This window comes from Gracilinanus agilis, chromosome 1, assembly GCF_016433145.1.
Source record: "Gracilinanus agilis isolate LMUSP501 chromosome 1, AgileGrace, whole genome shotgun sequence".
Taxonomy (NCBI): domain Eukaryota; kingdom Metazoa; phylum Chordata; class Mammalia; order Didelphimorphia; family Didelphidae; genus Gracilinanus; species Gracilinanus agilis.
In genome coordinates, this window is record NC_058130.1 from 546,045,024 (window position 1) to 546,189,202 (window position 144,179).

Below are 144,179 nucleotides of genomic sequence, written 5' to 3' on the forward strand. Positions count from 1 at the left end.
TGATCAAGCCCTCTTCTCTTTCCCATTACTATTGGTTAAAGAGAAAACAAAACAAAACTTATGATCTATAAATAGTTAATAACAAAAACCTTACTATACAAATTAATGTCTTATTCTGTACCTTGAATCTATCACTTCTTTGTCACAAAATAGGTGACAGACCAATCATTAGTTCTCTGCAATCATCACTGATCATTGCAGCAATCAGAATTCTTAAGCACTTCAAAGTTTGTCTTTACAATATTGTTGTTATCGTATAAAGTATCCTCTTCATTCTACTCATTTCATTATGCTCCAGTTCATGTCTTTCTGGATTCCTCAAAAACTTTGATCAATTTTGATGGTACAACAATAACTTAATTTCATGAATTTAGCATAATTTGTTTAGCCATTCCCCAAATGATATTTGATTAGTCTCAAGTTGTTTGGTGTAACAATGATAAAAAGCCGCCATAAGTACATGTGGGTCAAATGAACCAATACAATTTAATAATATAGCCCACACATATGTACCTCATATTTTTATACATACACATGAAATTTTATTGGTTGTTGTTATGATTTTAGATAGGAAAGTTGATTAATATGAGTAATCATATACTGTGCTGTTACGATTAAAAATAATAAAAACTGATATAATAATATAAATTAGTATTTTAATTAAAGCCATGACCATGCTGGTAAAATCATTAGACCACACGCCTGTAAGTATTTAAACTCCTGCCTTAGCCATTTTTACCTTTCTTACCTTCACGCACTCAGGTAGCGAAAGAGAGCTTACTTTCGGATTTCCTCTCATTTAAACTGTCCTCTGCATGGAGACGCAGGCGTCCCCATGCCCGAAGAACTGGAAACGGAAACCCTTTGGACCATGGGAAATGTAGTTTGATAGTTCCCATATGTCCATAGAAAATATATATACTTTTAGATGGAGTTTCCCAAATTTCAATTAACAGCTCCTAAAATAATATTTTCTTTTTTTTTTGAATAATAGTGCATCCAAATGATACTCTCCTCCCAAATGATGAGAATTCAGTAATGAATGTCTTCTATAGTTAGTGGGTGAGAATGGATATGTGCCCTGGACCAGATGAAGCAGTCCTATATTTGACCTGTTGATTTGGAGACTTGACTGTGATCACTGTCAATTGAGCCTTTTACTCTATAAGTTATAAGAAACCTCTTTTTAGATTACCTTATCTTGATGGAGACCCAGGTCAAGGTCTTACTAGAATTTCCAAGGGGCAGAAATTTTTTTTAAATTATTTTCCTTAAATTCATCTCCATCATTAGCCTTGGCAACCAGGGCTACTTGACAATTAGACTGTTTTTACTGGATAAATCTCAGACTAGACCTTAAACCCCTGATTGCTGTATCTGCTTTTTTTTTTTTCTTTTTCTAATCAGAGGTGATTAAACAGTGATCTTGGAAGACAGAAATGTGTCCTGCACATCACCTATTGAGTTTCACCCTTAGGAGTTCTGAGTCATATACTGATTATACAACAGGATATTGAAGGAAGGGATTTTGACACTGAGTGTAGATGGAATGCTGATGAAGCAAGAATAACAGCCAGAGGCAGTCCGAAGGTTGGGGGAAGCAAAGACTTCTGGCAGGAGGAGTGACTGAGAGAGTTCAGTTTTGAACTCTGGACTGAGAGGAGCTCCAAATCTGACCTCAGGATTGAACTTCTATCATTTCCAGAGGATTGTCCAATCTTTACCACTGCCCATATTGACTGTGAAGTGACCTTGTGTATTGGTATTTGGAGACCTGAGTGGACTGGCTGGATCATTCAGCTGCCCAAGCGGATTTTATCCTGGAGGACAGGGTATGTCAGTCCTGAAGAGAGAAACATCTTCCTCTTTGCCTGTCATATCTAAAACCATGTGTATACTGTATTAATAAATTAGGTTAGTCAGTATTGGGAAGTCAAGAAGATGGAGGCAGCTTCCAGGCTGGACCTTTCTGCTGTTGGCCAAAGCTGAAAGGAGCCTGCATTTCTCTCTGTGACTTTAGCTTAGGGAACTACTGTTTGACCCCTTTCCTTATTTCATCCCTGGTTATCCTATCCTAAATAAATTGTTGTTGATCACAAGTTAGCAGTCAGATAATTGAAAAAGAGGGTAGTAGAGGCTTAAGAACAAAAAAAATTTTTTTTGGGGGGGAGAAACTTTTCTTCGGACTTAAGTTAAGTCAAACCCTAAGTTGTCCAATGCTGGTTTTCTTCTGGTAGGAATGTGATCAGAAAAGGGCATTGGGGAAAGTTAGGTTGAGCAAAAGTTCCTAACCAACCGACAATCTCCATTCCTTCAGTGTTCTTAATCTGATTCGTACCTCTGCATTTGCCTCTACCATCACCATATTGAGTTAGGCACAGAGGGCAGCCATTAGCTCCCTGGCCAGATAGGGAGGGGAGAGTATCCTTGGGGCTTGGTTCAATAGCACAAACTAACTAACCATTATAGCATTATCCCATGGCCTCCCCTTTCTCCCTTTTAACAATGTAATTGTTGCACTTTTGTTTTTGGAGGATTTTGCAGCCAAATGACTAAAGCCAAAGGCATGTCCAATTGATCATAATATCTGTGACTAATTACAAAGCCATTAAAGGACTTGTGGAAAGGACGCTGATGCTCCATTCTAACTGTCACAACAATTAGTTCATTCAATATGTATTTTCAGTTAAGTTGCAGACAAAGATTCTCATTCTGGTATGTATTCTATTAGATTACTTCTAAGGTCCCTTTCTTACATTCTAAGATTTTACACAGTCTATTTTTTCTCTTGCAGTAACATCAAGGAACACATTGTAAGGTAACAAGGTCATTCTATGCCTATTCACAGAGATTAAATGTTCAATTGAATTAAAGATGATTAAAAAGGAATAATTAATTCTGCCTATATCTAGAAAAGGAAGGTATGTATGATTGGATGGAATTTATAGGGAGACATATTTTTGTTCAATATAAGGAAGATCTAATCAATTTACATTCTTCTGAAAAAGTGTAGTTCACTTGTGATCATTTTCCTTGAATTTCAACTATTCTTTTTCAACTGTTATGCCCTTTTTGAAGGACAATAGATTGTGCTGCATACAAGAATCCCTATATACAAAGACAATGTTTGTCGTTTTATTTCTAAGACATAGTGCCCAGTTGACATTTTCAAATCAAGATATTTATTTTGAATTTCATTATGTTTTCCTCCTAAAAGCACAATATATCCTCCAATTAGTTTTAATACATAATTTCTATTATGCATTATGATTATTATGAGTGGAACAGTGACTGAAGATGAAATAAGTATTGGCTGAGAAAAAAATTGATATTTAGGTGATTAAGTGAATATTTTGTAGACTTTGGTTCCGTTTTTTTTTTTCAGATCTCAAAGTTTATATACAAAGAAAGGGGAAAGTGCTTTATTCTAACTTTCTAAAATTCTGTCAGCTATTTTTTTCCTTTTTGTCTTCTCTCTTTGTTTTTGCTATTTCCTTCTTCTGGCTAATAATTACCTTAAAATGACCACTTATGTTCTTTTGAAATTATTTGTTTATCTTATTAAAGACATTATTTAAATAGTATTTTGATTTCATTTTATACACAGATCTAAATATCCTCACTGCCTTTATATTAAAGAAATTTAACTCCAGAGTTTATGAGAAGACATCCATTGGTTTCATGCTTTTGCTATCGATATTAATGCTGTCACATAAAGCCCAAATTGTCAGCATTCAGTGTCAAAGTAAATATCAATAAGAAGCTGCCACTTGTTTTGCATTCAAATCATAAGAGGGCTAGTGACAAGTCTGAATATGCCAGAAATGCATTTGAATGCCACAAGGAGAAATAAGCCCCATAGGCGTCAGGACAACATCAAATTGTATTGAGTTGGGGAGGGTCATTATTTAATGTCACTGAATTTATATGTGGCAGCACCTAATAATCAGTGAATTCCATCAGTAGAACCTGAGATGGGAGAGTGCAAGAGAGAATGTGATGATTTCTAATTCAAGATTTCCATAGATTAGCTGTTGCTCTATGTCTACTACTTTCTCTCCCAAGTCTTCACCTTCCACTTTTATGTCACTGCTATTAAGAAAAGTATTAAACATTATGATCAACAGTGATTACCTCTATTCTAAAAAAATGCAGACTTATGTTCAACTTATAGGATTCAGAGCTAAAAGGTAATTCAGAGGTCAATCAGTAGAAAAAAATTCTAAAAAAGCACAGATTCTTAACCTATGCATGTGTCTGTGTGTGGTAGTAAGTATATATACATGTGTGTAATGTATGCATTTATCAATAATTCCTATGTGTGCATATACAAGCATATGTAAATGCATACAAGTGTGTATATACATATAAACATATATATCTATATACATACATACGTATACACACATATAATATATGTGTCACAACTTAAGTGCAATCCCTCACTTCAATAATGGTAATATGCTGCAGGAGGATCTGTCTGCTATAGTCCATTTCCCATTTATTCACTATAGAGATTTCCCTAAGTCAAATGGAAAAGTCTGATCATGCTACCACTACTCTCACCCCTGTCCACCCCACCACCCCCTTTCCCTGCCAACTCTATAAATTTCAGTGGCTTCTTATCACCCTCCTGAAGTAAATGCAAAATACTATGTCAAAGAACTTTCTAATCTAACCTACTTCTGACATTCCAGTCTTCTTTGATCTTACTTCCCAATATAGCCTCTTTAATATAGTAACATTTGCCTCCTTATTGTTTCCCATATACGATATTCTATCTCTCCACTCTGGGCAATTTATCTTGCTATTCCCCATACTTAGAATTTTCTCCCTCCTGTGTTCCAACTAAGGACTTTCCTGGTTTTGATGAAGTCCCAACTAAAATCCCATCTTCAATAGAAAGTCTTCACTAACCTTAATTCTGGTGCCTTCCTTCTGTTAATCATTTCCTTTATATACTGTATACAGCTTGCTTTGTACATATTTAGTTTTAAGTTATCTCTCCCAATAGATTGTAAGCTCCTTGAAAACAGGGACTATCTTTTATTTCTTTTTATGCCCCTCAAACTAAGCCCCACATCTGGCATATGGTAAGTGCTTAATAAATGATTATTCATTGATTAATATATATCTATATATGTAATATGTGTATGTGTACATTTATAAAATAGGTACATTCATACACCTTTATTTGTATGTAAAATATATGATATATTTATATTTCTATATATTTTTTCTTTGTAACACTTTGTATTATATTTTGTGCATTTAAAACCTTATTCTGAGAAGGGGCCAACTGGTTTTACCAGGCTGCCCAAGAGTTCCTGACAACAAAGTTCAGAACCCCTCCTATAAAGAGAAATACAGTCACTCAAATAGAAATTAAACCAAGTTCTCTGATTCCAAAGTCAGAATCTTCCATTTTCCCCATTGTCAAGCTTCCTTCTCAGTATGGAAAAATATACTTTGTCACTTGTATGAATTAAAGCAACCTGAAGAAAGCAGAACCATGCACAATGATCCTAATAATGTAAGAAGAAATCAGAAAGAACATTAATATATATTATGATGAACCTTCCAAAGGACTAATGCTAAGATATCTAGTAATAAAGAATTAGGGGAACAAAGAACCAGAAATCAAAGGAATGCTGTAATATGCAGAAATGGGTAGCCGTTTTCTCTCAGGGTGTAAGTTAGCAGTTGCCACTTTGGAACACAGAACCTGGCAGAGCACCCAGGGCATGTGCCAGGGTGACAGTTAAGGACAGGGTATAAAAGGGAGTCCACAAACCTCTGGGGACATCATTTTTCTCTCACATCTTGAGGGTTAGGGAGGAGGTGGTTTGGTCCCCCTTGGGTGGTTTGAGAGTTTTCGTTAGGCAGGCAGGGACAATCTCCATTGCTAGCCAAAATCAATACTTCACTAGCATAGTCAACAACCTTGTATTTAAGCTAGTGTTAACAGCTACAATCAAGAAGAGCAGCTTCTGACCCAGGGGCCTGACAGCCTCTGGGCTCAGCTACAAAGCATCAGAGTTGGGAAGTGCCCTCAAGGCTTTCTCTTAATCTGCACCTAGGAACATCAACCAGTGTTTCAAATTTTATTTAACATCAAGTACTAAGGCAAGATCTTTAGAGTTTCCTTTCACCCACCTTCCTACTCTTTATCTACACTCTGTTTGGTTATAAATAAACCCTGTTTAACCCTAAAGCCTAAACAATCTTGGAGCCATTGCTTACCTTACCAACAGCAAATAGTCATTAGCAGTCAGATCTGGTTAACATCATTAGCTGGTCTAGCCTTTCCAAGCCAGGTTTATTCATCATCAATTTAAGGTTTCAGGAAGTCATAGTCCACTTCCTGGTAACATTTCAAACTGCCTGGCTGGATTGGTTCTAAGGGCCAGAGAATCTTGAGCTTAAAGGAGACCTAACCCAGCTGGTGTGGGAGCTAATCTAAAATCACATTCAGTTAAGGTCTCTCACCCTATTCATATTCCATCATTAGCTTCTGCCTGGCCTCCTTGGCTTCCCATAACAGTTTGGTGAGCAGAGCATAGGTCAAGAACCTCCATTGTTGTTGTTTTTGCCAATTAGCATCTATAGCAATGGCCTTAGCAAGAATGAGATTTATTATAAGCAGAGTCTGCTTGCTTCTTTGGACAATTTTGCAGGGAGCCTATCAGTTCTGGTTTTTGATGATTCCACAATATCTGTTAAGGCTGATTATAATTTATGATTCGTATAGATGGCTTGAGGTAACACTAGCTGAGTTTATATCTTATCTCCCAATTATGGCTGCTATTTTGGTTTCCTTTTTTTCAAGGTCTCTGGGCTTAAGAAGGATGTGTGAGCATCTATGGGGAATGGTCAAGCCCACTACTAACAATGATTCCTTGATCCAGGTTTTAAAAGAATAAATCAAATTGCTGGTTGTGGCTAATAAACAAATCTGTGAGGGAAAGCAATTGGACAAACACACCATTCTCCAATTAGAGAGTATCGAGAACAACCAAATGGGCACAGGCACAAGTTCAAGACCTAGTAAAACTGAGGACAAGGCTACAGAGATGGAGACTACAATCTCTGTTCTCCTGATTGTGGATCAAAAGATTGTTCAGCCAGAGGGGGGGTATATTACATGCCAAATCATGTAAAGCCTTCACCCCCCAATGATCTTGAGGTCCTCAGATGCCATTTCCCCAAGTTCTACCTGAGCCCATATAAAAGTATTAAGGAAATGAAGAGAGCCTTCACCCTTTTCAACCCTAGTTTTGGGGATGTCGAATTTTTACTGGGGGAGTTCTTTTCTCCATCTGAAAAGGAAAAATTTCTCCAAGAGACTAGGACCAACCCTAACTTAACTGCATGTCCCACCATCCACCAGGACCTTGAATTAATATCTCATGCCAACATGCTATGTGCCTCCATGCCAAAAGACCAAATTCCTGGTAGAAATTCGAAAGGTTGAGGCAAGGGGGAAGATGAACACCCCAGCAATTTCCTTGACAAACTAATTGAGTCAGCTGAGACAGTCCTAGGCCTGAGAGACATCCAATCACCTGAAACTGTTGATCATATCAGGAGACAGTTCATGAATGGTGCACTTCTGCCAACCCAGTGATATTTCAGGCCCGAGCTGTCCTCCATGGGAAACTCTATCTCTCGAGTACTTAAGACAACATGCCTCGTATTTCCATGACTCAAAAGCCAAAGACCTTAAAGCTGTTAGGAAGTCAGAAACAGATAAGGATGCAGTAATTGTAGACCTTAAGAAGCAGTAAAAAAAGCTAAAAAGGACAAAGAAATTGAGGAGATCAAGAACTTTGTACTCTAGACCAGTGGGGAGTGCAATCAGTCTAGATAGCCTAGCACCTTTAGAAACAAGAACAATTCAAAAAGATGCTTCCTTTGTGGGTCTTTTGGTCATTTGGAATGGTCATGCTACTATAAACAACAAATAAACTTCAGGAAGGGAAATAACACCAGCTCAGATCAAAGAGACAGCAATGCTAGAAAGATCTTCTATAATTCTAGATTGTCTAGCAGATCTGGCAAGGTAGAAGACATTAAGCATGGTGACCAGTGCTATGATCATTCATGCAAGAAATATAGCCAGTCACCATCCCTTGACCAGATGCAGAAGTATTTGAAAGAAAGTGCGATTCCAAAGCACTTATGAAGTGAGGACTTATTAGTGACTGACAATGCCAAAAATGAAGTTTCTTATATGGATAGAGGCAGTATGGATGTTTCTAATAGACTGGGCAAAAAAGAGCATATGTCTTTTGCAAGCTGCACAGAAAATAATGACATTACTGTTGCAGAAGATCAAGAATGGGTAGACACAATGCAAATGTGACAAGAGATTTTTGGGACAACAAGTGATGACCTTAAAAGGAGTCAGCTTACACATTCCACTTCATTAGGATTGGATGTAAAGCAAATGGACTGCACTGGAATTTGTAATGGCTTCTTTACAGGAGCACTGCAATCCTGTTTGAAGTCATCAAAATCACAAATTCCTGTCTTTGTTCCAAGTTCAAATGAACTGGATAGCTTGGATAAAGATGAAAATATTAGGGATTTATAATGTATTTACAAAGGAATATCATCTGTAACCCTAGAGGAATTGTGTCCCAAAGTGCTATGCCATTCTCTTGCTTTAGACATAAAAAATGCTGATATAGCTAGAGAGACAGCTTCACAGAATCTTGAGAGAGGCTTGGTTTCTGTAGAGCAGGACACTGTGTTACTGAGTGACAGAAGTAAGATAGAGAAACCTTTAGTTACAGATCTCAATCCTCAGGCTAAGGAATTCATACCTGAAGCTTGGGTGAGATTGATTCATGATCTAACATCTCAAGTAGCTAATGAGTTCAATGATAACACCAATGAGAACTGCTCAGTGACTGAAGTTAACAAAGAACAAGCTTCAGTCATACAGACTGCAGGGCTGGACAGTGAACTCTAAACAGTCTTTGAGATAGGAGAAAATAATCTTGATGTAGTGGAGGGAGTAAATGATGTCTGTACTCTGAAACCTGACACTACTTAAGGGGAGACTTCTAGTCTTGAAGACTGTCAAGCTCAGAACATCAGAGTGGGAGAAACCTTTAGTGATAACTCTACCTTTCCAGCCCTCTGCTAGCTCCATTCTGAACATTCCATGAGCTCTGTTGAAGGCAGCACTGTTACCAAGGTTACCCTCAGCTCTGCTCCAGCTCAGAGGAGTTGTCTGCTCTCTAGCTCAGTATTCCATTTAGGCTCTGACAGAGGCAGAACCTCAAGAGACACTGCAGAGGTCTCTGTTCTGACTGGAAATGCTGACATAAGACATGATGGAGTGCTTGTTCAACACCATAAGCAAGACTGGAACTCTAGACACACAATCTGTTGAGGAATCTCAACTACCTCTAGCCCCTATTAAGTCCAATAGCCATAAGGAACCCCTAATATGCATAAATATTGGGGGAGGAGTCCTATGATGCTCTTGTGGACACTGGGGCTACTTGTTCTGTACTCAGGCAAGTTCCAGAAGGATGCAAATATCAGGGAAGTTTGAGAGTGAGAAATGACTAAACAAGTTGTGGTATATGATTGTTATGGAATACTACTGTGCCTTAAAAATGAAGCACAGATTAATTTGGGGAAAATATGAAAATGCATATATGAAATTATGAAGAATGAAATGAGCAGAAAGAAGAGAGTATTGTATACAGCAAAATAAATATTGTTTGAAGAATGATTTGTATATGTCCACCTCCAGAGAAAGAACTGGGAAATAGAAATAAAAAAGACATAGTTTTATATATATATATATATGTATATCTTTCTCAAATGAGGCCTTCTTTAATGGAGGAAGAGGGAAGGAAGAAGTTAACTGGGTATTTTAATATAACAAAGAAACAAATAATAAATAAATTAAAAGGGAAAAAGGAATTCAACTATGTATTCAAAGACTGCTATCAAACAGATTTTTCGATGTTTTTAAAACTATCTCATTTTGTCAAAAGAAAAGGGTTTTACTATGAGGCAAGGTAATTGGGAAATACCAATGATAAGCAAAGAACAAAAAAAATAATGAAAATATTCTTTATCAATAATCTTAGCTAAAAATAGTTAAATATTTGTTAAACAAATGAATTGAATACTTAATTCAAAAAATTATTTTCTACACACATACATACATTGATAAACTTTGGGGGAAAAAAGCTTAAACAGCAAAAAATAATGTTATGAGTTAAGAGACCTGGTATCTGGTATTATCTTGCCTATTAACTAGCCATGTAACTTTGGATACAATATGATGATTTTGGCTTCAAGATCAAATAAAAATCAAAACAAATAAAATTAGAAAATTGGAGTAGATTTTCTAAATTAATGGAGGTAACTGAAAGTGAAGATGAATCAAGCCACTCAGAAAATATTGCAATAATTATTCACTAAATAGGATAGATTTTATTAGTGGCCACTTTGTTTCAAATTAGAAATACCAGTCACAAATTGAAATTTAGATGAGTCATAGTATACTTTATTAGCATGCCCAATTTGGTCAAAACAAGTCAGCTTTTTTAGGAATCACCATGGAACAGAGTGGCAGGCAAATGGTATAAAAGCTAAGTGTTTGAAATGAAATAGATAACTTTTCTGTATTCTGGTTGTTTAATCTTCATTGACTGAATATATGAAATGTCAGCTGATTTATGGGGGAAGTAGCCTAGAAGTCTGAAAGGTGGTTGAAAGGAAGAAGGTAATGGGATTAGAGTTTCCATAAATAATTCACATGATAATAATTGTTAATTAAACATAGTTTCATATCTACTGAATAAGCAAGTCAGCAAGTCCAGTCATCAAGTATTTGTTAAGCACTTACTATGTGCCAGACACTCTGCTAAGTGCAGGGAATACAAATATAAGCAATGTATAGACAGTGTGTTATGAATTTAATTCTGTTATTCGATATAGTGCTTAAAAGGAAAACTCATACTAGTTAAATTCCTGACTTCAATATTTATGTCAGTAGTCCCTAATTTTCTTGTGTATTTTAACCAGTTAAAACCCTGATATCTTCCTGTACTTCTAATTCAACAACTGTGATCACTCTTTTTTTCCTTCTTTCTATCTTTAATTTCTCTAACTTTAAGACAATCTTGAAAACGATATATTCTAGAAAATATCTAAAGTGCTATGTCATTGCTGCTTAGGTTAAGGAACTATAATGGCTTTCCACTAACCACTGGATCAAGTCCTAAACTTACATTTTCCTCCACAAACTGGTACTATTTACCTATTTTTGACCAAGTATATGCCATCTTGTCCAATGAGGACGATTTCTTCATTCTCCCATCTATATCATGCTCAATCCTACCTTAGTGTTTTGGCTGCTAAAATTCTTCTTGCCTGGAAATCATTGCCTACTTTCTTCTGGATATTCATACAAATCTTTCAAGACATAAATCCCCCCTTCTCTATAAAATTTACTCTCTCAAATTATTCTGGGACACACTAATTTATCCCCTTCCCAATTATGATGTCATATATTGTCATACCTGTTTATATTCCATTTAATAGTAATAAATAATATTTCATTAAAAGAAATACTTTAGCATTTTGCTATATGCTTTCCTGTTGTAAATTGTTTTTATTTTATTTAATATTAGATCTGATAGATGCCACAGAAATTTTATGCTCCAATTTTCTTATTTTTTCATTGAGGAAACTGAGGCAAATGTCATATCTCTAAAGTTATAAGCCAAGTTATTAGGCAAAATGGTCTTAGAATCCTGGTTTCTCTTTCATGGCAAAATATGTTATTTTGGTTAGCTTTTTCTTCCCAAATATTTTAAATGTTACAAACATAGAAAGGAATTAGGAAATCCTTGAATTCAACATTCAGACGATGAATTCAACAAATATTGATTATTCATCTAGTGTATGTAGAAATGAATTCATTCTAAATAAATATTTTTCTTTGTCATAGGAAGTCTTTATGAGAGAATATATCAATGGCTCACTACACTCTAACTCCACATCTGGAACAAAAATGGCTTAAAAAATCTACTGTTTGTTTTTCTAAACAAATTTGATATTTTTAATATTTATTTAAAAATGTTGAGTTCAAAATTCTCTCCATCCCTTCCATGCCTCTCCAACCCATTGAGAATGTAAACAATGTGATGTCAGTTATAAATGTGAAATCATGCAAATTTTCCAGATTATTGAAGTTGCAAAAAAAGCAAGAAAAATAAAGTGAAAAAAAAAATCATCCTCCAATTTGTTCTCAGACTTCATGGTTCTCCCTCTGTAGATAGATAGCATTTTTTATCATCAGTCCTTTGGAATGGTCTTAGATCATTGTCTTGATCAGATTAGCTAGGCTTTTCACAATTGCTCATCATTACAATAGTAATGTTACTATGTACAAAGTTTTCCTGGTTCTAGTCACTTCACTTTTCATCAGTTCATATAAGTTTTCTCATGTTTTCTGAAATAATCCTGCTCATTATTTCTTATAGCACTACAGTATTCCATCACAATCATATATTGCAATTTATTCAGCCATTCCCCACCCAGTTGATGGGTATCCCTTCAGTTTACAATCCCTTGCCACCACAAAAAAAGAGCTGCTAAAATATTTTTGAATGTATAGGTCATTTTCTTTTTCCTGTGATTTCTTTGGGATATTGACTTAGCAGTGGTATTGATGAATCAGAAAGAGTGCATGATTTAAATACCCTTTGGGCATAGTTCCAAAGAGTTTTGCGGAATTGTTGGACTAATTCACAATTCCACCAAAATTTATTTACTGTTCAAATTTTTCCTTAATCCCTGCATAACTTGTCATTTTCCTTTTCTATCACATTAGCCAATCTGATAAGTTTAAAGTGATATCTCAGAATTGTTTTAATTTTCATTTAGAACATTTGAGCTAGATAATTTTTATGTGACTATAGAGCATTAATTTGAGCTAGAGCATTTTATGTGATTATAGACAACATTGATTTAGCCATCTGAAAACTGCCTATTTATACTATGACGATTTATTATTTGAGGAATGGCTCTTATTTTTATGAATTTATTTCAGTTCCCCATATCTTTGAGAATGACGTCTTTATCAGGAAAAAACAAACTTGCTTTAAAAGTTTATTCTCAGTTCCAAACTTTCCTTCTAGTTCCAGCAGCATTGAATTGTGTGTTGTGTGTGTGTGTGTGTGTGTGTGTGTGTGTGTGTGTGTGTGTGTGTAAAATCGTTATTTGATGTAATAAAAATGTCTATTGTTTCCCATGACCCTCTTTATCTCTTATTTGGATATAAATGTTTCCCTCATTCAGAAATCTGAAAGGCAAAATTTACCATGATTACCTAATTTGCTTTTCACATCAATTTTTATGTTCAAATCATGTGCCTATTTTGATCTTTTAATGTATATGGTATAAGATGTTGATCTCTATGAAGCTTCTGCCAAACTGCTTTCTAGTTTTTCCAGCAATTTTTGTCTAATAGTGCATCTTACCACCCTCCCCAATGTGTCTCAGTTTATTAAGCACTAGATTATTTTGGTAATTTACTACTGTGTATTGTTTACCTAATCTATTCCACTGATCTACTGCTCTATTTCATAATCAGTTTTCTTGTAGTCAATATTTCAATCAATTTCTTATTTTTTGTGGATATGCTATTAAAATATAGGTTGAAATCTGGTATTGGTAGTCCACCTTACTTCACCTTTATTAAATTGATTCTCTTGATATTCTTGAGCATTTTTTCTTTTGAATGAATTTTACTATTTCTTCTAATTCTATAAAATAACTTTTTTTGAGAAACCATTTAAATGGGAGAACAAACTAATATACCTAATTCTTTAAACCACATGGATTTAAAAATAAATCAACCATGTATTATGGTTTAAAATATTGAAAATAATGTTAAAATGTAAGAATAGCAAATACATCCTTTACAGACTACAATGCAATACAAAAGGAAATTGGTTCAGAGACTACAGATAAAAGATGTTAAGTCTCCCAAATGTAGGCTTAAAATTAAATCCTAAATAATGAATGTCAAAGAATTAATAAAATAGAAATAATATCAAAGAATTAATCATATAGAAATAATATAAAAGAAAGTGATGATGAAAAAAATATAGCAGACTTCTAGGATACAGTTAAAACAGTCCTCAGGTTGGAAGTATTAATGTATTTATATACAATAAGAAAATAGAAAAAGAAGATTAATGAATTGAATATACATTTAATAATTAGAAAATCAATAAATAAGCCTAAAATAATCAAAAATAGGAGATAAGAAATATAGAGGAGGAATAGATGAATTAGAAACAAAAATATCACATAAATGAGGAGTAAAAGCTTATTACTCATTCTCTGAAAAGACAAATAAAATTAATAATTCCTCACCTAATTTGATTAAAGAGAACAAAAAAATCAAATAAAATAGCAAATGATCAAGATGATGTCACCATAAAAAGTTTAATAATCAGGACATATTATAAATAATTATACTAATAAAACCAAGCATAAAAAAGAAGTATAGGAATATCTTCAAAAATACAAAATACCCAAACTATTAGAAGACCAGATAGACATATATTTCAAATAATACTATATTAGAATCATAAGAATATAAGTATGATAGAAATCATACTTATATCAATATCTTATACTCTACTACACAACACATTTTAAATGATCCAAATTACTAATAATAAGAGAAATGTAAATGCAAAAGAGCCTTGAAGTTTCACTCCACACCTTGCAAATTTGAAAAAGTGACTAAAATATAAACAATCAATGTCAAAGGGGTCTAAGGAAGAAAGACACAATAATACATTGTTAGTTTAGGTGTAGATTGTGTAAGGATGAGGGAATGGGACAAAAAGAGCCTGAAGAAGGCCATTGGTGATAGTTACTGACAGTTGGGACTAGAGAGGATTCTGGGTAATTCTCCAGAGGAAAAAGGAGAAGGAGGACTTCCGGTGGGTAGACTGAGAGAGGGAGGAGGAGAACATCTCAGCTTGAATCCAGTCCTGAGGGCTTCCTGAGGATCTTTCTTTGGATACTGATACCCTGATTCCCAGGTCAAAGGCATCTCATCACTTCTCCCTCAGCAAGACTTCAACCTTCAAGACAGCTAAATTTTGAGACTCCATTTTGAGAGTGATTCTCTTGGGCTCCTTCCCCCATTACCCAACCTTGCTGAGAGTCCCTTTCTGGTTTAACTTACAATTATAGAAAAGGATAGAAACAGAAACAGGAGAAGGGACAAGGGAGACGAAGCTTAGGAGTGGGTACCCCAAAGGTTCCCACCCAAGTGACGGACTCCATAAAAATAGAGAAGAGGGCACCCCAAAATCCCTCTTCCCTTCACCCCTTTCCCTAACCCCTGAATTGTGAAGAATAAAAGCCATTCGTTAGTCAGATAGTGTTCCAGTGTGCCTGAGAGACGAGGAGAATCACAACTTGTTCTGCCTGCCTCCATCTTGGAGACAGACCACCTGCTATGAAGTTGACAGACCTCAGGGGAAGCTTGCCTGAATCCCGCCCTCATTCAGAATTGGTTTGGAGTCTCCCATACCTCATCTTAAAGGGAAGCCTTGCCCCCAAATCCTGTGGGGCAGAACGACCATCCAGGTCACCCATTTTGGGGGTGACACCCCCTCAAAGCCTCAGTAGTGTATATTTGGCAGGAGACACATAGATTCTCTCTCTCCCTTCAGTCATAACATTTGGGTACTGGCTCTGTTTATTCTTATAATTTTTATAATGATTTTGGAAAGCAATTTGGAACATGAAAATAAAGGGAATAAAAAGTGTTGGTTCTTTTTAGCCAAAGATTCAATTACTGGATTTAAACAAGGAAGCCATCAATAAGAAAGAAGTCCCATATACTCCAAATATTTGTTGAAGTCTTTTTGAGATAGCTAAGACTTGGAAACAAAGTAGATGTCCATCTATTAGGAAATGACTAAATAAATGTTAGTACCTGAATGTAAGGGAATACTACTTGTTATAGTATTGTAAAAATGATGTTATAAATACAAAGTAACATCAAGATCTATATGAATTGATGAAAAGTAATGTAAGCAGAGCCAAGAAAATGACACAATAAATACAAGAATGTAACTGGAAAGAATGACACATCAAAAAATTAAAAGAAAAAAGAACAAAATTATAAAGATCAAGTGGGACTTAGATGAAAAGATTTGAGAAGTCATTCCTAAAATCTCTTTCATAGAAGAAGTTGACAGGTGTTACATATTGCATATATATATATATATATATGGTGTTCTTAAATTTGTAGGTAAATTGTGCTAACTGATTTTATGTCATTAAAATGTTATTTGCCATGTAGGATGGAGGAAGAATACATAATCAATGCTGATCCATGAAACAGAAAATATGAATATAATTCATTTTAAAAATAAGAATGATTTCAAAGAAGCCTAGGAAATCATATGGAATGAGAAATGTACAAAACAAAGAGAATAATATACAGAATTAATATGATAGAGTAAAAGAAAATAGGTGAAAGATTTACATATTCTGATTACTACAATGATCTATGATAACTCTGTAAGACTAACTCTCATCTTTTGCAAGATGATATGCTAGCAAAAAGGATACTTACAATGTTGAGATTTTTAACCATACATCATAGTTATTAAAAGAGAGGGCTTTTTTGTTGATTTTTAAGAGTGATAATATAGTTATGATGATATAAAAAAGAAATTGTAGAAAAGAATATCAATGAAACATTAAAACAAAGAAAAAAGAAAAAGGAAGTTTCATATAGGACACAGATAAGCAGAGAAGTTTTGGTAATATTGTGTTAAATTGAATGTACTTAAATTGTAAGTAATAAAAATATGTGGCTTCATATGTAATCCTCTTTTCCTAAACTTTACATATGGAAATTTTCACATTTGTGGATATCTGTTTGATTCATTTTTAAAATTTTACATATCTATACAAATCTTAATAATAATTTTTGACATTTAGGAATTTGTGTTCTTTCCCTCCCTCCCACTGTTTTCCCCCCCAGGAGAACAGGTAATATGATATAGATTGTACATGCAATACACATATACATATTTCCATGGTTATCCTGTTTTTAAAGAAGATACATAGTGCTTAATCTAGAGAAAAGTTCATAAAAGGAAAAAAGTGAAGAATAGCATGCTTCAAGCTGTACTCAGATTCCATCAGCTCCTTCTGTGATAATGGATAGGCTTTTTTTTCATTACTGTCATGGAGTTGTCTTGAATCTTTGCATTACTGATAATAGTTAAGACATTCCCAGTTGATCATCATATATTATTGCTCTTGCTAAATTCATTCTTTTTAAATTTCGGAAGAGCTGTCATGTAAGATTTTCTTCCTTGTTTCATGGGCACAGCAATTAACAGAAGTTTTAGAATGTATAACCTCAGTAACATCTAATGTTTAAATATGTTATATAATCATAGATTCTCATTGTTAGAAAGAACATCTGAAAATATTTCTCCCAATTTATAGTTATAGCAGGAATTCTTTCAGCAACATATAAGATAAAAGGTCACATACCCTCCATCTAAAGTTCTCCCAAGTTGGAAATTCACCCAGAAGCATCCTATTCTACTTGTAGACACCTCTTATTGCCAGAAAACTTCCTTATATATCAGATTGAAATCTTTTAATTGTGTATATTCATCCTTTGTGTATAAATTCATCCTAATTTTCCTCTTTTTGACCAAAGAAAATAAATCTAATTGACCTGGAATTGTTATAGAGAGAATTTATGATTCAGTTAGGAATTTGGCTACATGATCTTTAAATCTTCTTTCAACTAAAAGTTGTTTTGTTTTTTTTTTTAACGTTCTAGTAAAAAGTGAAGAATTAGAACCAAAATTAAAGAGTTTTTTAAAAAAATGTTATAATTATCTTCTTCAATTTCACTAACCTTCAACATTTAGAAATCATTATTAAGTTTAGAGGTAGGTTAGGTTGCTATATATCTAAAATTGAAATATATTTTGCATCATTTCTCACGCAGAGCTGATATCAAATTTCTTGCTTTCTCAGTGGGTGGGAGAGGGATTGTAGGGAAGGAGGCAATTCAGAACTCAAATTGTAAAATATAATCGAAAATTTTAAACAAAGGAATTAGGTTGCTACGTAGCATTATATATATATATATGTATGTATATATATATATATATATATATATACATATCAGACAAATTCAGTTAACACCTAAATTCAAATCTTGCCCCAGACCAACATTGTGGAAGTATTGGCACATGGAGGAGCTACTCTGTTCCCAGTCTTCCCAGTACTGGAGAAAATTTTCTGCATGCACCCCTCTGAGCAGCCCCTCAAAGCAAGAAATTCTTCCCTCAGCTCTCTCCAGTAAAGGGTGAGGGGTTTACTAACAGTTTGAATTTGCCCTCTGGGCACTTGAATTTGATAACCTTTGCCAATGTTGCCCCCTAGACCTTTACTATTTTGTAACTCTGAGCAAGTCATTTTATCTTTCTCATCCTCAGTCTCAATTTACTCTTTTTTTAATGCTGATGTTAAAAATCCCTACCTAATAAGGTTGTTTTGAAGATCAAATATAATAATCAACATAAGGAGAGTTATAAACCTTAAATCACTGTATACATTTTATATATTGTTATTTAACCCACTTTTTCTCAATCTCTATTTAAGAGAAGTCTCTAAAGTTTCTCACATGATATTTTGGATTTTTAAAGCTTCTGGATTTTTAGACAGTAGAGCTACATTTCCTTGACTGCTCACCATCTTTAATTGCCAGCTGTAGCACTTTTGTATAAGTACTGGAGGAAGTGTCTGCTGAGTTTAACCTTGAAAAAGGAAAATACTTCAGCAAACATGATTGAAAGATTATAGATATAGGATACAACATAAGAAAAAATAAGGACAAGGAAAAGGAAAAAATGAGAATGATGAACCAAAAGAACTCCAATTTTTCTGAAATATAGAAAGTTAAATTGAAATTATATTACGAGGGGCCTTGAACATCAGGATCACAAATTTAAATTTTTCTGGAAGTGGAGAGTTACTGAGGTTATTTGAGAAGAAAAGTGAAATGATAATGGCAATATATAAGGAAAGTTACCCAGTCATGTGAATTTTTGATAGTATAGAAACATATATTAATCTAGTTTAGAAGGAGAGTCTAATCCAGGATATTTTAAGGGAAGGCTAGAATTATGTTCAAAAAAGTGTATATATTATAAGAAAAGGATTTGTGTAACTTTAGAATTGGCTTATATGGAGGTGGGGGGGGGGTGAAGATAAGCCATCAGAATTTATGAGCAACAGGGATTATGAGATTGGTGGTACCATCAATAGAAAGGAAAAAGTTGGAGGGGGAAGTGGGTTTAATAGGGAAAATGATAGGTTCTATTTGGAGGTTGAGGTAAGATACAATAGATATATCTTTGGGAAATGCCCATTAAGCAGTTAAAAATACAGAACTAGATCCTGAGGTTATTTACTATGGAGGCTAGACACGGAGATTTGGTATTTGTAATTAAAGGTATGGAATTCAATTAAAATCAATTCAATAAATATTTATTAAACATGTGCTGGTTCACTTTGCTAAACATTGTTAAACTAAATAATAAAAAGGCAATAATTGTCCTTAAGGAGCTTATAATTGTAATCTAATGCTGGAAGACAATACATAAAGGAAAGGGGGGGTTGCGTATTGTTCCTTGGAGCTAAAATTTTGCAGAGGCGTGGACAGAGAATAGAGTGAGCTGGAATTTTAATTTCTGCTTTCTACAAAGAAAAGCTTTGAGAGAAGTTTAATAGATAATTCTCTATTCCATTAATTAGAGGGGAGAAGAGAAAGAGCTGGTATCCCAGGCTTGAGTTAGCAGCAGGGTGATGAGTTGGAAGTGAACAACTTATCCTGAGAGAGACTTTTTGTCTTGTAGGACTGAATCATGTACAGGTCTTTAATAATGGCAAAGTACATAAGTTAGAGATAGCATGATGCAGCAGAAGAAACACTAGACTTGGAGTTAGAAGTCCTGGGTTTGAATTCTCTTAATACTTAGGTCACCATGCACAAGCCACTTAACCATAATGGGATTCATTTTTTCCCATTGGTAAAATGAAGAGGATTCATGAAATGATGTGTTTTCCAATTCAGACTCTATGATCCTCTTTCATTTGAATCTCATAGAAGGTTTGTCTACTGCTGCCAGCTCTAATTGCTAATGCAAAAGAATCTCACTGCTAATATTTTCCTGTTTAGCTCAGGTATGAACTTTGGTTGCCCTCTCATGTAAAACAATCAACTCCTTATTTCCTTTTCTTTTCAGAATTAAAGGATCACAGCTATATAAATGCTGCATTTCCTTATGCACCTTGTCCTTTCCAATAAGGAGAAACATTTCTTTCACCTTGCCCATTTTTCTCCAGCTCTCTGGCCTTTGAGGCAGAGAATGTGAAAAGGTCACAATCTGCATTGAATATTTGATGTTCTCTAAGTGTTTCCCTTAGTGTCTGAAGTAGTGCTTCCAATCTGCTAGAGTTCTCTAGAACACAATTCAACCAAATAATATTTAGTTTTTGAAAGTCATTGTCAGTATTTTCTTAAATGGTAATAATGACTTATAGAAACTCTCAGACCATACCACAGATGCTAAAATGGGACTCACCATTGCCAGTGCTTTTAGTCTGAGTGAAAAGAAAAAAAATAGTATGGAACTTTGAATTGCCTCCTCCTTTATTGCCACTTCAAATAAGGACAGTCATTGAGCTCATTCCTAGAATTTCTAATCTTTCTGTTGATAAAGGTAAAGATCATACTTGCTAATATACAAGCAGCATTCTGGTTTTGTTTGCTGTGGCATGTAACTGTTACTCTACTGTATGGAGAGATGAAATGTAATTTTTTACATTTTTATGAAAAAAAGAATTTTAAGGGAAAGAATGGACTGTATGCATCTAATATGCTTTAGTATAGAAATGAAACAATTTTTCACATAATAACAAATTGGGAAAAAGGTTTATGGTTCAAAGGAAATTGTATGTGGGTGTTATTGTGATTATATAATTGTAATAGGGGATAATGGCTATATCAACTTGAATATTAGTTCAAAGATTTTTGTTACCTTGGTAACGACTAATCTCCTCTGTAAGTCAAATGACCTGTGTGGAATTAGACTTTCTGTGGCCTTTGGCATATGAGAGAAAGGGCACAAAGACAACCATGCATAATTTTCTAAACTAGGTTTGCATTCTTTGAAGTACTTTCGTTTCTCTTTTCTGGAATCCATTTATATCTCTGGGTGAAAAGTCGAACTGAGAATAGTCAAGACATTATATAAAACAGATAGGACCTTGGAAATTATTTCAACTATAGCTATGATGAATTTTCCATGAATTCTTGAGACAAAAGTAAGAAGTCTTATCATGATGATATGTGTAAGTAAACAGGGAAAGCCAATAGTTAATCAGCATAGATTTATCAAACACATACTTCATTCAACGCCCTATGTATGGTATGGTAGAGAATATCTTTGCTCAGTGATTTTCTCAAAATAATATAACAACAGTATTAATGGCTTATATGTACATAATATTTTAATATTTGTGAAGTGCTTTAGAAATTTATTAAATTATTTAATCTTTACAATAGCCCTGCCATATAAAGATGGTAGATATTCTCCCCTTTTTAGAGATGAGGAAACCAAAGCTCTGAGGGTTTAAGTAAATTTCCAATGATCACACAACTAGTAAAGAGAAAAAGGAACGATTTACATTCATGTTGGATTAGCTATTGAATGTAATGATATTTTCCCTTAATTCTGAATGAGACTCTGGGCTACTTTGAATTTTAAACAGAACAATGTTACATAATGATGAGACAAATATTTTATAGCTCCCCTGGTTCACTTGATGGAACTAAGGGCTATTCTTTAATTGCCTTTCTTTTGAGACAATTCATTTTTTAATGTAGCTGTTCAGTAGTGTCCTTATAGGATCTGCTGTTGTTAAATTTAGGCTATACTATTGATTAAGAACTGTTATTGATTACTCTGTTTTTGTAGTAAGAAATAGTCTCAGCTATTAATAGATTTAATGTCAGCATTAAAACTTAGAATTAATGGTAAGCTACAATATACTCATATAAGAAGATACATATAAATATATATAAATCATTTAGGTATAAAATTATAAATACACATATTCATATTAAAGAGTGGATGTGTCAAAATCTCCTTTTGTCAAATTACCTTCCTCTGCCATTTTGAAATTTGTTTGTTACAGGTCAAACACAATCTATCCGAGAGCCTGGATTTGCCTCAAGAGTTTATAGATCCTCATTCTAAAGAGGCTGTCAAAATTTACTTTCAAAATAAAATAACCACATGATAGACAAGTATCATCCAATCCAATGCTAGAATTAGGAGTAGTCCCATTTTATAAATACCTCTAACCACCCCTGTTACTCCAAAGGAAAAAGTTACAAATCTATACTGGCATTCCCTTCTCCCCATTCCCACACTCAGTTTGTTTTTATGCTTCTTTCCTTCACCCTTGATGCAATCACCAGCTTTGTTCCTTTTTTTTCTATTATAAAATTCATGTTGATACTAATGCTCAGGATCTCAGACCAAACTGGGTATGTCTGCAGACCACAGATTTTGTATGACCTACATGCTTCATGTTAAAGCTAATATGACTTGCTGGCCTCATGCTAAAACCAATATACTCAAAAGTTTTACTCTCCCATTTGCTTTATACACTGCTTTATTATTACATTCATGATTTAGCACAAATTTTATAACTTCAAAACCTCATCATTGTTAGTAATTTAAAGTCAATATAAAATAGGCTTTAGACAGTACATAATAAAATATTCTCTGTTCAGTAAAGTCCATGATGCAAATATTGGTAATCTTTTTGGATATTTTAGAAGTGGAATGAATTGTAATTCCTTTATATATGTCATAATGCATGTTTGCCTATTTTGATGTAAATCCAAAATACTGAGGTGCAGAAATGATCTTATTTTCCTGTTTATTGACTGTTATTTAATTTTGTTGCCTTAGAAACCTTCGGGAAATTGTGTTGTAGTTTCCTGTAAGTGGACATGTAAAGGTTAATTCTCTCAATCACTAAGATTTTAACTACTACATATCAGTAATTTAGAATGTTTGACATTTCCCAGAAATTCTTCTTATTAGGAAATCCTTCAAGAATCTTATAAAAGAAGATAAACCCACCAAAGTGGTATACTCCTTTTTTTTCCAAGATTGACTGGGGAAGCACAAATCTTTGAGAAAAGTAATATTTCAGTATTAGCAGACAAAACGTAATGTAGTGAGCACCAGAAATCTTTGAGTCTCAGGGGAAAAAAAAAGTCTCTAAATTTGTTTTAAAGGCCTTTGTACTGGTGTTTGTTGCATGTGGAAAAGAATGAGATATTTGAGTTGATATGCTTAAATTAATGTGATTAAAGAAGTGGAACTCATTAACTGTGCTACAAGAAGCATTTTGGCTACAAATTGGGCTGCTTAAAATTCAGTATATTCAATTTTGATCTCAAGGGAAACCTTGAATTGTCATTTTGAGTAACTTTATCATCTTGTATCCTTTAGGTTTTGTGATGAGGATGGCATCAAGGATATCTCAGAAGAGTAGGAATCATTAAGTAAGCAATTATGACTACCCAATGCCAAAAAAATCAGATGTATTAAATCCACTGAACATTTATTCAGTATCTATTATTTTCAGAGCTACTGCTGGGTGCTGGTAGAGATTCAAGGTCTTGATAATATTCACCCTTGTGAAGATTTTAATCTAGAAAGCATGGCGAAAATATATTTAAATAGTTTTGTTGTTGTCAAATTGTTTTTCAGTTGTGTCTAACTCTTTGTGACCCCTTTTGGGGTTTTCCAATCAAAGGTACCAGAGGGATTTACCATTTCCTTCTCCAGATCATGTATAGATGAGGAAATTGAAGCAAATAGGATTGAATGACTTGCCCAAGGTCATGCAACTAAAGTGGAGTACCTCAGATAAAGAGTTCAGACAGCCAGAAGTTCAAAATGGTAGAACCAATATTTATTTATTACTCTATTGATTAATAAACGTACCTACTGGCCAGGACAGCTTTCCTAATGAAAGCTGTCCTGAACTAAAATTATAATGCAGTTTTTATAAGTTTCAAGATCATAATGTTCATAAATGTTCATAAATGATACATAACCTTAGGGAAGCAGCAGCAACCCTTATCATCTGTTTGGAAGCTATTTTTGGTCAGTAGCGAGATCATTGGGAGTTTCCACCGTATCTCTTATCCTGCATCGTGAGGCAGTAAAGGGAGTCATTTTCTCATATGAATATTATATTGACTTTCACAGAAAGATCTTTTCTGATTTTTACTTTGCCCCAGGGAAAAACAGGTTTTCTGGACAATGACTTAGTTCACCTTACTTCACAACTCTTTATAAAAATAATGTGTTTTAGTAACTTCTTTCCCAAAGAATCACAGTCACATATCTTTTTATTCTTAGGGACCCAATAATATTTACTAAATAAAAAGCATATCTTTATTTATTTGAGGGAGATATTATATCCCAGGCCAAACTATCAAAAGAAGTTATTTGTTTGGAGGATTTTACCTCTGATACCCAAATCCCAAATTTCTATTCATAAGTTAGGCATGACTATAAAAAGTGAAGAAACTAGACCTTTCTTTAATCCATCTAAGGATGAGGAAAATAATTCAGTCATAAGTCTAAAGAAGTTTTAATATATAGCCCAAAGAGCAATATTAAAGGAGATAATCTATGGAAACCATATCAGTTCTGAAAATCAGTTCTCCTAGAAGAGAAAGAGCTTCAGCAATGAAAGGCAATGAGAATTCTTGGGACCTAGCTGCTTCCAATTACTATAAAGCTGGTGCTGAATAATAGAACAAGGTTTTTGTACCTTTCTATTACTTAATTATCTCCTTCATTCATTTCTCTGATTTCTGTACTAGCAAAATTTCATTTCTTTTTTGTATCATACTCCAATCCAATAATTCTGCTTTGCCAAAAGGTATAATTTCTCCAAGTGAAAACTAACTTCCTTCATCCTCTTTTGCTATCAGTACACAAGAAGAAATCTCAAAAAGTGGCTTGACATCAGTAGCAATCTGTCTTAGTCTGGAAAAATGGATAGGAATCCTTCCTAAAACTGAATGCAAAAAAATTAGAATACAACTCTTAATTGGGGTCTTGAAAAGATCTTCTCTGTTTGGGTAAAAACCACAAGTTTCAGAGCATCAACTTTGTAACCTCCATATTATGTCTAGTGCTTACTGTACATAGTTCTCAGTTCTTTGTTATTTTGTGGATATGTGAAGTTTATATCTAATGATACCTTGATACATGGAGTACTGTACTGCACACATAATACTAAGGGAAAACAAAGAAAGAGTATGTGCCTAAATGTTCAAAAAAGTTCCTGTTAAAATTTTGTTTCTTCTTTTTATATTAAGCTTGAGAAAAAATGTTGTTTATATTTTACTTCCAAAATACATTACCTGGTAGTTTTCAGGAACAATAAACTTATTTCCCAGTATTTCGCTAGCTAACATCATGTGGTCACAGAGAGAAAATATTAATGAAGCAATTGCTGTTACTGATATATTTTCATTAAGACAGCATGAGGTGTGAAATTAGTTTAAAGAGCAAAATCAGAGAAAAGATATATTGCCAAGAATTTAATTCTGATACACAAATCAAGTTTTTACTGACTACTCATATTTCCTCTCTCAGTTCCAAGACAAGTTAAAATGCCCAAATTCTGAGAGTGACATTATAAAAGAATATCCAATTTGTCCTGTAAATGTTATCTTTGGCAATGAGAAATTTTTCTAATATTCTGTATTTCCCTGAAGGTAATGAAGACTAGTTAATGTCATTAAGAAAATTCACATGTTCAGAGTGTGAGACTATATAAAATGAAACAGAGCCCAGCTAAAGTGATAAGGTTCCAAAGTGAAGGAAACTCATTGGGCCCTTCAATATGACTTCTTATCATGGCTCCTGTCTACTGACCCAACAGTTTTTGGTTTCTGCTAGTGATAGTCAAGGACTTTTTTCAGAATCTCATATCTTATTTGAGTATATAATCATTAAATTTTAAAGTTGATGAGACGTGAGATTATCTAAGTTCTTTTTTTAATTATTTCTGATGAAGAAACTGAGGCTCAAAGTTTAAATGACTTGCCCAAGATTATATTCTTGTCACTTGCTGAAGTAAAACTAGAACCCAGATGTCCAAACAATATCCATATTATTATAAGGGAAGTAAGGGAAAAGATGAAATTGTTTTTGTGGAAAGATCACTGCCAATGTTTTATTATTACTTTAATGCACTCAAAATCTTCATTAATTAGAATATAGCCACACATAGCCATTTGTCTTGTTTAATGTATGTTAAACACTTTGGGACATTATGTCCTGCCTTTTCTAAATTCAGTAATAAATGCACAGGTTTGTTTCTGATGAGTATGTGGCAGGAGACTGAATCATCATAATAACTTTCATTCACAAGAAAAAGTACATTGAAATATCCAAAAAGCCTCTTAGTTTATATCATCTGATTCTATAACTTTGAAGGGTTAGTCAGATCTACAACTCTCTTTTAGTTTCCAGTGGACTGGGCTTGTGATCTATCTTGAATATTAATCATGATTTTTATACTTTTACAACATCATAAGGGAGTAAACCTATGGTTCCCTAATGTGTCATTGGTTGATAGTTGAAGAAAGTGATTTAGGAGAGGGAGGAGAAGGAAAAGAAATTATATTTATGAAAGATTTTCCATTTTATGACTTTCCTCACAACAAACCCTTGAGTATAATGTAATATTATCATTTCCATTTTATGGATGACTTGTCTGAGGTCACACAAGTAGTAAATATTGGAGTATGGAATGTATCCTAGATCTTCCAACTCCACATCTAGCAATATTTCTAATATATAATGTTGTAAATATATCTTAGTTATTTTGTGTAATAAAATAAGTTGGTCATTTTTCCTAACGAATATCACAAATCAGAATGAAATGGGAAAAATAATTCAATCAATCAATATCATATTTTTAAAATATTATGATATCATAGATATAAAAATTGAAGAAACTTACAATAGTCCACTCTCTTAATTAGATTTTACACATGAATAAATTGAGGCCCAAAGAGGAACAGTGACTTTTTGAGTATAAGTTAACTATTATCAGAATTGGAGTTTGCATCCAATAGCTGTTATTCCAAATCCAGTTTTTCATCTTCTCTGATAAAGGTGACATAGAAATTATTGACCTGCCAGTTTCTTGAACCTAAAGAACTACAAAAACTGACTATTGATCTACCTAATATTTTGGTGCAAGGTAAGGTCATTTATACATACTAGATTGTAAACCTCTTAGAACAGCAAGCATTCACGAATTTCTCTCTTTTTACCCTCAACTTCATGTGCCATACAGCTTTGGATTTGGTGGCCTCTCCATCAACTTTTCAGGGAAGAAAAAGATGAATAATGGATAAAGATATTTACAATTAGTTTAACATTCTTTCAACAGATACAATACTTATTCATTGATTCAAATTCGCCAGTTTATATTTACTATAGCTCTGTTAATACTTTCAATTTTTGCTAACATTCATTTGATGGTTTAGGATAAATTTTCAATAACCATATATTACCATGTTCTCTTAAGAACTTCAATATGTAGTAGAATATCTCATATGTATTTCAAATTTGGAGGTGAGTTCAGTGAAACTGACTTGACTTTCCCTTATTAGGTTGTTAGCTCCCTAAGAGTAGGGGTTTTCTTATCTAAATTTGCATCTTCCCCTCCCCACTTATAGTATTACATTAGGAGAAACCTTGTAAAGAAAAGAAAATATTTATTACTATGAATTTTAAGGAAGTGAAAGAATTTCTGTGCTGAGGTTTTTTCTTTGTTATATATAAGAATTTTTGAAGTTTATAAACTTTAATTTTATATGCATAATGTCCAATTAAAGTTTAAAAGCATTAATTTTAAAAAGTAAGTGATAAGGCTGTGTGATGGCAATCTCCTGTGGTCATACCTATGTCCCCCTGACTGGTAGTTTTGCATCACGGGAGTGTACGTCATGTGAGTTCACCCCAGCGTAGGTCATGAGACTGTGACCTACTTACAGGATCCAGAGATGATTTGAGTTCTGACTGAGAAGGCAAGGGGAAGGTTAAAAGGTTTGAGACGAGGAAGTAGACTGTTTCTATTCTCTTGGACTGTGGGGATGGAGGACTGTGGCTGAGGGAGTTAGCCAAGTGGAGAGACACGTGATTAGATTACACCTTAGCTTTACTCTCTGTCTGCCTTCTTCATCTAAGTAATATTAATAAACTTATGGAAACTAAAAACCAGGAGTTTTTTATTTAACTTTACCAAAGGGAAAGATGTGAGTTTGAATATTCTTCTGGATTCTCTATATTACACATTACTTATACAACAGTAAAGGGGGAATCACTTTTTACAAGTTAGCAAACACTTATTTTTATAGTGTTATTAAATAAAATTTTATAATATTTACATTGGTTTAGGCTGAACCCTGCTCTTACATCACCATCCAACTAACTAAATAGCCATCTGGATATTTCCCCAAATAATTCAGAAATTTCCTGGACTACTGTCAATAGAAGGATCATTGTGTTTTGGTAGCTGATCTAGAGGTTTTGGCCAAGAATAAATTAACTTTAGGGATTAAGGGACTCTGGGACTGCCTGGCTCACTGCGCTCAGATATCTTTGGTATTTTCCCACAGGACTGTGTCTCTAGATTCTAATATATAGCAGGCACATTAAGTAGAGTCCCTGTCCTTTGGGAATTCTATAATAGATGACATCGATGCTGACCAATACACTAAATGAAATCAAAGGACATTAAAAGCATAGAGATATGGCTTAATAAACAATTTAAGTAAAAAAGAAAAATACATTATTGGTTCTTTTCTTCTTCCAGAAGAAGTCCTCAGTACTGGTTCAAAGTGTTACCATTTACTTCAGAAAAAATCTTGTCACAAAAAATAGTAATCCTAGGAGTTTTAGGGAAATTGAAGGAGAGTGTGTCTTTTGTAGCTATTTCTCCTGATATGCTTATGGCAGATTATTTGTAGATCATAAAGCTTAATCTAATAACATCAGCGAACAGTTATGAAAATCTTTGTGTATGGAAATAAGAAAAGTGACATGAAACTGAAATGTTCTTTTGTTTCTCCGGACCACTCTACTACATATAAAGTAATCAGGGAAAAATCAGCTTTATTTCAAATCTTAGTATCCACCTATTCTCACATTTATTACAGAAGTCAGAAGTGAGAGCATGCAATTATGGTATTCTTTCCATATTTTTAGAGAGTAAATCAGGATCAGTCTATATAAAGCTATCTCTTGTTTTCATCAACATCCCCTTCCAAATGAAATTCTATTGTGGAAACAGGAGTACAGTGACATGACTTATGACAGAATAGAACTATAAGTATCAACTGATAATGGGAATAGAGAACAATAAGAATTTTAAAAAAAGACTTAATGGCTTTTGACCTCCAGGATATCAACATTGGCCTAGGAATGATCTTTTAGAATGAAAGTAATCATTCATTGCAGAAACATTTTTAAGCATCTAACATAACCTAACATCTAACATTGTGCTAGAAACTACAGGAAATAAGATAAATAAGATGTAGTCCTTGCCTCGAAAGAGCTTGCAATCTTCTAGATAAGTTAAAATATATCCATATATAGGTAGTATCTGAACTGGAACATAAATGAATATGAAGTACATAAGCAACTTCTAGATCAGGTACCAATGTCTTGATGATTGTGACTAATATGCAAAGAACCAAAATATTTCCTGGGACTTATATCTGTCAACCAGAAATAACAGAGTCCTAAAAGAAGATCCTTCTAGATTCTATGATGTATATTGTTTCTGTGGATTTGCTATATGTCAAGGATTCAGGTGGACTGAATCTTTCTAATATTTCCTCATCTTCCACCTGCCAATCCCTATAAGTAAGATACACTCACATGCATATCCATACATTTCCAGCAAAATACTGGTACTCTTTTTTAATGATTTTAATTAATGATTACACACTTTTGTCTTTTATTTCCATAGGAGACACATTCGAGTCAGAAGATTTATATTTTCAAAGTTAAATCTTCCCCATACATTTAAGAGATAAGAAGACTAAAACCAAGAGTTACAGTTCATTTTTTAAAAACTAAGTTAGTATCTTTCTGTAGGCTATATTTCATGTGAAATGGGACCGAGGTGGAATTGAAATAAATGGCAAGTTTTAATCACATTGTTTGTGGTCTAATGAAAATTCTCATGCATGCAGAAGTGACCATACAAAGGTGGGATAAGATGGGTCAAAGGGCATGCAGTGTTTATTAATTTTTCAAGCATATTTCCAAATTGCTTTCCAGAATAGTTTGATGAATTAACAGTTCCATTTACAACATATAAATGTGTCTACTTTTCTCCAACTCCTCAGGATGATTTACATAAACACAGACTACATTTTGAATAGAAAAGTTGTCAGCAGAGTAATTTGAAGGAATTAAAGAGAAAGTTTATAATTTGGGAAAGCATTTTCTGAAAATTCAATTCAATTTCAAAAGCATTTACTAGAATTTTACTTTAGGCATATTAATTTGACAGGTGAGTGAAGGATGAGGAGACAATGAAGAAAAGAAAAACAATTAAGAGGCTGTTGTAGACTCCCCCCCCCAACAAAGAGATATTGGGCTCCTGAACTCTGGTGGTGGACAGTTGAAGCAGAAGTAAAATTAGTGATAGGTAATAAAGTAAAAAGTAAGAAGGCTTGGCAATTGATCATAAGTGTGAAGTGAGGGTAGAATAAGACTTTGAGGATTTGAGGAGGCCTCTAACAATATATCAAGTAAGCTCTTCACTCTATGTAAATTATAATTTGTGATCAGAAACCTGACATGAAGAAGCATAGTTGTGGGTAGTGATTTTTAGTATAAGGGATCTATTAGCATTCATAAAGTATGCACATTGAACATGTTGAATAAATGCTTTATAGACTAGTCTTTGACTTGTAGCATCTTGTGTTAGTATGTCTATGGGAAGACTTTACTATTTACTTAGAATACCCTTACCTATAAGATTAGTCATTGATGACTGAAGAAAGAAGAAAAATATCACAAGATAAACTTGCTAATTCAGCATTTTGTGACTATTAGGAATGTCCCTCTAATGACCCAGATGACCTGAATCTCATAGTGAATGACTCACCCTCTTCTTTCATACATTGACATGATGTCATTTCTTCTTCTGAATTATGTAAAGGATTTGCTTTCAGTAGAGTGAAAAAAGAGTACTGGGCTGATTATTGCGATATCTAGGTTTTACTCTCATGTTGGCTGCTTACTGTCTATGTGACTTTCCCTGGTTTATACAGTTATAAAATGAAGGAAATGAACAAAATAATCTCTGAGGTCCCTTCCATTATTAATTATTATGGTCCCTTACTGAAATAAGTAAAAATTTGGAAATTGCCCTGATGATTCATGGTAATTATAAAATCATGAGGCTGGGAGCAACTTTCCAGCTCTAAGACATAGTATGAGTCCTCCTTAAGGCATGGCAATGTCTGGCAATGTCTTTGGTAGAGTATTTTTACGTGAATTTTTATTGTGACTTAGAGCCTTTCATGAAAGACTCATGATAGGGCTTTTTCACATTTTAAAGTAAAAAAAAAAGGAATAAAATAAATATATATATCTATGTATGTATGTATCAAGTATGTATAGCTTAGGCCATGATAAGCACTGGGCTAAGTCCTAGAAATACAAATACAGATTAAAAGAAAGATATTCGAGAATTTATATTCTGAGAGACGGCAATTCAAATAAAAGAGTTGAAAGTATGTGTGTTTGGTGGAAGAATAGGTATCTAGACCAGATAAGCTACAAAAAGTCTGAAGAAGCAAGGGTTGCATCTGGAGAGAAGTAAAAATATATCTGGTTTGGAAATTTTCCTTGAAATGGTGGTATTGCAGAAACCAGCCCATCAAAGAAAGGTCCCATAGAAGTATAGAACTTCCAATACGAGAAGTCTAGAAGAGGAGGAACTTCCTAGGTGATGCAGCTTCTGCGGCATGGCAAAGAAAATCTAGAGATTGAAGAGGGTAGCCTAGGGAGGAATGAAGACATAGCTAGCTAAAGGTGACAATTTTCTTAATTCACGCTGAGAACTCATTTGGGAATATAGGCATTTTTCTGATGACTATTAAGTTGGTATAAGATAAATGAAAGGAGTTTGAAAAGTCTTCTTCTTTTGTTCAATGCCAAGTTCATATTCAATATAAATACTATATAAATACTATTATGCAGATCTCTAACCTTCAGAGTTTAGACAGTAAAGTATTCTGGAACCTGAAAATGCTAGATATAGTTTTTGTACATATACATATCTAACTATATTTATGTCTATTTCAATATTTATGTTTCTGTGCCTATCTCAATTTCTATCTATGTTATTTAACAACTCTCTGTCCTTTTTTCTCTTGATTTGGAAAATGTGTAATTCCAGGGAAAGAGTCAGCAAAGTTCAATGTAACTTTTTTTCTAATGCATTGGTTATTATGTTTTTTGAGTGGAAGAGATGAGATTTATAATTTTCGTATCATTAAACAGCCAAAACAGCAAGTAAGATCATGCCAATGAAACTGTCGTGCCTCTCTTCAGGGTACTGAAGAACATAATGAGAATAAAACTCGGGAAAAAACAAGTTTGGGTTTTAGTGATATCTAGTCCATTTCAGTTCCAAAGTTTAAGTACCTACTTTGTGTTAAGATCTATCTGTGCTATGACTGGGCATACAAAGATAAAAAATAACATAGTTCCTGGGCTTAAGCCACTTATAATCTAATGTATATGTTTGGCCAGTTAGAGCATTTGGTCATTGTAAGGTTTTTCTGTGGACAAATTGAACTTTTTAAGAAGCTATGTTAGGGAAGAATGATTTCAACTTAGACTCTTTCTTCAACTATATTCTCTATTACCTTGTAGACTTGTTGAGGCTCTACTGGTAACAATAACTACAAAAACAATAAATTGCTAATAGTAACAACAATAACAATATAATTATATCAACACAGGGAGTATTTATATAACATTTTGAAGTCTCTATGGCATTTCACAAATATTATCTCATTTAAACCTCACAACAACCCTGGGAGATAGGTGCTATTATTCTTCCCATTTTACAAGAGAGAAAACTGAGGAGATTTCAGAAGCACAGCTATATGAAACCAGCACCAATCCAAAAGCCTGGAGGTGTAATAGAGCACTCTCTCCAAGATAATGCCAACAATACCAATAGAATATTTTATTAAATGGTAGGGCTTCATTTCAAGATATTTGGGATCATTAAACAAATTTTGCGTCTTCCCAAACAAAATCCAACCTACTGACTTCTTGCTTTTTGCACCCATCTCATTGCTGTCTTTCTGATATTTGTGTATACAGATGTAAAAATAGACATATCTATGTTAAAATTAAATATAAGATACTTGTGTTATGTTGTATAATATATAAATATTCATACATGCACAAATGTAGGTACATATGAATATTATATGTTCAACGAGAATATATAGTACATATATGTATATCATCAAATATATACATATGTTTCTGGGTCACTATTGTGGCAGATCTAGTACAGTCTGAGATAAAAAGATATTCTTTATAAATAGTAAGGTCTTCTAGATTCTCCTGTGTGTCGATGACTTTGTTCAAGTGCCATCTTACTCTAGACCACTGCAGAGCCTCCTAGACCATATTTATAACCATTCAAAAGAATGTGACTTAATTACCCAGGCAAGAAACCAGCAAGACAATGAATAAAATCTGTTGTCCAAACTATGTTGTACAGGTGGATGGACAAACCACACAACAAGATCATTAATAAATATGTACAGATAAAGTAGAAAAAATAAATGCAGGTAGATATTTCATATGTTGATATATACATATTATATATAGTTAAGCATATCATTATATATACATATACATTACATATTGTAACTGCCCCAACTGCCCCCTCTCCTGGAGTCCTGGGGGATACTGTGGAATTCTGTGAGGCAGTTTACCCCACTTTAGAACATGCATGTTATAGTAAATTTGTATAAATGTGCATATATACAAATGTACATATCATTATTTGTAGCATGTACTAATGGATGAACTCTATTGATTTTCCATCAACTCTGCCATACTCTGGAAAACCAATATTCTTCATTTACTTGTGTTATGCTTATTTCTTCTTGTCCACATAGTTAGGCCATTATTTGGAATGGTTTTATATATAAATATATTCTATTATATATATTCCAGGTGGGACTACAGTTTTCTATGGATAGATGTCACCTAAAAAAATGTCCTTATGGAATAATAATTAGAGTACTTTCACCATCTCTAAAGAAGATGAAGGAAAGAATCATTTTCTTGAGATTCATTTGGTCTGGATTTAATGGTCTTTTTAATTACTTGCTTTCTTTTTGTCCCCAGGTCTAGTCCTCTCCTTCACCATGTAGCCTAGGCCTTTGAGGTTGACAATAAGTGAGAATGAATGAGTGAGTGATGGAGGGAGTGAACAAGTTAATGAAGTGGTAGGTGAATGTATCTTTGGATGGATAGAGAGATCAATGGAATGGATGATAGCATAGTTGAATTAACACATGGGGTCATGACCAGCCTAGTTCCTTCGCCTCTTGTCTTAGTCTGACAATAAGGAAGGAAAAAGAGTCAGATCATTCAGAATGTACCTAGCTGCTCTGGCCAGTGTGCTATGAAGGGAGAAGGAATCTGACAACTGTCCTTGGATTATGAGGTTGATCTTATGAAGGTCAAAATAGCCTTAACCTTAAATTATTCCTACTACTTCTCCATTCTATGCCTTTCCCCAATAAGGTTTGGATTCTTAAGTGTAGATTCACAAAGTAGGTGACTGTTGTAACAATTCAAATGGACCACATAATAATTAACAGAGCCAGTAACCAATGTTAGATCGAGGGGGAGATAAAGAGAGTCTATGAGGTGAGACTCTCTTCTAGTTCTCCCCTCATGCCAAATATACACTGGGAGACTTTAAGGGGGTGTCACCCCAAAACTGGGTGACCTGGATGGTCATGCCACCCCACAGTAGTTGGGGATGAAGCTTCCCTATAAGATGATGTATGTGGTTCCCCAATCTGATTCTGAATAAGGACAGGTTCACATAAATCTCCCCCTTCATCAATTAATTTCACAGCGGGTGGTCTGGCTTCAAGAAGGAGGCAACCAGACCAAGCTGTGGTTCCCCTCTCCCTCATTGTCTCTCAGGCACTCTGGAACACTGGAACACTATCTGACTGATGAATGGCTTTTATTATTCGCAATTCAGGTATTGAGGAAAGGGGTAAAGGGCAGAGGGATTTTGGGGTGCCCTCTTCTCTATTTCTATGGAGTCTGTCACTTGGGTGGGAACCTTTTGGTTCTCACTCCTAAGGTTCTTCCCTCCCCCTTTTCTTCTTCCGTTTCCATCCTTTTCTATAATTGTAAGTTTTGACTAAAAGGTGATCTCTCAGCAAGGTTGGGTAATGGAAGAAGGAGACTAAGCGATCGCTCCCAAAATGGAGTCCAAAAACTTAACTGACTTGATGGTTGAAGTCTTGATGGGTGAGATGAGATAGAATGGCTTTGATCAGGGAATCAGGGTTTCAATTTCCAAAGAAAGATCCTCAGGAAGCCCTCAGGACTGGATCTGAGCTGGGATGACCACCTTCTCCCTCTCTCCTCACAGTCCTTGGAAGTTCTTGGAAGGGACATCATAGTCTGAATAGACAGAAGATTAATTATACGCTTTTAGTATATGTCAGGTACTGTGCTAAGAACCAAGAAAAAAATAATACCATAAAAAATAATGCTCCTGAAAAGGCTTTCATTCTACTGGGTAAAGACAACACAAAAAAGGATCTAGAAATTCATCTCTCTATCCATTATTCCATGATGCTTCTTGGGATAGAAATTATTTATGCTTAAAGATCAAGTGTTGATATTATACCACATTGTTCCTGGATGCCTTGGTTCAAAGTTGAAAACTGGATTATCTTCTCATTACCTAAATGTGTGACTTTGGAGGAGTCACTTATCTGCTTAAGATCTAAATTTCGTGTTCTAGAAAAAATGAGATTAGATTAGATGACACCTAAGATCTATTCCACCTCCAAATCTATGATTCTATAACAACCATCCTGAAATATTTCTATTTTATCTGAGCTATTCATCCAGAAGCTAGTTGGCTTATCCAGGACAGCACATGGACTTGAATGACTCACGGAAATTAGAACTTCCACTTTTATATTCTCAGACATACTTTTTTAATTGAATGGTAGAATAGCTGGAACCTTACAGAAATATACAAAGTAGGTAAATCTCAATTACCTTTAAATAAACGAGTATGCTAGTTAAAAATATACCAAGGAGGTTATACTAATTCTTAGGTTCATTGATAATACTTGTAATTGTATCAACTACTTTGTTTCTGTCTATGTTCCCTATCCTTAATCCCCTCCCTTTTGGGCTAAGAAGTCTACTTTTAGCAAACTGCCTCACCAGAGGAACAGCAGTTTTTGAGAAATAAATATCCTTTCTAGTAAGGTCTGTTATCTAATATATTCATCAGGGCAATTCTAGAATTTTTATTTATTTATTTCAATAATGACTGAGTGGTACAATTAGAAAATTTGGAAAAATTGGCAAACATTTCAGGAAATAAGCCCATATTTTTTGTTCATTGCAAAATATCCCATAATTTTTCTAGCAACTTAAGATTTACTTGGACAGTATATTCCCTGTGTTCACATCAACAAGCATTTTAAGTCCATCTACATGTAAGACACTGTGCTATGTGCTAGAGAAAAAATGTTTAAAGCATCATAGTGATTGACTTTGAGGATCTGAATGTCTATTGGGAAGAAAGATTTAGACAGATGAATTAACTAGAGAGAGTGAGATAAGTAAAAAGGAGCGATCTAGCTATTGTGCCATAAGAAATACGAGGAGGAAGAAAATCTCTATTGTTGGAAAAAGAAGAACTAAGATATCAAAGAAGGTGACAGAAAAGAGGCATACTTGAGTCCCAGGGGCAGTGGAGAAAGGAGACAAAAGCTGTCCAGAAGAAAACAATTCATTCCAGAAGTGGGAATTATTCAATGGCTGAGGTAGAGGAAAGATGGTTGTAAGGATGGAATTTTGAGGAGAGGAGGTGGAACCAAAGGAGGAGAAGACAGTTGTTGGCAGTTGAAACCAGCAAGGGATTCTGGGATTTCTCCGAGGAGGAGGAAGAGTGGCCTTCAGCTTTGGGGACTGGGAGGAGGGAGGAGGCAGAAACCCCAGCTCTGATCTGTTCAGAGGCCTTCCTGAGGATCTTTCCCTTGGAAATTGATATCCTAATTTCCCTGTCCACAGTCATTGAGACACTGCTCATCTTTCAAGATTACACCATCCAGTCAACTGAGATTTGGACTCCACTGGGAGCAAAATTCTCAGACTCCCTCACTCATTACCTATCCTTACTGAGAGACCCTTTTAGACAAACTACAATTATTGAAGATTAGAAATAAGAAATTGAAGGGAAAGGGTGGGAGAAGCTTAGGAGTTGTAACTGTCTTTTACTTTCTGGTACTAGAGAAGGCTTACCATAGTAGATGAAATACCATCTTAACCTTGAGAGAAAAAAAGGATTCTGAGAGACAGATGAAAAGGAGATATATTCTCATCACTGAGCAATAGAAGTAGGTACAGGCCAGGTTGTAGAGGCCTTGAATGTCCACTTAAGGAGTTCTATCATAAAACATGTTTTATCGTATATACATAATTGTTCTTCAATCTCTTATAGCCATATCCTTAGCATTATTTTTTTACTCATCCCTTTCAACTCTGATCCAATAGGATCAAAGACATATGCTTCCATCTCTAACATTTGTGCAAATTAATTCCCTCATAGACTATTATAATTGACTTTTATAGGTCTTTCTACCCCAAATGTAGGGTTAGATGATAACACAATGGATAGAGTTCTAGACCTGGAGTTAGGAAAACCAAAGTTCAAATTCTCCTTCAGATTCATACTATCGGTGTGACCCTGAGCAAACATTTTAACCTCTGCCTCAATTTCTTCATCTGTAAAATGGGAATAATAATAGCACTTTGAGAGCTTTGCAAGAATTAGTAAGCTTTTCTCTCTCTCTCTTTCTCTCTCTCTCTCTCTCTCTCTCTCTCTCTCTCTCTCTCTCTCTCTTTTTATTTATTTATTTATAAGTACCTGCAATGTGCCAGGCACCATGGTAGGTTCTGGAGATACAAAAAAGGCAAAGATATTCCTTGTCTTCAAATAACTNCTCTCTCTCTCTCTCTCTCTTTATTTATTTATTTATAAGTACCTGCAATGTGCCAGGCACCATGGTAGGTTCTGGAGATACAAAAAAGGCAAAGACATTCCTTGTCTTCAAATAACTTACAGTCTCATGGGAGTAATGGCAATAAACAAACAAATATGTACCAATAACATAGATATAGGAGCAAACAAAATATTTATCAAAAATCCTTAGCACAATGCTCAGAAAACACAAGGTTTTCTATGAATGCTTATTCCCTCCCCTCCAAGCTGTTTCTGCTCACCTAACTATTCTTTATATTGCTTGTACATTAATCTTTCGAATACAAGTATCTAGTCATATCATAATTCTGGTTAAAAAGCCTAAATGTCTCTATTTCTTACCAAACTACTTTGCCTGACATTTAAGATTTTATCACACTGGTGCTATCCTCCCTTTCTAGCCTCATCTCACATGATTTCCCTTCTTGCCCTCTAAACTATCCCCTGACCCATTGTGTTCTTCACATTTAAGTCTTCAGTCCATTTTTCCTATGTCTGAAATGCCTTCTCTTATTTTCTTCATCTAGTGAATTTCTACCTATCCTTCAAAGCCCAAATCAAATGTTACCACTCAATGAAGTTTTACTTGATTTTCCCTAAAGATAACTTTACCTCTTATAACTAATATAATATTTTTCTTTCACAACTTTTTAATTCACTTATTATATAATAGTGTCCAATATAACATTGTCCATGATTGTGTCATATTACCCTTTTAGACAATAAACTCCTTGGAGATAAGGGACTCTCTTATCTAAATTGTCTATCTTGCATAGCATAGTACACTGAGGGTAGAGTGTGTACTATATTAATTTTTTAAAAATAATGACCCTGACTACTTAGTATAGATGTGGTCTGAGGGAGCATTGGATGAGTCAACAATGATTTCTAAGGAAATGCACTTCAGTCATTGGAAAGATGATGGCAACAAGTGAAACAAAGATCCAGAGAGAAGAGAAATATTTTTATTTGGGGTGGGGGGGGCAGGGACAGTGGGAAATGCATTCAGTTTTAGATATGTAAGATTTGAAATTCTGAGAAAAAATACAGTTGAGATATTCAACATGGAGTTGAAAATTTGGAATTAGAGTAAAAGAGAGAGAATGGTGTAGAGTTGTAGACAGGAGAATAATGTATCATGATATTTTGATGAGATTCTCAATGAAAAGAATATAATGAAAAAAAGAAGGGGACTCAGTAGTGGAGAAAATGAAGTCACTGGCAAGGGTAGCATACCTTTTCTCTCCATTGAGAGTAAATTTATACCGTAACTAATTAACCTTCAAGAGATTTAGTAGTCCATCAATTTAGTATGGCCGCTAAATAAAACAAAAACTACATTTTGAAAAGCAAGTTCTTAGGAAGGAAAATTAAATCAAGTACTGAAGGACATATATAATGATTTGCAATGTTTTATTGCACACAATCTTATTTATCCTGACAGAGCTATGCATAGTCTTAAACACAAACGTACATGAGGGAATTGTTGGGATGGCCAATATTTGGTAAAGCAGAGCCTTGGGCTTTTGTCTTTATTTCATTAGAATAGTGATGTGAGTTCTCAATAAGGATATGTTCTCTTCATTGTTAAATTTGCTAGAAAAATCAAGAAGGTACACAACATGCTCTGAGGCTAATGCTGGCTCATCACGAGTAGTATGGTGAAATATCTAGGTATGTGTCTTGGATTCTGATGCTTTGTGAGATGTTCAGATTGTGATTGGAGAATATGAATTTCATGACATTATTTATACCCCCTAAATTTTAGTAAATCCTTGTATACTCTTCAACATATTGTAAACATTTATTGATTTACTCATGCTTTTACTAATTCCTTAGGTCACTCAGGAATTGAAATTATCTTGCTTAAATATATTTTACTTATATCCAGGAGTTATAGTCTCATGAGGCAATGAGGTGTTATAGTAGGTAGACAGCTTTGTCTGGAGTCAGGAAGACAAGTTCAAATCCTGATTCATACCCTTAAAAGCTGGTTGACTTTGGGTAAGTCACTTAACCTCAGTTTTCTTAATGCTAAAATGAGGATAATAATAGCACATGTCTCCCAGAGTTGTTTTGAGGATCAAATGAGATGATATTTGCAAAGCTCCTTAGCACAGTTCTTGGGGCATAGCAGGTCAGTGGCTCCATGTTTCGGGAGCCAGGTCTGGAGATGGGAAGTCCTGGATTCAAATATGACCTCACACACTTCCTAACTGTGTGATGTTGGGCAAGTCAGTAAATGCAAACTAGTTAATCCTTATTTCTCTTCTGTCTTTAAAACAATACTAAGTATCAATCCTAATACAGTAGATAAATAAATAAATACTTGTTCTTTCCCTTTCACCTATTGCATGCTGAATGAATGAAAAGGAATTTATTAATTACTTTAAATGCACCAGATACAATACTAAGTGCTAAAGATACAAGTTAAAAAAAAAGCAAGACAGTATCTATCCTTAAAGACAGTACATAGAGAGAAATAATAAACTGGGGATGATGATGGTAAAGTGTCTGAATTTTGGTCTCAGAAATCACAAGGCTAGTGAATAGACTCATAAAACACTTAATTGGCATTTCCTTTCGAGGAATTTAGTGTTGATTTCTTTACTGTTCCCAGGGTAAGAGGTAGATGGAAAATAAAGGAGCAGGTGGTGGAGAAGGTAATGGCGAAATCACAACATGGCGAGAAAAGTGTATTGCAGTAGCTTATAGAAAACTAACTATGGTGAACTCTCAACAATTAGGAGGGCGGTGTCCCAGTGAGATTTGAGCATGGGGCAGAGGGAAGCAGTGTGACACCTCCTACTGATGTGACTTTAAGGAAATCATACAAATTCTCTGAGCCTCAGGTTCCTCATCTGGATAATCAGAGGTTCAAAATGGGCACATTTGGATAAGATTCTTCACTTTGGTGGAAAGATTGATCTTCACGCCTGTCTTTGGGGTAGAGTTGGTTTAAAAATTTGGGAGAGGAGAGAATACTGGCTTTTAGATTTGAGAGAAGACATAAGAAATAGAAAAAAAAAAAGGTTTTGGAATACAGACATATTGAGAAGCCAATATCTCAGAATATCACTGACTTTCAGCCCTGAATCTCTAGAGACTTTGGGGACTTTCCTCTTCAATGATACAGGGCTATATTTCTCTGTCTCTCTGTTTTTCTCATTGTCATGTCTCTTTGCCTTTGGCTCTATTTCACTCTGCCTCTTTCTGATTTTCTCTCTCCTTTTTCTTTTGGTCTTGTCTCTTCTTCTCTCGCATTGTCTTTCTCCAGCTGCCTATTTTAGTTCCTTTCTCTCTCTCTCTCTCTCTCTCTCTCTCTCTCTCTCTCTCTCTCTCTCTCTCTCTCTCTCTCTCTCTCTCTCTCCTTTGTCATGTCTGTCTTTCCTTGTCTCTGTCTGTGTCTCTGTCTCTGTCTGTCTGTCTCTCGCTCTCTCTGTCTCTCTCTCAATTTTCCTATCTGTTTTTACTTGTGACGGGCTCTTTTTCTGTGTGTGTGCATTTCTTTCTCAGTTATCTAAATCACAGTAGGAAAGCTGCGTATAGTCACTCCATATAATCAGTCCTATAACTTATTTTATTTCTTTTTGCTGACTGCTTGGATGAATGGATTTATTCATTCTTTGTGATAGTCTTTTATGTAACTAGCATTTGATGAGAAAGTGGTGAAGCCTCTGGATATAACTTTAACTATTCCTTTGCCCTTAAGGGAGAATGACCAGAAAAGGGGCATGAACCTAGAAACAAAATATTTTTCTCCTATGCTAAAAATATTTTGGGAGTAGCAGATAAAATTTTAATCCAGTTTCCCCTCTCTGAAAATAGATTGCCTACTCTCTGGCCTCGATCTCCTATTCTAGACCAGGCAGAAATCAGTCTCTCTTCTAGACAGGTAATAGAGATTCTAAAAATATCTGTTTATGTTCCCCTAGAGCCACAGTTAGACAAATCCATATAGAGATATATAAAGATATACATATATATAATATACATATATATACATATATGACATAAATTGGCAACACATACTTTACATCTATAAAATGAGGAAGTGGCATAGATAGAGGATAATTTTTTTCACTAAGCAATTACTGTGTGCTAGGAATTATACTAAACACTATGATCCTATGATCTGCCATTTTCAATGGACTGCAATCTGTACTAGGAGAGGAGGTCCCTTGAGTAATTTATATAATCAATTACTCTGCAATTTATAATCTAAAGAAAGTTGTTTGGGCAGATTGAATAGTAGTAACTTGCACAGGGCCACACATCCAGGATGATCAGAAGTAGGATTTGAACCCATTTCTTCTGATACTACACATGATTCATTTCTCTTTCTACTGTTTGCTATTGGGAATGTCGCTGTAGCCTTTTAGATAGAATTTGTCAATACTTTTTCAGCAATTTATTTCCAACATTGCTTGACTTCTTTTTAACTAAGCCTTGATCCTTGAATCTATTCGTTTAAATTTTCTAACTTATTTTTCTTCCAATTGATCTCATTCCTCTCACATCTCTAAAACCATTTACATTTCATTGCTGGCAAGCATACCCCCTCCTCACTTAACAAATGGTGTGAATTTCTTGAACATGACTGCTTTTTTTCCCCCTCTTTTTCTCCCTTCCAGATGGTTAAGGAAAATGTTTTCTTACACAATATGCATAGCTGATACCTTGTGAACCTCCCTCTCCTAATCTGCTACACAAAGCCCTTCCCCACCCATAGTTTATCTTTCTGGAAATTCAGGAAATGCTTAGTGTCTGCCATAGTCTATTTATCTAAAGCAGAACAATTTGATTTCATTTTACAAGTAGCATTTGTTAGGCGATTTTCATAATTGAATCCAATTATGAATCTCTTCCGCTTCAGATGTCTTTAATACAATGACCTCATTTTTTTTCTCTCTGAGCTTAATGTTCATCCTCCATATCCCTTTTTAAATATGATGCTTCAATTTTTCTTCCAGGCTTATCGTTCCACAAAAAGATACCTCTAAGCAGTCCCCATCAACTATAATACAAATGTCTTCCTTTCTCATGTGGGATACAAATTAGCTTTGAAGAGTCACTTCTTTTCTCAACCTTATGAATTCTGAGGACTGTAATACTGCTCTGGCATTCTCTATGTTTATTGCTTTAAAAAATTGCTTTCATGGAAGCTATTGCTTTCTCATTTTTATTTCTTTGGGTAAATTTTTCAACATTTATGACATTAGAATTGTTTCCAAATTTGAGAATCTCTCTCCTTCATTTTGTTACATTTAATGTATATTTACACAGACCAAAAATGTTATTCAAAATAAAACAGAAAAACTTGGTTGTAGGAATGGTAAGAGTGCAAAAGCAATAATCTTGTGCCCTTTAAGTTCCCTTCGTGCTTTGACTCTGCTTCCTGTTCAAGGAAAAATGTGCAGAAAACCCTTAAATGTCTCATTTTACTGACTTTAAAGGTTAATGAGAGAAATGATCTTTTTCAATTTATAATAAAGGCCATTGAAAGCATAAGGCATAGCAACTGGTAAGGTTGTCAAACTGTTGGGTGATAATTTGCATCATTTACAATGTGCTGTCACCCCTTGTCTCTCACCATCAGCAGCCCCTCATTGCTAGCTAATTTCTACAAGAACTAGGGCATATAATGTTTTTAATACTGAATAAATATCTAAAAGCCTTCTAAATATATTGTGGTTTTAAAGAAAAATGAACCATAACATGTTATTTAATGGACACTTATAAAAGACATTTGTTTAATGTTTAATATATGAAAGTCAAGGAATTTTAGGATAGCAGATAGAATGCTGGATTCAGAGTCAGAAGGATGTGGGTTCACATCCTGGTTCTATTATTTATTAACTGTGTAACAACCTTAGACTAGTTCCTCAAATATTCTTAAATATAGGTACCGAACCAATACAAAAAATTCAATTTAGTGATCTCTTTGATCCCTTCCAGATCTGAAACTATTATCCTAATCCTGTTTTGGCAAATCTAGGGCACATGTGCCAGAGAGGGATACTCTCCTCCCCCTCTCCATCATGCCTAATGTTGTGAGGATTACTTAGGTATTAGTTTATGTATAGTTTAGGTGGACCTAGCAGGAAGGGCTGAAGAATTCCACATGGAATGGGGAAGGAGGAAGTGGCTTGGACTCTCTGAGGACTCCATGGTGGTAGTAACTGATTCCCTAGGAGATCTCAGAGCTAGAGGAGTTGTATCCAGATTCCCTGGGATCCTGGAGAGTGGTGAAGGCTTATGGCAGAGGACATCAGACCTGCAGAGCAGCACCGAGTGGGGAGTGGTTTGTGAACTGCTGGACAGCATTGCAAACTTTCTCTCCCTACCTGGATACCTTGGATCATCTGTTCTGGTGTAGTTGACTCCTGGCATCCTGAAACCATCCCTGGATTAGCCGTGAGATCCCAAGTAAAGCCATCCTCAGGTCCTTAGCTAAGCTGATCAAACCTGGCTGGAACCAGGTTGGGAGGCACTTTCCCCTTGTGACTCCAGTACTGCTTTCTTTGGGTCCTGTCTTGCTTAGATCTTAGAAGACTGTAGTTAAGTACCTTTCCCTTAACCCTGTGGTTTGTCCTTAGTCTGTTAGTGTAGAAAATCCCTATTCCCATTCTTTACCTTAATTTGTCCCTGATTAAAATGTGTTATTAAACTCTTGCCTTTACTTATCAGCTTCCATAGGCTCTGTCTTGTTGGTGCTGGGTGGCAGTTGAAGGCCAACAGCCATTTCTGTTACAGACATCCAAACAGCTGTTATAACCCAGTCTCCCTACTTGTTGGGCCCCTTCCTGTCATTCCTGTCTCCCACACACCCACCTGGACCCATATTTACTGTTTAAGGCACCTTTCCCTGGTTTCTCCCTTAACACTAAGGACATTTTTCACATTACCTGCCCATCTGTCCAGTAGCCCAAAAGGTGTGCTTCTTCCCTCCATTGTCTGAGGTAAGGGGGTAGCTCACTTGTAGTGTGAGGGTTGCCAATTGGGCACTCTTTCTTTAAAAGGTTCACCATCACCTTCCTAATTTATTTATGTGGTCTATGTTCCTGCCTAATTGTATTTCACACCACTTTACATTTTCTTCCTACCCTTTTTTGCCATTGTTCTTTATGTAAAATTTATATAAAAATATATAACATTTATAAACAGATATAATGTAAAATATGCACATATATGCATAGACTATATTCACATGCTATGGTGTGCTAGTAAATTTTTAGCAATTGATTCTCTAGAGAAGAAAAATGCATATATATATATGTATATGTATATATATATATCATGCTCTTAAATTTAATTTGCATTATTAACATTTTTCTCCATCACTTTCTAAAGTCTGAACAATCAATGAAATAATAAACTTGACTCTGATTTCTATTTTACTGACTTTGGAGATTGCTAACACTGAAAATTTAAGTTGATTCAAAAACCACTTCAATAAGACCAAATACATTCATACACAGATAATGTGTGCTTGTGCACTGAATCTGTTGTAGCTCTAGAATTATTATCCTGACTGATATATGTTTTAGCAGGTTGAGCCATTAAGTATCCCCCTCAGATCTCTAGGAATAAATGATGTTTCAGTCATGACCTCAATCTTACGTGTTCTTCTAAGTATAAACTGCTAGTTATAATGTAGTATTTCCCTTAAATCATTAATGACTTAGTGATTCATGCCTGAAAATAATATGATAAAAAATAATTGCTTTTATAAAGAGATATTTCCAGAGACAATACAGCAAGAACAGAAATTCCTACACGTTTTCCTTACCATCATCACCACTACCATCCCCCAGAGAAAATCCACTCTTTTCTCTATCACTTCAATCCCTTGGATGAGTGGATTCTAGCATGCAGCATTTCTCATAGAGCATTTGCTTTACCATATCCACTTCTGTGTGTACTGTAAATGAAGGACAAGTTATTTTCTTGCTTGAATGACATGTCTTGATGCTGCTTCCATTAATCTCCATGCTGGATCTTTCAGATTGCTCCTAAAGGTTGCAATACACTAATCTCAGCTGCAGGCAAACAATGATGGACTCCTCTCACTGACCCATTACTCTGCCAATCTAGATCAAAAATACTCATTTCATTTCCAATGCTCATTTACCTAAGAGTAAAGAAAAAACGACATGGTAAAGACAGATGAATATACTACATTCTACCCACTCATGAATATTTTCACCTAGTAGTCTTCCAGCCACTTCTTAATGACCTTTAATAAGGGAGAACATACAATGTCTCAAGAAAGTCCATTGCACTTTGGGATAACTCTAATTGTTGGGATTTCTTTCCTGACATTAAATAAGAACTTGTTTTTGAACTTTTACTTGCTGCTCTTAGTTCCATTCTCTCAGATGAAACAGACATGTAGTTATTAGGTATAGATATAGATGATTTCTATGTTTCTATATGTGATAGGTATGATATATGGGGAAAATTCTCTCTCTCTCTCTCTCTCTCTCTCTCTCTCTCTCTCTCAATACTTGAAGTGTTTTTTAAATCTTCTCTTGTTTGGGTGAAACATCCCATTTCTGGATGTCCTGGTTGTCTGGAAATTTGTCCACCTATCGAAGCCCATCATAACAATAGAACAAAACACAGTATTTTAGATGTGGTTTAATTGAATTATAGTAAAGTAGAACTTTTACATCCTATTCCTGAAAGTTAGGTCTCTGATAAAAAAAAAATGTAAGATTGAACTAGCTTTCATAGATGCTAATTCACAGTAAAACTTCCAATTCTTTTTCAAACAAACTTTTGTCTAAGTTTTCCTAGCTTTACATTTCAAAGATAACTTTTAAAAGTAACACTTTACATTTATCACTATTGAATGTTATTTATCTGATCTGGAAAGCATTGAATTTGGAATCAGAAAGACCTGAGATAAAATCCACCTTCCTTCAGTTACTTGGCCCTGCAAATTTACTTAAATACAAAATGAGGATAATAATAGCACCTTCTTTGCTGGTTTGTTATGAAGATCAAATAAGATTATATTTGAAAAGCATTTAATATAGTACCTGACATAAAGTAATTGTTTAATAAATGGTTATTTCTTTCCTTTATTAATTTGTTCCTTCTTTCCTCTTTCCTTTCTTTTCTCCTTCCCTTTTTTATGCCATATTTACGTTTGGTAAGTATTATAATTATGACTTTGCCAAAGTCATTGATTTTTTGTATCCCCAGTCTCAAAGACAATTGGTATGAAACTTTCTCTTTATTGGTGGAGATGAAAGGCCTGTTCTGTATGAGAGGTGGGACAGAGTTGGTGGGAAGTGAAAGGGCTTTGTTAGTCCCTTTTAAGATTCTAAGAGGTAGAGTTCCCTTTAAGTCCCTTATAGGTAGTCTTCAGGACCAGGTCTTCTAGAGACTCTTCAGAATGAGTCCTCTTTAGGATTGGTCAAGCTTCACATCTTATTTAATGTCACAATACTTTGGTCACTCCTAGTTTCCATTTTTAAGAGAGAAGATGTAGGAGACTAACCCCACTTCAGGTTGCCAAAGGAAAAGACTTTGGAAACACATTAGAGGAGTCAGCATCTCTATCATGTCTCTGTGCTTTCAACTGTAGAGACCTCAGGGAATTTCACCTTGAGTGAGATTAAGGGCACACTTTCTTGGTTGAGTTGTTAGTTTGCTGATTCACAAGAATCATTTAACTTTCACTACTACTACTACTACTACTACTACTACTACTACTACTACTACTACTACTACTACTACTACTACTACTACTACTACTACTTCTACTTTTTGGATTATTTCAATAGTATAATATGAATTTTCATAGAATACTTTCCATACTCTCTTGACAAGCTTTATCCCCTACACATACATGTAATATGTTGAGAATCTCTGATCTAGTTTGCTTTTTTAATGAATATTTTGTACATTTGTTTGTAGATACTTTAGGCTAAATTTTTACTAATATTTTACTTCTTAGACATTATCTCGTATGAATTTCTGGGATTTTGAAAGAAAAAAATTATTTCTATATTGTAACTACTCTCTATGGTATTCTCTAGATTGATATACATGAACAGGATTCTTCCTCTCTTTGTGTTTTCATGTAAAAAAACTCTTATTATGAGAATTTATAAGTACATTCTCATGTCTCTGTCAAATGTACTCCATTTCTGGTTAGAAGCCAAGCATTGCCATATTTTAAATCATGGAACAGAAATGCAAGTTTCATTCTCAGATACTCTTCTTGTCTTTCAGGTTCTCCTTTTATATTCTATGGCACATAAGTATTTACTTTGTGTTGAGACATATTGTGCTGGAAAATAACACTACTTAGGGTAAAATTTTTTATTCCATACCTGATTATCACTTTCTCTCAAGATTATCTTTCTTTCCAATTCACTAAAAAGATCTCTTTTACTTAGATAGAATTGTATCCATGATATTAGTGATTTTTGTTATTTTGTTGATCTTCTATAAGATGCAATGAAAACAACATGAGTAATTTTTTTCTTCTTTGAGCATAATGAGACTGTTAGCAATATTGTAGATAATAGAATTTCCCATATTCATTTTTTAATCTTGTTTCTGTGTATTTTGTGAATATATTATTCAATTCCTCTATTTGGTCAGTCAATCTTCAATGCAAATTAATTTAATTTAATAAATAATTAGTAAGAATTTATATCAAAAGTATCATGTTTAAGTAATGAAGGTAAAATAACAACAATCTTTGACCTAAAGGAGTCACATTCTAGCAAGAGAATAAAGAATATATTTAAAGAATCATAAAAATTAGAATGGGATTAAATATATAGGAATGATTAAGTTGTGCTAAGTTTGATTCTGAGTGGCGTTTATAAGGGTTTTCTAACCCTTATTGATTATTGGTATTAGATGGTTTTACAAATTGTTTTGACTGTTGGAAAAGATGACTTCTCAAAAAGTCTTAAAAATTCTGGCTTAGGCCAGGCTTATATAAAAACTATTTGTTGGAAGTATTTAAAAATTTGGAAGAAGGGAAAGAAAAAGGAAACAAGTAAGAATATATTTATCCTAAACCTAAATCTTCTAACTGTACCCAAAACCCAACTTTTAGGATTCTCAAAAAATATCCTTCTCCTTGATTCAATCTAGGTTAACTTAATCTTCTTGTGCTATCTCTTAATCTAATGTCTAACAATCGATCCTAAAACTAAAAAAATTATAAATTATAACAATGAGAAAAATTTGATTTCTTTCCTGCTGGTTAGATGGGAAAAACCAGCAAGCTAAAATATTCATAGCTTTGCTCCGTTCTGCCACCACTGGCAAAGCAGTGATATTTCACCATAATCTCCTTCTTACTTAGATAACTCTCAAGTAGAAATTTCACTAGATCTTCTCCAACTTCCAACTTTTTGAGCCAGAATACCCTCAGACCTCCTTCCTTGATTTAGGATAGACTAAGAAAACGCTACAATCATGTAGTGTTTTCTTGAACAGACCAAAAGAGAGTGAGTGAGTGTTCATTGGTCTCAACTGACCCTTTCCAGAACCTTGGAGATATTCTTTTTATTTCCCATGATCATCTCTTGAAAATTCTATTTTGATTTAAAGAAATCCAACTTTTTTCAGATTTCTATATTTATCTATTGCAACCATTCCTATTTCCCAATTCTACAGTGTTCTCATATGTAAAATGAAAGTAATAATATCTGTAGGCCATCATATAAAGTTATCCAATCCTATGTGTCTGTATTTCTGTGTATAAAATTCCTATTCCTACTCTGTATATTAATATGTGTTAAGATAGATATTGGTATAGGCAACATGGAGGATAGTTAAGAGTGTGAGATTAGGAGTCAGGAAGACCAATGTTCAAATTTTGCATCTGACACTTACTAGATCTGTAACCATGAACATATTACCAAAACTCTTTAATTCACAGTATCCTCATCTGTAAAATGAAAGTAATAATATTTGCAGGCTATAATACAAAGTTATTCAATCCTACGTGTCTATGTTTCTGTGTATAAAATGCCTTCTAAAACTTTAAGCCATGTACATGTCATTTAATATTATTACAGAGCATCAAGTGAAGTAGAAATTATATATATGACTAGCTTGATCAATATATGCAGCTAAACTAGACAATGAATTACATTTGTTGGGTTTATGATTAAATTATGGTAACAGCTGATAACCCTAACTACTGATGTCCATAAGATTTAAAAGGACAATGTGTGACAAAACCTCACTTTCCATACTATTCATAGGTTTTGATTACTGTTTTCTTCAACCAGATGATGAGCTTTGTTGGATCATCCCTAAGTTCTTATCTGCGTCTCATGACTAGCAGAGAAAATGGGTTACCAGGGCTTGGAGAACAGCATGAAACTGCAGAATTAAGAAACTCTGCGTATACTCCTCTGCAAAAGCCAATGTGCCTATCCTCTTCTTGTCTCTGTATCATTCCTGAAAAAGACACAGTCATTCAAACAATGTGTGGTCGAATTTGCTTTCTCTAGCATACTCCTAAGAAGGCACTTGACATAGCCATGAACTCTGGGTTTAAATCCTGGCTTTGATACAACTCTCTGACTCTGGGAAAATTACTTAAACTCTTATAGACTCAGTTTCCTCATCTGGAAAAAATGAAGATTTCCATATATAAAAATGTGACATTTTACCACCAATTTTCTGATTTTAACATGCTTATAAATTACAAATTCTTCAGGAAATCTTGTAGTCTGTCTTAGGATTGCTATTCCTGAGCTATAAATGTCTTTTCTTTTAACAGACATATTAACATTACTACCTATAAATCAGAAAAAGCAACCAGGACAGAAAGGAAAGCCAGAGGAAATGAAGAGATTTATTATCTATAGCAATGTTTGATTTATGATATAAATAAGAAGAATTTTTATTTGGTGAAAAATCATTATCTTTGACTAATAATTCTTCAGATAATTCCAAAATACCTTTAAGAATTTTTCTGTAATTTATGGCAGCTAGATGGATCACTAGAGAGTCAGGCCTAGAGAAATGAGGTCCTGTGTTCAAATCTGCTTCAGATACTTCCTAGCCATATGACCCTAGAAAAATCACTTAATCCCAATTGCCTGACAACTAAAACATAGAACTGATTCTAAGATAGAAGGTTAGGGTTTAAAAAACAATGATTTCATATAATGATGGGTATTTTCACAATAATATATTTTTAAAATATATACATATGTATACAAATGTATACATATGTATACAAATGTGTACATACACATGTATATATGCACACACATTTATTTGAAGATTTTTTTCTTGAAAAATCTTCTTCTCTATTTGATTACGAGAGGCCATATTTTATTTGAAAGACATTGCTTAGATTTTCTATTCCCTACTTTCTGAAAACCTCATATTATAAATCATTTGATTTTTATTTGAAATAGAGTGTTTTGATAAAAAAGTTTGCTTCAACAATTGGATGAGATTCATTGTGACTTTTGTGTAATGATTTGTCTTGAGAATAAATATACTTGAATAATTGGAAAAAGACATAGGATTTCATTGCTAAAGGTATTCTTTTGCATTGAAATAGACGCTAATCCTTCTATACCCTATCACATGGATGAATTATCTTGGCTAGAAAAATATTTCACCTGGTTGCCAAACTTCTGTTGATGAATATTAACTCTTCTTAGTTAGACTGATCATTTGCCATAGATGCAGTGCAACACCGGGCCTGTACTCAAAGCATCTCCAACTTGGTAAGGTATAGGATAACTTTTGATCTTCTGTTAGAGTCTTTGAAGATCCAAAAGGAATACCACAACACAATGATGCATAGAATCAAGATTTTGTTGTATTATACATAATCCTTAGCCTTAAGTCCAATTAGTTTGAGAGATGCCACAAAACACACAAGGCAATTTATGCATGGTGTGTGTTTTTAGTAGTTAGTTGAAGTTTTTGATATGAAAACTTTGCTGAGTGCCAAGATCCCACTGAAATACAAATGAAAGTTTTGAATTGGAAAACTTCACTCTGCAGGAACCAATTCTATCTTACTGTATGCACCTCACATATCCTAATGTGATGGCTATAACTTCAGGGCATGAAGCCCAAAAGGAACTTTTGAAGTCATTCTACCTGACCTCATGCATTTTTCAGGAGCCTGTTCTTTGTATTATTCTTTTTTCTCTCTGATCTCACTTATTCCTGAATATTTCCTGAGCTGTTGCCTCATCTGCCAGATTCATTGATCTGTTCTAAGGCCTATTATGAACTTTTAAAGGCAAAGACTTTTCCTGGTCTTTATTTCTGATGGGGGCAGGGGAGAGGTACTGAGTAAAAGAACAGTGTTCCAGACAAAAAGGACAACTTAAAATTGGACTATCTAAGGGGCAGCTGGGTAGCTCAGTGGATTGAGAGCCAGGCCTAGAGATAGGAGGTCCTAGGTTCAAATCCGGCCTCAGACACTTCCCAGCTGTGTGACCCTGGGCAAGTCACTTGACCCCCCATTGCCTACCCTTACCAATCTTCCACCTATAAGTCAATACTCAGAAGTTAAGGGTTTAAAATTAAAAATATATATATATATACATATATATATATATATATAATTGGACTATCCAGCCCTCAAATTCCTATAGTAATGATTGGAAATAATTAAATAATATGATTTAAGTGCACTTTCTGATTGGATCATGTATTTTTGTTCTGGGCAATAGATCCAGGCCCTCACATATACTAGCTATGCAAACTAAAATTTACAAAGTCACAGGAAATGTCATTATATTATTGAGTACATTAAATCCAGAAGTATTTATTAATATTCAAAATGGTAGTCAGCAATCATTTTGGCACTACAAACATAAGTGGTTATCTAATGTTGATTTCTACTAAAAAAACTAATATTAGGTACCATATTCTTTACTAGTAAGACCAACTTATTTTCATGATATCCATGTTTTTATTTTATTAAGTGGTCCTCCATTGTTATTCAGATTGAAGTCCACAAATATTTCGTTGTTCTTTCATCTAATCTTAAAGCAGCCATTTAAACATATAGGTTGTCGAAACAAGTAAATAAATTGTTCTACCTTGAACAGAATGAAGCCACCAGCAAATGCACAAATAGTTGAAATTTCTTTTTTATTGTGCATTTAAGTATAGACAGTTAAGTTTATTGTTTTATTACTTTCTCCTTTCATCAACTTTGTCTCTTCTTTAATTTCAAAACAAAACAAAAACAAAAACAAATATTTTCTTTTATTGGGGCAGTTAACTGCTGGCAAACAACTGAAGAAAAAAACTTACTGCAACAGAATTTATAGTGAAGAGAAATCACCTAAATACAATGAAAGTGAAGACTTGTATCAGGGAACTCAGCTTAACTTATACTAGAGGGAAGTTTTAAGGAGATAGAACATTATCAAAATAGCAAATGTGAGGAGGCATTCAGTCAGAGCACATCTCTAACACAGCAGTAGAGAATCCATGTAACTTAGATTACCTATAGATATGTGACCCTTCATCTTTCCCACAATGACTATATCAAACATTTTTCTCTCTAACCTTTATTCTCAAATCAAATCAAATGCATATGGGAAAAATATATATGTATTTACATATATATTCTTACTCCACTGAGAAAATGATAACAAAGGTGAAAAGACCTCCAATGAACTGATGTCCTTTGAAGAATCTCAGTGTCATAAAATCATGGAATTTCAAAATCAGATCAGACCTGATTGGAATTAGTTGCATGTGGTTTGATCAATATATGTGGGTATTTTTCTCCTTTTTAAAAATTTTTGGTTGAACTTTTGGTCTAATTGATTTTAATACTTGAGGGTACTTTTCTTTACCATTCCTACAAAGAAATACAGTATTCTATCTCTGGCAATATGTCCACAGTTAACCATGAAAGTTCTGGTCATCAAAACTTTACTTCATGATTCTGGACATGAAGAAGAAGAAAAACAATCTTATAACTCATAAAAGTCATGTTTTATAGATCCCATATGGTGAGATTTGCCACCAAGAATACTGTCTTATATGTAGTATACAAAGAAAATTACTATAAATTCATGGTGCATAGTTAGAAAACATAAATACCACAAACATTTATAAGATACTTAATAATTTTTCCTAATAAATGTTAGTTTTTATTTTGATCTTAATAAATGTCAAATAGAATGGGAATTTACAGATACATAGTAGAACATAAAAACAGTTTACAAAAAATTGAAACTATCTTTTATGCACAGTAGAACTAACATATAGCTTTCCTATTATATGTATACAACTCCAAAGGAATCATGCCACTTTAGAGGTCCATATTTGCCAATCTTTGGGCATGAGACATGCTATCCTGATGATTTGCATTTTAGCCCCCCAGACACTCATGATCAACATCCCTCACAGATAGAATAGTTAAAGGAAATTTACCACCTAACTACAACTTCATCCCAAAAGAACATTGAAATAAAACAATGTGATGCCAATTAGTGGGGAGATGTTGTTATACCTGACACATACTAATTAATAAATACATAGAAAGCTACTATGAATTTAGCTTAGAAAAGAATTACTGAATTAAAAAAAAACCCTATTCACCCAATATCCTCCTGGTTGGTGGGGAACCTAAAAAGAAAACGCAGCACAATCCATTTTTGCCAACAGATGAGTTAGTTATACTTCCTGAGGATCAATTTGAGACTAACAGACACTCATTTATGTAATCTTTAAGCAAAATAGACTACTTAGCAGTCCTGCAAATTCTATCTGATCTAGCCAATGGTTTGAAAAAAAGACATTACAAGTTAAGAGGACTTTGTATCTTGTATGTTAACAACTATAGGATAGGATAGAATCCAGAAGTAACATTTTATTTACCAATTAGTTCAAGTGTATAAATTTAGAAAATATATAGATACACTCATAGGACATGGTCTCATTGTTAGCCAACATGAACACTAATACAATTTCAGTATTAGTAAGAAAAGAACTGATAATTATGATAAGCCTATGCTATCAACTAGCATAGGTATATGAGCAAATAGAGCATCCAAGTGGCGATTAATCTAAACTAATAGCCCAGATAAAACTACTACAACAGTTCATTTGCCTCAGATTAGCATCATACATATATAATGGATATTTTGTTAGCTATGCTTAGTTTTGTTAAGTCTGTGCACACAATTTGACTGTTTTGCCAAGTCTATTAATTTTATTTTCACTTTGATTATATCTACTGTTATGCATATTTACTTTTTATATGGATATATACATAGTGCTAAGAAATGTATAAGTTTTGGATCGTACTAGAAATTACAAATTATAGTCACTGAATCAGCCTGTGGAATGATTATACTATATATATATATATATATATATATATATTAGATATACTATATTATACTAGACATACTATATTATACTAGATATACTATATTATACTAGATATACTATATTATACTAGATATACTAGCATTATACTAGATATAGTGCAGGCACTGTCAATGTGTGTTTGCTTTGAATGGTGCCCCAGATGATTACATGGCATGCTGGCTTTATCTTACCTGTTGTGTTAAATGCTGATTGCATTTAATGCTGTACGGTATAATTCTAGATGTCATATATACTGTAGCCAATCTCACAAGAGACTTCCAAATTCCTTGTTTTGTGGGAGAGAGAAGGGATATGTAATGTGTTTGAAAACTGTTGTCCTGGGAGTTGTATCTGAGAGGGAAAAGTATTTGCTCTCAGCCCTGAAAGTATTGTGGAATAATCAGTGGGGAGTTCTTAAAGAGACATATATTCAGAGAAATATTAACTAACATGGAGTATGGACTTCAAAATCTAAGTAGCAGCAGCAGGAGAAGAAAGTGGACCTGTCCCCACTAGGAGTTGACAAGCTGAGCCAGAAAGAATAAGCACCAGAGAAGCAACAGGAAGAAGAAACTAAAAGAATTAAAGGAGTACTGAGCTATGAGAAAGGAGGAGATGAAGGAGAACCATAAGAGTCCTATAGGCATTGTAGAGTAGAAGAGAGTTTGAAGCCCTAGTATATTTAGCTCTTCAAGAACTAAAGGAAGTTCCTTCAAAAATGTCTACTCTTTTCCCAACCTTCTTCTCCCTCTCAGGATTATCTAAATAGGCATTATAAAACACTCTATTCATGTATCCCCATTTTTCTTCTAAAAAGAAAAAGAAATTCAAATAATTTAAAATGGGGTTAAAATTGCAACCACTGTCAATATTAGAAATAGTTGTAACTAGAGACTCTCTGCTATGGTTATTACATTAAGTTTTCATCTGTTGTAAATTCATTAGAATGCAGAAAAGGACCATGTAGATACTATATGACCATTACAATTCCTCAAGGACAAAAATGAACTAATTGTTATAACATGATGTGGCTAATTAAATCTCCTGAGAGACAAGGAGTAAAGAAGGGAAAAGAGGATGGGGATGGGAGAAAGGATGACACTTTAAATAATTCCTCAAGTCCCTCCTCACAATCACATCCACACCTACTCCCAAGAAGAAAAAGAGAATAGCTTGAAAGAATTAATTTCTTCTTCTATCTAACAGGAAAGGGGGAGCAAAAAAAAGGATGACATACTATTACAAGACCATATTTTTAATCAGATATAAACTTTTCAAATTTATCTTTCTCTTTTAAATTTTCTACTTTTAATTGGCATAGAGATGAAAACATCACCTGTTAGCAATAACATTTTTAGTTTCTTGACAAAACTTTATAGTCCTTGTAGTATTTATTTGAATGTTTCTGAAACTATCTTTTGTTTCCATGACAATTATCCTGCATCCTATTATTACATAGTCTTTTTCAATCTCATATATTTCCATGATTTCAAACATTATCTCTGTACAGATGATTCCCAAATATTGATTCTTGTTATAACTTTTTTCTGAGTTCCATTAACAACATCAGAGTGTCCCACCAGTACCCCTTATTATATATCTGCTTAAAATTGTTGTTCATACTATATTCACTACTTTAGTGAGATATCTTCTTTTAACTAGTTTCTCATATTAAAAACCTCAGTGTTATATTTGACTCCTCCCCTCACTTCCAGCATACTAATTCATTGATTCCATATAAATTTATTTGCCTAGTTGTGCTAGTTATATCTCAGTGATATCTCTACTATTTGTTCCCTTTTCTCTTATCAATACCACCCTAATTCAAGGCCTCAATACCATTCATTCAGATTTTAGCAGTAGTTGAGCAGAATGTCTTTCTAAGTATTCTCTCTCTTCCCATCCATACTTTGACCCACCCACTAGATTTATCTTTTTTCTGAATATATCTGACCATATTGGTTCCTTGCTCAAAAATCTTCAGTCTTCCTATTACCTACCCAGGAAAGTAGGATGTTTTTTATCTGTAATTCAAGGCCTTTCTTTTCATTCTAATGTCATGATAGCCTCAGTATACTTCACTCCAGCCCAGCTATCCCCAATGTATGGCCTCTTGACCTCCAGTTGTCCCTATGTTCCTTTCAGGTAGTCTTTTGATTCAAAATTACTTTAATAATAATTCTAGATGTTTGTCTATTAACTTAATTATTTTTTATTAAACAAATATTCATTAAACCATAAAAGTGTCAGACACTGTTCTAAGAGCCAAATATAAAAATAAGAAAGAAAACAATTTTTATCATCAAGGAGCTTACAACCTTATGGAGGAAGGCAGCATATCAAAGGAAGCAGAAAAATGAGGAAGTTTAAGGAGGAACCATGATGTTCATTGTAGTACAAACTCAAAACCAACAAAGCTGCTAATGGAAAATGATAAGTGCTTAAAAAATTCCAAGTTTCAAAGCCTTCGATAATGAAATTTTCTTAGGGAAGTTTATTGCTCTGTATTTCATCCCTCCAGTGAAAAGGGAGAGGCAATGTGGAGAATGGAAAAATGAGTAAATCTCCATGGTGATGAGATTTCAGGAGATCAGTTTATTCTAGGAGATATTTGATGTTCCTTGGAGGGGAAACCAAACATAGTTGCTTATGAAAATTAGAAGGTTATTAACTATGTATCTGTATGAGATTATATTTTTGATATATTTAAAAATATGTCCCAAAAGAGTGAAACAGAAACAGATATGGTGATCTAGTTATTGACAATTAAAGTCAGGTATTAAAAATATTTGTAAAAATACATAAAATAATGTCACTTTTCTCAATATTTTTATTTTGTAAAATGTAGTTATTTTCATAAAAGTGTTTATATCAACACAAATTATTAATGAATGAATTTAATAATTTAATTAACATATATTTTAAAATTTGTTTAATTTCTAAAATGGTATGCATCAATTGGTATAACCAATATAAACAAGCTCTTTGAAGTCCTCAATAAATTTAAGAATGAAAGAAATCCTCAGATCTAAAAGTTTGAGAATCACTGCTCTAGTCAAATGGGATTTCTTATTCTTCTCATAATATGATCTGCATTTTCTTGATGCCTTCTCTTTGCTTAAGTTCTTCCTTATACCTAAAATATCTCCTCTCCAACTGTGGAATTCTTGTGCATCCTTTGAGATACAGCTTAGATACTACGTTTCCATGAAACTTTCCATGATATACCTGATTACTATATGACCTTCCTCGCTTGAACCTTATTAGGCAATATACCTTTCTAATTCATTTATCGTATAAGTTGCCAAGTATGAATTCCTGAGTCTAGGCATGCTCTTTCAAGATCTTCAGATTCTATGACTGAGAAATTCATTATGTAGGCTGGGGCATTTTGTGCTGCATAACAAGCAGTAACATGAGCATGATGATTACCTCAAGAAACTGGATCTTTGCCAAAAGAATGACCTCTGCAGTGTATTACAGCCAATTCTTTAAGTTTTGTAATAGCAGCCAATAACTCTGTGATAATCTCCACAAGAGCTATCTTCTTTCCCCCTGATATAATAAAGCCTCTCTGTTTCCAGATGGAACCAGTTGCATGGCAGATAGAGAATGTATAATGGGAATTTGTATAAATATTAGGCCTTTTGCCTTCAGATAACAAACAGGCATATTTCAGATCTACTAACTCTGCCCCTTGTGCACTCATATTCTTGGGCAGTGAACCATATCACAGTGTTTCAAATTCAGTCACCACTGCAGCTCCTGTAAAACAGATACCATTCTGCATGAAAGACGAACCATCCATATGTAACACAAGGTCAGGATTATCCAATGGTGTATCTTTCAAATGCTGCCTCAGTTTTTCTATTAATTGGACTACTTCAGTACAGTCATGCAATAGCTCTCCATTTGTAGGCAAATCAGGTAATAGTGTAGCTGGATTTAAAACACTACACCTATTAATTTGTATGTTTTCATTCAAAAGAAGAACTATATCATATTTGGCTATTCATTGGTCAGAAAAAAACCTGGGTGTGATATTTTAACATAAGGGCTTCAATTTGGTGTGAACAAAAAATTGCCAATGGGCATCCAAGAACTAAATCTGCAGACTTCTGCTCTAACAATGCAGTAGCAACCTCTCCACACAAACATGAAGCTATCTCAGCTGCAATAGGATATAGCTGTGCATTGTAGCATGTGATTGGATGATAATTTGGCCCTAAAGTCTATGCAAGAATACCTGAAGCTATCCCCTTCCACTCATGAACAAACAGCACAAAATTTTTTCATAACCTGGGATTCCAAGTGCTGGAACAGATAGAATTGCTTCCTTAAGTTTTGTAATTGCCTGTAGATATCCTGGCTTCAATTTGAATGATTCAGATTCTACATCTCTTGTTAAATCAATAAGTATTCTAGTCAGTTCACTGTACCCAGGGATCCATTGCCTGCAGAAACCTGTTGTACTCAGTATGGCTTTTAGTTGTTTCTTAGCCTTTGTGGCACTTAACTTCTGGATGTCTGCTATATATATTTTGGGAAATGCTTCTAGAGGCTGCAGATAAAAACAAATCCCAAATACTCAGCTCTCAGTAATCACCATTGAAGTTTAGCCTAAGATACCTAAGATACCCTATGTCCCCTTTTACACAACTCACACAAAACAAATTTACTATCCCTTAAACATACTTTAGCACTGGGAGAAGCTAAAAGTATGTCATATATAACTGAACAAGTTTACTGTCTTTGAATCTGATTGTCTCTATATCTTTATTAATGATTGTGAAACTCCTTTCTTACCCAGAATCCTTTCCCAGGGCTTATCTCAAAATTTCCTTCTTTCAATTAACCTTAAAAATCAGACTATTCCTAACTTATTCCAAAATGTCTAAAGTAATACGGGGGGCTTACAGGTGGCTTGAAGTTACAGTTTGGTCACATAATCTCAAAAAAGCTTGCCAATGCTGAAAAAGAGGATTCTTACACTCTAGACTTTCCTTTCATCCATCCTACATATAAGCAGCTGAGTTTCCTTTTGACTTTGTGTCAGCTGCTTCTCTAGCACTTGAGCTACTTGTAGTTATCTTCTGCTTCTCCACAGTAGTAGGTTAGATGCTTTCCATCCTTAGAGGCTCATCTTCTGGTGCTAGATCTTTTAACATTTTAATACTTTCAAGGAGTTTGTTGGCAAAGATACTGGAGTGATTCACCTTTCTTTCTCCAGTGGATCATCTTTGTCAGTATGAATTAGCCATCTTCAGTGACCAAGAATGGCATGTATCGGTTTCATTGAGTTATTCAAGCCTTTCTGCTACCATATGTTGGATATGTCTAGTGATGAAAGGAAAGTATAATGATGTAAAATCCAATATTGCATATGAAGCTGTAATGTAACTGTTAAGCTATGTCTGGTCAAATAAGGGAGAGAAAAATTAAACAGATATTTTGAGTGTCAGAGAATTCAAATGGATGGGCATGGGTGAATTTAAATCAGATATCATTAGATATATTACTATAGACAAGAATCTCATCAAAGAAATGGAATAGCCTTCATAAGTAAAAGAGTGAGAAAAGCAGTATCAGAGTATTATCAGAATAATATCTCTTCAAATCCAAGGAAAATCATTCAACATTCCAGTAATACATGTCCATACTCCAACCACTAATATCAGAAAGACCATTGTTGGTCAATTCTATGAAGAAAGACAGATATCGTTTTCTACAAATAACAGCAAAAAATGTCACCTTCATCATGGGTGAATGGAATACTAAAGTAGGAAATGAAAAGATAATTGGAATAATAGGCAAGTTTGGCCTTGGAGTACAAAATGAAGCAGGTGGAGATGAATAGACTTTTGTCAAGATAATTACTCACTGGAGTAAACAATATTTTTCAACAATCCCAAAGATGACTCTATATATGGAAATTACTAGATGGTCAGTATCAAAATCAGATTTGATACTTTGCAGCCGAAGATGGAAGCTCTAGACATGCAGTAAAAATAAGACGGAGCTAATTGTGGCTCAGATCATGAGCTTCATATTGCAAAATTCAGGTTTTAATTTAAGAAATGAGGAAAATGATTAGGTTGTATAGGTATGTCCCAAGTAACATCTCTTATGAATATGAAGTAGAAGTGATGCATGAATTTAAGAAATTATATGTGGAAAATAGAATGCCTAAAGAACTATGGACAGAGATACACAATATTTTACAGGGGGTAGCAACAAAAACACTCCAAAGGAAAAAAGCAAGGAAGCAAATGCCTATCTGATGAAACTACAAATAGCTGAGAAAAGAATGAAAGGGAAAGGTAAAGGAGAAGAGGAAAGATATACCAAAATGAATGCAGAATAGCAAGAAGAGAAGATAAAGTTTTCTTAAATAAGCATTGCAAATAAATAGAAGAAAGCAATAAAATGGGAAAAACAAGAGATCTCTTCAAGAAAATTAGATATTACTAAGATAATATTTCATGCAAAAATAGAAATGATAAAAGAGGAAAATGGTAGAGACTATACTGAATTAGAAAGATTAAGAAAATGCAGCAAAGCTATATAGAACTAATCAAGAAAGACATTACTATCATCAATAATCATGATACAAGAGGGAAGGAGATAACATGGATTGCAAAATGTCACAAAACAATATTGAAAATTGTATTGACATAATCTGGGGGTGGGGGAGAAAAACCCAATAACCATGATGGTGTGGTTAATTGATATAGAGCCAGACAGCCTGAGGAATTAAGTAAAATTGACCTTATATTGTTAACAACAGAGTAAGTGGACATGATAGAATTCTAATTGAACTATTTAAAATCCTAAAAGATGGTGTTGATAAAATACTGCATTCGTTATGCCATCATATTTGGAATATTCAACAATGGCCAGTGGATTACAAAAGATCCCCAATCATAAAGAAGGGGAATGCCAAAGAATGTTCCAATTACCAAACAACTGGACTCATTTCACATAGCAGCAAGGTTATTATTGAGATTCTGTGAGCTAGGCTTCAACAATATGTTAACAGTAAATTACCAGTCTAGCAGTCTGGTTTTCAAAGAGGAAGAGGAACTAGACATCAAATTGCCAGCATTCACTCAATTATGGAGAAAGCATGGGCGATCCAGAAAAAAATGTATTCCTATTTCATTGACTGCACTAAAGCCTTTGAATGTGTGAATTAAAAGAAAATTTGGCAAGTCCTCAAAGAGATAGGAGTAATGAATCATCTTGTCTCTTAAAGAACCTGTATATGGACCAAGAAGCAACAGTTAAAGCTGAATATGGAACAAATGATTGGCTTAAGATTGGAAAAGGAATATGACAATTCTATATATTTTCATCTTATGTCTTTAACTTATATGCTGAGTATATCATGTGAAATGTCATGCTAGTTAAATCAGAAGCCAGAGGTAAGGCTGCTGGAAGAAATATCGACAATCTCAGATATGCAGATGATATCACTTTGATGGAAGAAAATGAAGAATGAAGAAACCTCTTGATTGGGGTGAAAGAGGAAAGAGGAGACTAAAAAACCTGACAATATATAAAAAGTCTCAAAAGCTTGGCAACTATTCCAGTCCCATTTCCTTCCTGGCAAATAGAGGAAGAAAACATGAAAGCAGTGTCTGATTTTATATTCTTGGGCTCAAAGATCACTGCAGACAGTGACTGTTATGACAAATCTGGAAAGCATACTAAAAAGTGGAGATATCATCTTGCTAACAAAACTCCATATAGTCAGAAGTATGATTTTTCCTGTAGTAATGTATGGCTATAAAAGTTGGACTATAAAGAAAGCTCAGTGTAACAGAATCAATGTTTTCAAATGGTGGTGCTAGACTTTTAGAGTCTTCTGGACAGCTGCTAAAATGCATCATAAATATCCTACTAATCTCTAGGAATTTACTAATTGACACAAGTGTTACTCTAAATAGGTTACAGTTATTACCATCTAAGATTTATTTGAGAAAGTTTGAGCTACCTAATTCCATTAATTAATTCAGAAGACATGAAAATAATTAGATTCTATAGTATTTATAGCACCAGTGTCATAGAATTTCAATTTGCTAAGATCAATGCTTACAGAAGGTTTATATAGAATGCTACTAAATGTTTAAAAAATGTACTTATGTTTTTGGTGGTAAAGAAGTATTTTTCCAGTGAGCTTAATTTTCACCTAAAAAGATGGAAATATGGGCAATTTGTAGTTAAGGGGAAAATGATGCAGTAGTCTGTTATGGAAGTCTGGCTGTAAAGCCAATTGTAGAATCAGGGAATTTAGAATTTAACAATAATCCATTACCTACCAGTACCCTCTAAGCCCTCTTGCCAGAGAAGGTGTAGAACCCAGTTAGATGTTGAGGCAAATCAATTCTATTGCTAATACAAGGCTAATTTCTTCTCATTGGTTATTCAAGAGCCAAAGCTTCTTTATCATAACTTTAATTTTTGGAAAACAAAATCACAAATGGAGTACCCTGCTAGCATGCTTCCCCCACTAAAGAAATAGTTAAAGAAAACTTTCTAATACCTTTCCAAATTTGGCAAATGAATAACAACAAGCAAAATATGGTTCTCTTGGGCAAAGATAATAGATATGCTTTCTATTCAGGTTATCTTGGATTGATTCTTATGATAAAAGTAAACTAAAGAGTCTGCAATATTAGAAGTCTTGGTTCTAAGAATTTGGAAAAATCATGTAATTGAAGGGAGAGAAGACAAAACGTTAATGCTATTAATTGGTATGATAAAATTCCTAGAAACTATAGCCTATGTGGTAGTTATATGACTCAGTGGATGGAAAGCCAGGCCTAGAGATGGGAAGTCATGGCTTGAAATTTGGCCTCAGACACTTCCTAGCTGTTTGACTCTAGGTAAGTCAATTCATTTCAATTGTTTAGCATTTACAACTCTTCTGCCTTGGACCCAATACTTATTATCAATTTTAAGAGAGATGGTAGGAGTTTTAAAAAGAGAGACCATAATCTACTTCAAGCTAGGTCAGCCACACCATTCATTTTACTTATGTAATACTTTTGACTTGTATTTCATTAGTGGTGCATATTGTTATTTTATTTGCTTTTGGATATTTATTTCCTTTTGGGAGTTGGTGGTATATGTTGCATGCCAAGATATATAATATTTATGAGCTTCTATTAAATAAAATCACAATTAGCCCTCTTTTTTTCAGACAACAATCTAGATCTGATCAAATCAGATCAAATCTAAACTTTTCAAATGATCAACACCAACTTTACAAGCTTGTTATTAATTATTTAGGTAGCACCTTCCATCTTCAGTTCTTAATGCTGTTACTTGCTATTTCAAGGTTTCTCTAGTTAGTTTTCCAGGACTCTCTAAATATTCACTGGCTACTTCCCAGATGTCTTTTCAAGAGTGTTTTCAGAAGCATTGTTGCCTAGGATAGAAACTATGCACTGAAATTTTATGCCAAAGACACATACTCCAGGATTCCCCAATCCTAATTGGTGACTCATCACCTATTACTTCCATAAGGCCCCAGCCATGCTTCACTTTACTCCTTATTGCGTAGTGAACTTCTCAATGGTTTTACCATCAGCTTTACCTTAGTATTTGTATCTCCCTCTGCCTGCTACTTCTGAGACCATGCTCAAATCAAATACCCTGCCTTAAAAGGGTATTTTTATATACTTTTCTAAATTAAATTCATTATCTCTCTAATTTTCTGGACCAAGGGCTCCTCCTTGCCAATACTTTCCTATGTCTACCATCTTATACTATTCATTCCATAAAAGATGGGGGTATTTATATGGAAGGAGAAAGTAGGGATATATTTTCTACTCTTCCAATTAAAATATGAATCTATATTAAAGAGGAGAAAATTATTTAAAAACTAAAGGCAAAAGGAAGTTACATTAATACATAAGAGATGTCTGGAAATGCTCAGATATTAGTTTCTTTAAATAACAATAAGAGGCATGGCTAATGTCACCATTATGGTGTTAAAAAGAATGTAGGGGGAGGCATCTGGGTAGCTCAGTGGATTGAGAGTCAGGTCTAGAGATGGGAGGTCTTAGGTTCAAATCCAGCCTCGGATATTTCCCAGCTGTGTGACCCTGGGCAAGTCACTGGACCCCCATTGCCCACCCTTACCGCTCTTCCACCTAGGAGCCAATACACAGAAGTTAAAGGTAAAAAAAAAAAAGAAACAAAAAATAATGTAGGGACCTCTTGGGGTACATCCAAGATGGCAAGAGTACAGGAAGCATTCAGCCAACCTCTCCCAACATTACCCTCCAAATAAGTTTAAAATAATGCCTCAAATTGAAATGTGTAGTGCAAGAACTTCCTGGGGAGTTCTCTCTTCCACCTTAAACTGGACCTAGAGAAGCTCTGGCTGAGGACCTTGAATTGCTTTGGGTGAGTAAAAAAAAGGCTGACTCCTTTCCTTAGCTTCTTTGGAGGTACTAGCATCTAGAGGGGCCCCTTGACTGGAACAAGGCCTTGTAGCTAAAATCCTTGTTAATTGACCATTAGGCTTTCTGGCTGGGGCCTCTGGAAACCTGCCAGAGTAAAGCCAGGGCCAAACACATAGTCTAGTTCATTAAGCTAGATCTCTTACTCTGCCCTCTTCTCATTTCTCTACTTTCACTCTTTTCCTATATTTTATAAATAAATTGCTAAAAAATCATTTGGAATTGATATATATTCCTGGTGACCACTTTTGAATATTCAGTCCAACCATAATAACTTTTCCTTTACAATGGAGAGAAAGTCACAATAGTAATAACAGTGATTGTAAAAGGTAATGGATAGCACAATGGATTAGAAACCAGAATCTAACTATATGTTATTTTTAAGAAACATACTTGAAATAGGTACATACAGTTAAAAATAAAGCTTCAGCTGAAGGAAAAAAGTCAGAGGTAACAATCATTACCTAAGACAAATGAAAAGAAAAATTGCACCTAATTACAAAGAAAAAGCAAGGAAATTATATCTTGCTAAAAGCATGATTGACATTGAGTTAGTTTCAATATTAAAACATGTATGCATCCAATGAAAAAACATTCAGATTCTTAATGGAAATGGTAAATGAATTACAGGAGGAAACAGTAAAACTATAGTAGTAGAGGACCTCAAATATTCCCTCTTAGAACTAGATAAATTTAAACATAAGAAAGAAGGTAAAGAGATGAATAGAGTCTTAGAAAAGTTAAGTGAGATAGATCTCTGAAGAAAACTAAATGAGAGTAAAAAGGAATATAGCTTTTTCTTTACAGCTATATGTGGTACCTCCACAAAAATTGACTATTAGGGCATAAAAGCCTCACCACCAAATGCAGAAAACAGAACAGCTAAATTTATCTTTTCCAGATCATAATTGAAAAAGTTCAGTAAAGGGCTATGGAAGCAGAGATTAAAAAATTAATTAAAAATTAAATAATCTAATCCTAACAAAGAAGAGGGCCTAAGAAAAAATCAGACGAATAATAAGTTATTTCATTAAAGAGAATTGCGAAAATGAGGCAATGAGTTAAAATTTGTGAGATACAACCAAAGTTGTATTTAGAGGGATAATTTATATCTCTAAATATATTTTGGGTAGAATTTTGCACTAGTCCAACAATTTTGTACAGTAGTTTGGCACTATGCTCAAAGGCCTATGAAACTGTTTGACTCAGGATTACCACTATTAAGTAAGAATCCCAAAGATATCAAGAAAAAATAAAAATGACATATTCCTACAAAAATATTTATAACAGTTGTCTTTTGTGGTGGTAAAGAATTGGAAATTATAGGGACACTCATCATTTGGGAAACAAACAAGTTGAAGTATATGATTGTGATGGAATTATATTATGCTATAAGAAATAGGGAACAAGATGGTTTCAGAAAAGTACTGGACAGATACATATGAACTGATATACAGGGAATTAAGCAGAATCAAATGAAAATTATATGCAATAATAGAAATATTGTAATAATGATCATCTTTGAAAGACTTAGCTTCTCTGATCAAGACAATAATGCAAGAAAATTCCAAAAGACCCATCATGAAAAATGCTATCCAGAATACTGGGAAGATGGTGGCTTAGACAGAGCAAATCTTAAGACCTCCACACCCTTGCAACACCAAGATAGAGAAAAAAGTGCTTTGAGAAGAAAGAGGACCAAATCTAACAACAGGACAGAGGAGGGGAATCCTACTGCTGAACAGCTCAAGAGGTACGCCAAGAAAAAGTCTTGAATTCTTGAACTGTTGGGTCTGAGGGTATAGAAGGAGAATTCCAGGACCCCTGCCCATGGGCTATGCAGAGTCTCCAGTGGTCCCTAAAATCTCCAGACAGGCAAATACACCAGCCGGGAGAGAGGACTGGACTCAAGGAGTTGCTGGAGCTGGACTCAAGGAGTTGAACATAGACACCAGGGAGGTGCCTAAAGGAGAAAGGCAAAGAAACACACAAAAATATTCAGAAGATGGAGGCTTCAATGGAGCAAAACTTCAGACCTACGTGCTTTACTACACTGAGATAGAGAACAAAGCTCTTTGAGAGGAAAGAAAAACAGGTCTAACAGCAGGATAGAGAAGGGGGATCCTACTGCTAGACAGCTCAGTGAAAACATTCCACCTTGCCCCCCCCCTTTTTTCTGTCAAGGTTTAGCTTCAGGGCACATTAAGCACTACAGACTTACCCAGTCCAGGTTTAATCCCATCAATTGGGCAGACAAGAAGTCTTGAGAGGGCAGGGAAACTCTAGCACCCTTCCCCCATAGACTGCAGAGAACTTAACTACAAACCTCCATTGCTAGCTGGGAAAAGTTCTTTCATCAAAGCTCATTAAATCCATCTGCTTAAAATAGCAGAACAGAGAAGGAAAAAATATGAGTAAACAACAGAAAAAGACAAAAGAAGTTACAATTTACAACTTCTTTCCAGGAAGCGAGAGAGAGAGAGAGAGAGAGAGAGAGAGAGAGAGAGAGAGAGAGAGAGAGAAGATTAAGAATCTCTAGAAAATTGGACACTGGCTTTGGAAGATCTCAAAATTCAAATAACTCAAGAACTTCAGGAACTCAAAAAGCAATCAAGAGAGCCTGAAGACAATTTGAAAAAGGAAACACATGAACTAAAACAAGAAAATAGGATCTTAAAATCCAAAATTAACGAGCTCAAAAATAAAGCAAAGAAGGCAAAAGATGATCTACAAAGAAAATCAGACCAGAAGCAAAAGGATGACCAAAAAGCCAGGGATGAAATTCAGTCTTTAAAAAATAGAACTCAACAACTAGAAGCAAATGACTTCACAAGGCAGTAAGAATATATCAAACAAAATTTTAAAAAATGAAAAATTTGAGGAGAATATGAAACACTTCATTGACCCAACCAAAGAATTGAAAAACAGATCTCAAAGAGACAATTTAAGAATTATTGGTCTACCAGAACATCATGACAAAAGGAAAAGCCTGGAAATCATCCTACAAGAAATTATCCAAGAAAACTGGCCTGATATTCTAAAAAAAAAGGAAAGTAGAAATTGAAAGAATCCACAGATAACTTCCTATATTTAATCCACAACTGACAACTTCCAGGAATATTATAGCAAAATTCAAAAACTACCAGACCAAGGAAAAAAATATCACAAGCTGTTTAGAGGTAGTCATTCAGATACCAGGGAACCACAGTTAGGATAATGCAGGATCTGATTCCATCAGAAGGCATGGAATATAATATTCCAGAAAGCAAGAGAACTGGATCTACAACCAAGAATCAACTATTCAGGAAAACTGACCATATTTTTGCAGGGAAAAATATGATCATTCAATAAAATTGAAGACTTCCAAGCATTCATAAAGAAAAAGCCAGACTTAAACAGAGTTTGTTGCCCAAACACAGAACTTAAGAGAATCACCATTAAGATAATTAAGAGAGCAAGAAAAAAATAACCAACCAAACAAACAAAAAACCTTTTTTTTAAGGGACACAATAAGTTTGATTTGTATCCCTACAAGAAAAGCAGGTATTGGTAAATATTAAAAATTGATATTATCAATAGGGTAACTAGAAGAAGTTTACTTAGAGGGAACAGTGACAAACTGTATAGGATGAAATGTCAAGATATATATATATATATATATATATCTTCAACTGAGAAGGCAGGAGTTGTAATCATGATTGCTGACAGAGCCAAAGTAAAAATATATCTGGTTAAAAGAGATAGGGAAGGTAATTACATCCTAATAAAAGGCAGTATAAACAATGAAGAAATAGCAGTACTCAACATGTATGCACAAAATGGTATAGCATCCAGATTCTAAAGGAGAAACTGGCAGAACTCAAGGAGGAAATAGATAATAAAACTATACTAGTAGGAGACCTAAACCTTCCCCTATCAGATCTAGATAAATCAAACCAAAAGATAAATGAGAAAGAGATAAGAGAGGTAAATGAAATCCTAGAAAAATTAGAGTTAGATATATGGAGAAAAATAAATAGGGACAAAAAGGAATACACCTTTTCAGCAGCACATGGTACATTCACAAAGATTGATCATGTACTAGAACATAGAAACATGACCAACAAGGGGGTTTAGAGGGGAGAGTAAGAACATGAATCACGTAACCATGGGATAAATTATTCTAAATAATAAAATTAAAAAAAATGTTATCCGCCTACATAGAGAGCACAGATAAACTCTGATTGCAGACTATAGCTGACTTTTTTTTACTTCATTTTTCTTGAGGTTTTTTGTGTGTTTTCTTTTGCAACATGGCTAATATGGAAATATGTCTTGCATTACTGCACTTAGGCCATCAATATCATATTTCTTACTTCCACAAAGAGGGTCAGAAGACAGGAAAAGAATTTAGAATGTGAGGTGTTAAAAAATGAATGTTAATTTCCCCCCAGGTAACCAAGAAATAGCAAAATAAATGATAATTCAAAAAATGTAGCTGGATCAAGTTTGATATTTGTTGATGTATTAAAAATGTTGCAAGCCAGATTCTGGGGCACTTTATTTTGAACTTGATATTTTTATTTTTTACCAATTACATGTAATAACAAGTTTTCCTAAGTTATATGATTGAACATATTTCCCTCCCTCCTTTCCTTCCCTTCTCCCTCCTAGTGTTGGCAGACAATTTAATTTGATTTTACATTCATTATCTTTCAAAATGTATTTCCCTATTGTTCATTTTTGTAAGTGAGTAATCTTATAAACCAAAACCCCAAAACATAAGTAAAAATAAACTATTTGAAAAATTGTATGTTTTCATTTGCATTATGATTGACATTTCCTTCTCTGGAGGTAGATAACATTCTCTTTCATAAAATCCTAAAAATCGTCCTGGATCATTGTATTGCTGAGAGTAGGTAAGGTGATCACATTTGACCATTTCACAATATTTCTGTTACGGTGTACAATTTTTTCCTCATTCTGCTTATTTCACTCTGCATTAGTTCATGAAGGCCTTTCCAGCTCTTCCTGAAATCATCCTGTTCATATTTGCTTTCAGTATAATAGTATTCCATGACCATCATATATCACAATTCATTCAGCCACTCCCCAACTGATGGATATCCCTTTAGTTTCCAATTCATTGCCACCACAAAAATAGCAACTATAAATATTTTTGCGTGAAGAAGTCCTTTCTCCTTTTTTTGTATCTCTCAGGGATATAGACCTACTAGTAGTTTACTGGATCAAAAGCTATTGCTTTGTTTTTTTATAGCCCTTTGGGCACAATTCCAAATTACCCTTCAGAATGGTTGGATCAGTTCCCAGCTCCACCAGCAATGCATTAGTATCCCAATTTTGTCTTCATCCCTCCATCATTTATTATTTTCCTTTACTCTCATGTTGACCAATCTGATAAATGTGAGGTGGTATCTTAGAATTGTTTTAATTTGCATTTTTCTAATTAAGAGGGATTTAGAATTTTTTTTCCATATGGTTATTGAAAGCTTTGATTTCTCCATCTGAAAAATTCTTATTCATGCCCTTTGACCATTTATCAATTAGGAAATAACTTGTATTCTTATATATTTGATTTTGTTCTTTATATATGAGGATTAGGCACTTTTGACCTCAGATATCCCTTTGAAGTTTTCTGTGCAACAAGTGACCCACAATGGCATTTCATAATTTTCTCTTCAGTTAATAGTCTGACTTGATATTTTCCTTCATAACTCTTGGTTTTGACTTAAACTTGATGTTTTATGATCTTCATTTTAGCTCTGCTTCAAAATCTGATGCTCAAATCCCTCCTTTGTGTTACACATTACTCTTCATAGCTTCCTGGTCAAATTCATAGCATTGTTCTTCTTTCTGGCTAGAACCTAGAGTGCTAACAAACCATAACTTTTTACCGCCTAGTGTAGTGGGAAAATATAATAGAAACTAGCACAGTGATTTGCATACAACAGAAATAAATGTACTTACATACATATCCATTTTCAATTATACATATACATATGCAAATTAATTTTTTCAGTAGGAAGTCAGAATAAATGAGTCTATTCTCTCTATTCCTAGAAGTTGATAAAAATGAAATCAGTAACTCCCTTCTTTATCTGAGTCCCCAACCAGAAATCTTGCTCTGTCAGGTATAAAAGTTTAAAATTTCTTTTCTGAATAATTTCTATTCACTGTTCTCAATACCATGGTCAAGAAATAGCACACACACAGTTGTGTAATATAGTTCATCAAAAGCCTTATCCTATTTTGTAATCTAAGAAAATAGAGAGCTTTTAAATTGAGAAAAGTAAATAGGTTATAAAGAAATAATAATATGTCCAAAGTTCTAGGAAAAAAATGGGAAAAGTAGGAAAAAAGAATCAAAGAATCATGGACCTCAGACTACAATCTTGAATGTATTTCAGCCAACTAAGATCCACACCAATGAGAATCATGTCATGCATGTCACCTTGGTTCTAGAATTGTAGTTCCTAAAGTCCTATTCATGGAGGCAGCTCTTTTGTAGCTTTTTGGTCCCCTCCTCCCTGCCTCCTGGTTTTAAAACACTTGCTTTTCATTTCCTCAAGTTCAAAGATGGGAAGAACAAGATGGGAGAGAAGTTCTGATACTCCTTCAGTTCACAAATCAAGAAATAATTTTAACTTCTTGAAGGAAGGGGTTAATGAGGATGCTGCTAAGAAATTTATGCCCAGATTATTAAACATATATTTCAGACAGCTGACACTTGATAAAGTACTGAACTTAGAATTATGAAGACCTAAGTTCAAATCCTGTCTCACATACTTCCTAACTATGTAACTCTGATCTAGTCACTTAATTGATATTTGCCTCAGTTACCCTATTTGTATATGAACATAATCAGATCACCCACCTCTCAAGATTGTTCTGTGGATCAAATTGTATAATATTTGTAAAGGCCTTTGGAAACCTTAAAGTATTGTATAAAAGGTAGCTATTGATGAAAAAATTAAAGTTATCTTTAGTAATAATGAAAAATCCTCCAAATTGCTATTGATTAGAGAAATATAAATTGAAACGACTCTGAGGTCCCCCCCCCTACTCATCGCACTGGTTAATTTGGCAAAAAAAAAAAAAAAAATATATATATATATATATATATATATATATATATATATATATATGATTAATGCTGGAGGGAATGTGAAAAAAATCAGGACACTAATACAGTATATGTAGAGCTGTGAACAGATATAACCATTCTGGAGAGCAATCTGGAACCATGCTGAACGGGCAATAAAATTGTAGCTACATTTTGGCCCAGCAATACCCCAACCATTCTGTATTCCAAAGACATTAAAGATAGGGGAAAAGACCCAATCTCTACAAAAATATTTATAGTTGCTCTTTTTGTGGCAGCAAAGAACTGGAAACTGAAGGGATGCCCATCAATCAGAGAATAGCTGAACGAGTTATGGTATGTGTTTAGATTGGAGTATTAATGTTCTAAAAGAAATGACAAACAAGATGATCACAAACAAACAAACTTGGAAAAACATTTAAAGTGATACAAAGTGAAATGAACAGAATAAGAACAGTAATGTATGATGATAAACTGTAAATGATTAACTAATCCACAAGGCAAGGTTAGAGGACAACTCCAAGAAATTATGACAAAAAGGGATATTCACTGCCATAAAAAGAACAGATAAAATCTCAATGTAGATTGAACTATTTCACTTTATTATCACTATGAATTTTTCTCTAGTGTAAGCAATATGTGTCTTGTTTCACAACATGATGAACATGGAAATAGGTAAAATATGATGACATATATACAAACTATATCTTATTACCTGCTTTTTTGGATAGTGGGGTGGCAGGGGAGGGGAGAGAACACAGATTGCAAAATGCCAGAAAATAAGGATTAAAAATTGTATTGACATGTAATCAGAGGAAAATAAAAATTTATTATGATTTTTAAAAATAAATGCTAGCTATTGTCATTATCCCTAATTCCTTGGTGATCATCTTTACAGGAGACATTAACAAGATATTGCTACAGTGGACTAAAATACCCAAGAATGAATAAAGTAAAAAAAGGACATTCATTTCACAGACACATACAATGTGTTGATTTGTTTTCTCAATGATACATATTGGATATGAAGGAGAGATTTTATTTGTGGAAGGAAAAGATGATGGTTAAGGATACTGATGCAGAAAAGAAGAAAAAGGAGTGGGAAACAGGAGCATAAATGAACTATTTCAAAAATAAATGGAAGGAAGCAAAAGTTCAGAAGGCAACACAGAACAAATAAAAAAACAGGTAAATTTTGTCAACATTTTGTTGAATTTACTGCATATTTCAAAAACTCTAACTTATGAATGGTCACAGATTTATATATATTTCACTTTCCTTATCCTTTTTTATTAAAATATTCATATTTGTGACATTCAAAATATAATTTGTTAATGTTTAAAAGATAATGATTCTTTTTCCAAATAATAATTTGGAAAAAATTAACAACTTTGAGCTTTCTTTCCTCTATTCCATAGGAATTGTTTCAGTTATTATTTTTATTTTTAACCAGCTGAAATCAGTCACAAGAAAAATAAGCTAATGTTTGTTTATCTCAGATAAAGAAAAAATAATAAAAAAATAAGATCTTTCTTGGGGGTAAAAAACTCCTCACCTATGACAAGAATATTGAGAGTTTCAGTGAAAATACAAATTATTTCTATTCCAAGGGCAATTGTAACCTATCCAAGATGTTGGACACAGCAGATGTAGATGGTTTGCAATTGACTAAATTCTTACTGATTTTTCTTGGAAGAGAGATAAATTAGATTAATATTTCTGGGAATTCAAGTATAGTTTTATCATTATTTAATCAAAAGTTTACCTATAACCTCCAGAAAGATTTAAAAGAAAGATTATGATCTAACTCATAGGATCCCTTACCTATAAAAATTATCCTCAGCTCATGTAATTAAAACTTGCACATTTGTACAAAAGTTGTAATTATTTGAGACCTCTCACACACAGCAGAACAAAAGTAACATTTCCCTTTATGTACTAGCAATGGTAATCTTTAATAATCTTTGGACAATGGTTATTTATTATCACTCCTCACTTTATAATTTTAATGAATCTTCTAGAATTGAATTCAATGTCCTGGGGATTTTAATTATACAAAATTGTAATATATATATCTTAATGATAAAGTAAAAGCTTCTTTAATAATATTCATTCTCTTTAACATAGAATGTATTAAATATGATAAAGCTATTAAAAATAAAACACTACTCAATATAAAGTAAATACCAATTTGTAATATTTTATCCTTCATTAGAAGGCCGATTTTCATTTCATTAATTAAAAAAAAACTTTTTAAAAATATAGTTAACATTTTTGCTTGGATTTTTTGTAAGGATTTTATTTAAACATAGGTTAATATAACTAAAGTGGTTAACATTTAAAAAATAAACCTGGGGCAGCTGGGTAGCTCAGTGGATTGAGAGTCAGGCCTAGAGACGAGAGGTCCTGGGTTCAAATCTGGCCTCAGACATTTCCCAGCTGTATGACCCTGGGCGAGTCACTTGACCCCCATTGTCCACCTTTATCACTCTTCCACTTACGAATCAAAACACAGAAGTTAAGGGTTTAAAAAAAAATAAACCTGAATTTTTGTTGGATATTTTGACAGGGTAATAAAAAGATCAAATTGGCTGCCAGAAGACCATCACCTTTAATTTCAGTTTTAAATTCATCAACATGTGATCATAATTTTTAAAATATATTTTAATATGTGGGTATCAATTTTCTCATCTGTAAAGAAACCACCAGAAGATCTCTAAGACTACTATTTGCTTTAAAATTCTATTATTCATATTCTCTTCTTTTTCATAAACCTGGAAACATGAGACTCCTCAGAGATTGTGTTACAGATCTAAAAACTGAGGTCAAAAATATTAAATGATTTGCCTATTGTCAAGACCCAGACTTCTACCCAATTCTCTAACTCTAAACTCAGTCCGCCTTTCTTTGTTCTTGTTAATTTAAAAACAATATACCATAAAGAACTCTATAAGCATATTAAACTCTTTGAGTCCTGATGTTTAGATAATGTTCACAAGGATATTATTAAAGCTCAATAAATACTCCACATTTTCTCAGCAATTATTGTCTTATTCTTCCATCTCTCTACCTTTATGACCATATTTCATAATCTTGATGGGGAAATGGTTTATAACTTATACTGTATATTTTCTCAGAAATTTTCAGCCTCCAATGTATCACCATTTTTGGATTAGGTGGGAGTACAGATAATGGTCACACCATTTTCTTCAGTAATGTCAGGAAATGAAAGAGCTTTCCTCTCTCAGGTTTTCTGGAGGAAGCTTGAAATTTATGAGCTATGATGTATTGACAGAAAAGGCTAGAGCTAGTAGAACAATGACAGAATAAAAGCTTAAATTATAACTTTTACATTTTATTTTTAATTTATATTTTTAAATTATTTTTAAAGTTTTCTTTCAGGAATTTGTAATTCATTCTGCCAAATAGGCATAAGTAAAATATATCTAATAACTTTACTCCCATGTAGGTAGATATACACATAATTATGTGTGTATATATATTACACTTCTATGTGTTGCATTTGTGTATATATATATTACATATGTATACATCTGAATGTGTGCATAGATATTTTCTCTGTTTCCATTGTTATTATTCACTTCATTACTCTATGGACTGAAAAACTGAACAATATGATATTTAATTGGGAGTTTGGTTAAAACGATTTATTAAAAGTTGTAGTTGATTTAGAATATTTTAAAATAATTTAATTTTGCTTTGTCAATTCACAAGGAATTTTCACAAATTCCTTGTGAAAGGAATTCTGTCTTCTCCTGAATATAGGCCCATTAATTTTGAAAACAAACTTACTATTATTATCTCAATAAGGTAGAATGGACAAGAAGGTAGTATATATAGGTAGAATATCTAACATGAAGTCAGGAAGAATCATTTTCCTGAGTTCAAATCAGGCCTCTCACATTTAGAAGCCACGTGACCCTGGGCAAGTCACTTAGCCACGTTGAGCTTAATTTTCTCATCTATAAATGAGCTAGAAAAGGAAATGGTAAACTACTCCACTATCTTTACCAAGAAAACACCAAATGAGGTCATGAAGAGTTGGACACATCCAAAAAATGACTCAATAATGCAGAACTAGCAATGGCGTTTAATTATTTCTTAAAAGCATGATCTCTATCTTTCTTTAGATTTCTTATTCTTTTGAATGAATGTTTATGAGTATCCTTATAGACTCTGAGGTTTAGAATATGCAACTCCTTTTCTTGTACATAATTCCTTCTTTCTTTCCTTCCTTCTTTCTCAACCAATCAGCCTGAGTGACTTTTGGAGATATGTCAGTAATACAATTGTCAGAATATCTTCAAGTCTTAAAAAAACAGGTCTGTGGAGAATTTACAGATGTAACGAAATGATCCATATTAAACTTTTAATGCAAACAAACCCTCTTATAAAAATATAGGAAGCATATTCTCACCCTTATATGGAGTAATGAAGCTACATGGATAAATTAGGTAATGCTATGCTAGCTCCATAAATTGCTGAATCAATAAGTCACACTTAAGAAACAGCTGAATAATTTACTGGATGATGCTTCAAGCCTTAGAAAACTTATTTGCATATTAACAGACATTTATAGCCATAATTTCTGTCATAGACTGGTAAATGTTAAACATGATTTATTCCACTAGTGTTTCAGGTTGACTTCTATAATGAATAATAAAAAGGATATTTAAAAGACTGAAAATGTGTTTTCACCATCACAAAATGTAAGTTCTAAATAATGCAATATAGCAATTAACTGAAGAAAATGGGGATGTTTAGATTGGAGAAAAAAGGACTTGAGGGTAGGGGGACTTAATAATCCTTTTTATGTCTCAAATATTCCAACACTTTCATAGATCCAATTAGTTGCCACCCATTGTCAATTAATTATATATATACATATACATACATACATACATACATACATATATATATATATATATATATATATATATATATATATATATATATATAATATGGGTGTGTATACACACCCATATCTTGAATCTTTCCTTCCCTTTCGTCACACAGACTATTCTTGTTCAGGCTTTCATCACTTTTTAAATGGAATATTAAAATAGTCTACTTATTGTTTCCTGTCTTCTAGTGAATTCCTTTCCAATTGATCCTCCAAAAGGTTGAGAAATTGATATCTGACTAAATAATTCAGATCATATCAGTCCTACACTTACCTTTACTGGTTCTCTACTACGTCAAGGGAAAAAAGTACAAAATTACCATTCTGCCATTTAAAGACCACCACAATTTGACTCCCTCTTATCTTTCTAGTCTTGTTTTGTTTCACTACACTGCATGTGCTTTTTAGTCAATCTGACAGATTAACACTTCTCCATTGTGATGATTCATTTCTCATCTCCATACCCATCTATACCACTAAAAGACACATCCAACATCCAACCCTTCTTCACATAATATAATCCCTTGGTTATATCAATGTACAACTGGTTTACTGCTTCCCACATAGGACTATTCTATCTCTTGAGATTGCTTTGTATTGTTTTCTATATATTTTATATTTACTTATGTTTCTATCTCTATCCAATCTCTGTCTCTCTCTGTCTCTCTCTGTCTCTGTCTCTCTCTGTCTCTGTCTCTCTCTCTCTCTCTCTCTCTCTCTCTCTCTCACTCTCTCTCATTATCTAGCTATCTCTATAGAACTGCCCAGTTTCTTGTATGTAGTAGATGCTTAAAAAATATTTATTAAATTCTGTAATATTAGCAGCATGATATATGGACAATAATGATTAATCTAAAATCAGAAGATCTGTTTCTGAATCCTGGATCTGCCACATATTCTCTGTATGATGTTGGTAAACAATTTACCACCTCTAAATTTTAATTCCCATTCATAGAATGCATTCGTTGAATTAGATGAGAGGTTTTCAATCTCGGTCTCTCTCTCTCTCTCTCTCTCTCTCTCTCTCTGTCTCTCCCCTTCTCCCCCACTCTCTCTCTCCAAACCAGATTAAATGCAAGGGAGACATGGAGATATGTTTTTAAATAATAAAAACACAATAAAATCTAGAGAGTGCTAATTTTTAATTTTCTGATTCAATAAGCATCCCTCAGAGCTCTGTATCTGTTCAATTTGGCACCACTCAACTAGATGACTTTCAATTCAATCTATAATCTGATGATCCTAAGGATTTGAAGGATTGTCATGGAAGAGAATTTCTTTTATGTTTGTTTTGTCTTAATGTATTTTTACTGATTTACCCTGAAAGCAGAACTAAGAGCAGTGAGAAGAAATTTCTGTAAAATAAGAAAAAACAAAAATACCTCTTGCATTATCTAAATTTAAAATGAACTGTCTAGGCTTGTCATGAGTCTGTGCCTGGAGATTTCCATTAGAGATTGGCTAGATGACTTTATTTTAAAATATAACAGTTGCGGATTTATCTATCTGGGCCTTTAAACTGTTATCTGAAATTTAGTCTTCTATGATAAATAGAATTATAGGTTAATTTGTGAAAGGAAGAAAGTTCTTCTAAAAGAAAATTTCTTCTCTCCCTGCACTGAGCAGTTTCCAGATACTTCAGAGGCATGTTAAAAGAGGGAAATATTGTCTCAATTGATTTCTATGATCACAAAAGGGTACAATGGAATAAATTTTAAACTTGAAATTTTTTATGAATATAAAGCAAATGAAATATTTTTTTTCATTTTAAGAGAAATTTCTAAGGAACCTAAGGTAATACTTAGGAAATAAAACTTGAGTTTAAATAAAAATAAATACTATATATGCAAATACTTGTGTTCATATGTATATAGACCTATGTGTCAATATCTATACTATTTATCTGATCCCCCTTAAGATTCATCCAATACACTCAATTAGATTTTTAGAAAAGACATTTATTTAGATGGCATAGTAAGAACAGTGCTTATATAGCTTATGACCACCACTCCCCAAATAAATTTCACTTTACTTCAAAAACATAAAGTAAAAAAGAAGACAGAAGAGTGCACAAGAACTTTAAGTATAATGACAATCAGTCATCACTCAGGGAACCTATGTGATACAGATCACTCACAATTCTAGAGCTCAGTGTCTTCTTTCCTTAGAAAATCCTCATGAAGTTCACTGCAAGGTCAGGTTTCTGTAATGGCCTCATGGCTGTACTGCTCAGTTGAGCATGCTCATCAAGGGACACAGCATTTTTGCTTAGTGTATTGATCTCTTGCCCACCTGAGAAGGATATGTCACATTTTCTGGACTGGCTTCTCACTAGACTTAGTTGCCTATGGTCTGGGTTAGACAAATCATTTCATTGGTGGGTATAGATATTCAATGAAAGACTGAGAAGGCTTGGACCACCCTAGGCAAATCCTTCTGCTACTGTGTTTTCTCAGGGCACAAATTTTTTGTTGGATTGGTTAATCTGTGACTCCTTGGGGTCACTATTTGATAGGTTACCATAGACTTCACCACCTAGCCTCTCAGATTTTGGGGCATTACTGTCTTCTTTATATTTAGAGTATTACATTGTGCTTTTCAATAACCCTTAATTTAGGCTCAGCAAAAGCCTCTCCTCTTTGACACACTTTGAATAATGTAAGCATGAGGTAGAAGAGGTCTAGTGTAAGGATGGGATTTAAGCAAGGGAGATGGGACCAAAGGAGCCAGAGAGAAGGCAGTTGCTGACAGTTGCTGACAGTTGAGACCAGCAAGAATTCTTGGGATTTCTCCAAGGAAGAGGGAGAATAGAGGTCTTTGGGCAACTGACTGAGAAGAGAGAGGAGGAGGACATCCCAGCTCGGATCCAATCCTGAGGGCTTCCTGAGGATCTCTTTTGCAAAATGAAACCCTGATTCCTTGATCAAAGCCATTACATCACATCTCACCCAGCAAGACTTCAACCATCCAGTTAGATAAGTTTTTGGAATCCATTTTGGGAGCAATCTCTTAGTCTCCTTCTCCCATTTCCCAACTTTGCTGAGAGACCCCCTTTAAGTAAAAATTTACAATTATAGAAAAGGATAGAAACAGAAAACTGGAAATAGAAACAGAAGGAAAAGGGTTGGGGGAAGAAGCTTAGAAGTGGGAAGCCCAAAGGTTCCCTCCTAAGAGCCAGACCCCATAGAAATAGAGAAGAGGGCACAACAAAATCTCTCTGCCCTTCACCCTTTTCCCCAATCCCTGAATTGTGAATAATAAAAGCCATTCATCAGTCAGATAGTGTTCCAGAGTGACTGAGAGATAACAAGGGAGAGGGGAACCACAGCTTGGTCTGGCTGCCTCCATCTTGAAGCTAGACCACCCACTGTGAAATTAACTGATGGAGGGGGAGATTTGTGTGAGCCCCATCCTTATTCAGAATCTGACAGGTCCACATACCTCATTTTATATGGAAGCCTTGCCCCACTCCTGTGGGGCAGCATAACCATCACGGTCATCCAGTTTCAGGGTAATGCCCCCTTAATGTCTTTTTTACCTCTGATTACACAACACTGTTTTGTGACTCTAATGCATTTATTATATAATATTGCATAGTTATAGCTATTTGTGTTATAATTTTCCCTTGATTGGGGCACTGATATAGTAGATAGGGTAGTAAACTAAGATTCAAGTATATGATTCTATGGTCTTATGAGCAGATTATAGATCATGCAATTAAAAAAAAAACTACCTCAAGGTCAGCTGGGTAGCTCAGTGGTTTGAGAGCCAGGCTTAGAGATGGAAGGTCCTAGGTTGAAATCTGGCCTCAGACACTTCCTGGTGGTGTGATCCTGATCAAGTTACTTAACTCCCATTGCCTAGCCCTTCCCAATCTTCTGCCTTAGAACTAATGCATAGTAAGAGTTTAAGAAAGAAAAAAAAATACCTCCTAGTTCCTATCAAATAAGCATCTTTTCTTTCCAACTTACTTTATGTCCTTGGTGCTACTACTCAATTTTTGGATCCCTTAATATATATTTTAAAATAAGGGCATATGCATGCTATAATTCTAATTAAATGTTATAATTTCCTAATGTCTACCTCAAGCATTATCTATTATTAGTTAAATATTAGTTAAATATTAATAAGGAATATTTCTTTTATCCTCAAGTAGATTATAAGGTCCATTATATCAAAGTTATATAGCATAATTTTCAGAAATGCTGAAGACAGAAAGGATAATATGCTATTTTGAAAAACACTTTTGATTTTTATCTTCCAAATTACATGTAAAAATAGTTTCCAACATTTTTCAAAGGATATTGTCTCAAATTATTTCCCTCCCTCTCTACTTCCACAACCCCTTCCTTAAGATAATAAGCAATCTCATATATATTTTACAAATATAATCATGTAAAACATTTCATCATATTAATCCTTTTGTGGGAGGAATAAAAAAAATTTAAGAAAATGAAAAAGGGGGAGGAGCTAAGATGGTGGCATAGTAGCAGACATCTGCTGCATCTCCTTCTAATCAATCATTACAAAGAATCTTGAAGGGATAGAAATCAAAATCAAACAAATAAAGGGCCTCTCCCCTGGATGCAATATTAAAGGTAGGAACTATTTGGGGATTCCCATACTATAAGGGGGAGAAACTGAACTTATCAAAGCACAAGCTGATCAACCCTCCCCCCACCAACTACCAGACCAGAGTCAGTGTGGGGGCCAGGGCAATCTCTAAATTCTGGGGGCTGGCTGAAAGCACCACAGACTTACCCCTGTGGGCAGTACAAGACCTTGGCATTGAGACTTGAGACCTAAGGCTAAAGAGCATGGAGGCTAGGCATCAGAGTGTGCAGCTTGGGCAGAAAAAAGGCTGAACACAGCCAAGGCAGCAGGGGCTTGAAAGACAGTGTCAAGGCAAAACACTTTAAAGCATGCTACACAAAGAACATCACTGATCCACCTCACTCAAACTTCTGACTGGGAAAGGAAGACACTACCAAGGCAAAGGCCTGTGAGACAGAAGCTAAGAAAGCAATAAACATGCAGGAAACCCAATCGACCAGTGACAAAAGGAGCAGAAAAATAAGCTCTTGACCCTGGATAATTTCTGTGGAGAAAAAGAGCAATATACAAAAGCAATAGCAGAGAGTGACAAGCAAACACATCCAAACTTTAAAAAAAAAAAGGAAATTGGTCACAAGCTCTCAAGGAACTCAAAAAGAAGTTAAAAAAACAAGTAATCAAGATAGAAGAAAAATGAGAAGAAAAGTGGGAAAAAGAAATGAAAATAATACAAAAAGAAAATAACATCTTAAAAGAAAAAATTGCCCATATAGATAAGGAGGCACAGAAATCAAATGAAGTAATAAGCAAATTGCAGAAATGAACTGAACTACTGGAAGCCATGGAAAGCAGGATATGCCTAACTGAAAAAGAAAATCAAAATATCATAGCTGAAAATTAGTCTTAAAAAATACAAGAATTGGGCAAGTAGAAGCTAGTGGTCTCATGACACAGTAAGAATTAATAAAGCAAAATCAAAAGAAAAAAATAGAAGGAAATATGAAATATCTCATTGAAAAGACAACTGACCTGAAAAACAGATCCAGGAGAGAAAATAATTTGAGAATTATTTGTCTACCTCAGTGATTCCCAAAGTGGGCACTACTGCCCCCTGGTGGGTGCTGCAGCGATCCAGGTAGGCGGTGATGGCCACAGGTGTATTTATCTTTCCTATTAATTTCTATTAAAATAAAAAAAATAATTTCCAAGGGAATATGTAATATTTTTTTCTAGAAAGGGGGCAGTAGGTCAAAAAAGTTTGGGAACCACTAGTCTACCTGAAAGCCTAGAACAAAATAAAGATCTTGACATTACATTACAAGAAATTATCTGAGAAAACTGCCCTGATATTCTTGAAAAAGAGAGCAAAATAGACGTTGATAGAATCCATAGATCACCCCTTACATTTAATCCCCAAAAGATAATACCCAGGACTGTTATAATCAGATTCAAGAGCTTTAAGGTCAAGGAGAAAATATTGCAAGTGGCCAGAAAGAGACAATTCAGATATCAAGGAACCCCAGTCAGGATTATACAGGAGCAGGCAACCTCTACACTAAAGAACCAAAAGGTTTGGAATATGATATTCAAGAAAGCAAGAGAATTGTGTCTACACCCAATAATCACCTGCCCATCAAAACTGACTATATACTTTCAGGGGAAAGCATGGATATTTACCAAAATAGAAGATTTCCAAACATTCCTACAGAAATGACCAGAACTAAATGGAAAATTTGATATCCAAAAACAAAATTCAAAAGAAAAATAAAAGGTAAACAAAGAAGAGGGAAAAACAATTTTAAGAGCTTTAATAAGGCCAAATTGATTATATTCCCATATAGAAAAATGATACCTGTAACTCTTAAAAATTATTTTCATTATCATAGTAGATAGAAGAATTAATCATTGGCGGAGGTTGAAGTATTAAGTTGTTTAAGATGATATGTAAAAAAAAACTAGTTGGGGAACAAAAAAGAGAATGGTACTAAGAGAAATTTGAAGAAAGAAGAAAAACAGGTAAAATTATATCACATAAAGAGGCACATGGAGGGGGCAGGGAATACTATTAAAAGAAGGAGAGGAAGAGAGTGGTAATAAATAAATACTTAAACCTTTCTCTCAGTGGAATTATTTTTGAGAGGGAAGAACAACCAAATATATTGGAGCATAGAATTCTGGGACAGGAAGTATTAAAAGGAAGAGAAAGGTTTTTTCCAGGTAAGTCGTTTTTTCAATAAGATAATTCACATTCTTATTTTTTTCATTCTTTTGATTTTATTTGATTGTTTCTTGATGTTACATGGAGTCATTAGCTTCCACTTGCCAATTTTAATTTTTAAGAGATTATTTTCTTGAGTAAACTTTTGTACTTCCTTTTCCATTTCTCCAACTCTACTTTATAAAGAGTTCATTTCCTTGGTGAATGTTTTTTATTTCTTTTTCTATAGCCAATTTTGCTTCTTATGAAGTTCTTCTATTCAATCAATTTTTAATATCTTTCCCCTATTTGGCCAATTCTGCTTTTTAATGAATTCTTCTCCTTATTTGATTTTGTGACTTTTTTTTTAGCAATTGACATATTTTGTTTTTTAAAGTATCAATTTCTTCAGTATCTTTGTGCCTTCTTTACCAACCTGTTGGCTTTTTCTCATTTCTTTTGCAAATTTTGTTTCTCCCTCTTTTATTTGATTTTTAAAATCCTTTTTGAGCTCCTTCATTAATTCTTTTTTGGCTTGAGAGCAATTCATATTTTTCTTGGAGGCTTTGGATACAGAAGTATCAACTTTGTTGTCTTCTTCTGAGTTTATAATTTGGTCTTCCTTGTCATCTAAATAAAATTCCTATATCAACTTTCTTATTTTTTATTGTTTGTTCATGTTCCTGCTTTTTTTCTCTTCTTTTAATTTAAAAAAAACTATTAAATTGGGCTCTGTACCTGTGGTGAAGGGAGGACTATTTCAAGCTTCACTTTCTTTGTGCAACTACCTTCAGAGCTAGTTCTGAGGAATCTATATGCTTTTAGTTCTTCTAAGGTAGTATGATGTAAGGAGAGGTGTGTTTAACAGTCTCCTAGCCTGTGCTCTACTTTGTGAGTAACAAAAAGCATTCTTTTCTGATTTGGAATTGTGAATAGGGTCCTAGGCTCTTCTAGGGCTTCATTTTGCTGTGTGCATCTTCCACTTTTCTCTGAAGCCTTACCACAGGAATACTACCTTTATCAGAATATGGGCAATGCAAAAAAAATCTTGTACTCAGAGAAAGCAAAGGGACACCACCAAACTCCTTATGAGTAGTTGTCTGACTCTCCCTTACCATCTGTGATTGAGAACTCCAGAAGCCTTTGCTGTTGCTTCAGCTGCATTCAGAGTCTATTGCTATGTTAGGTCCTACTGCGGAATGCTGCTTTGCGCTCCACCTACACTCAGGTACACTACATCCTTTGTGCCAGCATTCTGGGGTGTTTTTTACTAAAAAATTGCTTCACCTTCACCTTCACTTTTTATGGGTTATGCTGTTCTAGAATTCATTTTCAGGCTTTATTTCAGAGTTTTTTGAAGGGTAATTTGGTAGAGAACAGATAGGTCCATATACCTTCTCCACAATCTTGGTTCCGCCCACAGTGGTACTTTTAAAGAGCTCACACTTTAGGTATTAATGAACTTAGTGAATATGGACTACTCACTTCTCTGAGTCTCAGCTCCCTAATCTATTAATTGAGTGTTTTTAAAAAAATTAAATGACCTCTAAATTCCTTCCCAATTCCCAGATTATAGATTTATATTATTTTTCTATCTTCACTATTCCACTCTAGTTATGTCTTTTGGTCACAGAAGATCAGAGTGATGGGTGGGATGAAGTTGTTTCTGGGTAAATCTCTCTACATGTCTGTCACTGGACTTTCTCTATAAAGTATTCCCTGAGGATATTTGCCTTACTGAGACATTCTGTCAACCTATATAGCATTTGAAGCATAAATAACAAAGAAATGTGGCAGTGATGGTCTGGGAGACTGAGTCATTATATGATAATTCTTGAAATCATTTTCCTCTCTGTTCCTTAGGCTATAGCTTTTTAAAAATATTTTTTAGTATTTTTCAAGGACCAGTTTTTCAGTTATGAATTGTTTGTCCTTTTACCATTGCAATTCATCTAACTTTGAATTTTTGAGATTTTCTCTTTTGTATGTTTCCACTTTACATGAGCACATAATTTCAATTCTTTGATCCTTATCTCTCTCATTATTTTTTTTCTTTCATTGATTTTGTATATACATATTTAGGAGCATGTTGTCTCCTCTGATAAAATGTAAGTATATTGATGGCAAGGACTGTTTGACTTTTGCCTCTATATTCCTAAAGCCTAGCAGAGTGCTTTGCACAAAGTAAATGTTTAATTAACATTAATTTGTAATTAATTCATTATTTGTTTTTTGAGAGAGAATAGACTAGTACATGTCTTCCTCAAACCAACACTCTGGATATTTGAACCTATTAACACTTTCTATTTAGACTTAGAAATTCTTCCTTCCCTAATATCTAAATTTGGAGGAAATCAGCCAAAGAAAAATCCTACTACTGCAATATAACCTTTCTCCTTTTTATATACATCTAACCTAGCCTTCTCCCAATCTATTCTCTATCCTACTCTGTTCTCTACTTCTACTATGACCTTCCAGACCCAAATTATGTGACAAATTATTTCTCCTTGAAAATTACTATGTAAGTGAGCAAATAAACAAAAATGTTTTGGATCAAAATGTTTCATTTGAAAGGAATGATTAACCACAACCCCAGATAACAGCAGATATGGCAGCTTTTCTGGCTTTGGAGCACTTGTTACCTGGTCGAATTTCTTTGTTTCCAGAAGATGGATGCAGTTAAAGGTTTCTGTGATAATGAGATTTCTGAGTAGCAGTTCTCGGCCAAGAATCATAGGAAGAAGAGAAGAAGATGCTTTTGTGTTAGGAAGCTTTGAAAATGAAAAGATCTTAGAGTTGGAAGAAAATTTTATGTTTTAAATTTTTTTCAATGATATACTTTATAGTTATTCATTTAATTCCTCTTTATTTTAAAGTTTTCCCAAAGGTGCTAGCATTTGGAACATTTCTTTTTCAAAGTCTTCAAAGCATCCTTAAAATTTGATTTTGGTCCTGAAATTGAAGGGTTTCTTTTATATGGATTGGTTTACTGAGACTGAAAAACCAATTGAAAGCTTTGTGAAAACAAAATCTTTTTCATTAAAAATTCTTCTTTTAGGAGCTTGTGAGTTTTTGTTTTTCATTTCAGGATCTCAAACACCTACTCTCCTCTCTGATTTAGCATCTAAGAAAAAGGTGTCTCTGTCTAATGTTTGTTATAATTAAGAACACAGGGGAAATAGATGCCAAAAAAGTTTTCTAAAGTTTTAAGAAAAGCTATATAAATTCCTTTTAATGGATAAAATTTCCTTCCAAACTTTGGCCCAAGTTTTTGAAATAGATAAAAGTTGTTTTACTTAAGGGTTTCCCACAACACTATTTCTTTTATATAATAAACTCCAGTGATACTTATTTACTGTTTACTATGCTTCCACATCATTTCCATTTCTTTTTCTTTCCCCTTAAAGTTTACTTATTCCCTTTGAAAATGCTTTGCTTTTCATTTTTCTTTCCTTATCATCTGTTTTCAAGAGATGTTTTATTAGTACTTCCTTTTATGTTTATTCCTCACTTGTTTCTACAACTTTATTCCTTTTACAACCCATGCTTATCTGACATTTTTTTCCTCAAAACAACAAGAGGTCTAGCCACATCATAGAGGGAATTAAGACATGAGATCTGGTAAATCAAAGTAATACTGTTGGGCAGGTTGGCTCCTCAATTGATAAGCAAAAAAGATTCCCTATTCATCTACAATACAGCACTTTTTTAAAACTTGAGAGGGTATGGCATATTTCATAGAGAGTTGCCTTTGAATCCATGAAGACATAGGAACAAGTCCTGCCTGCCTCTAACAAATGTTGGTTATGTGACTCTGGACAAGTCATTTTATATCTCAATAAGTTTCAGAGAAGGCACAGGCTTGCATTAGTAGAATAAATTTTGCATGTAGTCACTATCTCTATAGATTAGTATGTTCTTCTTCTATCTTGACCTAACTTTTGATATCCTACATTGTGCTTTCCTTTATTTTGACACAACATCATCTTACATCATGTTCTATATTCTATCATCGGCTTTGGGATGTTAGTACCCTATTCTCAGGTTTGCTAATTCTTATTTCTTTCTGAGAGCTGTCCATCATAGTAGGCCATTTAAACTCAAATCAGGAAGGAGAAAGAGATAAAGACAGGGAACGAGAAACAGAATAATAGAAACTGAGATAGATAAACACAGGCACACAGCCAAAATAGATGGCCAACTTAAATTATGAGATCCATATATTATAATTTTCTTTTTTAATAATTTATTTATTCATTTAGAATATTTTCCCATGTTTACATGATACATGATTTTCCCCACTACTCTTCTCTCTCAGAGCTGACAAGCATTTCCACTGGGTTATACATGTATTGTTGTTAAAAACCTATTTACATATTATTCATATCCTCAATACAGTGATCTTTTAACTCCAATAATCCAATCATATCCCCATAAAACCACATGATTCTTCTGCATTTCTGTTACCACAGTTCTTTCTCTGGATGTGGAGAGCATTCTTTCTCATAAGTTCCTCTGGATTGTCCTGGGTCATTGCATTGCTGCTGGTAGAAAAGTCTGTTAAATTCAATTGTGCCACAGTGTATCAAACTCTATGTACAATGTTTTCCTGGTTCTGCTCATTTTGCTCTACATCATTTCTTGGAGGTTGTTCCAATTCACATAGAAATCCTCATTCCTTTCAGCACAATGATATTCTATCACCATCAGATACCACAATTTGTTCAGCCATTCCCTAATAGAGGGAAACTCCCTCATTTTTCAACTTTTTGCCACCACAAAAAGCATATCTATAAATGTTTTTGTACAAGTATTTTTTATTATCTCTTTGGGGTAAAAACCTAGCAGTGATATGGCTGGATCAAAGGGCAGGTATTCTTTTAAAGCCCTTTGGGCATAGTTCCAAAATGCCCTCCAGAATAGCTGGACCAATTTACAAATCCACCAGTACTAGATTTGTGTCCCAATTTTGCCACATCCACTCCAACATTTTCCCCTTTCCTTTGCTGCTATATTGGCCAATATGCTAGGTGTAAGAAGGTATTGAGAGTTGTTTTGATTTGCATTTCTCTAATCCAGAGAGATTTAGAACACTTTTTTACATGCTTATTGATAGTTTTGGCTTCTTCATCTGATAAATGGCTACTCATGTTCCTTCACCATTGGTCTATTGGGCAATGGCTATATTTTTTTTTGTAAATTTGACTTAGTCTCATATATATTTGGGAAGTTAAACCTTTGTCAGAGAGTTTTGTTAAAAAGAAATTTTCCCCCAGTTTGTAGCTTTCCTTCTAATTTTGGTTACATTGGTTTTGTTTGTATAAAACCTTTTTAATTTTATATAATCAAAATCATTAATTTTACATTTTGTAATGTTCTCTATCCCTTTCTTGGTCTTAAATCCCTTCCTTTCCCCCAGATCTGACAGGCCTACTATTCTATATTCACCTAATTTATTTATGATTTCACTCTTTATATTTGAGTCATGGTTGTGGCCCTGTGCTCCTAGAATGGAGTCCCAGGATAAAAAAAAAACCCATTTTGAATTTATCTTGTTATAGGATGTGAGATGTGGGTCTAGGCCAGATTTTTCTCATACTGTTTTCTAATTCTCCCAGCAGTTTTTGTCAAATAGTGAGTTCTTGTCCCAAAAGCCAGAATCATTGGATTTATTAAACAATAACTTGCTTAGGTCATTTATTCCTAATCTATTACACTGATCCACTCTTCTTTCTCTTAATCATTACTATATTGTTTTGATGACCACTGCTATATAGTACAGTTTAAGATCTGGTACTGCTACGCCCCCATCCTTCACATTTTTTTCATTACTTCCCTTATTATTCTTGATCTTTTGTTCTTTGAGATGAACTTCATTAAATTTTCTCTAATTCTATAAAAAGTTTTTTGGTGATAAGCATGGCACTAAATGAGTAAATTAATTTTGGCAGGACTGCCATTTTTATCATATTAGTTCATCCTACCCATGAGCAATTAATATTTTTCCAATTATTTAAAATTAGTTTTAATTGCATGAAAAATGTTTTGTAGTTGTGATCATATAATTCTGGAGTTTGTCTTTATAAATAGATTCCTAAATATTGTATGTTGTCTAGAGTGATTTTAATGGATTTTTTTCTTTTTAACTCCTGAATTTTGTTGGAAATATATAGAAATGCTGATGATTTGTGTGAGTTTATCTGATACACTGCAACTTTATTGTAGTTGTTAATTATTTCCATTAGTTTTTAGTTCATTTTCTAGAATTTTTAAAGAATACCTTCATATCATCCACGAAGAGTGATAGTTTAGTTTCTTCATTGCCTACTTTAGTCCCTTCAATTTCTTTTTCTTCTCTAATTGCTACTGCTAGCTTTTCTAGTACAATATTAAATAGTAGATGTGATCATGGACATCCTTCCTTCACTCCTGATCTTATTGGGCAGGCTTCTAACTTGCACCCATTGCAGATGATTATTTTCTGATGGTTTTAAATAGTGTTTTTTTTTTTGAGGAAGGGCCCTTCTATTCCTATACTTTCTAATGTTTCAATAAGAATGTGTATTGTATTTTTTCAAAGGCTTTTTCTGCTTCTATTGAGATAATCATGTGATTTCTGTTCATTTGATTATTGATATGGTTGATTATGTAGATGGTTTTCCTAATATTTAACATCCTATAATTCCTGGTATAAATCCCTTGGTCATAGTGAATAAACTTTGTGATAACTTTCTGAAGTCTTTTTTGCTAGTATTTTATTTAAGATTTTTGCATCTATGTTCATTAAGGAGATTGCTCTGTAGTTTTCTTTCTCTGTTTTTGTTCTGTCTGGTTTTGGAATCAGTACCTTATTTGTGTCAAAAAGAAGTTGGTAAGTTTCCTTCTTTGCTTATTTTGTCATATATTTTGTATAGTATTGCAGTTAGTTTTTTTTTAAATGTTTGATAGAATTCATTTGTGAATCCATCTGGTCCTGGGGATTTTTTTTAAGAAGTTCCTTAATGGTTTGTTCAATTTCTTTTTCTGAGATGGGATTGTTTAAGTATTCTATTTCCTCTTTTTTTTAATCTAGGCAATTTGTATTTTTGTAAATATTTATCTATTTCACTTAGATTGTCATATTTGTTGTCATATAATCAGGAAAAATAGTTCTTCATAATTATCTTAATTTTCTCTTCATTTAAGTGAGATCACCCTTTTCATCTTTGATACTGTTAATCTGATTTTTTCATTTGTTTTAGATTAGTACTTTATCTATTTTATTTGTTTTTTTTTCAAAGTACCAGATCCTAATTTTATTTGTTAGTTCAATAGTTCTTTTACTATCAATTTTATTAATTTCTCATTTAACTTTCAGGATTTCCAATTTAATTTTTATCTGGGGATTTTTAATTTGTTCTTTTTCTAATTTTTTTTTAAATTGCAAGCCCAGTTCATTACTTATCTCCCTCTCCATTTTTTTTGCTATAGGTACTCAAAGATATATTTTCCCCTGAGTACTGCTTTGACTGTATACCATAGATTTTAGTATGTTGTCTCCTCATTGTCATTATCTTTAATGAATTCTGTAATTGTTTCTATGATTTTAGTTTTAAACCACCAGTTTTAAAGAATTTGATTATTTAGTTTCCAATTAATTTTAAATTTCCTTTTCCATGGCTCCTTGATAATTATAATTTTTATTGTACTCTGATTGGAAAAGGTTACATTTATTCTTTCTGCTTTTCTTAATTTGTTTGCAATATTTCTATGCCCTAGAACATGGTCAATCTTTGTATGTGTACAATATACTACGTAAATGAAGGCATATTCCTTTTTATCCCTGTTCAATTTTCTCCAGATATCTATTAATGCTAATTTTTCTAACATTTCATTTACTTCTATTACTTCTTTCTTATTTATTTTTCAGTTTGATTTATGTATTTCTGAAAGAGGAAGGTTGAGATACCCACAAGTATGGTCTTACTATCTATTTCCTCCTAAAGCTCCTTTAATTTCTCCTTTAGAAATCTAGATGTTACATCATTTGGTGCATAAATGTTTAGTAATGATATTACTTCATTATTTGTAGTATCTTTAGCAAAATGTAATTTCCTTCTTTATCTCTTTTAAACAGCTCAATTTCTACTTTGGATTTGTCTGGTATCATGATTGCTATTCCTGCTTTTTTCATTTTAGATGATGCAGTATAAATTCTGCTACAGCCTTTTATCTTGAATCTATGTGTATCATCCTGCCTCAAATGTTTTTCTTATAAACAACATATAGTAGAATTCTTTTTTTTTAAATCTACTCTGCTATCTGTTTCCATTTAATGGGTGAGTTCATTCCACTCACATTCAGCATAATGATTACTACCTATGTGTTGTCCTTCTATTATCCCTTTAGATCCTGCTGCATTCCCTCTCTCTCTATTCCTTCTCACCATTATTTTGCATTTTGTCATCCCCCAGTTCTCCCCCTCCAATTACTTTCCTCTTCTCTTATCTTGTTCCCCTTCTACTTCTCTGCAGAGTGATAGAATTCTGTACCCCACTGAGTACAGTAAGATGGAATGCTATATCCCACTGAGTATACTTATTTTTCCCTCTCTGAACCAGTTAAAATGTGAATAAAGTTTAAGTATTGCCCATCACCACCCTTATACCCCTCTTTCTAGAATGTTTTTTATACCTCTTTATGTTATATAATTTACCCCATTCTATCTCTCCCTTCCCTTTTCTCTTAGTAAAAACCCTCTCTTTCAGACTTTGATTGATTTTTTGTTTTACCTCTACATTTGCTAGTTCATTTAAAAAAATTTTTTTTTAATTTTTTCCATGGTTCCATGATTCATGTTCTTATCCCCCACAAACCCCACCATAGCCAATGCACATTTCTACTGGTTACTTCATGTGTCATTGATCAAGACCTATTTCCATGATATTTATAGTTTCACTGGGCTGGTCATTTAGAGTCTACATGCCAAATAAAGTCCTCATCAACCCATGTGTTCAAGCAGTTGTTTTTCTTCTGTTTCTACTCCTGTAGTTCTTCCTCTGAATGTGGGTAGCATTCTTTTCCATAAATCCCTCAGAATTGTCCTGGGTCATTGTGTTGTTGCTAGTACAGAATTCCATTACATTTGATTTTTACCAGTGTGTCAGTCTCTGTGTACAATGTTCTCCTGGTTCTGCTCCTTTCACTCTGCATCACTTCCTGGAGGCCATTCCAGTTCACATGGAATTCCTCCAGTTTATTATTCCTTTGAGTACAGTAGTATTACATCACCAACAGATACCACAATTTGTTCATCCATTCCCCAATTGACGGGCATACCCTTGTTTTCCAGTTTTTTTCAACCACAAAGAGCGTGGCTATAAATATTTTTGTACTTGTCTTTTTCTCCATGATCTTGGTGGTTACAAACCCTACACCAAGATAAATTCAGAATGGGTGAATGACTTGAATATAAAGAAGGAAACTATAAGCAAATTAGACCAACATAGAATAGTATATTTGTCAGATCTCTGGGAAAGGAAAGAATTTAAAACCAAGCAAGAGTTAGAAAAAAATCACAGAATGTAAAATAAATAATTTCAATTACATTAAATTAAAAAGTTTTTGTACAAACAAAAACAATACAACCAAAATCAGAAGAGAAACAATAAACTGGGAAAAATCTTTATAACAAAAATCACTGACAAAGGTCTAATTACTCAAATATACAAGGAGCTAAATCAATTGTACAAAAAAATCAAGCCATTCCCCAATCAATAAATGGGCAAGGGACATGTATAGACAATTTTCAGATAAATAAGTCAAAACTATCAATAAGCACATGAGAAAATGTTCTAAATCTCTAATAATTAGAGAAATGCAAATAAAAACAACTCTGAGGTGTCACCTCACACCTAGCAGATTGGCTAAAATAAAAAGGGAGTGTAATGAATTTTGGAGGGGATGTGGCAAAATTGGGACATTAATGTACTGCTGGTGGAGTTGTGAATTGATTCAACCATTGTGGATAGCAATTTGGAATTATGCCCAAAAAAGCACTAAAAGATTGTCTGCCCTTTGATCCAGCCATACCATTGATAGATTTTTAACATATCATTCATATGTCTGCATATCATATCCTATATAGCTACTCTTCCATATTATCAAATTTACATAAACATATCATCTTATATCATCATATATATTATGTCATCATAATCAACTTACTTCTCCACCCTCTTTCTGAATAAATTCCTTCTATATTTTCTAATAATAAAGAATGATTCTTGAGAATTACAGAAATCCTCTTTCCACATAGATATAAACATTTTGACCTTAATGAGTCCCTTAAATTTTCTCTTGTTATATACCTTTTTAGTCTTCTCCTGTGTCTCCTGTATGGACTTCAGATGTTTTGTTTAGGTCTGACTTATTACTCAGGAATGCTTGGAAAACTTCTATTTTATTGAATGTTCATTTTTCCCCCTGAAAGAATACGCTCAATTTTGCTTGATAGGTGATTCTCTCTGGGTTGTAAACCCAAATCTTTCGCCTTCCTGAATATCCTATTCAATGTCTTTTGATCCTTTAATGTAGAAGCTGCTCAGTCCTGTGTGATTCTGATTGTAATTCTATGATATTTGACTGTTTTTTTTTCTGGCTGTTTGAAGAATTTTTTCTTAGCTCAGTGGCTCTTGAATTTAGCTATTATATTACATGAAGTTGTCATTTGAGAATTTCTTTCTGAAAGTGATCAAATTTATTTTCTTGTTAAAGGATCTCTGGGCAGTTAGCTTTGATAATTTCTTGTAATATGATGCCCAAGGTTTTTTTCTTGGTCATGGTTTCTAGGTAGTCTAATAAGTCACAAATTGTCTCTCCTGGGTCTATTTTCTAGTTCACTTGTTTTTTCAATGAGTTATTTCATGTTTTCCTATTATTTTCATGCCTTTGATTCTTCTTTATTGTTTCTTGATTTCTCTAATGAAATCATTAGTTTCTAGATGATCAGTTCTGATTTTTAAGACCCAATTTTCCTCTGTCAGTTTTTGGTTCTCTTGTTTCAATTGGTCCATTTCTTTTTGCATTACTTTCATTTCTCCTTTCATCACTTTCTTCTTCTTCTTGCATCACTTTCATTCCTGTTCCTCACTTTTCCTCTGCCTTTCCTAATTGGTTTTTGAAGTCTTTTTTTTAGCTCTTCAAGGATTTATGTCAAATTCATATTTTTCTTTTGGACTTTGCATGTGTTTCCTTTTCTTTCACTGTCCCTTTCTATTTCTGTGCCTTACTCTTTGTCTCCATAAAAATTCTTTAGAGTTAGTTGCTTTTTTTCATTTGCTCATTTTTCATATTTATACTATCTAATTATAACTATGCTCTGTTTTCTGGGAAGTTAGGGTATCTTTTTAAACTTTAGTTCTTGCTTGATGTTATTCTCAGCTTATTTTCTGGGTCTGAGGGCTGAGAGTTCTGGGAGCCCTCTCCCCTTGCTGATTCAATTGACCATTGAGATGCTAATGGATTAAGAACTTGCCTCAGGTTTGAATGTAAATTTTTGTTTTCACAATGACCTTGATCAGGTCAGGGGATGATCAAATTCTAGCCCCAGGCTTAGGCTCAAAGTTTTAGTGTTGTTGTGTACTTGATCCAATCAGGCACTCCTTTCATTGCCCTATATTGGAGTTCTGTCCTGAGCTTCAGGCAGAAAGATCAGTACTCAGTACTATCAGCCATCCCAAACTGTGTACTATATCCTTTTCACAAGGCCAGAATGGAAATCTTGGCATCACCCTGGGTCCATAGGAATCAGTCTATTCATCCCAGACTGCCCTGGGCTAGAACTCTGGACTTCTCCATAGGTTTGAAATTTTAAGTTTCCTGGGTTGGTTTGTACCACTATTAGCCCAGGCAGCATTAAAGAATCTAAATGTTGGCTTGGGCTCAGCTTCAAACCTGGGCAGTGGAAGTGTCTGGGGGTTGGGGGATGACTTGTTCTTCCCTCCTTGCTACAGCCTTTTGCTGGCTCTGCTTTCCTCTCACCCCAGTTCTCCAAATGATCTCTGTCTACCTTTTGGGTTTTTCTTTTCTTGAAAGTTGTTTCACTCTGGCTTCTTCTTGGTTCTTTCACTCCTGTATTCATTTTGTGGTGATATTTTAATATTGATCAGAGAGGATTCTCATGGTGACACAAAGCAGTTCTGGTTCACTCTTCCATCTTGGCTCCACCCACAGAAGTCCCTATAATTTTCTATTAAAAGGGATTCATATTTCCTTCATATTCTTCTCTCTGATATTTTCCTTTATGTCTTTTGAACTCTTTTTTGCCTTTATTTCTACCATTATTGTATGCAATACAGGGGAAAGAGTACTAGATTTGGAATCAAAGGACCTCAGTTATCTGCTTTGTAAAATGAAAGATTTAAACAAGATATTCCAACTCTTATCTTATAATCATTTAATTCCTATGTATTTCTTCATGGTGAACAGCTAGGAATTGAACAAAGCCTTTCTTTTCAATACTTAAGATTCTTCTTTACCTTACTTAAGAGATTCACTTTATTGACATCATTAAAACTCTATACTTCCTAAATGTCACCCTTCTACCATACAGAAAGAGAGTAATTAGAGCTACAGAGAAAGGATGAGATTTTTCGTTTGTGTTTTATCATTTCTATATTTTCTTCTTTTGTTTATTTTACCAATTTATCCTCTAATTTTATATTTATTTTGCTTTGGTTCATTTGCTGATATTCTGTTATGTCACCATTTTCATTTTGTTTTCCTTTTATTTTTATTTCCTTTTATTTTTATCTATCTCTGAGAGAGGACCCAATAATTCACTTGCTATTATTTTGCAATAAAATTAACTTTTCCCTTGATACACTATAGGTAAAATAGATGTTTCCAAATTATATTACTACTCTTGTTAATGGTGTCATAATTGTTCCCCTGTTTGTCATTCTTGATATAAATTTTTATTTTTGCTTGGCTAGAATTCTTTCTCATTTAAACTGCTCTTTGAATCTGGGGAAGGGATCTATTCTGAATCTATATAATTGTGCATCTCTCTCTATGATTTCCACAGAAAAAGCAGAAAACATTTTGTTAAATTTTTAATAAATTCTACCTAAAATATATCTGTGAAAAAAGAAGTGAGATTATCCTGGCATACCTAATAGAAACCTGCGCTAAGGAAGCCATTGTCACTCTTTTCAATAATTGCTTGGTTTTCTGAATGTTCACTAACCATTCCTTTAATAATATTCTAAACTTTTGTTAGGAATCAAAGCTGTCACTGACTTGTAGTTTACAGATACCACTCTGAGTATATATGTATATATGTGTGTGTGTGTGTGTGTGTGTATAAAATTTTCTTTTTTAATGTTACAAAACCTTTCTCTTTTTTTCTGCTCTGTCTTTGAAAAAAGATCAGAGAGTGGCTCAATAAATCAACTGACAATCCTTTCAATACCCCTCATTGTAATTCACTTGGTCTAGGTGATTTGAATTCAACTAAGACATTTTGGAGTTTTCTTATATGTCCCTTCTTTTATTTCAGTTCTCTATTACTCATTTTTGTTTGACCTTTTCTATTAAAAAAAAAGATCATACTTTCCTGTGGCAAAGAAAACAAAAGTAATGTAAGATTTGAACAAGAATATCTTTGCTGCATCATCTTTCATCATTGACCCAAACCATGCCTACTATTTGTCTATTATTTTCTTTTCTTTTATCTTCTTCCTTTCATTAATGCAGCTTAAAAAAAACCTTTTGATTTCCTTGGCTTTCTGTGTCAACTTCAGCTGACTGATATTTATTTCATATGACTAATATACTTTATTCATCCTCCATTATTTGCTCTTGCTTTATTCTTTTTTACCTGTTTAAAAGTGAAGTTAGCCATTTATTTACAGTTGAGTTAGGTTGTCCAAATTGATCCTTTTTAAATATCTTCAAATTTATCTTCCATATCACATATCTATACAATTTGAGTAATCATTTTCTGCCATATTGTGATCCATTTTATCTCACTTCCTACCACCTGCCTTCTGTCCCCTCAACACCAAGTAATATATTATAGGTTGTACAGGTATTATCATACAATACATATTTCCATTTTCATCATGTTGTGAAAGAAGACACATATAACTTATATTAGAGAAAAATTCGTAGAGGAAGTATAATGAAGAATGGATTAAAATAATTTCTTTTGTCCTTTTATTAGAATAATTTCTTTTTTATGTTTACACAATTTCTTTCATAAGAGCATTCCATCTTACCAAGTTTACCTCACCTGTAGGAGTTTTGTCTATATTAATCTTTTTATTCTTTTTTCTAAATCCTTAAAATCTGTTCTTCCAAAAAATTAGGGTACATTTCAGCCAATTTCTACTTTTGAGAACAAGGAATTTAATCAACACAGTGTAATATCTTTTTTCCCAATTCTTTTATTTAACAGAAAAGGAAGCTGAAGATCATAAAGCTAATTTAATTTGAACAAGGTTATATAAGTTATAACAGAACTAGGATGTGAATCCAGATCCTTTGTTTCCTAATCCAGTGTTTTTCTGCTATGACACAATGCCTCTGTTAACCAAGTATAAATAAATTGTCTAATAGAAAATGCATAAGTAACATAGAAGTACACAACTTCAAAACAGCAAGTATTTTAAGTACTGTAATTAAAATATCTCCAGTGGTTGATTCCCGCCCCCCCCCATTTACATCAATGTTCTCATGTTGTATGGATAAAATCTATCTTTTTAAAATAGAAGTAGTTTATTTTTGAGGAGTAAAATGATCCTCCTCTTGGACCACTGATTTTTTGTGGCAGAAGTCCTTGTGTACCTCAATGAAACTATTAGCTATCCCAAGATGGAGAGGTCAGAGTAGAGAGCTCTGGAATAAGATGATCCACTAGAGAAGGAAAAGCCAAACCACCCCATTATCTTTGCTCAGGAATCTCCATGGACTGTTTGGTCCATGGAGAAACGAAGAATTGAAAATAATTGAATGACTGAACAGACCACAAAGTAGATACTATTGTAGTCTTTTTAGCTTGAGTATTTCAATAAAAAGTCAAAATTTTCTTAATTTTTAAATTGTTTAATGTCTTCAAACATAAATGGAAAATATCAAGAAAGAAGAATTCGACTTGAAAGACATGAACATTTTGAAACAGCACAGCATGTACTCAAAGAAATAATTTTTAAAAAAGACTCGAGACTATCTAATGTCACATCAGCCTTCAGTCAGAAAGGCTATGAAAGTATTACTTATGGAAGGAGCCACAGAGATTACCAAGTCTGTACATTTCACTATTGCAAAGCTACATAACATTTTCAAAGCCCTCTGGAAAGACTTTCTAAATAATCCCTTTCTAACCTGTTCTACTATTTTAAACTGCGTGCACATTTTAAAAATATTAGCAAAATGATTCAAAATCTATGTTTTACTCATGGCAGATAGTGTCATCAATATTACAAGAATTATGTGCCATTATTATTTATATCTCTGGATCCTGATATTAGATTTATGTCTTAGACTTCAGATTTTTATTGCTCTGTCATTATCATGTAATTATTCTTATTAACTTATAGTTTTTATCTTGAATCCTAAGGTTTCTTAATTTTTAAAAGTGCATGTTGAATATAAGGTTCCAAAGAAAAAAATGCATTTAGAAAATGCACAATAAAGTAATAATCAAATTTTGAGTGAGTAAAGACAACAAATTTTAATATCTTCTTACGCTTTATAAACTTTGTACTGTGACCTTATTTTTTAAAAACAATGAAAATTGTAATAGATAACCTCTGGGAAGAAGATGGAGTCCAGCTTGAATGGCAGATCGTTGGTTATACAACTTAGAATTTACCCAGATGGCATGAGACAGGGGTAAAAGACAGTTGAGGTCCCACTATAAAAATCCAGGGACTGAGCATCTTGGGGTCTCATTTTTGAGAAGGGGCTCTTGGGTGGTGAAGGGTGGGTAGGCCTATAGACCTGCATATGCAGCACCTGTACCTGATTGTCTCATAATATTCATTGACCTATTACTGAAAAAGGCGGAGATATAAACATCAACACCAGCTATCAAGAAGAATATCATAGTCCCTTCCTTTCACTTGGTCTAGACCACAGCCAGGTCTGACCAGGGTCTGGGAGGGAGAGAAGCCTCTCCAGCTGGAGGCCAACTTGTTACTTATTGATTAGCTTAATCTAATTCCCATAGGTTTAGAATAGCCATTCCCAACACCACTTTCCTTATCCTGAATCCCACCCCTTTGACGTATAGCATTAAACTCTTTGAGACATAGTTCAAGTGAACACTGATTTCATTCCAAGAGCAAGTGAATAATTACTGTCAAAGGGGAAAAGGGGATTTTACCAAAATTGTAGCCATTCGGCATTATCCAACCTAATACCAATAACTATCTTTACTACAAACCTTTATTCTCTAAACTAACCCCAAGCCAAGTAACCAGAGGAGCTGTGTGAACAGTATACAGCTTCTCACTTGATAACTCTGGCTTGGGCATTATGTGTGGGGTCAAGTGCTTTGCTGAGCTGAACATTCATAAGCCCTTGTGGTCATCAGTACACCTTTGTGGTCACTCAGGCATTCCTATCCTCACTCAGCCTAGATCCATTTACCATCTAGGGATCTTGGACCAGCTTATCAGGCCCATCTTACAGAAGCACCATACCACCCTGTATAACTGAAGCTAATCTACACTCTGATTTTAATTTTTCTATTTTTTATCAATAAGCTTTGAGGATTAAAAGCATCACTTCAAATGATATGATATTGTCCATCTTTTTCTTTTAGAGACTCAGGGTTAAAAGGTCCTAGGTTCAAATCTGACCTCAGACACTTCCTAGTTGTATGACCCTGGGCAAGTCACTTAACCCCCCAAATCTCAGAAAAAACAATCATGTACAGATATGAGATAAAGAAGTGTAATTCATAAACCAAGAAGACAGAAACAATATGCAAACTATGTAAAAACCAAATACAATTATATCTGTCAAATGTCATTCTTAGAATAAACACTAAACATCCCCAATTCCCATTACAAACCCACTTGATGAAAAAGGCAAAGCTAATACAATCTCATATGCTTCAAATTCAAAGTTGAAATATGAGGGTGGTGGAGTCCTGTCAATTCTCTGCATAGCATTGAATCATTCTAAACCTTAATCCCATGAAACAAATATTAGACACAGGTTCTATTCAACCATGAAAAGTATAGGGAAAATAATGAAGGATAATAAATAAAAGAATACACAGACCTGATTGCACCAAGACTGAGTTTCTGTATCTGTGAGAAAGGGGACTGAAAACACTGTTCAGACCATTTGTTTTTCTCCTAGAATTCATTATGAACATAGAACAGTTCAAGTTGCCCACAATGACCCATCAATATGAGGAAGCTGTGAGCACAAAGTTTAGGGACAGTAACCAAAATGGGAATAAGATGAATGGCAAATGAAAGAGATTTCAGGATGAAGTTCACATTTAATTTCCAAAAGATTTTATGAGTGACACAGAGAAAACATAGAAGGAAAGAGTGAAGTAGAATTTATGAATCAGAGAAAAGGATGTAAAATATACAGGAATGGAAAAGAAATAAGAAATAAGGAAAACTAAAAGAAAAATACTTGAAATAAGAGATTAGAAGTATAATAGAGAAGATTTGATAAAGTATACTTAGATGAGAAAAGAAAAGAATAAAGGAAAAAAAATATTGTCAGTTCTATGAATTTGGGATAAAACAAATAAATGGGAACAGAAATTGAGAACCTGTGGAAATATAGAACTAGACTTAATGTAACTTAAGCAAAACTAACTTCTAGGTAAAAAGGCTAACTTAAACAAGATTAAATAATTAAAGGGAAAACAATGAGAAAAGAGCAAAATCTAAAAATCACAAACTTAAATGAATTAAATGTTGAATTGCCAATGATTTCTTAATCAGCAAATTTAATAATCTCTTTTCTAATCCACTGCTACATTTGACATTCTTGACAATTTCTCTCCTAGACAGGCTCTTCTCAATTGGTTTTTGGGAGCCCAGTCTTTATTGGTTCTCCTCTTATTCATTTGCTACTTGTTCTTAGTTTCCTTTTCCAGATCATCACCTTTTTCATGCCTCCAACTCTAAGATACTGTTAAGTTGAATATTGGTCCTTCTTCATTTATATGTTGCCACTTTATGACCTGATTAACCACCATGAGATTAATTATTAAGTCTATTCAGATGACTTCTGGATCTATATATCCATCCCTACCCTTTTTCCTGCACTTTTGACTCACTCACATTAAAAACATTTATTAGACAAATTAGACAAATCTTAAACTCAATATGGCCAAAATAAAATGCTTACTTTCACTCAAAATCCACCCTTCTACTTAATTTCTCTGATAATTTGAGGGTACCTGTATCTTTCCAGCCACATAAGTTTGCAATATTCATGTCATATTTGATTCTTCATTCTTGATCATTTCATATATTCAATCAGTTGCTCAATCTTGATTTCTATCTCCAAAACATCTTTCCTATCTATTCCTCTCTCTTTGTTCATGTGGCCACTCTTAAAGGATCTGGCATGAAAACAATATTTTTTCCAGATGGATTCATGTGTGAACTTATCCAAACGTTTAAAGAATAATTCATACATCCATTGTAAAAAATATTCCCAGAAATCGAGAAATAAAATGCTACTCTAAAACTCATTTGAAGAGATGACTCATGAAGAGAGAGGGGAAAATCACCACTAAAGAGAACTGATGGATAATATTAAAGAAAATCCTAGCAAAGTATGATATTAATTTATTGTCAAATTTTTAAACCATAACCAACTTGGATTTAGAGAAAAATATAATTTGAGACATTACACAAATAATATAATTAACCATGTTGAAATAAGCCTAATTCTTATAATAAGAAATTCTTGGAAAGCCTTTGCCAAAGAACAATTATTTAAATTAAATTCTAATAAAGCCTGATCATAAAAAGCTACTGTTTTTTAACTGTTCGTATTTATGCATATGGCACACTCACATATAAAAATATTAGTATGATTGTAATGATTAAATACCATTAGCTTTACCAATAAAAACAGGAACAAAGCCTCATTTTCTCCATGTTTCCTGAAATTAAAGATATGATAGCAATTCCAGTAAGAGAAGACAAAGAAATTAAACAAATAATCCATTGGCAAAATGATAGTATAGTATCTCTGTCTGCATATGACATAGTACTTTACTTAGAAAATCCCAGGGAATCAGCCAAGAAACTAATTGAAATAATTAAGAGCTTCAGTGAAGTGGCAGCTGAAAAACAAATTGCCAAAAATCCTCAGTATTTATACATAGTGATATAATATTTAAGAAGAAACAAGAGAAATGTCTTTCATAATGATTTCCAAAGCATAAACTCTTGTAGTCAATCTTAAAAGATATATTCAAGGCTTATAGGAACACTTTAAAAATTCTCTTTATAGAAATAAAGAATGGCTTCAAAAATTAAAGGGATAATTGTTACTCATGGTTGAGTAACAACATAATAAAGGAATAGAGACAATTAATTTAAAGATTTAGTGCTACCTATTCAGACCCCCAAAGAGTTATTTCTAGAGATAGTATGAATTTTAAAAAATAGAGGAACAAAAGGTATCTCAAAACAAACCATAATAGAAGAAGAAAAAATGAAGGGAAAATTAACATTTCCAGACTTCAAACAATATTAAGAAATAACCATTGAGACTTTGGTATAAGATTGAAAACAGAAAATTAGATGTATGGAAGAAAATAACAGATCAATAAACAATAACTGAATTTATAACTCTATGTCCAATAAATTTTAAAAAACACAATTATTTGGGAAATACATTCCTATTTCACAAGAATTGCTTAGAAAATTAGAAAACAGTTTTGTAGAAAATTGGTTTTTATAAGAGGCCACAATAAGTTGACAATATCAGGTCAGGCTTAAAAAAAGACAGAAGGTAATGAGATCAGGTTATTTCCACTATGACTTGCAAGAAAATTAACAAAATGAAAGACAGATGAGATAAATATATATATACATATATATATATATATATGTGTGTGTGTGTGTGTGTGTGTGTGTGTGTGTGTGTGTGTGTGTGTGTATAATTTAAATTATAGGGAAATTAGAAATGTTTGGGCAAATAATAAATGCAAAAAATAAGGGAGATCTTGGAATTGGGGGCGATTTTCATAAACTGACAAAGATCTGAAATTCAATATATATGCATATATGTGAATCTATATGTAGATACATGTACATATATATGAGAATTGCTATATATTTTACCAAGCTCCATTTCCTAGAATTTAATTTGAAAAGAAGTTAAAAATGGTTCTTAAAAAAATTATGTTACTAGTAATTAAATGAAAGCTTACACCAAATCACCAATAAAAAGAAAAAATCACTTCTTTCACTTCACTTCAGTGGGAGAATTTTTTATGTAATGTCAGAAATTGTTGGAAATTTTGCTGGACATTTTTCTCAGTCCTTTTTTTTTTTTTGTAATAAAAGATAGTTCCTGCTCGAGGGACCAATTCAGAAATAAATGTTATATAAGTATACAACTTAATAAAAATGAGAAAAACAATTAAAATAATTAAATCTAGAAACAATCTTAAATTCCATGTAATCTAACATCACTTTGCATTTGAAAAAAATTAGGTAGAAATAAAGTGATTTCTGAATGTAGTAAATGGTGAGGAGCTAGGATACATATGAAATTCAGCAATCTTTTGGCTGTGCCTTGCCTTTCTATTCAAACATATTCATACCTTCTCCTAAAGAGCAAATAAACATTTTTAATGTATCAACTAAAAACTATCAAAATGCTATTCTTTCTAATTTTGCATTAGAATTAGAACTTTACAAAAATCAAATACAGATATCACCCATAATAATAAGATAATATTGAAGATCTTGAAATTTAATAAGGAAAGGTAAAATCAAGAAGCAAAAAAAGGGTCTTTTATCTAGATCATGTCAAAAGGAAATATACCCATCTCTATTCAGTTTTATCTAGTCAATTTCAGCATTCAAAGTAGGGGATGAAGGGAGAAAAAGAATGAACATTTGCTAAGAACCCTAAGTCTCCCCAAATAGCAGCTGGGTAGTGTATTGTGTAAGGATGGGGGAATGGGACAAAAAGAGCCAGAAGAAGGCCTTGTTGACAGTTGAGACCAGAGGGAATTCTGGGTAATTCTCTGGAGGAAGAAGAAGGAAAAGGACTTCCGGGGGAGGACTGAGGGAGGGAGGAGGAGAACATCTCAGCTCAAATCCAGTCCTGAGGGCTTCCTGGGGATCCTTCTTTGGACACTGAAACCCTGATTCCCTGGTCAAAGGCATTCCATCACTTTTCACCCATCAAGACTTCAACTGTTGGGTCAGTTAAGTGTTTTGAGACTCCATTTTGGGAGCAATCTCTTAGGCTCCTTCCCTCATTATCCAACCTTGCTGAGAGTCCATTTCCAGTCTAACTTACAATTATAGAAAAGGATTGAAATAGAAACAGAAGGAGAAGGGACAAGAGGGAAGATGCTTGGGAGCAGGAACCCCAAAGGTTCCCACCCAAGTGATGGACCCCATAGAAATAGAGAAGAGGGCACCCCAAAATCCCTCTACCCTTCACCCCTTTCCCCAATCCCTGAATTGTGATTAATAAAAGCCATTCATTAGTCAAATAGCTTTCCAGAGTGCCAGAGAGACAATGAGGGGGAGGGGAAAAACAGCTTGGTCTGGCTGCCTCCATCTTGGAGCCAGACCCCCTGCTGTGAAGTTGACTGATCTCGGGGGAGGCTTGCGTGAACCCTGCTCTCATTCAGAATTGGATTGGGGTACCCCATACCTCCTCTTATAGGGAAGCCTCACCCCCAACTCCTCTGGGGCAGCACAACCATCTAGGTCACCCAGTTTCGGGGTGACAGCTCAAAGTCTCTCAGTGTATAACTGGCAGGAGGGGAGATCTAGAAGAGAGTCTCACCCCTACATAGACTCTCTCTATCTCCCCTCCATCCCTAACATTTAGGCACTGGCTCTCCTTTATTATTATAATTGTCTAGAGTGCAGGCCCTAGAATCAGAAAAATTCATCTCCCTGAATTTAAATCTGAACCTTAGACACTTACCAGTTATCTGACCCTGGGAAAGTTACTAAAATCCTGTTTGCCTCAGGTTCTTAATCTATAAAATGAGATGGAGAAGGAATTAGTAAACCATTCCAGTGTCTTTGACAAGAAAATCACAAATGGGGTTACAAAGAGTCAGATACTACAGGAACAACTGAATAAATAATAAAATCTCCTAATGATGTTCTAAAGGCAAATGAAAAGGCAAATATTCCACAATGGTGACAGTAAATTTGGCTACATATGTAAAATAAGTATTATGAATTCCAAGGCACAGGAACATTTGAAGATATGGAATAATGATGAATATGATTTTTTTAAAGAGAGAAATATTTACTCTGTTGGAGGAAAGAGGAATATCGATGAAGGAATTTGGTTTTTTTTCTATTTCCTTTGCTAAGGAATATAATTTCTGAAACAGAAAAGATAAAATGTCTTATAGGGAACTGAAACAACATATAAATAAGAAAGTGGCATTACCATTAGATTTTTTAGAATGTCAATGCACCAGATGCACATGAACTACATTACACAGTCTTGAAAGAATTTCTTGATGTACTCATTGTGCCTCTGTCTATCACTTTTACAATATTGCATAGAAAAGAATTGTTGCAGAAACTGAACAAAAATATGTTGCCATGGTTTTCAAAGTAAGAGAATAGAATGGAATCTACAATACTGTAGTCATGCAAGATATTAAAGACCAACCAAATCAACTTTTTGTTCTGACATAATAGTCTCAAAATGAATGCTGTAGATCAGTTCACCTAGATTTCAGAAAACAAAAGTATTCAATAAAATTGTAAGGTGATACATCACAAGATTAAATATGGACAAACGTCCTGATATCCATGACAAATGAAATAACGGAATCTGCAAACTCTAAGTTATTTAGTTTGACTTTGAATTTTAGGAAAATGTATCATTAAAAAGATGATTGGTAAAGGAAAACAATGATTGCAAAGAGTCTGCCTCAAACCATCAAGAATGAGTCATGCCATAGAACAACATCTAACAACATAGACCAAGATAAGTCAAAATGAATAAATGATTTAGATATAAAAGGTAATATAAGTAAATTAGAAGAGCATGGAAAAATGTACTTCTCAAGCCTCAGAGTCTTCCCCTTTAGCTTTCTGTCCTTGGCATGCTGGAGGGTGTGGGAGAGGAGAGGAGGGCAGGCAACAAGAGGAGGAGCTAATGCTCTGGGATCCAAGGCTGCTTAAGACCATGCCTGTAATTCCATTGGATGAGGAAGGAAGGGGAGATTTTGAACTTGCACCTCTCCATTTCTAGGTTGGTCTCTGAGCCATGCAATAGTTTCTTGCCCAAATTGAGACTTGATGGTTTTTAGGTGGTAGGCAATATGCTAGTAGAAGAGGAGGGTACATGCTAATGTAAAGGGAAATGACCATGTCCCAGGTTAGATGTGATGGAAGCTTGGTTCTTCAGAAGTATCTCTGGAGGTCTATTTTGAAAGGAGAGATGCTAGCTGGGGCACAATGGCTAGAGAGAGTTGGTTATGGACTCTGGGTCACAGAAGGAAGCCTGAATGCACCTTACTCTGATTTTGTCCCCTCCTTTGCCCAGCCTATTACCATAAAACTAGGCTAAAATTAACCTTGATGTGGAGATGTGGATTATGGCAGATTTGGCATATTCATTGATTTTACAGAGGAAACAAAGCCAGAAGGAATAATGAACATACTTGGTGACAATTTTTTAAATGATTTTGAAAGACCAATGCATTAAGAATGAATGCATGTAAATGAAATTAATTATATATAAATGTAGTTTTGTGCTTAAGTATAAAATTTAGTTTTTCCAAGTAAAGAATGAGTAAAGCATAGTTAAAATAATAACTTTTTTCCTGGGGAAAAAAGTCATTGGGTTTTTCCATAATAAAAACACAATATGAATAAGTAGTTTGATGTGGTAGCCAAAAAAGTGAATATGAAGTTGATCTCTTTTAAAAGACAGAGCTTTCAGAAATAGAGAGATGATCATTATTCTATATACTTTAGTCAGATCTCACATGAAATACTTTTTGCAGTTCTGAGCATCACAGTTTATAAAGGGTGTTGATAAAAGAGAAAGTATATAGCAGAGAGGGGAATGATTAGAACTGGGCCCAAATGGAATGGTCTGCCTTGAGGGCATTGGTATTCTTTCTACCCTCAATCTTCATGGAAATCTCTCAGCAGGAGAGTCTGAAAGATCATTTTACAGATATAATCTAAAAGAACTTTTTAAAAAAGTTATACTTTGGAGTTGTTGGGTGTTGTGACTGTGATTTTTGTGAATAAAGTCTTGCCTCTCACATACACTACTAACTTTCTTGGTTTCTTGGAAGTTCAAGTAGTTCTTTAAAACTATAATTTACAGAGGCATTAGTGAAATAAGTTTCCATAACATTAATTCCTCCCATTGGTGAAAATATAAGTATACAACTTTCCTCCTGAAAAAAATCTATATAGAAGAAGATATTTAGTGGAGTGACACATGGATCTATATTTAGTGCTATGCCATTTAATGGTGATGTGTATTTAGTTCTCTGTTATTTATAATCATTTAAAGACTTCAATTTATTTTGGCTTTGCACTGTTTTTTAGATCTATGACTCAAAGATGGAATGGTTAATAACTATTTTCACTATCAGTATCCAGATCCAAAAAAAACAGTGCCTAAAGTTTGGCCAAATCTAATAAGATTTAATAAGAACAAATATTAATATTGAAATTTGGCCTCCAAAATAAAATAAATGGGGTTAAGGTTTTGCAAGCTCATTATGAGTTAATAGTGTGATATGTCAGCCAAAAATATTAATGAAATCTTTAGTATATTAGGAAAGGCAAGGTATCCAAGATGACAAAGATAATAGTTACGCTGTAGTCTGCCCTATGGATTCTTCACTCCCCATTTAAATTACTAGGTTTAATTCTGGGCACTATGTTTTAGGGAACCATTGATAGGACAGAGAACTCCACTCAGGGTACAGGGGGACTGGGTTAGGAAAGACCTCAAGATCATGCAATATAGATATTATTGGTAGGAAATGCTGGCATCTAGCTAATAGAAGAGAAGATCCTAGAGATTTGGGAATAGGACATGGCAACATTCTTCATATATTGGCAGCCACAAATGTAGTGCAGAGGTGCAATCAACCCTGCAAAAGGCTAACTGCAGAATTTCTGGCAGTTGAAAGGGTTTAGAACCCTGAGTAGAGGCAGTTGATCCTGGAAGCTTGGTCAGAGCAGAAGGGTCAACTGAGCTTGGTCTTGGGGCTGAAACCTGGCCTTGAATCTGTGCCTTTTCTCTTGAGATTTGTAGCTTAGCTAATGCCTCTGGATCTCCCTGATCTTCCCTATTCTAATCACCATTTCCCTTCTTGATTTCCTGTGGGTTTTGGGAGAAGGGTGGATGTGGGTGGTAGCAAGCAAGCTTTGAAGACTTAGGTTTTCCCCATAGATAAGTAGGGCTTACCCTTGATACAAATTATCTCCTGATTCCTTGTATATAACTTCCTTAACCTTAAAGGCAACAAAACCTACTGAGACTGAGTAAGGGCAGGCTCTTTCTCAGTCTCCCATTCCTGTGTCCCTCTCCCACCTGGAGCTCTTCCCTAGGCAGTTGTAAGAGAAACCTTGTATCCCTCTGTCCTTTACAATCAACCCTGAAACTTAATAAACCCTGTTTTCATTTCATCAAACCTCTTGCTAGATCATAGGTTGAATGATAAAAGAGGGATAAGGAGAGAAAGGAATAGTTTCTCTTTGGGTCCTGAGGGGAGTTGGAGGTGTCCATTTTGGAGGAAGTGGTGATCTCTATACTTCCTCTGAGAAGCCCTTCTATTTCATAGACAAGGAAGAGCCTTGGGACTCTTTCTTTGTGAACTTGAGAAACTGACTAGAAAGCCCTCTAGTTAGTTTCAAACCATTTCTGACTGGCCCAAATCTTTTGTCTGTAGAAGTGCCCTTCCTACCTGGAAGGGTTCAGCCTGTTTCCCTTCAGTGTCCTCTATCTCAAGCCTGTATACCCAGACTGTGTCTCCCTGTTGCAGCTGCCTGCCCAACTACCTCATCCTCTCCCCTTGCCACTCATTCTACTTCATCATCTTATATTTCCCTAAACTTAGTTGTTCCCTTACATCTCCTACCACCTCAACTTACTACCTCCACCATTGTACCCTCCTTTTCCACCTACTGACTTAGGGACCAACAAACCCCATCCACTTGTTTTATTCCTTTATTACAACTTGGCGAGCCAGCTAGGGTACATTAAAATATGGCTTTTCACAATATAATACACCAATCATGCCTGTAAAGAAAGCCAAATTATCTCCTGATGGGAAGACTCAATGGTGTTTAGTACAAGATCTCAGAGCAATAAACGACCATGTGCAAAAGACCTATGCCATGGTACCAAGTCCATCACAAATCATAGCAGCCATTCCACCTGAAGCTGCTTGGTTTACTCTTCTGGACCTGAGCTCTGCGCACTTCTCTGTTCCCCTACACAGAGACAGCCAGAAGCTGTTTGCTTTCTCATGGGAAGGCAAATCCATCTTATGGATCCATCTGCCTCAAGGTTTTTCAGATTCAGCTTCGGTCTTCTGTCAAATCCTACAGAGAGACCTTGAGTCGATAACTTTCCAAAACAGCAAAATGGTACATTATGTTGATGACATCCTGCTAATGTCACCATCTGCTGAAGTCTGTTACACTGATAGTGTACGCTTAATCAAAGAGCTAGGCAAAGGGGGCCATAAAATTTCCAAATTGAAACTTCAATTCATAATGGAGAAAGTAAATTATTTAGTATTCATCCTAGAAAAAGGCTCCAAAAGAATTTCCCAAAAGAGAACACAAGATATAAAAAATTTGAGTTTGCCAAAGAACAAGAGGCAACTCAGGGCAATTATAGGAGTAATGAGCTTCTGTAGGTTTTTAGGTTTGTGGGTCCCTAAGTCAGTAGGTAGGAAAGGATGGTACAATGGAGGAGGTAGTAAGTTGAGGTGGTAGGAGATGTAAGGGAATGACTGAGTTTAGGGAAATATAAGATGATGAATTGCTTTTAGCACTGTTTAAAACAATAATATTTATTGAATCAGAATCATCCATGGAGAGTGGCTAAATTGATACCAGCATTATTACTTTCACTATTAAAATATTCTATGAATATTTTTGGTGGTACTAAACTTTCATCTATCCAGTTTTTGAATTGATTAAAAATGTAGATATTCATCTAGGTAAAAGTTTTTAGGAACTCAAAGCAACATTTTAAAGGCATACAATCAATTTGTCTAAAGAGAAAAGCTGGAGGAAAGCTTTATCATATTAGATTAGTTTGGAGAAACCAACTAAATACAGCATTCTAAAATGGAAATGCAATCCCCAAATCCACAAAATGTGGCATACATATACATTTGGTTCATATCACTTCAGGATTTAACAGCAAGAAAATATTTTAGTATTATGGATATAATCTTTAGACATGGTAAATGCTGATATAGTAATATGCACTCAGAATAATGTAATACTAAAGCTCCCTCCATAAAAAATGACTTGCTTATTTGTATAATAGAAATTGAAATTACAAAGAATAACTTATTTTAATATTTTTATAATTATAAAATTTCAAGTTTAAAAACTCTATTAAGTGATCTCTTTGCTCATGTAAGATATCTATTAAGTTTTTGAGTGATATGACATAGCACAGAAATTGGATTACAAAATATAATGTTTATGATTGTTATAATATTTTTAATCTTTCAATGCTAGATTTATGCCTTTCCACTTGAACCTTTCCCCATCACAAGCTCAAGAATGTTAACATTAATCAAGGAGGGTCTTTATTTATATTTGCTACTGTACCTGCCTAAAATATCATTCTCATCTTTGGGAATGACTTAACTCTCTAATCAAATTTTGGTAATAGAGATAACATCAAATATGATAGTATCTTAGGACCTCCAAATTGAAAGAAATATTGTCAGGCTATTTAATCCAACTTTCTTCTCATTGCAGAAGAATGTCATAAACACATAGTCCTCTAGCTAGTTTTTAGGGAGGGAGAGCTGCTTTTCCTATTTTTAGACAGTCTTTTTTGACAGAAACAACCTAGAAGAGACAGATGTATTGATTGATATAATATGTTGTTTTGTTAACTGAAGTCATGAAATTTTAGTTTTGAATTTAAGAGTTTAAAATAATGTTATAATTATATATTAAGGGGTTGAGGTGGAATTAAGATGAGCAAAAAAAGGGACAGATTATACTGATGAAGAGCTAAAATGAAATTTCTCTTCATAAGGATCTAGAATATGATATTATTGTTATTTTTCTTCTAAATATATAAAATATATAATCTTAATTTCAAATATAAGGAGTTTTAACTTGCTGAAATTTGGTGGCAGAGACTCAGTCAAGTGACAATCCAATTCTATTCCCAGCTGTTTTTTAGCAAAAGATGAAAGATGACAGTGAGATGCATAGCCATTCCATCTGGAGTCCCATGGCAGCAGCTGGAAAAGAAAAACAATGTTAGGATTGTTTCCAAACATGTGACAAAAGGTACTCACAGTAGTGGGCAGACAGGCTTGCTTTCTCTTTGGCAGACAGTGATAAACTAAGCAGCCAGGAATCTAGGGGGAAGAATCAGGCCTCTGATCTCAGGAGTCCAAGGTAAGGAGAAAAAAGATTCAGACTAAAAGATTAATAGAGAAGGTTTTATTTAGCTCAAAGGTTCTGAGCCAAATTCAAAAGGAAGTTTATAGCCAGTATGATAATCAAATAATTAAGACATATCTGTACTTACAAGGTGCACCAAATACACACTCATTTTTTTTTCCTTCTAGCTTCCAACTTAGCTCATTAAAAAGGATCAGATTGCTCCCCAGTCTCTAAGAGATTTTTGATAATTAAGCCATGCACATTCAATAGTAGTTACTTTTGAATAACTTACATTTTAGAATGTAATTGATAAACCTCATCCATAGAGTCAGAAATTGTTTAACTGAAATTTAGCTTCAGTAATCTATTTAGAAAAATTATTCTTAACCTCTGGTCCATGGATTCCTAGTGGTCTAGCAGTAGATTTCTAGGACTTAGATAAAGTAAAATAAGTTATATCTTTATTTTCACTCTCCTCTAAATGATATATATATATATATATTTTTTTTTCTTGCTATAACCATAAGCAACAAAATATCATTCTGAGGAGTATATCAGCTTCACTAAATTGCCAGAATGGGTGATCTTGACTACAAAAAGGGTTAGGAGGGACAACCAAGTGGCTCAGTCAATTGAAAGCCAGGCCTAGAGATGGGAGGTCCTGGGTTCAAATCTGGTCTTGGATACTTCCTACCTGGGTGACCCAGGGCAAGTCACCTAACCCACATTACCTAGCCCTTACTACTCTTCTGCCTTGAAACCAATACACAGTATTGATTCTAAGATGGAAGGTAAGAGTTTAAAAAAAAAAAAGGGGTAGGGATCTGTTAGCTAGAAAAAAAATTCCTTCATTTTCTAGATGAAGAATCAGAATTCAAGGTTAAAATGATCTGTATGAGGTTATAAAAAAGCTGGTCATAATTGTAGGAATAGAAGTTAGAAAGGAAGGAATCACAAAGATTAACTATTTCATCAAAATAGTTTGTATATAGATGAGGAAACTGAGGCCCAAACATGTACAGTGATTTTTCTCAAGCCCAATCAGTGATATTGTGGTATATAACAGAGCTTAGAACCAAGATCTGTTGTCTTCAACAGCTACGTTCCCTTAATTGTGTCAAGCTCGTCAATTTTTTAAAAAGTCAGATCAAGAATTAATTCCCTGTTTTGAGACCAAGATAATGAATTATGTTTTGGATATGTTGAGTTTGATATATTTAGGGAATATCCTGAATCAGACTCATCAATATGCATTTTGATTACAGTAGCAGCTTAGCAGAGAGACCATGACTGTGTAGTAATGATAATAGAAACCATGAGAGCTGGTGAAGACTCAAAGATGACAAAGACAGAGACAAACAAAGAGACACAGAGAGAGTCCATGACAGGGCCTATGGGGTGATGACACAGCAACGGATACTGAGGAACTGTCAGAAGGGACAACTAAAAGAAAGAAGATAGTGAAAAAATATAGAAAGGAGAGAGATTCAGGAGGAGAGGTTTCAAATGTGGATGAGAGGCCAGGGAAGGAAAAGGAATAAATGCCTATGTAAAACCTGCTCTCTGTAAAGAATTGTGCTAAGTGTGTTTATAAAATGTCTTATTTCATCTTCATAACAAACTGGTGAGGTAGGTTTTATTATTACCCCCAATTTTTACAGTTAAGGAAACACACAAATAGAGATTAAGTGACATGCCAAGGGTTACACTACCAATAAGTTCCAGAGATTGATTTTGACCTCAGATTTTGAACTTCCTATATCTAGACCCAACACTCTATTCCCTGTGCCATCAGCTGCCTCCAAGAAGCTATTCCATCCTTAACTACTCTCTCCAGTACTGCAAATATCTCTCACATGTCCCCCAATATCCTCAGCAGAAAGAAGAATAGCATACAACTTCTTCTCAGATACTACTTCCAAAGACACTCCTTGCTCCATGATTCAACAACATCTCCAATTTGGATAAATCCAGATATATGATCCTATCCATATGGTATTTGCCTCCTGAGGATGAGGACTGAGAAATACCAAATTAAGTTTAGCAGGTAAATTATCTTGGGTGACTATGGAGAGTGTGATTTCATTTGAGCAATTGCATTAGAAGCCAGATTGCAAATGGTTGATGAGTAAAAGGAGAGGAGGCAAAGTAAAATAAATTTTTTCCTTGCATTGTGACTATGAAAGGAGAACTGGTTATGTTTTAGGTGGTAAGAAATAAGCCCATAGATAGGGAGTGATAGAGAGAAAAAAGAATGATTATGGAAATAATCTGTAAGAAAAAAAGAGGAACTAACACCCATCAGATATATTATCTATCTCTACCTGCAGTGTCACTTTTATTGGAATATTAAGAAGTGAGATCTTGCTAGCCATTAAAGAAGCTTCATTTTTTTAAAACTGGAGACTGCAGCCTCATAAGTTACAGTGAATGAGGAGAGCAGTAACTGAAAGTCAACAGAGATGGGACATCCCCTTCTCATTGATGTTGTAAAGGGTATTTCTTATTCAGATATGAATTTCTTATTCAGATATGCTGTCTGTTCTGTTCCCCTTTGAGGTTCTATTATATAATGTTTACACATGTATTTTATAATTACTATTTTGTGTTTCTTCATAGAATTCTGAACTTGATTACTTATCTAGAGTTAATCTGGAAAATACTTTGTATTTAAGTATAAAGTAGATCTAGTTAGGTTTTTCCTGTAGGGGAAAACCATTCAAAATTGTATTAATTTTAACATAAACCCTAAAGATAGATGGAAATTTATGTATCATCCAGTCAAATCTTTACATTTTACATATTAGGAAATGTAGTTACATAAAGATGAAGTTATTTGACCAAGGTCACACAGGTAATAAATAATTCTTGGCACCTGCCTTATATCATATAGCACAAAAATATTAAGCATTTTTGTATATTATTTTTGTTTTAAAATAAAAATAAATTAAATAATTATAATGAGCCTGGGCTGAAAGCCTAGAGACTTGAGTTTTAGATGAGTCTCTAACATCAATTGGTTATATGTTCTTTAGCAAAGTATTTATCCTTTCTATGACTCAGTTGTAGAATGAGGAGATTGGGGTGGATACAATCCAGTTTATTAAGCATGTAGTCTATCCAAGGTACTGGGTTAGGTCCTATACAGTTGAAGGAGGAAGCTAACAGTGGTGAATCTGAAATTTATTTGCACATAAGCTGAGCCTTTGAAGAAGCTAGGGATTTTGAAAAAGTGGAAATGAGGAAAAATATATTCTAGGCATGAGGTTTTGCCTTTGAAAAAACTATGGATGTGGGAAATGGAGTTCTCAGTTCAGGGAACATGAAGTAAACCATTTTGTATGGAATGTAAAGTGTATAGAAGGGAGTAAGTGCAATAATCATGGATAGCTCTTCTAGTTATAACATCCAATGAAATACATGAAATAGCATTCACCTGACACTGTTTCCCCTTCCTTGGCAAGTACATGAAAAACAATTAATAAATTAAAAAAACCTAACATTTGTTACCTATGTGCTTTATCACCACTTCATTAACTATATGGGCCAATTCATGGCATGTTCACAAGCTTAAATTTTAATTTTCTTACTGTTATTTCTCTGCATGGTGCCCTCTTTTCTAGAGGTTGTTTTTTAGAAAGTCTCAGGCACTAGAGATTTCTTTCTCTGAAGGGATGGTGATATCTTTCATCATGCTTACTATCTTTTTTGTTCTCTATTCACTTAGAGTAAAAGTAAAATAAATAATCTTGGTTTTTGTGTTTGCTTTTAATGAGACTTGCCCCCAAACTATTCACTCCTCCGTATTTTCATTTTTGTTACCATTTATGTTTATTTTTATGTAAAACACAACATAATATGTAATGTAGCAATAACATAATACACTTGATTTGTTATAAATATGTAATAAATTATAATAAATGCACTTATCCAAGAGAAATAAATTCTTACATTAGTTATATGCAAAACTCTTATGTCTAATTCTTTTTTTCTCTAATTCCCACCATTCCCCACTCTCCAAGAAGGCAGGTGATATGAATTAGTTTATATATATAATCATATAATACAAATCCCCCTGTGTTTGTCATTTGTGAAACAAGACATACTCTTACAATAGAGACAACTTCATGGATAAAATAAAGGAAAGAATGGCATATTTCAATCAGCATTTGGACTCCATCTGATCTTTTTCTAATGTTGGATATCCTTTTTCATCATGAGTCCCTTGGAATTGTCCTGGATTCTTGTATCATTGATAATAGTCAAGTCATTCATAGTTAATGATCATATACTATTGTTGTTATTATGTATTATATTTTCATATATTCTATTTCTCTGATACATCATAGATATGTACTTTGGAAAACAATAGGCCTCTCTATTTCCACCATCGGGTCAACAAATAACTACCTTCATTAGGCCCAGACAATCTAGATCCTTAGTGGGAATTCTCTCACCTGGTAACTTCTGTGACTCTAATATAACATTTTTTCAAAGTAGGATGAACAACTTTTTTCTTCTCAGAGCTGCCAGATCCCCTTTGAGAAAAAGTGTTAAAAGTGATTTCAAGTTTTAACAGTACTAGTGTTTCCTTCCTTTTCTCCCCTTTGTAATGCTTATAATTCTGAAATGCTGAGAAGCAGAAAGTTTCTCCATCTTTACCTAAAATGACTTTTTTCATTATTAAAACCATGATTCTCTTTCCTCTAGAAACATTTCCTCAAAATGTGTCCAAGTTTCTCCACCTCAAATTTAATCTTTGGTCTATTTCACAACTCCAAAACTATCCATATCACCTACATGACCCCTTCACTTATTTATTTACCTCAAGTCCTCTATTCTCAGGCTTCTTCTTCTTCTTCAATAGTATCCCACAAAAACCAGAAAACACTTCACTTGAGAATTCAGTATGTGGAGCATGACTTTCCTGATTGGTGAGGATAAAAGTAAACTTATATGGTATACTCTATCTCATTGGTACGACCGGTGCTTCACATTCCATGAAGGCAAATTTAGGTCAAATGCAAGTAAACAAGAATTTAAGTATATACTACAGGCTAGGCTATAAGAGATACATAATTAGGCAAAAATGATTCCTGCTTTTAAGGAACTCACAGTTTTTTGGGGGAAGGAACATTCAAACTATTATGCACTATCAAGATAAATACAGGATAAATTAGAAATAATCACAGAAGGAAGGCACAAACATTAAGAGGGAATGCAAGAGGAAACTTCATGAGCACCCACCTAAGTGCACAAATCTGGAGGAAGCAGGCTTTCCTTCATTGGAAATTTCTAGCTAAAATTTTCACATACAGTTTACCAGTAGTGCTGTAGAGAGGATTATTAAGTACAAGCAGGGGCAGCTAAGTGGTACAGTGGATAGAATGCTGAGCCTAGAATTCCAAAGACTTGAGTACAAATTTAGCCTCAGACACTTACAATCTGTGTGACAATGGACAAGTCACTTAACTGTTTATCTTAATTTGCTCATCTGTGAAATGAGTTAGAGAATGAAATGCCAAACCACTCTGGTATCTTTATAAAAAAAAAAAAAAAAAAAAAACTTTAATTGGGGTCAGAAAGTGTCAGAAGTGACTGAAATGAATTAACAACACAAAAGTAATTTACTTCTTGAGTGTCTTCCAAAAACAAAATTCTGTGATATATTAAAAACAGAACTGTCAGTAGCCAAACTGTCTTAATTATAACTTAGGGACCTATAACAAATAATTTAAGAAACATTTATTAAGAATTTACTATGTTTTGGGGGTGGAATCAAGATGGCCATCTGTGAAAACTCTTCCACACCAATCAAAAACAAAGTGCTTAGAGGGAACAGAAAACCAAATCTAACAATAGGTCTGAGGAGTGGGACCCTCCTGATAGATTCAACTTAAAAAGTAAAGGAAACTTCCCCCACCCTGAATTCTTGAATTCTCAGGTTTAAGGAAAAGGAAGAAGGAACATAAAGTTCCAGGACTCCTCCCCTACCTACTGTGCTCAGTCTCTGGCAGTAACTGGAATCTCTAACCCAGAGGGAGTACCTTGCTGACACAGCTGTGCCAGGCTCAGGGTACTGACTACTGGCAGCTGGGAGGCAGGTGAAGGAGAGACACAGAGAGGACAGCCTAGCCACAGCCAAATCTCTCCATCTTCCCCCACCTCTTCTGGAGTTTTTTACCTTAGGGCAAATTTAACTCCTCAGATAAGCTCCACCCTGGCTAAGTTTTATCAATAGGGCAGATAAGCCTCCTGAGGCTAGGGAAGCTCAATCTACAACACCCCTCCCCCACTGACTCCACTGAGAGCCTTGCTGACTAAGTTCTGAGGGAAAAGGCTTCAACCAATACAGATTACCTTGATACTAGGGCAAGAAGCACAGCTCCCTTCAGCCTCCACACCTTCACCTACACCTTTAGCTTCTGCTGCCAGCTGGGGAAAATATGACCTCAGGACTCATTAATACTCCATCAGCCTAATCTAGTCAGTCATCAGAGAAGAGAAGAAGCCCCTTTAGGACAGAATAGCCCAAACTCACAGATCCAGCAAATAAACAGACAGGCAAAATTATACCCAATGACAGGGGAGAGAGAAGGAAAAAATATGAATAAACAACAGAAAAGGAAAAAGAAATTACAATTGACAGCTTCTATCCAGGTAGTGAACAAAGAACAAATGGAATAGAAGAGGACCAAGGATGACCAATCAAAAAGACAGAAATTCCAGTGAATTGGACATAGACTTTGGGAGAACTCAAAACACAATTCAAAAGACAATTAAGAGAGGCTGAAGACAACTGGGAAAAGAACTTATAAAGCAAAATAAGTCATCTGGAAACAGAGACACATGAGCTAAAGCAAGAAAATAATGTCTTGGAAGCAAGAATTGACCAGCTTGAAAATGAGGCAAAGAAGGTGAAAGATAACCTACAAAGAAAATCAGACCAGAAGGAGAAAGATGACCAAAAAGTCAGGGATGAAATTCAGTCTTTAAACATTAGAATCCAGTGACTAGAAGCAAATGACTTCACAAGGTAGCAAGAATCTTATAAAACAAAATCAAAAGAATGAAAAAATTGAGGAAAATATGAAACACTTTATTGACAAAATTACATACCTGGAAAATAGAACCAGGAGAGACAATTTAAGAACTATTGGACTACCAAAAGATCATGACAAAAGAAAAAGCCTGGACATCGTTCTACAGGAAATTATGCAAGAAAACTGCCCCTAAATTCTCAAACAAGAGGGAAAAGTTGAGATTGAAAGAATCCACAGATCACTTCCTGCATTTAATTCCCAATTGACAGCTCCCAGGAATGTTATAACCAAATTCAAGAACTACAAGACTAAGGAAAAAATATTACAAACTACTAAGAAGAAGTGATTCAGATATCATGGAACGACAGTTAGGATAACATAGGACCCAGCTGCATCCTCACTGAAGGACCTGAAGCATGGAATATGATATTCTGGAAAGCAAGGGAACTGGGTCTACAACCAAGAACCAACTAACCAACAAAACTGACTATATTCTTGCAGAGGAAAGTATGGTCATTTATTAAAATATAAGACTTCCAAGAATTCATAAAGAAAATACTGGACTTAAACAGAAAATTTGATTCCCAAAACAGAGCTCAAGAGAATCACCAAAAAGTAATTAAGAAAGGGAAAAAATTTTAAGGGACCCAATAAGGTCAAATGATTTGTATTCCTATAAGAAAAGATGATATTGTTAACTCTTAAACATTGTTCTTATCTTCAGGGTACCTAAAAGAAGTATACTTAGAGGAAAGAGTGACAAACTGTATAGGATGAAATGTATGTATGCATATTTATATACATACATTTCATCCTATACAAGTCATTTTTTTGCCCCTAGATTTCTGTGAAAACAGAAAACTAGGGGTAAAAAAGAAGATAATACTGAGAGAAATGGGAAAAGAGACAAAATAAGGTAAATTTAAATTTCATAAGAAGTGCATGGTAGGAGCAGGGGAGAAGACCAATACAATGGAAGGGTAAAAGAGGTTGGAGACAATTAAGAGGGAAGAACAATCAGATCCAGTGGGGCAGAGAATTGTATCATTCCCTATAGTGAAGTAGAAAGATAATAAATGGACTGGTGAGGAGAGAAGTAATACAAGGGAGGGAGAGGGTAGGGGTAGTTGAAAAGGCACTATAGTAAGAGGGGAATCAACAAGAAGAGGTGATGGGAAGGGGATTAACATTAGGGAAGGAAAGGGGGAAAACTGACTAAAAGAGAAAAGTTGGAGGGGAGAGTAAAAGGGATAAGAAAAAAGGCAGAATCTGAGAGGAAGTCAAAATGGAGAGAAATACACAGACAGTAATTATAACTATGAATGTTAATGGGATAAACTCACTAATAAAAAGGAAGTAGATAGCAGAATGGATTAAAAACCAGAATCCTACCATATGTTTGCCTATAAAGAACCAAAACTTGATGAAAATTTATTCAAGATCTAAGAGCAGTAAATGATTATGCCATCAAAACACATCCAGTTGTTCCCGGTCCATCTCCTATAATTTCCTCCATTTCAAGTCAGGCTAGATATTTCACCATGGTAGATTTATGTTATGTGTTTTTCTCAATAACAATTCATGAGGATTCTTGAAAGATCTTTGCTTTCCCTTAGGAGAAGACTCACGGACGTGGACTTGTCTTCCACAGGGGTATACTGACTCACTTAGCCAGTTCTCTCAAATTCTAAATTGAGATCTAAAAATGATTAAATTTAAAGAGAGTAAATTGGTGCATTTTGTGACCCTGGTGATCAGAGGTCCTGGGTTGAGGTTTGATCTCAAATATTTTCTACCATGTGACCCTGGGCAAGTCACTTACCCCCAATTGCCTGCCTATTATACTCTTCTGCCTTGGAACCAAAACATAATACTTACTCCAAAGCAAAAGGTAAGGGTTTAAAAAAAATTATTACTCTGTGTCAGCAATATCCCAGCCCATCAGAATACCAAAGGTTGAAGTCATAAAAATACTTTTGGCAAGCAATCACATAAACAAAAAGAAAAAGCTTAAGTGCAATACATTTTTAATTGTGCAAAATACAGACATACTGAATATCACCCTATAGCCAGAATGTTTCTGTATCTTTAACCAGTACCTGACTTGACATCAAGTATAGTCACTGAGGGAATTTGTTTCAGTGATTTGTGAAACTGATTTGATTCCTTGATTAGAGCCACAATAAAAATTAATAAATAAATTGACCTACCACTGAGTCATATTAGCTCCACATTAGGCAAATGAGTTCATATCTGAGTCACTTTAGCTGCATATGACTCCAGACTGAGGTCAGAGCATATCTTAGGAAGAAATAGGAGCAAGTACCAGCTCAGGGATTAGTTTTAGCTCATGACACAGTTGATCATTTGGCTTCTCCTAGAATATTTCCTGGATTTTTCATACAATTGACCATATGCTACTCCATGTGCATCTATGGCTACAGCCATGAGCATTGAGGTGGAAATGGAGCAACCTAAGTCTTTTCTAAGGTTTTCAGTTGAGCCAATTCTCTGCTTATGGATGGATTTATGTTTCATGTGTCATTGTATAGAAAGAATAGAGTAGAATGAATAATTTCAGTGAAAATAAAGATTTCAATGGCCAATATAAGATTTTTATTTATATGCATGTAAATATGAACTTTCTATCTACAAACTACCTTTAATCAATGTCAGCTTTCATTTGGTGCCTACTATGTGCCAGGTGTTGCCAACCTTTGGCTTGGAATACAAAGAAAAAGCAAATAATCAAAGTTGATCTAGCCTTCAAGGAGCCAGTGAAAAAGATGGTGACTCCCTAATGGAAGAGATGAGCATAGATAATTATTAAGAGTATGCAAAATAAATACCAGGTAATTGGTAAGAGGGGAGGGCTGATGATACTCTAAGCTCAAATTATCAAAATCCCCTTGTTTTAGCCTTGCTTGGGAAAAGTGACATATTCAATTGCTGCTGACTGATTCAACTGGCAACCATAGATTTCTTAAAATCTATTTGTCCTATGTAGTCACTGTATAATTCTTCTCTGTATAGGAGGTTTATCTGTGATATCCATTAACCAACTACATGGAGTTAAGGAAACTAGATTGTCCACTTGGTGCTTTAGGGCTGCCATCTTCCAAGTCTGACTGAGTGAGCTTCCTTGGTTATATCAGCATGTATACATAATCACATATATATATATATGTATATATATATATATATATATATATATATATATGTGTGTGTGTGTGTGTGTGTGTGTGTGTGTGTGTGTGTATAGCCCATAAACATAACACATGTATTGTTATGTGTATATGTAGCTTAAAGATAAACTTTGTGAGATATTGATAGATATATAGTTAAATAGAGATTAAAAAAATGTTTGTATGTGTAGTCCACAGATACATACAGAAAAATAGTGGGTAACACATATATTTATATATAATGAAGATATTAATCTATATATATTACATAGTAGATTATAGATATGGGCTCCATAAATTATAATGGAAGACTGATTTGTATATTACATATTATATATACACACATACATATAATGCAAATATTCCTAAGCTATCTAACCATTATGAAAAAAAATTGGGATATGCCTGGAGTCACAAAATTGGGCATATCCTTTGACCCAGCAATACTATTACTAGGTCTATATCCCAAAGAGATCAATGAAAATGAAAGTGAACTTATTTTCAAAAAAATATTTATTGCAGTTTTTTTATGATGGCAAAGAATTGGAAACTGTAGGGATGATCATCAATTGGAGAATGACTGAACCAGTTGTTACATATGATTGTGATGAAATACTATTATGCTCATAAAAAAATGAGGAGGAGGTTTCAAAAACACCTTAGAATACTTATATGAACTAGTTCAAAGTGAAGTGAACAGAACAGTGAAAGCATTGTATTCAGTAACAACAATATTGTAAAGATGATCAAAGTAGCTCAAAGATAGCTACTCTATGGCCTAATTTAATTCCAAACCCATGATGAAAAATGTTCTCTACCCTCAGAGAAAAAACTGATAAACTTTCCATGCAGATTGAGGCATGCTTTTTTTACTTTGTTCATTTTCCTTGTTTTGTTTCTTTTGTTTGTGTTTTCTTTTGAAACATTGCTAATATGAAAATGTGTTTTGTATGATTTCACAGGTATAAATGTTATTAAATTTCTGATCTTGCTAAAACTATCTCGGATTCTGGGAAGATGGCAGCTTAGACAGAGCAAATCTTAAAACCCCCACACCTTTACACACCGAGATAGAAAACAATACTTTTTGAGAAGAGGAACAAATCTAACAATGGAACAGAACAGGGGGAACTCTACTGCTGCACAACTAAAGAGGTATGCCAAGAAAAAAGCTTCAATTCTTGAACTGTCAGGTCTGAGAGTATAGAAGGGGAATCACAGGATGCCTCACCAACGTGCTGTATGGAGTCTCCGATGGCCTCAAAATCTCAGGGCAGGTAGGCACACTGGCCTGGAGAGAAGGCCTTGCTGGCATTGGACTCAGGGAGTTGAACACAAGCACTGGAGATGTGACTGGAGGAGAAAACCAGAGAAACACAGCAAAAACTCCTGGAAGAAGGAGGCTTAGAGAAAGTCAAATCTCAGACCACACTTGGCTTCCTCACAATAAGAATTCTATCTAATTCCTTAAAAGAGAATTCTATCAAACATTCAAAGAACAACTAATCCCAATACTATACAAATTACTTGACATAATAAGCAAAGAAGGAGTCCTATCAAATTCCTTTTTTGACACAAATATGGTACTGATTCCAAAGCCAGGCAGACTAAAAACAGAGAAAGAAAACTACAGACCAATCTCCCTAATGAACACAAATGCAAAAATCTTAAATAGAACACTAGTAAAAAGATTCCAGCAAGTGATCATGAAGGTTATCCATCATGATCAGGTGGGATTTATACCAGGAATGCAAGGATGGTTCAACATTAGGAAAACCATCCACATAATTAACCATATCAACAAGCTAACAAACAAAAATCACATGATTATCTCAATAGAGGCTGAAAAAGCCTTTGACAAAATACAACACCCATTCCTATTGAAAACACTAGAAAATATAGGAATAGAAAGACCTTTCCTAAAAATAATGAATAGCATATATCTAAAACAATCAACAAGCATCATATGCAATGGGGATAAATTAGAAGCCTTCCCAATAGATCAGGTGTGAATCAAGGATGCCCATTATCACCTCAATTATTTAACATAGTACTAGAAACACTAGCAATAGCAATTAGAGAAGAAAAAGAAATTGAAGGTATTAAAATAGGCAATGAGGAGTCTAAGCTATCACTCTTTTCAGATGATAGGACGTTCTACTTAAAAAATCCTAGAGAATCAACTAAAAAGCTAGTAGAAATAATCAACAATATTAGCAAAGTTGCAGGATACAAAATAAATACACATAAATCATCAGCATTTCCATATATTTTGAACACATCACAGCACCAAGAAGTATAAAGAGAAATACCATTTAAAATCACCCTAGACAATATAAAATAGTTAGGAATCTATCTACCAAAAAAAACACCAGAATTATATGAATACAACCACAAAACACTTTCCAAACAATTAAAACTAGGTTGAAACAATTAGAAAAACATTGAGTGCTAATGGGGAGGATGAGCTAACATAATAAAAATGACCATTCTACCAAAATTTATTTATTTATTTAGTGCCATACCTATTAAACTACCAAAAAACTTTTTTAGTGAATTAGAAACAAATTATAACAAAGTTCATTTGGAATAACAAAAGATCAAGAATATCAAGGGAAATAATGAAAAAAAAAACATGAAGAAAGGTGGCCCAGCAGTACCAGATATTAAACTGTACTATAAAGCAGGGGTCATCAAAACAATATGGTACTGGGGGCAGCTGGGTAGCTCAGTGGAGTGAGAGTCAGGCCTAGAGACAGGAGGTCCTAGGTTCAAACCCGGTCTCAGCCACTTCCCAGCTTTGTGACCCTGGGCAAGTCACTTGACCCCCATTGCCCACCCTTACCACTCTTCCACCTATGAGACAATATACCGAAGTTAAGGGTCTAAACAAAACAAAACAAAACAAAACAAAACAAAACAATATGGTACGGGCTAAGAGACAGAGAGGAGGGTCAGTGGAATAGACTTGGGGTAAATGACATCAGCAAGACAGTGTATGATAAACCCAAAGAGCCCAACTTTGGGGACAAAAATCCACTATTTGACAAAAACTGCTGGGGAAATTGAAAAACAATATGGGAGAGGTTAGGTTTAGATCAACATCTCACACCCTACACCAAGATAAATTCGGAATGGTTGAATGACTTGAATATAAAGAGGGAAACTGTAAGTAAATTAAGTGAACACAGAATAATATACTTGTCAGATCTTTGGGAAAGGAAAGATTTTAAAACCAAGCAAGAGTTAGAAAAAATTACAAAATGTAAAATTAATAATTTTTATTATATTAAATTAAAAAGCTTTTGTACAAACAAAAACAATGCAACCAAAATAAGAAGGGAAGCAAAAAACTGGGAAAAATCTTTATAACAAATAATTCTGACAGAGATCTAATTACTCAAATATAAAAGGAACTAAATCAATTGTATAAAAAAAAATCAAGCCATTACCCGAATTGGTAAATGGGCCAGGGACATGAATAGGCAATTTTCAGATAAAGAAATCAAAACTATCAATAAGCATATGAGAAAATGTTCTAAATCTCTAATAATTAGAGAGATGCAAATAAAAACAACTCTGAGGTATCACCTCATACCCAGCAGACTGGGTAAAATGACAGCAGGGGAGAGTAATGAATGTTGCAGGGGATGTGGCAAAATTGGGACATTAATGCATTGCTGGTGGAGTTGTGAACTAATCCAACCATTCTGAATGGCAATTTGAAATTATGCCCAAAGAGCACTAAATGAATGCCTCCCCTATGATCCAGCCATACCATTGCTGTGTTTGTACCCCAAATAAATCATAGATAAAAAAAAACTTGTACAAAAATATTTATAGCCATGCTTTTTGTGGTAGCAAAAAACTGGAAAATGATGGATGTCCTTCAATTGGGTAATGACTGAACAAATTGTGGTATATGCTGGTGATGGAATACTATTGTCCTCAAAGGAATAATAAACTGGAGGAATTCCATGTGAACTGGAAAGACCTCCAGGAATTGATTCAGAGTGAAAGGAGCAGAGCCAAAAGACTATTGTACACAGAAACTGATACACTGTGGTAAAATCAATTGTAATGGACTTCTGTACTAGCAGCAATGCAATGACCCAGGACAATTCTGAGGGACTTATGGAAAAGGATGTTACCCACATTCAGAGGAAGAACTACAGGAGTAGAAACACAGAAGAAAAGCAAGTGCTTGAACACATGGGTTGATGCGGACATGATTGGGGATGTAGACTAGAAATGACCACACCAATGCAACTATCAATAATATGGAAATAGGTCTTGATAGATAACACATGTTAAAACCAGTGGAAATGTGCATTGGCTATGAGGGGAGTAAAGGAGGGGGGGTTAATGGGAAAGTGAGAACATGAATCATGAAACAATGGAAATTTTTTCTAAAAGAATAAAAAAATTTAAAAAAATTGCTGCTCTTCTCAAAGGTAGGGGGCATAACAGGAAAGAGGGAGAGTAACTGGAACTCAAAAGTTTTTACCATTAAAATTTTTACATGTAATTGGGAAATATTTAACAAAACAAATAAATAAAATACAATAATATATTTAAAAAGAAAAAGTTATAACATCTACTTTCTAGTGACATTACAACATTCAGATGAGTGAGTGTAAGAGAAGGGTTGAACAGGTATTTAAGTTACCTTTCTTACCCTTTGAGGGTCTCCCTTATGTAATCATTTTATTTCAAAATACTAATTTCCCTGTGTTTCTCCAATCAAGAAACATGGTAATGACCAATTTCTAATATCTCTTCCTAACCTTGTTCTGTTAACATTATACTTATATGTGAATATGTATGAATTTATGAATGATATATATATATATATTTAAAGGTTTCTTTCAAGTTTACACCAAAAAATGCTTAAAATTGCCAAAGAAATTCAGTATATCCTCATTAACTCATGAAAACAGTCTCATGAAGACACAAAAGACATTCTAATTTCTTTTATAAGTTCAGCTGTGGAATGGGTCATGATACCTCCAGTTTATATCAAAAGGGAAAGAGTTCGGCAGATGTTCATCATTCTGTGGTTGCTTATTAGTGCTTGCCATAACTAAACAGGTTCAGTTACATTGAACTAAACTGTAAAGCCCTCAGATCCTAGGGGAATCTGCGTGCTAATTGATTTAAGGAAGTGTGCCCCACAAAGAGCAAGGATAATCCCCACAGGTCCTCAACTGGAACAGCTGCAAGAAGTGAGACACTCTTGTAGATCCACAGGGGAATAATGACTGCTGGGGATACAGATTTTAGTTTAATAAGTGGGAAAATTGGGATCAAGCCACAGTAAAATATCATGGGGGAAAAGACTCTACACCTCAGAGGGAGATGGTTACTGCTAACATGGACACAAGTTGTATGGAAAAAATGTGAATTAGAAATGCATTGTTCCCAGGTTGTGCCCAAACAATTACTCTGGACTCCAGCAAAACTGGATAACTCTCAATCCTTAGAATATATGTCTTTCACCTCAGTGTTTTCACTTCTTAGTCTCATACCTGAAATATACTGAAAACACCACCACAAAAGCTACTAAATTATTACTTTTCTTTAAAACTTAACTTAAATATCCTGCCAGCACAATTCCTTTCCTGACTCAGCTATTTATTAATTTAATAATTTTCCCTGTATCTAAAATAGAACTTTGTTTTTCACATCTGATATACTTATATTGTACAATTAGTCATCTCTATTAGTGCCTTATTTTCTCTACTAAAACACAGCCTGTTGGATGACAGGGACTATATATTAGCTAAACATTTTTTTATTGCTGCAAACACACTTAGGAGATGCTTAGCAGTATGCCCTTTAGGGAAGAGGTTCATAATGAATGTTCCTGGCAATAAATAAATGTGTTCCTTTATCATATATCTACCAACTCTTTACCAACATATTTTAAGCATTAGCTATGTAAAAAATACTTTATATTTACTTTGTATATAGAATCATAAGTTCATAAATCTGTAGATGGATGCGATATCAGAGGCCAACTAATTCAATGCTTCATTCTACAGAAGAGGAAATATAAACCTAGGGACTAAATATCCTGTAATTATCTATTTTATGTTCACTTATATTTTATATGTACTCATCTGTTGACCCCTACCTACTCTTATCTCGACCAAAAAATAAAAATAGAGTTACTATTATCTCCCAACAACAATTAAGATGAATACTGTCTCTAGCACTTATAATTTTAGGGACTTAACTGTGGACAGTGAGAGATTAAATTACTTGCCCATTGTTGCATGGCCAACATGTGTCTTTCTTCTTGTAAGTTAAACAACCCTAAATTCACTATATTATAATGTCTAGACTTCACTATTGTCTCACAAACTTCATCTTTCTGCAAAAAGACATCAACTCTGAAACTCACACCTCCTCAGTATTCTCCTTCTCCAGGGTCCCTCTCTCCCTTTTATCAGAGAGGTTGGAGGGTGGACATCAGAGAGATCCTCCTGATCTTCCATTGAATGGGGAGGCTCAGAGTAGCCATTTCATCACTTCTTATGAAGTCCTCTTCATCATGCCATCATGCAAGGAAGCTCCTTCCTTCTCCATTCTCTTTTCCATCTGTGTTGTTTTCCTTTATTAAATTATAAACTTCTTGAAGGCAGACACTGACTTTTCCCTTTTATGGTGTCTTTCATGCTTAGCATAGTGTCTGGTCAGAGAGTATTTGAAAATGGAGCTCAAAGAGTCCAGACCTATATTGTTTCTCCTTTCTACACTCTGTTTAGGGATAGCTGCCAAAATAATATATTTAGGTCACAGAGACTGATACATTGTGGCACAATCTAATGTAATAGACTTTTCTACAAGTAGCAATGCAATGACCCAGGACAATCCAGAGGAACTTTTGAGAAAGAATGCTGTCCACATCCAGAGAAAGAACTGTGGGAGCAAAAATACAGAATAAAAATATATGATCAATCACATGGTTTAATGAGGATATATGATTGGGGCATTGGCATTAAAAGATCACTCTATTACAAATATGAGTAACATGGAAATAGGTTTTAAACAATGATACATGTATAACCCAGTGGAATTGCTTTTCATCCCTGAGATAGGAGAGAGAAAAATGGTGAGAAAAATAATGAATCATGTAACCATGGAAAAAATATTCTAAATAAACAAATAAATAATATTTAAAAAAGGAAAGAATATATTTAGATGTTCAGAGTTCCCTAACCATTCAATCACAGAGTGAATAATTTCCATTCTCAAGGCATTATGACCTTTCTGTGTGGAGGATGGCATGAGTAGATGGGGCAAATATGACCTTTTGGCTATCATTAGTTTTATCAATGATAGAGACTGGGAAGGAGATAACCTACCCAGAATCAATGTTCTTGTTTTCCAACCACCAGTTAAAACCCTGTCAAATGGGCTTGACATTCCTTATTCTAATGGATCTATTGGCCTAAGAAAAGTGAAAAATGAATTATTTCTTGAGGAAAAGTCATGAAATCCTACTCCAGGAAAATATTAAAGAGGTAAGGAGAACAAACTATCTTTTCCAAGTTTATGAAATGTTCATTGAATATAAAAACAGATTTCAAATTATTAACCATACTATACATAGAAAGAACTATATAAATGCTTATTTAGTTCCCTTCCATTAAAAACTTACTATGAGGGGCAGCTGGGTAGCTCAGTGGATTGAGAGCTAGGCCTAGAGACGGGAGGTCCTAGGTTCAAATCCGGCCTCAGACACTTCCCAGCTGTGTGACCCTGGGCAAGTCACTTGACCCCCATTGCCTACCCTTACCAATTCTTCCACCTATAAGTCAATACACAGAAGTTAAGGGTTTAAAATTTAAAAAAAAACCTATAAAAAAAAAACTTACTATGGCCAATCTGTTCATATGTAGATACTTACATATATTTATGTATTTAAATATATGCACATTTAGATGTGATCTTGAACTTGAAGATTGTTGGTTTGGAGTTAAATGCCCTTCATGAAAATATTTGTCCCTTCACCTCCCCGTGTTCCTTGGTGCCTCATTCCACTGGGAGAAGATAACAGAGGTGCAGAATAATATTAAAAGCCACTCAATATGAACATAGGACAGAAAAACCTTCAATTTCCGTATGGGAAGGGTTATATCCACCATTTGCATCTCTTCCAGATGCAAATAAAGGCCTCCTCACCTCCACTGGAGCACATTCTCTTCTTCTTTTCTCATCTCTCCTTGACTTTCTACTTCTCTTTGATGTTGTCTCCTATGCAGAACTAAGCTGTAGTATGATTTCTTTTATCATGACTTGAGAAAAACTGAGGGAAAATAAAAATAAATAAAAATGAAGAATTTCAACCCTTCCTCTACATTTGTGTTAATTTGTAGTATAGTCCTTTCTTTAAAGCAATATTTTGCATGAGAAAGAGACCTAATTAATAAGATTTTGTATTAAAATTAGGTCTCATTCTGGTCCCCCAGACTACTCATGCCCTTGTAACGAATATAATAAATCTATAAGAAGTGAGTTTAAAGTACAATTGCAAACAGTAAAATTGCAAAGGAGAATGTAGAAATCACTTATGGACTCTCCCAAAGATTAAAGGAATACAATATGCAAAATGTGTCATATATCAAATCAGAATATGCAGTATGACTAGCAGAAAATCAAATGTTAAAAAAGAATACAAGGTGATATGAATATGTTGAACTAACCCCAAGCTGGCACCTATAAGAGTTAGTCTGTTTCCCATCAAAATCATATAAACATGAGATCCCAAACTTATGTCCCCCAAGCATTCATTTTTATAACTTCAAAAAAGTCACAATTACATGAAAAAACAATTTTTGAAAATTGTTTCCTGACATTTTGCAATTCAGATTCTCTACCTCCTTTGGTCATGCTTCCCTTCCCCAAGGTGATAAATAGGCTAATATAGGTTATACCAGTGTTTTATTCAAGACATTCCCATATTACTCATGCTATGACAGAAGATATATATCAGACATATAATAAAGAATTCATGAACGAAAAAAGTAAAAGATGATGTACTTTGATCTGCAGACTCCAAGATTCTTTGCCTTTGGATTGCATTTTCTAAAAATCAGGAATCCCTTGAGATTATCTTGGAACTTTGTTTTGGTGATAATAGTTTATTTTTCATAGTTAGTTATCATACAATATTTCCATTACTATATATACAGTGTGCTCCTGGTGCTGCTCACTTAACTTTTATCAATTTATATAAGTTTTCTCAGATTTTTTCTGAATTCATCCTGTTCCTCATTTCTTATGATGCAATAGTATTCCATTACAACCATGTACCAAATCCTGTTCAGCTATTCCCCAATTAATGAACACCTCCCTCAGTTTCTAATTCTTTGTCACTACAAAAAGAGCTGCTAAAATATTTTGAGGCAAGTAGATCCTTTTCCTTTATCTCTGATGTCTTTGATAATATAGACCTGATATTGGTATTGTTGGGTAAAATCTTTTGCATACTTTTATGGTTCTTCGTGTGTGGTACCAGATTGCTCTCAAGATTGTTTGCATTAGTTCACAATTCTATCAATAATCAATACTGCATTAGTATCCCAATTTTCCCCACAGCCTTCCAATATATTTATTATTTTCCTTTTTGGTCATAATAGTCGATCTGAATATGGGAGGAGGTATTTAGAGTTGTTATAATATGTAATTCTCTATTCAATAGTGCTTTAGAGCTTTTTTTCCCCATATGACTATAGATGATTTTAATTTCTTCATCTGAGAACTGCCCATTACATCCTTTAAACATTTATCAACCATGAAATGCCTTGTATATTTAAAAATTTGAACCCCAAGCACTCTTACATCTTCATCTGGGTCCATGATACTGAGTACACCTAAATCTAATCCATTGGTGAATGAGTTACTTCTCCATTCTCTTTTCATACTGCCTGTCTTCCTCATCTCCATGCTATCTGCTTTTGTATCTCTTTCCCTTTCGTGACATTTGCCTCTGCACCCTTTATGCCTTATTAAAGTATGATTGAAAAATTACTCCCTGTCATTATAATCTTTCTGAGAAAGATTGCCCAAAGAATTGGGCATACCTATTCAATTTCCTATTTCCATAAGTTAATTAGCATTTCAGATTTATAAATGAAATTTATTTTGTCTTGTTGAGAGGGTGAATCATCTATCTAAGCATTTATATTTCAACTTCCATTTTGTAGCATTAGGATCATTTCAAATTCTAATACAATTCATTCATTGCCAATCAGCCATCAAATATTTATTAAAAACTTGCTAAGCTCAAATGCAGGGGAAAGTGAAATAAACACCTACTTCAAAACAGCAAAGAAATACAACAAATGGCCACACAATCAAAAATAGCTTTTGGAAGAGTTTTAAAAAGACCTCAAAAACAACATGAGAGAGGTGGAGGAAAAACTAGGAAAAAAACAAATTATGAAAGAAAATCATGAAAATTGTGAAAGATCACCCAAATAGAAAAAAAGATCCAAAAACTTAAAGAAGAAAATATTGTATTAAGAACTAGAACTGGATGAGGAAAAGCTAACACTTTCCTAAATCAATAATAAATAATAAAGTAGAATGATAAGAATGGAATAATAGAAGAGAATATAAAACATTTTATCACATACACATACACACACACACACACAAAACAACTGACCTGGAAAATAGATCAAGGAGAGATAATATGAGAATAATTGGACTCCTGAAAAGTTATAATTAAAAAAAAATAGCTTAGATACCATACTACAAGAAATCATCAAGAAAAGCTGTTCAGAAATTTTAGAAACATAGCATAAAATGAAAGTGGAAAACATTCACCAATCAACACTTCAGGGAGACATAAACATTAAAATCCACAGAACATCATTGCTAAGTTTCATAGTCTCCAAGTTAAGGAGAAAATACTACAAGTAGAGTGAAGCTGTGTAGCTTAATGGATTAGGAGCAAGGCCTAGAGACAGAAGATCATAGGTTCAAATCTAGCCTCAGATACTTCCTAGCTGTGTGACCCCGGGCAACTCACTTAACCCACTTTGTCTAGCCCTTACCACTATTCTACCTTGGAATCAATACATAGTATTGATTCTAAGAGGGAAGGTAAGGGTTTAAAAAAAGAAAAGAAAAGAAAAAATAAAATACTACAAGCAACAAGAAAAAATAATTTAAATATTATGGAATTACAGTCAGAATAACATAGGACTTATCTGTTGCAAAATTAAAATAATTTAGGACATGGAATACAGTATTTAACAGAGCAAAAAAAAACTGGACTTAAAATAAGAATAATATATCTAGCGAAGTTCAGCATAGATAAGGCAGAAAAGATATTCAATGAACTAAAGGCACATCAGCTATTCTTGGGGGGAAACCCAGAAGTCATCAGAAAATTTATCTATAAGAAACATACAAAAGTAATGGAAAACTAATCAAAGTAACCCCAAAGGTCAAAGTGTTTGATTCTGTATGGGAAAATTTCATCTATGGCCACTGGGAATAGGTTTTTTGCCTAGGTATTCTGAAGGGTCAGGTATGGGTGGAAGACTTGAGGTTGAACGAATGTAATGAAATAAACTAAAATGATAACGAAATGTACCAGGAGGAGACAGGGTGGAATGGCTATCTCATATTCAGGAGGAATGCTATGGAGAAAGGGATGAGGAAACTTAAGACTGGAAATACTAAAACTCAATTCTCATTACACCTAGGATAAAGAGACAACATGATACACAATTAGAAGGTTAAATTTTTTCTTAGCATACAGAGAAACAAGACTATGAGATAAGGGAGGGATTAGGAATCCCCTTAAGGAACTGAGAGTGTGAGATAAGAAAGGGTTGGTTAAGTGGAAGCAGTGCAGGGGTATAAGAAAAGGGAGGGAAGGGAGCAATGCCTAAAAGGGAGTATTTGTCATATCTGTCAAGAAGTGAGGGGTAAAGTGAGGGGATAATGGAATCAAGAAGTAGGAGGGCATAGTTGAGGGAGAAGGAAGGGATTTGAGGAAAGGTGAATAGAATAGGAATGAAAAGATAAGGGGAAGCTATAAGGGAGTGACCTTTAGAATTTGGGGGATGGAATGTGGACAGGTATTGGTAAAAGGAAATTCAAAATCTGAGGGGAGGGGATAGGGTGGAAAGGAAGGAAGAGGAAGACAATGAGGAAGAACAGAGTATATGAAGGAAAGTAGTCACTATGACATTGAGTGTAATAGAATGAATTCACAGATGGGAAGAAAATGTATAGCAAAAAGGATTAAAAAAAGACCTGATAATGTGTCGTTTAAAGAAAGACACTGAAAATGAGACACAAACCTAAAGTGAAGGTGGGGGGACTGGAGCAGTATATAATATGTCTCAGCTGATCCAGAGAAAAGATGAGTAGCAGTCATGATCTTTGACAGAGTTGGAACTAAAATGGATATAATTGGAAAGGATGAACAGGGAACTATATTATGTTGTTGGAGGTTACTATGGCTAATGAAGCATTATCAATATTGGAAATGTATGCATCAAAGGCTATATAGCATCCAGTTTTTTAAAGGAACAAAAATTGAGATACAGATGGAAATAGATGACAAAATAATAATAGTGGTAGACTGTGTAATGCAAGGATGCAACAGAGGCTTTTGCTCTTGCAAGGAGTCAACTTGCAGTTAAGCCTTAGAATCTTCAGAGAAAGTCAGTTGGAGTCTGAGGCTTGAAGAGAGCTGACGTTCCAACTGAGGCTCTGCTTTTGGCTTTTGGCTTGGCTTGACCTGTGTTTTGTCTCTGACAATTTGAACCTAGCTGATTTCTCTGGACCTCTCCCTGACCTCTCCATATCATATCTCTGTTTATCTTTCCTAAATTTTCTTTTGGGCTCTGGGAGGAAGGGTGGTTGTGGGTTTGGTAATTAGACTTTGTGGGTTTAGTTTTCTGTAGGCAAGTAGGACATCTTTGAATCAACCTATCCCTTATTTTATTGATCTAGTATATACTTTACTTTAAGGCAGCAAAATCTTCTGACTGGGAGAACAGGCTCTCTCTCAGTCTAACTCTCTCCTGACCCTTCCCCCAGCTTCAGTTTCTCCCTAGCAGCTATTACAAAACCCTAAATCCCTCTCACCTTTCTGATCAACCCTAAAATTAATAAACCCCTTTGTTACCTACTCAAACCCTCTGGTGAATCATTGTGTCAAAAATTTAAGCAAGGGTTGAAGAGGGAAGGAATTATTTTCTTTTTATTTCTTGAGGGTACTGCGGGCATCCATCTTGGTAGGAAGTCCTTACCTGAGACTTCCTGCCATCAGTTTCACTGGCAGGGAGGAGCCCCTTTGACTCTTCCCACAAGGGACTTTGGAAACTAACAAGAGAAAGTCCTCAAGGCAGATTTAAACACTTCTGACTGGACCAACTCCTTTGTGTCCATAGGGATACCTTTCCTGCCTTGAAGGGTTCAGACTACTCTCCCAGTGTCCTCTGTCTCTAGCCTTCAGTGTCTAGCCTGTTTTAAGCTGCCTCTCCTGAATACCTCACCTATTCCCTCACCGTCCAATATACCACCTCATTCATTCCTTCCCTACATTCAGCCAACCCCTTCATTCCTCCCCATATCACCTCATTCACCTTTTATCCCTCCTTTCAACCAAAAGATTAAAGATTTACTCATTTCTTGATAACAACTGTCATTTTGCCCTCTCAGAGCCAGATAAATCTAACCAAAAAATTAACAAGAAGCTAAGGAGTTGAATAGAACCTTATTTGACTTAAATAAGATAGATATCTGGAGAGCCCACACACGCCTACATGAAATTAGTAGTAGATCTAAGCAGGAGCATACACGTGATCCAAATATTGTTTCTGGTGGGATGGCAATGGCTTAGAGAACATAAATATTCTGCAAAAGTCTTACCTTAACATACTATGGAGATAATCCTGCACCCCTGAGGGGTTGAGGTATTGGAACAAAAGTTCCCTTGAGTATGACAAAGTTGGAAAGACTTTCTTGGAAAGAGTATGGTCCAGACAACAGATTGTGTCTGCTTCCTAAGAACCAATTTAGCAAAATATAGTCCTAATAATATGTTAATTGAGAAGCAGTCAGTCTAAAGTGATCAGATTAAATGCTGATAGGAACATGGAGAAACAGACCTAACATTACATGTAAGTTAAGTTTTGCAAGATTTTGCAAGAAGCCATGCCTGTGGGCACAGTTTGCAGTTGGACACTTAGAATCTTGGGAGATTCCTGATGCCATCCTGGGGTATGAGACCAATCATCGGTTGGGCTGTGTCCTATATAAGGGAGGCAGATATTGGACCCTGGGACTCATTCTGGAGCCTGGGATACAGGGTGGAAGGGTGGAGAACGTGGGTTTAGATAACTTAGTTAGGCAGGATTTATCTAACTTAGCTGACAAATAGCAACAACTCATTGTCAAACCCAACAATCTCTGAAGCTACAAAATACATTTCAACCAACTAATTATTCTTCATCTGGCTCAGGGCTTCATCTGGCTCAGCTTAGCCCTGAGCCAGCAGTCAAGCATCAATTAATCAAGCTACCATCTAATTTGTCTACAGGCAAGCAGTGTCCACCAAAGCAGGCCAGATGAACCAGTGGCCTGCCTGGGCCAGTGGGCCTGGTTAGTTCAGTTGTCAACATTCTAAAGCTGTTAGATATAATACTTATAACTAGGATCAAACTATATTTAGGGATTCCTAATACCTTCTTCCCTTCTACCATTTACCCCTTTGTTTTGATTTAGACCAGTAAAAGCCTTGTTTTTAAAAGTCAGTCTAGCTACTGACCTTTTGTTGGTTTGACCTGGCAACAGGTCAGCCTCAAAGAAGTCTTAGGGCAAGTTGAAAGGTCAGAGAAGGATTCAGTCTTACTCCCTGAAGTTAAGCTTTGCTACCATCAGTTATACCATTTGTCAGATGCATTATTAATTTATCATTGTTATTTCTGATACTGTTGATTAGATTATCATTAACTGAAACATCAATTGGAGCCAGGGAAGTAGTCTCCCTGAAGAAATACACTATGATTGGTTGAGGGGAGTCTACAGGAAGTTTAGTTGAGATATCTGATATTCTGTTTATACTTAAGGAAAGTTTAAAGCTCCCTTACTATCTGGGGCTTTCTGCTTTACCATTTTTTAGCAATTACATCTTTATAATCGAGTCCCACAACCATCATATCAGTTTTTGGCATAGCCAGCATAGTTTGAACCATCTCCTAATAAGACAACACCAAAATGGAAATTCTGAGGTTGATTTTCATCTTCCTTAGTAGATCAATAATGTTTTACACAGTATGGGCAGGTGCATTCAGACTTTGGTTTATTATTATTCCAAAGTATTTACTGGGTTTGGTGGAATTTTATGATAATTACAATGGTTTGCTATAACCATGGCAGAAGTAATATCATACCTGCCTACAGTAGCGGCAATGATAGTGGCACTCTGTCATGGAATTTTGGCATTTAGAAAGATCATAAGTCTTCTCCAAGGAACTCCTATTAATGCCCAGCAGATTATTTTGGCCTTAAATGAACATATTAATGAACTAGTTGAGATTAACAGAAAGTTGGCAGAGGGTCAAGCTCTAGATGCACAGACAATCATGCAGCTGGGGATAATTAATAGTCAACGAAAGGAACCAACTAAAGAAAATATAGATAAAGCTAAGAAAGGGAACAATGATATGGCTGGGAACAATGAAAAAGGGGCTGAAGCAGCAGTAACTATACTACCTATTTGTGACAGGATGGTTTATCAAAATGACACTGGGATTCTGCATGTGAAGGGATACAAACCTTTCACAGGAAATGATTTGGAGATCCTCAGGAGGAGATTCCCTAAGTTCCAAATTGATCCACACAAAAATATAAAAGAATTAAAAAAGATCTTGCAAACTTTACAATCCATCATTTGAAGACATGGAATTTCTTTTGACCAAATTTTATTCCCAAGTGAAAGAGACAAATTTATCTCTGAGACTAGAATGAATCCCAACCTTACTTCGTGGCCAACAGAATATGGGGACTTGGAATTTAGTTCTCCAGCAAATATGAATTATCTGCTCCGGTGTCGGGACAATTTAATAGAAGCAATGAGATTATGTGCAAAATTTAATTACATACATTGCTAGAGAAGCTATGAATCTTTTTTTAAGAAAAAAAGATGGAAATATTCATGAAGAGTTGCAAAACTGTTCATGATCATTGAGCTAGAGATATTACCAGGGTTAGGCCCTAAGGGCATTATTGAGAGGGTTAAAAGCTGTATATCTATAAAATATTAATGGAAACTTTGTTGAGACAAAATAACTGGAAATAGCACAAAGCCATGAATGGGAGAAATGGCTGAAGAGATTGTGATATTTCAATGTAATGGATTGTATTATTCTATTAGAAATGATAAATATCAAAATTAAGAGAAATATTTGAAGAGATGAAGAGAATAAGAACAATACATGATTGATTACATTTAAGAAGTCACAAAATCAAGAGAGAAAAAAGTGTCCAAGTAAAACAAATCCAAAAGGAACTCAAAATGAGAGGATGGTTATATTAGCACAAATATATAATCTACATATTTTAAAACAAATTGTCTAGTTTGTGGTTTTCCACAAAATCTTTTTATGTATTAGTTTGGTTAATTTTTTGTTGGTAGTATTGGTTACTAATAATTTTAAAAACTTAAAAAATTACTTTGTGCAGTCTATTAAGCCCTGGGGAGATACATGATGGTAAAGAAGATACTATTGGGCCCTCAAGGAATATACATGATGGATATAAAATATTGTACATGGTAAATATATTTAATGTATAAATATATGCACATTTATTAATTCGATATAAACTGGTGGTAGTTTTTCTTTGTATTTGAAGAGGACAAAAATGACTACTTTGATTTTGACTATCAGAAAAATTGGATTTCAGTGAGGAAGAGTTGCATTGTGTTCGGTGCGCAAGATAAAAGTCAAGACAACTGGTGATGGTCCAAGGTGCAGTGTATGAATTTGGTTTCTTTGATATCTAACGAAGTTATAAGTATCCCATGGCACCCACTTCAGCTCCCTTCCTGACTTTTGGAATAAGTTGTTTTCATCCTCCCTTTCCACAGGGTAAAGTCTTCACATTCCTGGGGTAAATATATTCCTAACTCATTGACAGGTTTGAAGTCTGTTGGGTACTCTCAACCTAGATTTGTCCAACTACAAAGACAGTTTACCAGGTTGTGGACACTATATGTGGTACAACTTCTTGGAGCCAGAGGTGGGAACTGAGTGCAGGTGGATACCAAAGAAGGAAAGCAGCCCTGAAAATGGTTTAACAAGCCCTCACTCTCACACCAGAAGTATTAGTCTTACTAGGACACTTTCTATAGCCTTTTTTATAATATATATGTAGATAGATTAGAGAGAGATAATATAGTTTATATAGAGATGATGAATATAAAGTTTATATATCAATTACATATAACATATGAATATAGAGAATTTATATTTATGTTTGTATGTATATATGTATATACATACAAACATATATATATATATGTGTGTGTGTGTGTGTATTTACATATAAGTAGCCAAATTTCTCAGGAAATAGAACCAAATAATCATTTATGTAGCATCATCTATGTTGTAAGGACTAGGCTAAGTGCTTTTCACAAATATGTATTTTTTATTTTCAAAATAACCCTGCAAGGTAAGTACTATTATTATCTCCATTTTTACATTTGAGGAAACTGAGGTGAGATCTTGTTCAAGATTATACAACTTGTAAATTTTGGAGGCTGGATTTGAATTAGAGGGAAGAAAAGAGGAGAGGAAAATTGAATTACTAAAATTAAAAAAGTATTAGACAATTATAAACAATAGAACAATTAAGTTACAAATTAGAATTATTGTAAGAAAAGAATATAAAGTGCTATGAGTAAGATGATTTAAAAATTCAGTTGAGGTTATCAAGGAAAGTTTTGTAGAAGAGATGAAATTTGAACTGGGCTTTAAGGCTGACTAATAAGCTGATGATCACCAATTGAATGAGTCTATGATTTTATGATTTCACTGGCCATTAGATCATCTATAAGAAAATGGGTAAAAGCACATGAGTTTTAAAGTAATTTGAAAGATATTATGGTGTACTAGGCAGTAGAAAATCAAGAGACCAATGGTCACATTTCATCTCTGCTACTTATTATGCCTATGATCTTGAACAAATCACAAATTTGATGGGTCTAATTTTCTCACTTACAAAATTGAGTGGAGTGATGACAGATAAACCTGATATGCTCTTTAGTCTCTCCTAGATTTGAACATATGATTTTACAAATAACTGAATAAATAATCATGGGGAAAAACTTTATGCCATTGAATAGTATGATGTCTATGAAGTAATATTCTTGTGTTTATACATTCCTAGGAAAGACATTGGCAAGTTAGAGACCATCAAGGTAGATCTAGTTAGTTGAGAATGACCAGGCTAATGAGAAGATTGAAAACCAAGGCATATTTTATTAGAATAATTTCAAGCATATGAGGATGTGTACTTGAAGAAAAGTTGAAGTATATATTATATGTGTCTTAAAGTATTGAGAAAGCTGTCACTTGGAAAAGATATTCTTAAATATTCTTCTTGGGTATAGCAAATCTAGAAGCTAGGTAATGGCATTATAGAAAAGAAGGCAGATGGGTAAGACAAAATTTCCTTGTGATTTTATAGTGAAAAACTGTGAACTTTTTCTGAAAGTGGTAGGTTCTCCCTCACCAAAAGTCTTGTCATAGGAATGATTCTTATTCAAATAGGGGTTGGTCTAGACTTCTGAGGTCCCTTCAAACACTGAGATTCTGCAAAATAATGTAGTTGTCTCTCAGTAGCAGAAAGATCTGATAATTGGCTAGTCGGAGTATTAAGTTCAGTATCATCCACAATTTTTTGGCTAACATTACAAGATGTCAAGTTTTGTACTTTTTTAATAGCCCAAGGGAATTATTATGTGATTAAATTAGTACACATAAAAGCATTTTGAAATCTTACATTTTTAGAGTTTTAAAGAACCTTTAAAAGGTCATATTCCTTTTATCTCATGATGTAACTGTTATTTACAATATCATTGACAGATGGTCATCCAGGCTTCCTTGGCACATTTCCAGTGATGGGGAACTTATTAGCTTACAAGACAAAGCCTTTTCATTTTTGAACTACTCTCAATATTAGCAAATTCCTCCTTACTTAGAAATTAAATCTACTTGCTTATAACTTTGATTCATTTTCCATCATGGTTCTGCCTTCTGTAACTATACATAGTAAATAGAATTCCTTTTTCACATAATAGCTATTGAGATACTTGAAAATAATTATCATAACCATTCTTCCCAAAGTCTTTGCTTCTGTTACACATCTTTAGATTTAAAAAAAATCTTTCCTAATAAAGCTCTTCATCATACCCTTCATAATCTGAGTTGCATATATGCTTCCTGGTTATGCAGATATAGGAGCTCTGACCCAGTATCAGAATAAATGGTTTATTCTTTCTTTTTCCGATGTTGGTGACTGGATAAGAAACAATGTATATAGTATCAGACCCATGCATGTGTTAGTTGACCTTAATAAACTGCTAGGATGGCTCACTGTGAAAAAGGCAATACTTTTGGAAATAAAATATTCTCTAAATATATGGCAAAAATTATAAAAACAAAAGCAATGAAAAATTAAAGGAAAGACGGAGAATTAAGGATCATGGTAAAGCTGGTGCATGTGCATCAGCCAGGTCCTGGATTTTATGCAATTTTACCTAAGTTTACTCTGTTTCTAGCTTTCCATATTCTTCTTATTCTTATCCCTCTTGCTGACAAGAACCTGATCTATATATTTCTGGACTTGGGTTATTAATGATCCTTGATCAGACTCGCCTTTGGGTTTAAGATTATTGCCCATTCTTTGACCTCG